The 121896-nt window shown below is 54.2% G+C and overlaps 3 protein-coding genes across 5 annotated transcripts; 1 reads left to right on the plus strand and 2 right to left on the minus strand.

The window, feature by feature from the left end:
- Positions 1-9795: 9795 nt before the first annotated feature.
- Positions 9796-48436, minus strand: CCDC136 (coiled-coil domain containing 136). Of its 2 annotated transcripts, XM_084615975.1 has the most exons (9): positions 48366-48436; positions 37986-38189; positions 36862-36936; positions 16826-17152; positions 14709-14826; positions 14020-14281; positions 13786-13929; positions 12988-13090; positions 11578-11703 (listed from the first exon to the last, which is right to left on the minus strand). In XM_084615975.1, exons 1-8 carry the CDS (start codon positions 48400-48402, stop codon positions 12998-13000), a joined length of 1260 nt encoding a protein of 419 aa, XP_084472101.1. In that variant the 5' UTR covers positions 48403-48436; the 3' UTR covers positions 11578-11703; positions 12988-12997. The 2 variants fall into 2 exon arrangements, with proteins under 2 accessions (XP_084472100.1, XP_084472101.1); XM_084615974.1 differs by lacking the exon at positions 12988-13090 and having other exon boundaries at positions 9796-11703.
- A 23348-nt stretch (positions 48437-71784) lies between these two features.
- OPN1SW (opsin 1, short wave sensitive) lies at positions 71785-77570 on the plus strand (the record flags this gene model as incomplete). The annotated part of the gene is made up of 5 exons (XM_084618012.1): positions 71785-72130; positions 73868-74036; positions 74755-74920; positions 75897-76136; positions 77448-77570. 5 exons carry the CDS (start codon positions 71785-71787, stop codon positions 77568-77570), a joined length of 1044 nt encoding a protein of 347 aa, XP_084474138.1.
- Positions 77571-87808: 10238 nt separating this feature from the next.
- On the minus strand, positions 87809-116426 carry CALU (calumenin). 2 transcript variants are annotated; one of them, XM_084617206.1, is made up of 7 exons: positions 116333-116426; positions 103317-103554; positions 99276-99469; positions 94448-94614; positions 92809-92869; positions 91668-91867; positions 87809-90629 (listed from the first exon to the last, which is right to left on the minus strand). In XM_084617206.1, the coding sequence occupies exons 2-7, from the start codon at positions 103535-103537 to the stop codon at positions 90525-90527; spliced, it is 948 nt and encodes a 315-aa protein (XP_084473332.1). In that variant the 5' UTR covers positions 103538-103554; positions 116333-116426; the 3' UTR covers positions 87809-90524. The 2 variants fall into 2 exon arrangements, with proteins under 2 accessions (XP_084473332.1, XP_084473331.1); XM_084617205.1 differs by lacking the exon at positions 99276-99469 and adding an exon at positions 99540-99733 and having other exon boundaries at positions 116333-116424.
- Positions 116427-121896: the final 5470 nt, after the last annotated feature.

The following is a 121896-nucleotide window of genomic DNA, read 5'->3' on the forward strand; positions in this document are numbered from 1 at the left end:
CGCTCAGAAAAAGCCCTCTCATGGAAAGCCCTGGCGAGCACGGGGGAGGGGACGGGCCGGGCCTGGAGTGCCGGAGGGGGCTGGGAGCCCGGAGGTTCATATTTCTCTCATGATGCGCCGCTCAGAATAGCCCATGAGCCGTGTGGTCACAGTGAGCCCGCAGCTCAGTGCGTGACGTGACGGGCAGCTTGGCTGGCTGGCTGAGCAATGGGTCGGCTCAGGCCCGACAGCGCGGCCGGGGCCTCACCTGGCAAACGGCTCCCGCTCCGGGCTAAACGGCTCCCGCGCCCGGCTAAACGGCTCCCGCGCCCAGCTAAACGGCTCCTGCGCCCGGCTAAACGGCTCCCAGGTTAGGGTAAACGGCTCCCGCGCCCAGTAAACAGCTCCCACACCTGGTAAACAGTTCCCACTCCCGCCCCGGTAAATGGCTCCCAAGCGGGGGTAAACAGCTCCCATGGCCGGTAAACAGCTATGGGGCCTGGTAAACAGCTCCCGCCCCGGTAAATGGGTCCCGTGTGGGGTAAGCAGCTCCTGCCCCTGGTGAGCAGCTCCCACACCTGGTAAACAGCTCTCACGCCACTGCCACAGGGTGGGCAGCCCAGCACAGAGGACTGGAGCCCGTGCGGCTACTCTCTTTCCCTTGGCACAGGAGCTACTGGCCAACCCCTAGGGTTGCAGGAGGCATCTGGGCATCTCCCAGTCCCCTGGCAACGTCTCCAGTAACACCAGCTGTGCTCCTGGGACATGGGAAGCCTCAGGCTTTTGGGTTCTTGGTGGGCACGTGGGCCCAGCACCTCTCTCGGGGCCCTGCATGGGGCGTCAAGGCCACTCACGCCTGCTAGCGGGCCTTGCCGGTGTCACGGGGCTGAGAGTCCGGCTGTCAGGGAGGAGCAGGAGTCATTAACCAGCGACTTTGCCAGGCGGGAATGGCTCCGGGCCAGGCTTCACCACAATGTTTCTGCCTTTTCCCTTTGCTCTGGGGCTGGCCATGGGATCCCGGGGCGCTGGGGGGTTCCCAAGTCACATGGTGGGGCTCCCCCCGCCCCCAATGAGCATAGCACTGGGGTCACATTCCCAGGTGAATGCTGGTGGGATGTCAGTGTCACATCCACTCCCCGCCCCCACCCAGCATTCCAGCGTGTCCTCGAAATCCGCTCCCCGCGCCCCCGGGTGCCGCCCCGCGTCTGCTCCCCGCCAGCCACGGAGGGGTGGATTCCAGCAGCACGGGTACTGACGGGCCGCCAACTCCCCCGAAGAGAAGCCGGGTAGTGTTTGCACCAGTGCTGCCCGGTTCCCCCTGCTCCCCCTCTGAGCTTGGCCCAGGTTTCTCCTGTTTCAGCCCTGCCCTTTTCCCTTCTCTTCCCGTGCGCCCAGTTTGAGCCCAGTGGGAACCACCCAGACCCGCCCCCCGGCCCACGTGCCGTTCACTCGGCCCGCCACTGCTTGGCTGGCAGCACAACTCCCGAGGCAGCAGATTGCATTGGACCCAGTTCTCCTGGATAGAAATAACCCACCTGGTCACCCAGGCCTGAATAGCACCCAGAGCGGATAGAATATCAGGCCGTGTTTCCTCAAGGGACAAAGGACACGGCGTGTCTGAATCCCGCCCGCCCCGTGACATCCCAGCTCCTCCCGGGCACTTGGCTGAGCTCCTAGGAGCAGGGATGCCCTGGGGACCATTTGTTCCCGCTCTCTCTGCTCCGGCTCGTTCCTTACCACGTCTGCACCCTAGAGACAGCGGGGAGGGAGCCGTAAAGCTGGACACTGGGGTGATGGGCCCGGTGGGGGCGCGTGAGTCAGACCCCACAGCTCTGCTGCACAGACCCAGAGCCTCCCCACTGTGCATCCCCGGGGCCCTGCACGGATGGCAGCCAGTGGGGGGCCGGGGCCGCTGGGGTCAAGCAGCTCCTCCCGTGGGGTGGCCAGCGCCGGCACATGGCCAGCGTTGGTGGCTGCCGAGGGGCCTAACCCCTGGAGGATCAGAAAGGGGATGGAAATCAAGCGCAGGGCAAGCAAGGGACATGCATGAATAACACACAAGCTCTGGGCTGGGGGCTCCTGAGGTGAAAGTGGCCGAGGAGGAGAGAGACAGTCTGACGGGCAGCCCCTCGGGGGCATCGGAGGGGCACTTCCAGCTAAGCTGGGGCCGGCTTCGTAGCGTGGGACAAAGCGCCGGCCAGACGTCGCCGGGAATCCCGCATGCAGGAGAGCCGGCTGCGCCCCGGCTGGGGGCGGACCAGGGCTGGAATGGGGGGCTGTCTCACGACAGGAGAGTGGACATGCCTGGGAGGGGATCCGTCGGGGCGGGGGGTGAACGCCAGGGACGGGGAAAGCCAGGGAAGCTAAAGGATGGAGCCGGCACAGGACCAAATAACTGGCCAGGAGGGAACTGAAGCTGGCAATGAGAGGGTGGCCTCCTGTGGGGCCAGCATGGCAAATGAACCGGCCTGCAGCTGGAGGTGGGGAGATGTGGGAACGGGATCACGCAACGGGGCTGGAGTGACCCAGGAGTCTCGTCCGGTCCTGTGTTCCCTTCCCCACCCCCCATCCCAGATCCCGGCCGCCAGCCTGTGCCCATGAGCGCGTCACCCCACCCGCGCCCACCACCACGTCCCCTGACATCTCAGCACTGCCCTCCCTCGGCTCCTGGCCCTGGCCTTGCCACCCACCCGGCCTCAGCCTCGCACCCTGCTTCTTGCCCCAGGGCCTCATCCCGCTCCTCAGCTCTCGCTGCCCAGCTCTGCCTCCCTCCGACCTCGGCTGCGCGTGTCTCTGCACAGCCCACCATCTCCTCTTGTGTTTGCTTGGTCGCGAAGCTCCCTGCCCTGGGCTGCGAAGGCCGGGCAGGGGGGGTGCGCCGAGAGGCAGGGGTCTAGAGAGGGAAACACCCAGGCTGTAGTTTGGAAAGGAAACGAAGAGGAGGGGGCATTGGCAAGGGGCAAACGAAGCCGTTGTTTACACAAGGCAGAGTTGGCCTGTGGAACTCATTGCCACAAGATGGAATGCAGGCCAAGAGCTGAGCAGGGGTCAGGACAGGCCTGGCCATTAGTAGAAATAACGAACATCCGCAGTCCCCTGCACATGGGCAAGGGTGGGGGGCCCAGGCGTGGGGCATCGGCTCTTGCGCTGCCTTCTGGGCAGGACAGCCAGCGGGGGTCGGGTGTCCCCGTCGGTTCCGGTTTCTCACTCAGACAGCAGCTCGGGTTTAAAGCGGCTCCTGTGACCAGGCCATGAATCATCCCCTGGTCCTGCCTCATTACTCGTCCTCTCCGATCTCCCGGCTCACCGCCAGCCCCTGGAACCTTCCAGCCCATGGAGAGCCAGCGTGCGCCCTGCTATAGCAAAGGGCAGCAGGCCCCCTAGTCCCATGGTTGCAGGGGCCTCAGGCTGCCCCATGACACCCCTCCCCCCCAGAGCTGGCAGGGGGCAGGTTATGGTCACCCCCAGGGAATGACTAGGAGGAATGGGATAGGATAGAATTAGGAAAGGATCCAGGGGCGGTACAGTGCGGGGGGGGGGGGAGGCAGCACAGTGTAGTGGTTAGAGAAGCGGTTTGCTCAGAGTCAGGACTCCTGGGTTCTATCCCTGGCTTCTGGAGGGGAGGGGGGTCTGGTGGTTAGAGCAGGGGGTAGTGGGGGTCAGGACTCCTGGGTTCTATCCCTGGCTTCTGGAGGGGAGGGGGGTCTGGTGGTTAGAGCAGGAGGGGTGAGGGCCAGGACTCCTGGGTTCTATCCCTGGCTTCTGGAGGGGAGGGGGGTCTGGTGGTTAGAGCAGGAGGGGTGAGGGTCAGGACTCCTGGGTTCTATCCCTGGCTTCTGGAGGGGAGGGGGGTCTGGTGGTTAGAGCAGGAGGGGTGAGGGCCAGGACTCCTGGGTTCTATCCCTGGCTTCTGGAGGGGAGGGGGGTCTGGTGGTTAGAGCAGGAGGGGTGAGGGTCAGGACTCCTGGGTTCTATCCCTGGCTTCTGGAGGGGAGGGGGGTCTGGTGGTTAGAGCAGGAGGGGTGAGGGTCAGGACTCCTGGGTTCTATCCCTGGCTTCTGGAGGGGAGGGGGGTCTGGTGCTTAGAGCAGAGGGTAGTGAGGGTCAGGACTCCTGGGTTCTATCCCTGGCTTCTGGAGGGGAGGGGGGTCTGGTGGTTAGAGCAGGGGGGTAGTAGGGGTCAGGACTCCTGGGTTCTATTCCCCGCTCTGCCCCTCCCCTCTGGGTGAGTCCCCTGAACACTCTGCCTTGGTTTCCCCAGCTGCGATACAGGGACCCATCCCGCCGGCCGCCCTTGCTGGGGGAACGGATTGCTTGCCAAGGGCGCTGAGCCCCTCGTGGCAGATGCTGGAGCTGGGAACGGCCCTTCAATATTTCAGAGCCAAGGTGACTCCCCCCTGGTGCTACAAGCTCCATCGACCCAGCTGAGCAAAGAACCGGAACAAATGAGCAACCAGCCGAGCGGCTGACAGCCCAGCCGGGGCCCTTGCTGCGAGGCCGGAGCTCCCTCGGCTCAGGGGCGGATGGACGGACAGCGGGGCACAGGGAAGGGGCAGCTGGTCGCATCCCCAGCTCCCAGGCCCTGCCAGGCATGTGCCCGATGCCCTGCACTTAGTCCGCGAGGGATCAGCCAGCCCCAGCTCCGAGCTGGCCCTGGGAGACGAGCCCCGCTGGGCAGGCACGGAGCAGACACGGTGCCCAAGCAGGTGCTGGAGGTCCTGGGCACTGTCTGCCCAGAGGCCACGGGGCAAACACCACCCTGCCCTGGGTGAGAGACGTGCTGCATCCCAGGTAGGCCCAGAGCTGCGTATCCAGGCCACACCAGACCTGCATCCCGCACCCTGCGGCACCTAAGCAGGCCATCAACCCGCGGAGCCTGTGTCCTGCCCTGGCACAGGTGCTGACAGCTGCTGGGGGCGGGGGGGTGTGTGTCAGTCCTAGCCCTGGCCAGCATGGTACATAGTGAGGAGACCCCTGCAGGGATCAGCCTGAGCTTTGACCTTATTCATAGGCTGCCCAGCTCTGAACACTATCCAGCAGCAGCATCCCCTGCGGCAAGGAGTTCCCCAGATCAGCTCCACGCAAGAGGTGGCGCCTTGTGCTTGCTCTGCGCCCGCTGCCCTGGGTGTGTCCTCTCCATGGGGCGGGGGTGAGGAGCCGGGGCACAATGGGAGCCAGACCAGAGAGAGGGGGGCTGCCCGACGGTATCCCCGAGCGTGGCGTCACGCGAGGACCTGGAGCCCCAAAGGCCAGGGAGCTCTCCCGAGATGGCGAATCCCCCACTGCCCCAGTCACCCATGCTCCCTGTTCACAGGACGTGCCTGGTTTCTGATTGAAATTGGTCCAGCTCCAGCGTCCGGCCGGGGCTGCTTGTGCCACCTTTCCCTGCCAGCTCGGAGCACCCAGGGGTGCCCGGGAGTTTCTCCCCATGGATGGCCTCCGGCCCTGTAATCCAGTCTCCCCTCACTCTCCTTTGGGTGAGCTGACCCGCTGAGCTCCTTCAGCTGCTCACGGGCACCAATTTCCTCCAGCCTTTGCTCGCTTCCGCGGCTCTGCTCTGCACCCTCTGCAATCATCCCACATCCTTTTACCACCTGCCCCTAGAACCGGGGGGCAGTATTCTCCCCAGCAGCATGTGGCCAGCCCGCTGGGGTGGGGGCTAGTGAGAGAGGCCGCATGGGCTAGTGGGCTAAGCAGGGGATCCTGGGTCCCAATCCTGGCTTGTTGGGTGACCTCGGGCAGATCACCTCCCCTGCACTCTGCCTCAGTTTCCCCCTCTGTACAGTGGAGAGCTTGGCCTGACTGCTCCCCTCCAGGACTGGCTATTGAGGCTGGGGGGGGGGGGCTGTGTTGGGGAGAGGGCTGGGCAGGGAGGTACTAGGAGGCTGGAATGGGCCCAGTGGATCCAAGCCCCAGCTAACTCCCCACTCCCCAGCCATCATCTCCAGGCTGCAGTCCCTGCATTGGGCTCATCAGGGAGAGTCATGTGCAGGGCCCTGGGGGAGGGGAGCTCCATGCTCGGGGTGGGGGATGGGGGTCTCTGCAGCCGGCCGCCTGGGATTCCTGAATAACCAGGAGCAGAGGGAACCCGAGCCGGGGCCGCTATTAATAAAGGGCCGAGTCAGAGTGGACCCGGCATCAGCAGCCAGAAATACTCCTCGCCCTTTGCACACTCACGCCAGGCGTTGGGGACAGTCACAAAGCACACAGTGCAAACGGCAGGGTGCGTGTACGGAGACAGACAGACAGATAGATGGTTAGACTAGATAGGTATGGTCTAGCTTGACTTTAGTCAGGCTTTGATACTATCTCGCATGACCTTCTCATAAACAAACGAGGGAAACACAACCTAGATGGAGCTGCTACAAAGTGGGTGCAGAACTGGTTGAAAACCGTTCCCAGAGAGGAGTCATCAGTGCTTCACAGTCAGGCTGGACGGGCATATCGAGTGGGGTCCCGCAGGGATCAGGTCTGGGTCCGGTTCTAATATCTTCATCAATGCTTAGATACTGGCATTGAGAGTACACTTAGAGAGTTTGTGGGCGATACCACACTGGGAGGGGTTGCAAGTGCTTTGGAGGACAGGATTAAAATTCAGCATGATCTGGACAAACTGGAGAAATGGTCTGAAGTAAATAGGATGAAATTCAGTAAGGACAATGGCAAGCACTCCACATGGGAAGGAACAATCAGTTGCACGCATACAGAATGGGAAATGACGGCCTAGGAAGGAGGACTGCGGAAAGGGATCTGGGGGTCCTAGTGGACCACAAGCTAAACATGAGTCAAGAGTGCAACACTTGCAAACAAAGCAAACGTCACTCTGGGCTGTATTAAAGGGTGTTGTAAGCAAGACACGAGAAGTAATTCTTCCACTCCACTCCACACTGATTAGGCCTCAACTGGAGTATTGTGTCCAGTTCTGGATGCCACATTTCAGGGAAGATGTGGCCAAATTGGAGAGAGTCCAGAGAAGAGCAACAAAAATGATTAAAGGCCTAGAAAACATGACCTATGAGGGGAGATTGAAAAAATTGGGTTTGTTTAGTCTGGAGGAGACCAGGCTGAGAGGGGACATGACAGTTTTCAAGTATATAAAAGATTGTTATAAGGAGGAGGCAGGAAAAATTCTTCTCGTTAACCTGTGAGGCTAGGACAAGAAGCAAGGGGCTTAAATTGCAGCCAGGGAGGTTTAGGTTGGACATTAGGAAAAACTTCCCAACTGTCAGGGTGGTTAAGCACCAGAATAAATTGCCCAGGGAGGTTGTGGACTCTCCAGCATTGGGGATTTTTAAGAGCAAGTTAGACAAACACCTGTCAGGGATGGATAATACCTAGTCCTCCAGCTCCATGCTCCCCCACGTCAGCTCCCCGGCCAGCCCAGGAGCGCCCTGCCGGCCACACTGCTGGCGACACTCAGGTGCCCCCCCTTGGCACGTCGGCCCCTCGAGGTGGGACAAGGACTCTGTACACGTGCAGCACCTGGCACCCAGGGCCCCGGTCCTGACTGGCAGCTCTCGGCACCATGGCACTGAGGATGAGGTGTGGGGAGCGGGGAAGAAGGCTGCAGGTGCCGGGGCGGTTGTACAGGATGGTGAGGAGTGGGGACTGTTTGAAAGTGGAGAGAGATGGGGGGGGTGTCCGTCCTGGGGCTGTGCGTGTGTGTGTGTCCTGGGGGTGTGTGTGTGTGTGTCCTGGGGGGTGTGTATGTGCTCTCAGCCTTCCCCTTGGCTCCGCCCCACAGGACTGACCCCTCGCCCCACTCAAGACATGGCTCTTGCTGCCAGCCCAACCACTGGGCGCGCTCCTCCGGGGGGCACCTGGGGTCCAGCTCCACCAAGGCCAACGCTGCCCCCTTGCCCGGGTCGCCCAGGTGCTTCCAGGGCTCGGCCTGCTCCAGCCCCCTGGCTCACTGGGGGGCTCTAGCCTTGCACGGGCTGAGGAAGGCGTTGCCCCTCCCTCCATGCAGCCCCTGCCCTTCCCAGGAGGCCGCCACCTGGGGCCCATTCCCCTGGTCCCACCGGCCCGGGTGGGCTCCCGGCTGCTCCCCCAGCCCAGGGGGGAGGGTCCCTGCTGGGGCCTAGCCAGAGAGGCCCAGCCCGGAGGGTCAAGTGAGCCCGTTCTGCTCCAGCATGAGCTCTGGGACCCCCTGCACAGACCCTGTGTGATGGCCAATCTGCCCTGTCCCCGGGGGAGCCGATCCCGGGATCGGTCGCCACCCTGGCCACAGATAGCACCGTGGGGCCAGCATCCGCCTCGCCTCAGCGCCCAGCCACCGGCTCTCGCTCAGCCTCCATCAGCTGGTCACAGAGCCCCCCACTCTCCGAAATCCCCCCCCCCCGCCCCAGGACCTGCAGATGGGATCCAGCCACCTCACACCCACTCTTGGTGAAGCCGGCACACGGGCGGCCTCTGGCATGATGCGATCCCCACAGCATGGAGCGGCAGAAGGCTGGGAGGGGAGCCCTGGGCCAGAGGGGGCCGGCAGCGGGGAAGGGGCTCAGCCCGTGTGATTTAGGGGCAGGCTGAGAACCCAGAGCCTCGCTGGGCACCTCCAGCTGGGGCTGCCTGCCGAGCACTGGGGCTGGCCAGGGAGGGCAGCATGGCCTAAGCCCTCCAGTTACGGGGGGCCCCTCAAGCAGACAGCTCCCCGGGGGCTGATCTGCCACGCTAGGCCCTGGCCTCGCACACACTCAGCCCCCGTGCTGCTGAGTCGGGGGGGGCAGCCCCCAGGAGCCTGGCACCATCAGACAGTCACACTGTGCCTGACCCTCGCAGCTCAATATAGCAGCTGAGCACTGGCCTGAAGCACCTGGCTGGCGCGGCCCGGGGTGAGGAACACGCTCCCTGCCAGCCGGCAGAGAACATGGTGTGCTTGGCCAAATGGGCCCTTGCCCCTCCGCAGAGGGGCGGTGCGGGTCAGAGCTCAGGGGAGGGGGCCTCGGGCTCGCAAGGGGCATTTCACCAGCCAGCCACCCTCTGCATCTGCAGCCCCAGCGGGGTCCCACCGAGCAGCCTCCGGCCGTGTGGGGGAGTAGAGAACCTAGACTCACGCCAGCACTTCACAGCCCAGCTGACCTGGCCCAGATAGCCCCGATCCCCGGACCTCTGCCTGGCTCGCCGCCCTGAGCCCCTGGGGCTGCGGGCCGCGCGCTCCCTGCAGTGCCCAGGGCAAGGGGGAGTGTCCTGGCTTGGGCTATGCTCAAGGCTCTTACGGTGCATGGGGGGCAAACTGGTCCAGGCCTGGCCCTGAGCCTGCTCACGAGGGTGCTGGACAGGGACAGGCTGGGCTAGAAACCTGGAGCTAAGGAGAGCAGCTGGGGAGCGCTCTGGCTCCTGCCTGAGCTGGCTCTGGGGAGAAGCTGGAGCCCCATTTCTCCAGCCTGGCGTTCTCTCCACCGTCACGGAGCAGCGATGCAGATGTGCCATCAGCTAGCCCCGAGGAGAGCGCCCCTGTGCAGTCACAGCGGGGCCCAGCAACCCCCGCAGCCAGGAGCTCCTTCTGGGCTTGGCTTTATGCTGCCTCAGAAGGTGCCCATCCCCACAGCATCTGGGCCATTCTGGACAGGGCCCAGGGTTGCAGCTGGGGGAAATTTCCCATCGACTTCCCCAGAGCAGGATCCTGACCATGGCTTCAGAGCAGGCAGCGGCTCCCCTCAGGTCTGTCTCCCAGCACAGGCTGGGCCAGCCCCCTTTGGTGTCCCCAGAAGTAGGGCCTGCTCAGGCCGGGTTCTTGCTCTACCCCGGGCGCAACCTGTGAGTCTGGCTCAGCCCCCGCCCAGCACGAGGCAACTCCCAGGACAGATCCAGGCTCCGTGGATTTAGAAAGTTCTTTTACCAAGTTACAACATTCAACAACCACAAAGAGAGGGAGCCCCCAAGCACGCGAGTGGGGGGGGGGGGCAGCCGCAGCTCCAGTTGGAGAGCAGGGACGCAGGGCTGGGCGGGGACAGACCAGAACAGGAGCCGGCCATGGGGCCAGGTCAGCCTCCCGCAGCCCAAATGCAGGCACTTCCAGAATACATGCCCAGGGAAAGGTGTCAAGCTTCGGGGCCATTTTGAAGCCCCCATGAGAGCCCCTTTCTCTTCAACGGCCCCCTCCCTGCCCGTCCGTGCTGACCGGTCACGAGCAGTCGTGATACCAGTGAGCTTGCAAACACCACCCACACAGCCCTGGGGCCAGCGCCCACGGCTTGCATGCCGAGGGCAGAAGAAAGGGGTGCACTAACATTGAAATGAGGTGACGGGGGAAGGTTTGTAGCAGGGGCCCTCGGGCAAAGGGGTGACAGCAAGATGCAATGCCCGGGTGGAGACGAGGGAACCATGAGGGCTCCCGCTTTAAAAATAAATAAATCTCTCTCCCTAGGGACTGTCTGGCACCTGGGTCTTCCCTGCTGAATGGCACCGAGACAGTCAAACCTTCCCAGACATGGAGCACAAGTGTAAAGACAGATTTTAAATATTGCCAACTAAAAACCCTGGCCCAGACTTGCCCGCTGCTTCAAGCACCACGTGACCTCCTTGGTTTTCAATTTATTGCAGTGGATCACGCCGAGCGCCGGGCCAGCAGGGGGCAGGGTTCTGGTGGGTGGGGCGGGGAGCATTGGGTATTGGTCTCTAGCACCCCCCTCGGGCTGACCTGGAGAGGAGCCAATGTGTTCTGGAGAGGGGAGTGGGGAGGAAGAGGTGGGCGCAAGTTCAGAAGGACTGGGCTTCGGTGGAGGTGTAGGGTGGAGACCTGGCACAGTCCCTGGCAGAAGGGGGGGTGGCAGGCTGGTGCCCATCCTCCCTACCCCGGCCAAAGCCTATCCTGCCACTCCCAGGCTGTCGGCAGCTTGTCCGAGGTAACAATGCTCCATGGCAGTGGCCACATAGGGGCACCGAGAACCAGGCAACGTGAACCTCCCCTGGCGGGGCACACAGAGGGGCTCCCGGCGCAGCTGGGCTGGCCTGGCTGGGAACCAGACTCGCGTTGGAAATGGCGCCAATCAGCAGAGACTGGACCAGAGCCCTGGCTGGGGTTCCCTTGGGATCCCAGCTCCCCCATGGCAGGGCGGGAGCTGGGATGGCAGGGGAGCAGTGTGGGTCAGGGCGGGGGCTGGGATGGAAGGGGCAGGACGGGGGCTGGGGCTCCACTGGAACAGGTTCTGTTTGGGGAGTCGATGGCAGGGATCCCTTGTACCCCCCACCTCCCCACTAGTTGGTGCTATGATCCAATGGGACCGGACCCAGCTCAGAGGGGGGAGCACCAGGGATGGCTGAGGCTGCTTTCCAGGGAGCCCCTCACTCTCCCCCAGGGCCTGCAGCCCACCCCCTCCCTATCCCAGCCACCCCGCACATCCATGCACCCACCAGAGCAGCATCCTGGGCTGACCTGCAGGAGGCTGGAGTCTCCCTTCCCTGCCCCACAGACGCAGTGTCCCTGACCCTGAGCCCCGATGCAGTAACGAGGGGGCAGATGCTGCCATGGAGTGACTGACTGGGGGGGTGGGGGTGACCTCCATGCACTGAGGGGGGCTGGAGCAAGGGTCTCCAGCCCTCCCAGTGGCAGCAGGCCATGGGGGGTAAGGGGCGGATCTCGCTTGCGTGTGTGGCATGGCCCGGGCGCAGCGCTCCTCAGGCTGGCATGGAGCTGGCGCAGGACCGCTTCAGGCAGGGGTACAGAAGCAAGGCAACCGCAGCTACCGCAAAGAGGATGATGGGCTTCAGCCCCCCGGCCGGGACCTGTGGGAGGAGATGTGGGGGAGGTCAGTGCTGTGCCCCGCAGCCTTCCAGCGCCTCCAGGGAGCCCAGGCTGCTCAGCGGCTGCAGGGTGGGGGCCAGGCTGGGAGGCAGCTGGAGCCTGGGGGGGCGGGTTCTCCTGGAGCCCCCATTCCAAACGCGCGCGTGGCCGAGCTGCAGGGTGATGCCAGCAGGAGCGGACCCCGGCAAGCAGGGAGCGGTGAGCACCTCGGACCCGGAGTTCACCAGCCGCCCTGCGGAGCTACTGGCTAGCTGCTAACAGCTGGGTGGGGGGCAGCCTTCCCCAGGGGAGCACGGAGAGATGGGGTCCCTTGCTCTCACACACTCCCTCTCTGGGGGGACCCTGGGCTCAGACCCAGTGGGCCTCAATCTCCCAGGGCCACTCCCCCGTCTTGTTTCCCATGGCCCCAGTGATGGGGCGCCCGCCCCTCCCCTCGCCTAGCCCGCTGGTTCCCACCCTCTGGGGGGCCAAACGTTGTCCCACGATTCTTGGCGGCCACAAAGGATTGCGGGATTTGAGTCCTGGGAAAAAACCATGGGCAGCTGGGGGATGCTGTGAGGGGGTGGGGGGATGGTGAGGGGTCTGAGGCATGCAGGGGGCTGGCTGCTTAGCAGGGGGGGTTGTGCTGCGCTCCTCGCCCCGCAATGGGCACTCAGAGGGCTTTGCCCGGAGATCCCAAAGCCTCTCACCAGGGCAGGGACCTGGTGCTGCAGCCCGATTGTGGGGAACACACCGGGGCTCTGGCCGAGGAGGCAGTGGAGATGGGGCTATGCCCCAGTGCTGAGGGCATCATACCTCATTACTGATGCCCCTCAAATCCTCTGCCGGTGCACAGTGCCCCCTGCTGGCCACCTGGGGCGCAGGCCCTGCCACTGGGCTCAGAGGGGCAGGAAGGGCCTGGTGTGACAGCAGGGGAAGGGAGATGGTTGCCCCAGCGCCATCCTCCCACACACACACAGGGGCACTTGTTGCCCTCAGCAGTGGGGACGAGGTGGCATGTCTTTAGCGTATCTGACCTTTGAGGCACCAGCCCCTTTCCCAAGAGGGCATGCCCCTCCCCAGCACTGTCTCGGGCTGGCGGGCCGGAGCAAGCGCCTGGGGAGAGGGAGAGCAGAAGGGTGGATGAGGGGAGAGGCGAGGGGCAGGGATCGGAGGGCAGGTGCTGGAGGCTCAAAGCAGCGGCGGGACTGGGAGCAGCCTGCCATGCACGGGGAGAGCCAAGCAGGGGCCTGGGCCAGGCCGCGGGAACGGGGAGATACCAGTACCTGATCCGCATTAGGAAGAGGTCTCGGCCCACCAGCACCAGAGCAGAGCCACTATAACAACCAGTCCTATGAGGGGGAGGGAGATCTCGGGGGCGGGGTGGCTCTATGGGGGGAGAGCAGGGAATGGAATGGGGCGGCAGCCACAGGCCAGGGGGTGGGGTGGATGGAGATGAGAAGGGAGAGAAAAGAGAGATTAAATCACAGGCTGCTTGGCCTTGTCTCGGTGTCACCCTAGCCCTGCCCCAGCGGGCTCTCAAAGCTGGGGAGGGGGCGGCTCCTGCTGGGGGGCTGAGCCACGGGAGGGGCGCTGGGCTCGTGGGTCAGGCTGGGCCGCGGGTGGGGGCTCCCTGGCTGAGTGTCCTTGGCCCAGTGTGCACCAGGTCAAGCCCCAGCTCCAGCGGCTATTGACCAGCCCCGGGCTCAAACCGTCGCCGTCCGGGTCCAGGCAGCTTCTGTGCCCGGCTGGTAGCTGCCCCCAGCACTGGGCGCTGCTTCCTGCATGCCACTGGCTGAGACCCCCCTATCGCCCCCACTCAGGCTCCCCACTGGCTCCCTGGAGCAGCGTCCCCCTCTGCCTCAGCGGCTCCAGCCAAGAACGGGGTCTGTGGGAAAGTGGCGGGCACCCGCGAGGCGGCAGCTTGGCACAGCCACCGCCCACAAGCCCCATCCCTTGTGGGAGCGTGGCACAGTCAGCACCCACCGGGCACCCCCCACGGCAGCGTGGCAGCGTCGTTACCCATGCCTGTCACCTGCGGCGCCCCTGCCCGCGGCCGTGTGGCACCCCCGGGGCACACCTACCCGCCCGTCAGCGGGGACGGTGCCGTTGAGTCTCTGGATTTCCGCCCGGCACAGCCGCAGCTCCTCCTGCAGCTGCTGGCGCTCCTGCTGGATGGCCTGATACTGCCGCTGCAGCTCCCGCAGCTCGGTCTGCATGTCCTCACACTGCAGGGGCAGGGAGAGGGGCATGAGCAGCCCCTGGGGAGCCCCTCCCCTGCCCTGCAGCTCCCGCCCGGGCAGGGCCAGGGTGAGTACCTTGCTCTGGGCCAGCTGCACCTTCTCCTCCTCGCTCTGCAGCTTGAAGCGCAGGCTCAGCTCGGAGTCGTCCTCCTCGTCCTGGCTCAGGGGCTCCTTGGGGCTGGGGGCGCTGATGGTTCTCGTGTTGTCCACCATCTTGAAGGAGACGCTGCCGCTCAGGCGGGGGCTGGCGCGCCGGGGAGAGAGGGTCCGGCGCACCGGGGCATGGATCACTTCCGAGTCCGTCGACTTGTGAGACTCTTCCGACCTGCTCCTGGATCTGCAACGGGAGCCCGCAGCCCCGGGCAGAGACTGCAGAGCCGCTCCTGGCCCACCTGGCCCCCATGGGGAGGAGGCGCCTGGCCCAGCCAAGGGCAGAAGCCTCCCGGCCCAGCCCAGCCAGCGAGAGGTGGCCTGGCCCAGCTCAGCCCAGCTCAGCTCCGCTCCAACAGCCCAGCCAGCGGGAGGTGGCCTGGCCTAGCCCAGTTCAGAACTAACCAGTCCAGCCCAGCACAGCCCTGCCCCAGCTCAGCTCCGACGACCCAGCCAGGGGCCTGCCCACCTGCTCACAGATCCCCTGAAGATTCTGGTTCAAGCCCCAGCTGCCAGAGGGGACAGGAGGCAGGTCCTGAGCCCAGCTGCCACCTGGGGTCTGAGGCTGGGCTCCCCGGCCTGCCCCACCCTGTTGACCCTTCCAGCCCCCTTACCTGTACTTCTGGGCTTCCAGGTTCTCCAGATGGTGCACCATGATCTTGTTGCTCTCTTGCAGGGTCTGGTACTCCTCTGTCAGGTCCCGGTACTGCTCCCGCAGGGACAGCAGCTCCTCTGGAAACACACAGGCTGCAATGGGGCACAGCCCGCAACAGGGCTGCCACCTCACAGGAGACCTTCACCCCCACACTGCCCCCTACAGCCCCCGCCTCACAGGAGACCCACACCCCCACATTGTCATGGAGTGTTGGGGAGTCCAGGCCCTGTACCCCGCTTCCTGGGATTCACTGAGACTCTCAGCCAGCCAGTAAAACAGAAGGTTTATTGGACAACAGGAACACAGTCCAAAACAGAGCTTGTGGGTACCCCCAGGACCCCTCAGTCAAGTCCTTCTGGGGGAGCAGGGAGCTTAGACCCCAGCCCTGGGGTTCCCTGCGTTCCTCCACCCAGCCCCAAACTGAACTAAACTCACCCAGCAGGCTCCCTTCTGCAGCCTCTGTTCACATTCCTGGGCAGAGGTCCCCCTCCCTCTCCTGGCTCAGGTGACAGGCTCTCAGGTCTTCCATCCCCAGGGCACATTCCCAGGTCAACACTCCCTTCTCCCTGCTGCGTCACATGGTCACACCCTCCCCCCAGCCTCTGCCTCACAGGAGACCCACACACCACAGTGCCCCCCATGACCACCACCTCCACAGCTCCCTGGGGCTGCTTTCCAAGCACCCATTCCATTCCAATGCCACCAGTCTGGGGCTGCGCCTGGCTCAGCCCTGGGGCTGGGGGTTCCTACCCACCACCACCTCCCTGCTACCAGTTCCCACCCACGCGGCACAGCTGGGAACCAACCGCTGGGAGCAGAATCCACCTGGGTGCAGACAAGGGGAGGACACCGGGGCTGTGCACGACACCCCCAGCACCATGCTGACAGACGGGAGCCTGCCCCATTCTGGACTACCCACCCCACCCGCTGCAGCACAGAGCCCCCTAGTGCTGCCCTACCCAGCTCGTTACAGCACAGTGCCCCGGGACAAAGTGGGAATTTTCTTAATGTTTTGTATGACTACAGAGTGCCTCGGTTTCCCCTATGTGTTGCACAAATATCTAGGGCTAGGTGGTGGGACAAGGGTGTGTGATTGTTGCACAGACCCCTAGGAGGCAGGTGTGACTGCCAGATGGCTGCCTGCGCACAGACGAAGCCAGGGCCCATCCTCTGCAGATGTTGGAGAACAAAGAGAGGTGGAGGCCAGGTGCCTGGCTTGCTGGGAAAGAGACAAAGGAAGGAGGAGGGACAATGGGGCATGACTGAGGGTGGGCTGTTGGAGGCTAGTCAGTCTCCAGGTTTGGGACTCAAGGGGAGAGCTCAGGGCTCTGGTCCCCGCAAGCTGGACTTTGCTGTAACTTCCTGCTTTCTGTGCTAACAAGCTCTGTTCTACGCTGTGTTCCCGACCACTAATAAACCTCCTGCGTCTCACATTGGCTGGGAGTCACTGCTGGCTGCAGAGTTGGGGTGCATGGCCCCATTGGGGGTGTGTGAGGCTTCCCCAGGCATCCCAGCCAGGTGGACTCACTGTGGGGAGCATGGATGTGGGGGACTGAACGCTCCAAGGTCAGACCCAGGAGACGCTGTACCCAAAGGGAAAAAGAAAAGGAGGACTTGTGGCACCTTAGAGACTAACCAATTTATTTGAGCATGAGCTTTCGTGAGCTCAAATAAATTGGTTAGTCTCTAAGGTGCCACAAGTCCTCCTTTTCTTTTTGCGAATAAAGACTAACACGGCTGTTACTCTGAAACCTGTACCCCAGGGGGATTGCCCTGGTGAGAGCACGCCCTGAGGGGTGTCACACTGCCCCCAGGGTCCTGTCGGGCCCCCCCTGAGAGTGGTGACAGAGCCCCAAGCCTGGGCACCCGTGACAGCCCCCTAGCGCCACGCTCGGGTATTGGGGTCAGCACTGACTGCCAGGGGAGAACGCCCCCTGCTGAGCCCCCCACTTCCTGCAGCACAGTGCCCCCCAGTGCCTCACTGAGACCAGCACTTACTGCTGGGGGAGAGCATCCCCTGTTGAGCCCACCCCCACCCCACTCCCCACAGCTGAGTGGGGATCCCAGGGGCAATACCTTGGAGCACAGCCAGCTTGTCAGCGGGGCCCTCAGCCCGGGCCTGGCCGCTGGCCTTCATCGTGATCTCGGCGCGCAGGGTGGTGATCTCCGTCTCGTACTCCTCGCGGACCCGCTGGAAGCGCTGCAGCTCGGCCTGCAGCCGGCACAGCTGCTCCTGCAGGGCGGCGATCTCGTTCTCGTGGATGGCAGCCACCTCCTCCGCCTCCAGCCGCAGGCCGTGGATCTCTTCGTTGGCCTCCTGCAGCTCCCGCTCCGCCTGCTCCAGCTCCGACTCCTTCATATCCTGCAGGGTGCTGAACTCGTCCTTCAGCGTGCGCATCTGAGCTGTGGGGGGAGAGGCGGGGTGAGGGCCTGGCGCCAGAGCACCATGGCTGCCCCGTCGCCTGTCCAGTGCCTTCTGGCCAGGGGACTGCAGCGAGGGATGCGTTCGAGAGCCAGAATGATCCCAAAGCACCCACCAGCCTGCATGCACTAGGATCACTTCACCCACCACTGAAATGCAGCCACCTCTGGGGCGGGACGTGGCACTTTGGGACAGGAAGTAAGGTATAACCACATAGCCAATTGAATCTCTGGGCAGTGGATCCGGGCAGGCAGGATGAAAAAAGGCGAATGGCGCATCCCACCCAGTCCCCACAGAACAGCCAGGCCCCCCAAGAGACACCTCCCACCTGAGGATGCCTGGCCCCAACCTGCAACAATGCCAAACGGCTTTGCCTCCCAGCCCATCTGCTGGCTGCCACAGGACCTTCTGCTGGCCTGCTCCAGCACCACCTCTGGGCTGGCTCCTGGCCCTGCCCCAGGAGCCTAATCCCTGGCCAACCCACCTGCCCTCCGCTGGGGCCTGCTCCGACCACCAGGCCAGGAACGGACAAGCAGGGAGGAGCGGTGCCTGGAGAGCACCCACTGGGTGGGCGCAGGGGGAGGGAAGTGGGTGGAATGAGGAGCACAAGCCGGGGGGGCGGTCCTGGGGACAGTGGGGTTGGGGAGGCAGTGGGGGAGCGCCTGGGGGAGCTGCGGGGGGGGGGGTGGATATAGGCCAGGCAGGCTGTGGAGGCAAAGAGCTGGGAGTGTGGAGCAGGGGAACATGGCATGAGAGTGGTGAGGGAACCGTGGGGTATGCCTTTGGGAGTGGGGGGAGGGGGTGTGTAGGGGTGAAGAGAGCCATGCTGGGGATGACAGTTTGGGGGTGGTTGGGAGGGGCGAATCCTGGCAGGTGCAGGGCGGATCCCTTGGGAGCAGGGGTGATTGGGGGAAGTTGGGGTGTGGCTGGGTGGGAGCAGGGAGTACCCCCTGGAAGGCTGACCTTTGGGTTACGGTCCCCTGAGTGAGTGGTCCCTGGGGGGTGAGCTGGGGGGTGGAGACCCTGGGTGAGGGTGCCAGGTGGGGGTCCCCGAGCAAGGGTTGTCAGGGAGGCTTGTCTCACGGGGGGATTCCCGGGGCAGGGCCTGCTAGGCAGGAGAGTGCCAGGGAGGTAGTTGCTGGGGTGGGAAGGTCCCCGGGAAGGGTAGTTGCCTGATGATTACTGGACCGGGGGCGGGGGCTCCCTGAGAGGCAGTTTCTGGGTGGGTGGTCCCTGGGAGGCAGGTACCTGTGGGTTGGTTGCCAGGCGGTTGCCAGGCAGGGGGTCCCTGGGGGGTAGGTCCTAAGGGGGGCTTGTTTCTGGGTGCGGTGGTCCCCAAGGGGTGGTTGCTGTGCAATTACCAGGGGGTACCCGGGGTGGGGGAGGCCAGTTGCTGGGCAGTGAGTCCCCAAGGCGGTTGCCAGGTGGGGACTCCATGGGGGGCAGTTGCTGGGGAGTGGTGCCCAGAAGGTGGTTGCCATGCAAGGGGTTTCAGGTGGGTAGTTGTCGGGCAGGAGCTCCCTGGGGAATGGTTGCCAGGCGGAGGGGACCCGGGGGGATGGGTGTCAGGTGGGGAGGACCTGGGGCGGGGATTGCTGGTGGCGCTCCCTGGGAAGTGGCTGCTGGCAGGGGATTCCTAGGGGGCAGTTGCCAGGGAGATCCCTTGGGGGTAGTTGCTGGGGGACCCCTAGAGGGCGGTTGCTGAGTGGGGGATCCTTGGGGGTGATTGCTGGGCAGGGAGTCCGCAGGGGGCAGTTGCCAGGTGGGGGGTCCCCAAGGGGTGATTTCTGGCTGGGGATCCCTGAAGGGCAGTTGCTGGAGGGTTCCAGGGGGGTGGTTGCTGGGTGTGGGGGACCCCTGGGGGTGATTGGCAGGCAGAGGTTCCCAGGGGGCAGTTCGACTGGGGGGGTTTCTGGGGTGTGGTTGCTGGAGGTGGGGTATCCCTGGTGCAGTTGCTGGGGCGTGTCTCTGGGGGGCAGTTGCCAGGGTGCCCTGGGGGAAGTTGCCAGGGGAGATCCTCAGGGGGCAGTTGCTGCAGGAGCTCCTGGGGGGTGGCTGGGAGGGCCCCTGGGGGCAGTTGCCAGGGTGATCTCCAGGGGGCAGTTCCTAGGGGGTCCCCTGGGGGCCAATTTCCAGGGAGGGTCCCAGGGAGTGGTTGCTGGGGGGATCCCCAAGGGGTGGTTGCCAGGGAGCTTGCCAGGGGGCAGTTGTTGGGGGGGTCCCAGGGGGCGGTCACCGGGAGGTTCTGGGGGGCAGTTGCCGAGAGGTGGTTGCTGGGGGGGTCCCTAGGCTGTGGTTGCCAGGGGGTCCCCAAGCCAGTTCCCAGGGGGCGGTTGCTGGGGAGTCCCCAGGGGGCGGTTGTTGAGAGGTCCCCAGGCCGGTTTCCAGGGGGTGGTTGTTGAGGGGTCCCCAGGCTGATAGCCGGGGGTGGTTGCCGGGGGGGTCCCCGGGCTGGTTGAAGGGGGGTCCCCGGGCCGGTTGCTGGGGGGCGGTCCCCGGGCCGGTTGCCGGGGGGCGGTCTCCGGGCCGGTTGCTGGGGGGCGATTGCCGGGGGGTCCCGGGCCGGTTGCTGGGGGGCGGTCTCCGGGCCGGTTGCCGGGGGCCGGTTGCCGGGGGGCGGTTGCCGGGGGGTCCCCGGGCCGGCGGCACTCACTGCCCACGGAGGTGGAGGGCGTGAGCTCCATGGCTGCCTCCCCTGGCTCCAGGCCGGGCTGGCCCCTGCGCGCAGCCCGGGCGACCCCGCGCGGTTCCAGCTGCTCCGGCCCGGCCTGCGGCTCGCGCCCTCTGCTGGCGGGGCCAGGCCCAGGGACCGGCAGGGCCGGGGCCTTCCCCTCTGCCCCACCAGTGCACCCCCTGCCTGCTGCCCCCAGGGCCCAGTGCGACACACCCCCATGGGCCCCAGCGTGGCACGGCCCCCGTGGGCTACGGGCCCCAGCGTGGCACGGCCCCCGTGGGCTACAGGCCACAGTGCAGCACGGCCCCCATGGGCTACAGGCCACAGTGCAGCACGGCCCCCGTGGGCTACAGGCCACAGCATAGCACAGCCCCCGTGGGCTATGGGCCCCAGTACAGCACGGCCCCCATGGGCTACAGGCCCCAGAGTGGCACGGCCCCCGTGGGCTACAAGCCCCAGCGTAGCACGGCCCCCGTGGGCTATGGGCCCCAGCGTAGCACGGCCCCCGTGGGCTATGGGCCCCAGTACAGCACGGCCCCCGTGGGCTACAGGCCCCAGAGTGGCACGGCCCCCGTGGGCTACAAGCCCCAGCGTAGCACGGCCCCCGTGGGCTACAAGCCCCAGCGTAGCACGGCCCCCGTGGGCTATGGGCCCCAGTACAGCACGGCCCCCATGGGCTACAGGCCCCAGAGTGGCACGGCCCCCGTGGGCTACAAGCCCCAGCGTAGCACGGCCCCCGTGGGCTACAAGCCCCAGCGTAGCACGGCCCCCGTGGGCTATGGGCCCCAGTACAGCACGGCCCCCATGGGCTACAGGCCCCAGAGTGGCACGGCCCCCGTGGGCTACAGGCCCCAGAGTGGCACGGCCCCCGTGGGCTACAAGCCCCAGCGTAGCACGGCCCCCGTGGGCTACAAGCCCCAGCGTAGCACAGCCCCCGTGGGCTATGGGCCCCAGTACAGCACGGCCCCCATGGGCTACAGGCCCCAGAGTGGCACGGCCCCCGTGGGCTACAAGCCCCAGTGTAGCACGGCCCCCGTGGGCTACGGGCCCCAGTACAGCATGGCCCCCGTGGGCTATGGGCCCCAGTACAGCACGGCCCCCATGGGCTACAAGCCCCAGCGTAGCACGGCCCCCATGGGCTACAGGCCGCAGTGCAGCACGGCCCCCATGGGCTACAAGCCACAGCGTAGCACGGCCCCTGTGGGCTACAAGCCTCAGCGTAGCATGGCCCCTGTGGGCTTTGGGCCCCAGTATGGCATGGCCCCTGTGGGCTACAAGCCTCAGCGTGGCATAGCCCCTGTGGGCTTTGGGCCCCAGTACGGCATGTACCCTGTGGACTACAAGCCCCAGAGTGGCACGGCCCCCGTGGGCTACAAGCCCCAGCATGGCACCACCTCCTTGGGCTACAAGCCCCAGGTGGCACTGCCCCCATGGGCTACAAGCCCCAGCGTGGCATTGCCCCCTTGGGCTACAAGCCCCAGCATGGCACTGCCCCCATGGGCTACAAGCCCCAGCATGGCACTGCCCCCATGGGCTACAAGCCCCAGCATAGCACTGCCTCCTTGGGCTACAGGGCCTGGCTGGTGCCCCACGCAGCTTCTCATGGACTCTCAGGACAGCAGGGACCATCTAGTCAGCCCCTCAACCCCTGCTCCTTACTGGGCTCCCCTGGGCTGAGACACTGAGCTCCCCAAATCTTCATTCATAAGCTTCAAGTTACAGAGAATCCATCATTTACTCTAGTTCAAACCAGCAAGTGCCCTGTGCCCCATGCTGCATGGGGCCAGCTGTAGGACACACACAACCTGCTGGCTCTTGGTGTGACCTGGGGCAGGTTTGATCCCTGGAAGCCTATAGGGTTTGGGTCCTGGCTCCCCACCCAGGGCACCAGAGCATTGTCACTGGCAGGCCCCGAGGACGGGAGGCAGGAGCTTGCTTAGATCATCAGAGCCTGAGTGTGTTCAGATGACAAGTTTGGTTGATAAAGACGGGATGCTGGCAGGCCAGATGCCAGCTCATGCCATGGTCCCCTTGTCTCAGCTGGACACTGACAAGCTCAGTATTAGAACGGTAAGAATGTGTTGAGTGTTTAACCTTGATGGCCGGTTGTGACTTGCTGCTGATATTAATCCCACCTGTAACATCTATGTCCCGTATTGTATGGTAATATTTGAGCAGTTGTGTTGTGAGCCTCTGTGACTGTAAATCACCAGCCAGGAGAGAGACTCGTGGGAAGGGCTGATCTCCAGCAGAAGGTGTCACGCCCTGCCCAGCAGGAAAGGTCCATGGATACCAGACAGACTATTGTGGGACAGGAATTTCCCTACACACCATCAGCAACAGGTTCTGCTCTCCTCCCAGTGGAGAAGAGTCAGGCAAGTGGACTCCTCCCATCAGCTGAGTTTGCAGCTCAGAGCATGTGGCAGGAAGGGGATAAAAACCCCAAGCCAAAAGGACCTGGTGTGTATCTCTATGATGCTTGGACTCTGGGGGGATGCGGGGGGAAGGTGTTTGTAGGAATAAACAAGAGATCACCAGTGCTTAGCCTGGGTTAACCCTGAAGGACATGCAGAGCTTGCTTATTACAGAAACGTCTAGTACTTTGTGAAACTTAAGACTGGAACTCATTTGTGTATCTATGGTTACCTGCTTTAACCTGGTACATAACTCTCTGGTTTCCTTTTCCCATCTTTTGCTAGTTTATTATAAGATTGGCAACAAGCATTGTCTTTGGTGTGAGATTTAAGGTGCAATTGACCTCGGGCAAGTGACTTGTCTTTTGGGACCGGCAGTAACCTGAATATTGCTGTGATTCTTGGTGCAAGGGACCATCTCTCACAAAGGCAGGCTCCCCTGGGTGGCGAGACAGTTTAGAGCACCCAAGGGGACTGTCTGTGACTCCATGGTAAGGCTGTGGAGTTTACACTTGATAATTGGTTGGTGAAACTGAAGTACAGAACTCTCAGCCAGTTTGGGGTTTGTGCCCCAGTTCCTAAGAGTCTGCCCTGAGGTTGCTAAGTATCAGAGGGGTAGCCGTGTTAGTCTGTATCCACAAAAACGAGTCCGGTGGCACCTTAAAGACTAACAGATTTATTTGGGCATAAGATTTTGTGGGTAAAAAACCCACTTCTTCAGTGGGGTTTTTTACCCACGAAAGCTTATGCCCAAATAAATCTGTTAGTCTTTTGTGATGTTATTGACATGACCTGTGACCGTATAGGTCACTGCTGCAACCACTGTTATATATTTGCAGCAAATATTGTACAGAGGTTGTGGTGTGAGGTGTCTATGGAGAGGTTAGGGTTGGCTGGGTAGGATTATGCTGTCTGTATGGGTCTATCGTTGTTGTAGTTGAAGTGATGAACATTGGCTATGTACTTGTATCTCAATGTGCTTGATTCTAAGTAGCCTCAGTGAAGCATTTGGTCAGCTTCTTGAGAAGGGACTATTCTCCGTAAGTGCTCAAACAAGAAACACTTAACTGACAATGGACTTTAGGAGACGGCAGTCCACATCTGAGCTTTCCTGGGAATGTTCAAACTAACATGTAAACAATGGCATCCGCCTTCAAAGAACTGTCATGCATGGACATGTGACTTGCCCATGTGACTCCAGGCTCCATCTTGCTGCTGTGATTTCCACAGTAAGAATGGAGGGGTGTCCTTCCACATGGCAAGAGACTATAAAAGGCAGCTGCATCTCCTCCATCTTGTCTTCAATCCTGCTTCTGACCTCTGCTACGAAATGAACTTTAACCAATTTTAGCTCTCATCTATATTTCTTTCTTTTTATGAATAAACCTTTACATTTGAGATTCTAAAGGATTGGCAACAGTGTGATTTGTGGGCAAGATCTGATTTGTATATTGACCTGGGTCTGGGGCTTGGTCCTTTGGAATGGGGAGAACCTTTTTCTTTTCCTGGGGTGTGACGTTGCACTCTATATGATTTTATAAAAATATGCTAATGAGTGTGAATATAATGTAACTGGAATAGGCTTCATGCAAAAGGTCTCTTGTAAGGTATCATTACAAAGCTTATAATCTACTGAGTGTGGTCCTCCTATTTGTATAAATGTATCACTCTTGTATCTGAAACTAGAAATATGAAATATAACTCTGAGGTCCTATTGTAGTTATGCAAAGTGTGGGCCATTAATGGTGGTTTGGAATCTTAATGGCTCCCATTAACCAGGACTTTGTGACTTTGTCCTCACCCATAACTATTTCACATTTGGGGACAAATGTATACCTTTAAATCACCTTTAAGTACCCGCATGGCCCCACAGTATGCCAACATTTTTATGGCTGACTTAGAACAACGCTTCCACAGCTGTCGTCCCCTAATGCCCCTACTCTACTTGCGCTACATTGATGACATCATCATCTGGACCCATGGCAAAGAAGCCCTTGAGGAATTCCACCATGATTTCAACAATTTCCATCCCACCATCAACCTCAGCCTGGACCAGTCCACACAAGAGATCCACTTCCTGGACACTACGGTGCTCATAAGCGATGGTCACATAAACACCACCCTATACCGGAAACCTACTGACCGCTATACTTATCTACATGCCTCCAGCTTTCATCCAGACCACACCACACAATCCATCGTCTACAGCCAAGCTCTACGAGATAACTGCATTTGCTCCAACCCCTCAGACAGAGACAAACACCTACAAAATCTCTATCAAGCATTCTTACAACTACAATACCCACCTGCTGAAGTGAAGAAACAGACTGACAGAGCCAGAAGAGTACCCAGAAGTCACCTACTCCAGGAAAGGCTCAACAAAGAAAATAACAGAACGCCACTAGCCGTCACCTTCAGCCCCCAACTAAAACCTCTCCAACGCATCATCAAGGATCTACCACCTATCCTGAAGGATGATCCCTCACTCTCACAAATCTTGGGAGATATGCCAGTCCTTGCTTACACACAGCCCCCCAACCTGAAGCAAATACTCACCAGCAACCACACACCACACAACAGAACCACTAACCCAGGAACCTATCCTTGCAACAAAGCCCGTTGCCAACTGTGTCCACATATCTATTTAGGGGACACCATCACAGGGCCTAATCACATCAGCCACACTATCAGAGGCTCGTTCACCTGCACATCCACCAATGTGATAGATGCCATCATGCCATCATGGGGGAGGTTTAGATTGGATATTAGGAAAAACTTTTTCACTAAGAGGGTGGTGAAACACTGGAATGCGTTACCTAGGGAGGTGGTAGAATCTCCTTCCTTAGAGGTTTTTAAGGTCAGGCTTGACAAAGCCCTGGCTGGGATGATTTAACTGGGAATTGGTCCTGCTTTGAGCAGGGGGTTGGACTAGATGACCTTCTGGGGTCCCTTCCAACCCTGATATTCTATGATTCTATGATTCTATGTGCCAGCAATGCCCCTCTGCCATGTACATTGGCCAAACTGGACAGTCTCTACGTAAAAGAATAAATGGACATAAATCAGATGTCAAGAATAATAACATTCATAAACCAGTCGGAGAACACTTCAATCTCTCTGGTCACTCGATTACAGACCTAAAAGTGGCAATTCTTCAACAAAAATACTTCAGAAACAGACTCCAACGAGAGACTGCTGAATTGGAACGTATTTGCAAACTGGACACCATTAAATTAGGCTTGAATAAAGACTGGGAGTGGACAGGCCATTACACAAAGTAAAACTATTTCCCCATGTTTATTTCCCCCACACACACTGTTCCTCACATGTTCTTGTCAACTGCTGGAAATGGCCCATCTTGATTATCACTACAAAAGGTTTTTTTTCTCTCCTGCTGGTAATAGCTCACCTTAACTGATCACTCTCGTTATAGTGTATATGGTAACACCCATTGTTTCATGTTCTCTGCGTATATATATATATATCTTCCTACTGTATTTTCCACTGCATGCATCCGATGAAGTGGGTTTTAATCCACGAAAGCTTATGCTCAAATAAATTTGTTAGTCTAGAAGGTGCCACAAGTACTCCTGTTCTTTTTGCGGATACAGGTTAACACGGCTGCTACTCTGAAATCTGTTTTACTTGTAAGTCTTCCTGTATACCTGTGTGCCGGCAAGTGAGTAATTAAGTCTTACAGTGACATGTAATCATGTCACCTGAACTGGACTCCATCTTTAACCTGGTGCTTTTCCACTGAGAAGGAGGGGTGGGAGACAAGAGGGACAAAGGATTCCCGCCTTATGCAAAAGATATATAAGTGGGTGACAAAGTGAGCAGCCATCATGAGAAATCCCCTAGCTACCACCTGAGCTGGAACAAGGTCTGTACCAGGGGAAAGGATTGCGCCCAGACTAGAAAGGTGTCCGGTCTGTGAAAGAAACTTATTGAAACATCTCTAAGGGTGAGATTTTATCTGTATTCAATTTTTATTACTGTACTAGACTTAGACTTGCATGTTTTATTTTATTTTGCTTGGTAATTCACTTTGTTCTGTTACTACTTGGAACCACTTAAATCCTACTTTCTGTATTTAATAAAATCACTTTTTACTTATTAATTAACCCAGAGTATGTATTAATACTTGGGGGGGGGATCAGCTGTGCATATCTCTCTATCAGTGTTCTAGAGGGCAAACAATTTATGAGTTTACCCTGTATAAGCTTTATAAAGGGTAAAACAGATTTATTTAGGGTTTGGACCCCATTGGGAGTTGGGCACCTGAGTGTCAAGGACAGGAACACTTCCTAAGCTGGTTTCAATTAAGCCTACAGCTGTTAGGGGATGTGGTTCAGACCTGGGTCTGGGTTTGCAGCAGGCTAGCGGGTCTGGCTCAAACCAGGCAGGGCACTGAAGTCCTAAGCTGACAGGGCAGGAAAGCACGAGCAGAAGTAGTCTGGTCACATCAGGTGGCAGTTCCCAAGGGGGTTTCTGTGATCCAACCCGTCACAGGATTGGCAACAGCGGGATTTGTGGGTAAGATCTGATTTGTATGTTGACCTGGGTCTGGGGCTTGGTCCTTTGGGATCAAGAGAACCGTTTTTCTTTTACTGGGATATTGGTTTTCATAACCATTCGTCCCCATAACAAGTGGCCCTGGTGATGATACTGGGAAACTGGAGTGTCTAAGGGAATTGCTTATGTGACTTGTGGTCAGCCGGTGGGGTAAAATCAAAGTCTTCTCTGTCTGTCTGGTTTGGTTTGCCTGGGTGTGCAAAGGAACCCCAGCCTTGGGCTGTGACTGCCCTGCTCTAAGCAATTTGTCCTGCATTGGTACTCTCCGTTGGGTCCCGCCAAAGGCAGCCTCGTTACATCTCTACGGTGCTACTGGACTCCTCATTGTTTTTTCATCCTGAGATTGGGACTCACTGCTCAGTGACTGCAGGCAGCGTTACACAAGGTAATAGTGTTGTCAGGTCCTTAGACCTCTGTAAGGCATGTGACTTGCTACCTCAGGCCATTTTGATTAAGATACAACAGTGATATAAAATTCACCCGGCACATGTTCAGTGGATTAGAAGCCGGCTCACTGCTAGGTCTGAAAACATAACTGTCAATGCAGGTGTGTGTCTAGTGGGGTCCCGCAGGGATCGGTTCTGGGCCATTTTGCATTTTTATCAATGCCCTGGAAGAAACATGGTGCAGTTTGCAGGTGACACAAAGCCTGGGGCAGTGGGAAATGAATAAGAGGAGAGGTCACTGATTCAGCACGATCTGGATCGCTTGGTAAGCTGGGCACAAGCAAACAATATGCGTTTTAATACAGCCAAATGTAAAGTCACGCATCGAGGAACAAACAAGACAGGCCAGACTTACAGGATGGGGGTGGGACCAAATGGGAATTGTCTGTTGTATTTTTATGACCCTTTGTGACGGGTTGCACCAACCGCACACAGGAGAGGCAAGGGTTAACAAACTGTTCTGGGCCCAAGAGGCCATGCCCCTGTGGAGGGAGCATTAAAAAGGGAGCAGGTCAGCTCAGTTGAAGCTCACCGAGGAGCAGAGCAGCCAGGAAGCCACTGGGCTCCAAGCCACCAGGGTCACGCCTCCTAGCCGCGGAAAGCCATTTGACCGTGGGAACCGAAGGGGACAACCTGCTGTGGCCAGCAGAGGAGAATCTGGAGACTAATCAGAGGGAACACGAGAGGGACCCCACATCCCACCCCAAGACACCACCAGAAGGACGGGAATGAGGGTAGGAAGCGACACAGGGAATGCACGTGAGGGTGTCGGGACCTGAACCCTGTGGCAGGATCCACTGTTTCGAAGGGCTCCGGATCGGAACCCTGTGGAGTAGGGTGGGCCCGGATTCCCCTACCTTCCCCCACCACTAGACGACTCTACCCCCTGAACTATAGCCACTCGGTAAAGGGGCCTTTGGACTCTCACCGTGATATGGCACACCCCAGAGCATTGCCATTAGGCAGCGCTGTCAGCCCAGAGCACTCAACTAACCCCCGGAAACCCCTACGCATGCCTCAGTTTCCCATATATGCTACATGGTTACCCAGTGTGGGGAAAGGGACTGTTTGCTTTCAGGCCAGGCTGGAAGACATAGGCGTGCATGTCCCCCAGCTGTCTGAGCTGGATGGGTCATTAAAAAGGACTGGCCGAGGCTGACCTCATGTCAATGGAGGGTCCGAGAAGACAATGGCAAGCCCAATGGCCCAGACACTGGAAGCCCATGCCCCAGAAGTCCAGTAATCCCTGCGGAGTGACCAAGTCCCTCCCAACGGGCTGTCTCCGTGGGACTGGCTGAGCGGAGTTCCCGGTGCGAAACAGAAGGGCTGGAACCCCATAGCTTCAGTCTAGAAGGCGGGGAGGCTGCGTGGCCATCGCTGGAGAAAGAGCGAGACCCCGTAGAAGGGCTCGTCCTAGAGACTGTTCCAAAGCTGGGGGCGAAGCCCTGACCCAGGGGCTCTGAGACAGGGCGATTCTATCCTGGGAAGCGGAGACTCTGAAAGAGACTGAGGGGGTCACGGAGACAATCAGCTGAACACGTTGTGGCCAAAAGGGCTAATGCGATGCCTGGCTACGTAAGCAGGAGTAGAAGGGAGGTTCTGTTACTTCTGTCTTGGGCACTGGGGCGACCGCGGCTGGGATTCAGTGTCTGGTTCTGGAGCCTACCCTTCAAGAAGGATGTTGGTAAATTGGAGCGGGGCCAGAGAAGGGGCAGGGAGGGATAGGTCAGTGGTTTGATCATTGGCCTGCTAAACCCAGGGTTGTGAGTTCAATCCTCAAGGGGGCCATTTAGGGATCTGGGGCAAAAATTGGGGATTGGTCCTGCTTTGAGCAGGGGGTCGGACGAGATGACCTCCTGAGGTCCCTTCCAGCCTGGATAGTCTATGATTCTAAGAGCCACAAGAAGGATGAAGGGATCAGAAAAGCAGCCTTACAGTGACAGCCTGAGAGAGCTCTATCTATCCAAAGCAACGGGCTGACTTGATCACGGTCCATAAGTACCCACAGGGGGGCAGAATCTGATAACAGAGGCTTTTCTGTCAAGCAGACAAAGGTCGAACAAGCTGCAGCGGCTGGAAGTTGACCTAGGCAAACTCGGGCTGGGAAGAAAGCGTCATTTTTAACAATGAGGGTAATTGACCTTTAGACCAATTCACCAGGGTCGTGGCCGATTCTTCATCACTAACCATTTCTGTATCCAGATTGCATGTTTTTCCGAAAGATCTTCCTTCTTTCAAACAGGAATTATTCAGGGGAGTCCTCTGGCCAGGGTTACACAGGAGATCAGAGCAGATCATCACAGGGCTCCCTATGTCCTTATGCTTAAGGCTATGATTTAGTTACGGGGTTTGCGGAAGTCACGGAATCCATGACTTCCAGCGACCTCCGTGACTTCAGCCTGCAGTGGTCGGGAGCTACAGGGTCCCCCGGGGGCTGCTCGTGGGAGCAGGGAGCTGCAGGGTACCCCCACCACCTCTGGTACTCCCGGAGCTCCAAGCTGCTGCGGGTGGCAGGGAACCCCTAGCTCCTGGCCACCACAGGGGAACCCCGAGCTCCTGGCCACCGCAGGCCCCTGGAGCTGTGGGCGACGGGGGTACCCCACAGCTCCTGGCTGACACTGGAGATGGGAGCACCCCCAGCTCCCAGCCCCCACAGGCAGTGGGGGGACCCCCCGGAGCTGCGGGTGGCAGGGGTACCCCACAGCCCCCAGCTGCTGCAGGTGGTGTGGGCACCCACAGATCCCCATTTTATCACTGATGTTTTTAGCAAAAGTCACAGACAGGTCACGGTTTCTGTTAATTTTTCTTTTTTGTCTGTGACCTGTCCGTGACTTTTACAAAAAATGTCCCTGACAAAATCTTAGCCTTACTTATGTTCTACAAATCTCTGCCTCACAGGGCCTGGGGGAGGTGTCAGAGAAGGGAGGGGGCTATTCTGAGCAGAGAAGCTTTTCGGTTACGGTTGTAACGATTCTACACCCAGGCAGGGCTTCGGCACACAGGGGTCCTCCTGGAAGCAGTGGGAATAACTGCTCCAAAAGCCCCACCTGCGGGGAGCTAAAGAAGAATCCCTGTCAGTTGCTAGCAGTATAGGGCCTATGAGACACACCTGAGCAGTTCTGATTCCACCCGGGAGAGCACAGAGGAGATGTGTGATTTCTGTACGGTGCTTAGCTCTGGTGGGAGACCAGCACTTCACCAGCAGAGGCTTTGCAGGCTGAGAAGGTTTGAGTTGCTCTGGGGAGGCAGCGCTGTGGAAAGTGACCACCCACCCCTGATTTCATGGTATCATCCCCAATTAGTTACGTTCAAAGCTGACTGCAAAAAGTTCCAACGGGATCTCACAGACCTGGGTGACTGGGCAAGGAAATGGAAAATAAAATTAACTTGTTGATAAATGCAAAGGGATGCACACTGGAAAACATAACCCTGACTATACAGAACGAGAGGGTCTAAGTTAGCTGTTAGCACTCGAGAGAGAGATCTTGGAGTCACTGTGGATAGTTCTCAGAAAACATCCACTCAATGGGCAGCGGCAGTCAGAAAACCGAACAGAGTGTTAGGAACCATTAGGAAAGGGACAGATAACACAGAAAATACTGTAATGCCACTGTATAAATCCATGGTACGCCCACAGCTTGAATACTGCGTGCAGCCCTGGTTGCCCCATCGCAGAGAAGATCCATTGGAAGTGGACAGAGTACAGCGAGGGCCACACAAATCAGTAGGGGTCTGGAGCAGTTTGCATGTGACGAGAGATTAAAAAGACTGGAGCTGTTTGGCTTGGGAAAGAGACCATGGAGGGGGATGTGACAGAGGCCGTGACAAAGTCAGGCCGGACAGCTGGAAGGCAGGAGAATTAGCCCTAGAATGATTAAGGTCCTTTTCCCTACAAGCTGAGAAGGGGTCACCTCATGTCAATTAGGGACCCCGAGACCAATTAAGGGCTGTCTGCATCCTTTGCCACCCCCACTCCAGAGGAGAGTGGGAGCGTTATTCACCCTTGGTTTGTAGTGGAACTTGTTTCTTTTTTCCCTTCAGTTAGTGGAGGGGCACTGCGTGGGCCTGCCTGGGAAATATGCCTCCCCCCTGTCCAGCAGGAGAGTAAACACCGTCCAGAGAGGGGCTGACTTCCTCCCAGCCCCCACCACCAGAGGGGGGAGCGCTGAGCCCGCCGTGGTGCGGGGAGGCGCCTTGCCACAGGGCTATGAAATCACGATTGGGGTGGAGAAAGTGAGTAGGGAAGTGCTATTCACCCCTTCACAAAACACACGAATCAGGGGTCACCCAATGAAACTAACAGGCAGCTGGTTTAAAACACACCTAAGGAAGTATTTCTTCACACAATGCGCAGTCAACCTGTGGAACTCCTTGCCAGGAGATGTTGCGAAGGCCAAAAGGGTAACTGGGTTCAAAAAGAACCAGACAAGTTCCCAGAGGACAGGTCCGTCAATGGCCATTAGCCAGGATGGGCAGGGATGCAACCCCACGCTCTGTGTGTTCCTAAGCCTCTGTTCACTGGAAGCTGGGACTGGGCAACAGGTGGAAACGTGGATCACTCAATAATTGCCCTGTTGGGTTCATTCTCTCTGGGGCACCTGGCACTGGTCACTGTCGGCAGACAGGAGACTGGGCTAGATGGACCATTGGTCTGACCCACCATGGCCATTCTTATGTTCTTGATTTGTCCCTTAGCGCAACTGCCCCATATTTTCGGATGTACCAAAAGGCGTTAAAACAGAACAGAAGGAGCATTTCATACATGACATGGAAGCTCACGAGAACTGTGTGGTCTCCTTGAGGGCGGCAGACACGTACCCGCCCTGCTACAGGAGTTGGTGTTCCCCTGAAATGTCCCGCACAAGAACGTGCCGCCCCTCGCTTTTCACATGGTTTTTCCATCCCACAAAGGGGATCGCCCCAGCGCTGCATCCAGCAAGGACAGACAGGGACAGAGCACAGGGGGCTGGGAGACCAGGCGGTCCCACGAGAACAGCTCTGACCACATCTGGCTGGGCTGAGCGATGCCTCGGCGGAGGCCGAGGGTGCACACACTGGAGAGAATAATTCCACACTGGCCGAGGGATGGGCCGAGGGGACCCACTAGGCCAGTGGCGTCCAGGCCAGGAGGGACCTAGCTCACTAGGATTTTAAATCAGACGGGCTCCAAACCCCCAGCGCCCTGTGCTCTGGCCGGTCCCGCAACAGTAAGGCTCTTCCTGGCTGTCCATTTCCTCAGGCCTGGGACTGCAGAACTATGAAGAGACTCCCCACCTGCCCGGTAGCAGACACGTGTGAGTGTGTGCTCACGTACGAGTGTGAACACGTACGTACCAGCCAGGGCAGGTGCTATTTACAGCTCCATTGTGCACACGTGCACACAAAGCGCTAAGTAATGGAGTCGGGGCTAGAAATCACAGCAGAGGGGACCCGGTAACCTCACCGCACGCTGGCAGGGAAGCTGAGCCCAAATCGATTTTCCCAGCCGCCAGAGGAGCAAGGGACACGTCTGGGGTGTGAGGGTCAAACGAATCAGAATATAAAGGTGCCAGTGAGTGACCAAGCAGGTCCCCCAAATACCACGTCACCAATTGTTTGAGGAGTTTGGGGGGTCCTCCACCCCGCATATTTGTCCTCGTGTGGAACATAGGAACAGCCGGACTGGATGAGAGCCAACGAACACCCCGCGAGCCCAATGTCCTGTCACTGGCAGTGCCCAGCACCAGATGCTTCAGAGGAAGGTGTGAGAACCCCACAGTAGCAGATGTGGAATAATCGGCCTCCCACTTTAGGTGTCTACTAATCAGAGACCAGCTCAGACCCTGAGCCAAGCACTCTGCTAGCCCTGCGGGAATGTCTGTTGTCATTAATAATGCTGCAGAGCCATGGCCAATCCCTTGCTGAAGCTTGGATGAGTTCTTGGCCTCAACAACTTCCTGTGGCAGGGAGTTCCACAGCCCAAAACACAACCAGCAGAGTGCGTGGCCCTGGGGTGAGCAGAGGTGTTTTGTAATTGAATTCAAGGGAAACATTCCCCAGACAGAGATAAAAAAAAACAAATCAAAACAAGGTTCATGCTTTTTTTAAAAATGAGCCGGGGGAGGGGGGGAGGGAGGAATAAAGCCGAAAATACAGTCAATCAAAGGAAGCAGAAGATCTGAAAGGGGAAACGTTATTCTTATACAGACAGAGGTTACTTTTTACAGATGGGAAACTGAGGCACGGGGTAGCTCAAGTGATTTGCCCAAGGTCATACAGGGAATCTGTAGCAGAGCTGAATACAGAACCGAGATCTCTGTGCCAGCCCCACTCCAAGGGCCATCATGGCTCCATCTCGGCTGAATGCATCCCAGGGCTGGGGCTGTGCTCAAAGCAGGGAGCTGTAGAGAAAAGGGTCTTTAGGGGTAGGGCCTTTGCACCACCCCAAGCTTAGATTCCTAGATTCCAAGGCCAGAAGGGACAATTGTGATCACCTTGTCTGACCTCCCCTATAACAAAGGCCAGAGAACGGCCCTAAAGTAACGCCTAGAGCAGACCTTTTAGAAAAACATCCTGTCTTGATTTACAAATGGTCAGTGATGGAGAATCCACCACGACCCTTAGTAAACTGTCCCAATGGTTAATTGCGGTCACTGTTAGAAATGCATGCCTTATTTCTAGTCTGAATTTGTCTAGCTTCAACTTCCAGCTGTTGCGGTCACAGTACACATTTCTCTGCGAGGGTGAAGAGCCTGCTAGCAAATATTTGTTCCCCTAGTAGATACTTACAGACTGAGATCAAGTCACCCCTTAACCTCCTCTTTGTGGAGCTCCTTGAGTCTGTCACTATCGCAGACCAGAAGAAGGGCTCTGGATAGGGTGACCAGATGGCAAGCGTGAAAAATTGGAGCACTTCTTTTGGGTCTAGTTGCGTATATAAGACAAAGCCCCTTCTATGAGGACGGTCCCAATAACACCAGGACGTCTGGTCCCCCTAGCTCTGTGTGGTGCGAAAGTTCGTCTCTTTTGCTAACAGAAGTTGGTCCATTACAAGATAATACCTTGCCCACCTTGTCCCCTCTATCACCACAGGGCAGGTTTTCTAATCCAGGGGCTCTCAGCCCTTCCAGAAGATGGGACTCCTTTCAGGAGTCAGATGTGTCTTGCATACCCCAAGTTTCACCTCGCTTAAAAACCACTTGCTTACAAAATCAGACATAAAAATACCGAAGTGACCCAGCACCCTAGTACTGACAGATTGCCGACTTTCTCATTTCATCTGGGCGAAATCTGAGTTTGAACTGACTTCGTTAGTGCTTTTTATGTAGCCTGTTGGAAAACTAGGCCAATATCTAGATGAGTTGATGTACCCCCAGAAGACCCCTGCGTGCCCCCAGACCAGGACACAGGATTCCAGCCATGGCCACACCAGTGCCAAATACAGATGGAATTTACCCTCCCTGCGCCTACTTCTGCATCCAAGGATCGCATTAGCCCTTCTGAACACAGCCTCACCCCGTATCAGGGCGACTTGCCCCTTTAGGGCGGGCGGATCTGGGTCTAGCTGAACTACCGAGGCATCCCTGGGCTGGATCGGGTGGTTCCTATAAAGGGCAGCAGGTTGCTGGAGCGCAGGGCAGGAAAGAAGACAGGCAGAAGACCCTGACACCAAAGGGTTTGGGCCCCAAGACCAGGAATCTGTGGCTCCAGCCAAAGCAGCAAAGGCCCCAGCAGGAGGGCCTGGGGCAGGGGGAATTGGAGACTGCTGGGTGTGGGCACGCTGCAGCCGAAAGACCTGAGATATGGGGTTTCCCTTGTGAGGCCGCAGGCAGGGAAAGTGTGGGAGAACCCGAGGGAAGGCTCACCCTAGGGGGGCCGTCCTGGGACTCGGTGGTTCATGAGGTGAATTGCAAAGGGCTGGCGGGTGGGTGAGGCAATCCCTGGTGGAGTTTGGGTCGGAAGAAATTAACAGGGCACTGCAGAGCCACCCCCCAGCCATGATGCGGGGAAGGGGGGGCTGGACACAGGGGACCCCACTTCGGCTGTATTGAATTACACATTGTCCGCTTGTGCCCAGCTAGTCAGCTCGCTCTGTGTCTCTGACCCGTCCTCTTCGCCGTCCCCTCTTCCCCCGTCTCTGGGCCCTCTGCAAACTGCCAGGGAGGAGCAAATGTTCAAAGGCCCCAGGTCATTAAGGAAATAGCACAGGGCCAGGAACCGATCCCTGCAGGACCGCACTGGAAACACCCCGTCAACGCTGGCTCCCGGTTTACACTTACAGCGGGTGACCCAAACCACGGGGGCGGGGGTGGGGCGGGGTGTCATTTGTTTTCTTTCGTTAGTGGCCCAGACAAGTGTCTGAGCTCCCCCGAGCTGGGAAGGGAACCAGAGCGTCCCAGCGAAATACAAGCTCAGCCAGAGCGTCCCAGGAGTGAGCCCCTTCTGCCTGATCTGGCCCACCTTATAATTCGCTTGCCCGCTCTGGTTCCCTTCCCCCGACCTGCAGAAGAGCTCGGGGAAGCCCGAAGGCTCGTCCACTTCAGCAAAGCTCCGCTAAAAGACGTTCCCTTGGCTCTCGAATACCCTGGCACCAACACGGCTACCACACAGCGAGCAGGGCGAGCCCCAGCAGTTAGGCAGTTTTTAATCCATTTAAGCCACCAGCACAGATTAGAGCAACCCCAAGGCCTGCCCCGAGTGATAACTGGCAGTCTGTGCCCCCACAGGCCTGCTGTAGGGGGTGGAGTAGAGCTGGACGCCCAGGATATTGCCCTTTGCCCCGATCTAGCTAGCACACAGCCCCCTGAGCCATAGGGAACCCCTTTCTGGGGCTCATCTCTAGCCCCCTATCTTACTCGCCCTCTGGAGGGTGCTTTGTTTAGAGCAGCAGCAGGTGGCTCGGCCCTGCCTCTCCTGAGCCCTCTGAGCTGACACCCCTGGGGGCGCTGCGTGTGCCTGGGAGCAGGGGCAACGGGGGAGCCCTGGGGTGGGCAAAGGCCCCGTTTCTCGCACTGGCTCGTGACCGACTGTTTCCAAACATTTTGGAGCCCAGCGGCAGCCGCTCAGTGGGGAGCCGGCAAAGCAGCCCTGCCCCACAGGGCTGCAGCAGAGTGGGGCAGGTGCTGGGAAATAAAGGGTTAAATGATCTGGAAAGAGAGCCCCCCGGCCAAGCAGTGATGGGCGGCCACTGCTGGGCCGGGGCCTGGCAGCTGCTCAAAGGCCCACAGCAATGCTGCCCGGCCATTCAGGACAGGAAGCGAAGAGGAATCTTGTTTCAAGGGGATGGAAGGAGCGAGAATGGAATTGCCTGAGTTGGAATTTGGCGAGGACATTGGGATTAACGTCTGTCTGTCTGTCTGTCTGCCAAATGAGCCCATCGCCAGCCACTGCTCCATCTAATTTCTGGGAGAGTCAGAACACGAAGCAAGGCAGGACATGTGAAAGGCCATTCGCTCAGGGAAGGCCCCGGCCAGTCCACCAGTGCTAAGTATTCCCAGTCTGGGAACAAGCACACCATGGCGTGACCGGGCAGCAAAGGAAACCATTTTATCCCCAGCACGGGCAATAATTAACCTGTGGAACTCACTGCTGGGGGGGGTTACCTTGGAGCCTCTGGATCTGTTTGGTGAAGATCTCAGCCTGCCGGGCACTGGCCAGTCGCTCGTCCTCCAACAAGCCTGCAGCAGAGAGCGCGAGGTCAGCAGGCAGCGTGCAGAGACCCTGCTCCTGCACCCACCCTGCCATGTGGATCAGAGGAATGGGGCTGCAGGCCCCCAGCGCCTCAGCTGGGCTACATGCCACGGTACACAGGGAGGGACGTCCTGGGGGAACATGAGCCCAGCTGAGCCCTCCAGGGGGGAGAGGGAGAATTGCCCCCAGCCACCCCACGAGCATCTGGAGAGAGACAGAAGGGACATGGGAAGGGCATGGGCGGGGCTGGGAGCCCTGCGTGGACCCCAGCCCGCCCAAGGGAACGGGAAAGCCCATGGCACCGAGGGAGCTGTGCATGGGAACCTGTGCAAGCACGAGCCCCCCCGTGCCCCATGGTGCTCAGGAGAGATCACAAGCCCCCCTGGTGCCCCATGCATGGGGACCTGAGAGAACATGACAGAGCTCTGGTGAGACCACACCTGGAGTATTGCGTCCAGTTTTGGGCCCCTCGCTACAGAAGGGATGTGGACAAACTGGAGAGAGTCCAGTGGAGGGCAACGAAAATGACCAGGGGCTGGGGCACATGACTTACGAGGAGAGGCTGAGGGAACTGGGCTTACTTTGTTTGCAGAAGAGAAAAGTGAGGGGGGATTTGATAGCAGCCTTCAACTACCTGAAGGGGGTTCCACTGTTCTTAGTGGTAGCAGACGACAGAACGAGGAGTAATGGTCTCAAGTTGCAGTGGGGGAGGTCTAGGTTGGATATTAGGAAACACGATTTCACGAGGAGGGTGGTGAAGCCCTGGACTGGGTTCCCTAGGGAGGTGGGGGAATCTCCATTCTTGGAGGTTTTTAAGGTCAGGCCTGACACAGCCCTGGCGGGGATGGTTTAGTTGGGTTGGTCCTGCTTCGAGCAGGGGGTTGGACTCGATGACCCCCTGAGGTCTATATGATTCTGTGGAACACGCACCGTGCCAGGAGTTCACGAGAGACGCCCTGTGCACACAAGTCACCTTCCCGTGCTCTCCTGCTCACACGACTCCGCATGGCCCCAGGCCAGCGTGTGCCGCCCTTACCCTGTAGCTCCAGTGAGTCATCCTCATGCTTCGCGGTCAGCTCCCGCGTCTCCTCCAGCTCCTTCAGCAGCTGCAGCACCTGGGCCCTCAGGTCTTCCATCTCCTGGTCCGTCAGGCCCAGCTGTTTGTCGCCCTCTTCCGTGAAGCCCACTTTCCCCACATCCTCCTCCTCTTCCTCCTCTGGGTCCGGGGCATCCACATCGCCTGGCAAGGAACACTATGTGAGCCACCTGCCGCTGACCTCCAGCCCCTCGCAATGCACTCACTGCTTGTGCCCCAGGCCACGGCTTGCAGCAGGGAGCCAGACCACCCCCTGCCATGCCAGCCTGGTACCAGGCCTCTGAGCCCGCGGCAGAGACAAACCTCTGAGTCATTGCAGCGTGGAGGGGCAAAGGCCACCCTGGCCCGGCTGGAGAAGCGGATTCCGCCCCGCCGCACGCGACCCACTGGCTCCACCTGACGGCAACGGCCGGAACCTCTCCAGCCAATTGGCTCTCGAGGTGGGGCACCCGCCGGGCCCACACAGGCAGCCACAGGGATGAAAAAGGGGGTCCCCTCCTGAGGTCCATCCAGAGCTGACCCCAGGGGCCTGAGAGAAATGGCTTGGCTGGAGGCAGATGGGGGAGAATTGACGGGGCTTCCCAGAGCCGCTCGTTAAAATTCTGCCCCCATGGTGACCGGAGAAAGGGGTAGGGGCTGGAGTCACCTCCACCGATGCTGCTAAGCCCCCATGCCAGGCACTGTGTACCCCTGGCGCTCACAGGACCACTGCTCCGGGGCCACGGGCAGGCATTTCCCAGGGCCTTGGGGTCCCCCGCAGAGTCCCCGTTTCTCCACCCGTCACAAGCACACACCATCCCTCCGTACACTTGTTTCCTCCCTACGTGGCTTGCTGGGCATGGCAGGAGAGGACAGATGACCTGGCAGGCAGGTCCCTGCTACCCTGGGCAGGGGTGAAGGGCTGGGATCCCCTCTCAGCGCCACCCCATCAGAGGCTCCCAGGCCTCAAGGGAAAGGGCGGGGGGGACTGGCGGCTGTCTTTCCTCACTTTGCCTGTAACACAGACAGTGGCAGCTCCCCACTCCCTGGGGCGGGGGGGGTTCAGCTTACAAGGAGGAAAAATGGACCACACAGGGCCCCACCCACTGCCTCCGTCCTGCCTGTTTGCCCATCTAACACCCCTCCCCCCCCCCCCCCCCGCAATGGGGAACATCATCGACTGCTCGGTTAGAACCATCGCTCACTGCTGCCCCTCACCATGGCATCTGGGCGCCTGCCATATACAAGCTGTAGCATCAGCCAAGTCCCCAGTGGGCTTCAGGGAATCCGTGGCACCTCCCCCTTTGGGGGCGTCTGGGGAGAATGCAGCTAGTTTAAGCACGTAGAAACGTCAAACCTGAGTTCATGCAATGGCCAGATGACAAAGGTAGGCCCTAATCCTGCAAATGCTCGTGCATGTGAACAACGTCACACCCAGGACTAACCCCAGCATGACCAGTTACTCACACGGGGCACATAGGATCAGACCTCATTCCCACAGGACGCCGGGCAATCCCAAAGTTAGGGATCTCCTAGCAGCCCTCAGTGTCCCCCCATGGCCCAGCCTCAGTCAGATTCTCTTCTAGTTTACACCAGCATCAGTCTGGATTAACTCCGCTGACGTCAACAGCCTTGCCCCGGGGTTAAAGCGACGGGAAAGGAGGGTCACAGGACAGAGATCCATGGAGCCGCCTGAGCGGAACTGACAAGCTTACGGACAAAGTGTAATGGGCCAGGGTATGAAATACGAGGTCAGTGGCCTCACACCAGGGATGGACTTGGCCCAGTCCATACAATGGGAATGAGTTACTCTTGTGGTATTCCTGCCTCCTTGTGTTTTAGAGAGTTGACCAAAGGGGGATAGGCTAGAGGTCTATAAAGTCATGACTGATGTGGGGACGTGAATCGCGAAGTGTTATTTACCCCTTCCCATAACACTCGAACCAGGGGTCACCCAATGAAAGTAAGAGGCAGCAGGTTTAAAACAAACAAAAGACAGTACTTCTTCACACGACACACAGTTAACCTGTGGAACTCATTGCCAGGGGAATATTGTGAAGGCCAAAAAGGAATTAGATAAGTTCCCGGAAGATAGGTCCACCAATGGCTATTAGCCAGGAGGATGGGCAAGGATGGTGTCCCGAGCCTCTATTTGCCAGGAGGATCAGGGACGCAGCCCCCCATGCTCTGGGTGTCCCTAGCCTCTGGCTGCCAGAAGCTAGGAGTGGACGAGAGTGGATGGATCACTCGATAACTACCCTGTTCTGTTCATTCCCGCTGAAGCGTCTGGCACCAGCCAGGAGACAGGGCTAGATACACAATGGCTCAGTCTGGCCATTGTTATGTTCTTAAAGCAACAGCATCAGGTTAAAACCTTTTGTTTTTTAATCAGGGGGCAGACTTTCAAAGACACATAGGAGCGGGCCATGCCCACACAGGAGGCCAATGGGAGCCGGGCATTTGCCTCCCCCTGCTGCTTTTGAAAACCTCTCCCAAGATAATGAAACCAGTCAGTTCTTCCAGCCCCAGTCCCTCGGTTACTTTCCACAGGTTCCTCATCTTGGAGAGTGAAACCAGGCTAGTCCGGTCCTGCTGCCAACTCGCCAGGCCTGGCTGGAGGCGGCCAGGGCCGGGTTACGGACCCCGAAGGACAAAGCGGGCGTTCTTTAACAATCCAGTCTAACGGGAACTGACAGGACAAGAAACTAAAATAAACCCAGAGACCGGATTCTCTTGGTCCCACAGCTACTCTAAGCTTCTGTTTACAAACTGAGGTTTGGGCAGATTTGACCTCCATGGTGCCTTTACACTTGCAAAATTCTCTTCTCCCCACCACCTGAGCAGAGTTAAGTGTTTTCTATTTGGACAGTCACGTAGGAAGAGGCTGAGACAACGTCTCTGTTGCGCTGGCCCGAAGGGACATGGCCCTTTGCTAAACACACAAAGAGTATTTTTAAGGAGCGCAGTGGTCCCCGATTTTGATGATTTACGACGGAGAGGCTGTTCCCCACCCAGAAAAATAACTTGTTTCTTCTGCTTGCTTTTTACCCCAAGCCTCAGGGACATGGAGTCTGGTCTGGGTTGACTGGAGAAGCGGTGGGAGGTCTCTGGGAGATGCAGGAAGCTGGTGCAGGGGTATGAAGCCTGAGCCAGCCTTGCTCCCCTGGGAGGGGCCTGCAGCACAGCCCATGACCCGGCCCGAAAAGCACGGGGCTCACGCGCACTCCACTTTAATCTCCTTGGCAGGTGGGTGTCTTCAGCCAAACTGCAACATCGCACGGAGCTGCCACCGAACGACATGTTACGAGGCCTGCACCATGAGTGCCACAGATTCGGTAACGAACTGGAGGGATGTCTGGGTCAGAACTGTGCACCCATGTGTCATATGCACTATACTGCGACCAGCTAGTGATGAGTCCCCTTTAGCTCTGCGGCCGGTGCATTTGGAGCAGGGGGGGTCTGGGTGCGAGCTCGGCTGTCGCTGGGGAGCTCTGGCTGTCCAGGGTGGCCCTGGAGTTATTGCAATAATGTTTCTACCTGCACAATTGGAAAAGCAGCCAACAAATGAGTCCCTGCCCCACACACGCTTCCTGCAGACAGATCTGAGGTCCCACCACTGCTCCCCTGAACTGAGCTGGAGCAAGGACTCGCTAGCTGAGACCCTCTCTTCGATTAGCATGCTGAAAGCCCTGGCACCAGCCCGTCCCCCTTTAGAGTGACTCTCCCTTGTCTGGTAGGGACAGAGAAGGGAGCCAGCCGGCTCCTAGTGCGACCCCAATCTCCTTGGCAAGCTCCATCCCACTGGGTTTGCCAACTCTGCCTCGGAGAGCAGGGGCTTGTGACAGCTCTAGGAGCTAGGCAGGCCAGGGCTCTGCTACTGACTTCTTTCTGTGGCCCTGGGCAAGTCCATTCAGCATCCAGTGCCTCAGTTTCTCCCTCTGTAAAATAGGGGTAAGGATCCCAAGCCACCCACCCTGAGGAGCTGGGAGGATGAACTCCTTAAAGTGCCTTGAGATCCACAGTGAGGGAGGGAAGTGGTCAGTGAAAAGCATTGACAGGGCCCATACACCATTCCCTGTCCCATCACACTGGGGCGGCCGGGGGGCTCCATCCTCAGCTAGGCAGCAGGCTGGTTTCTTGGGCACGTCCATCAGAGGGCTCTTTGGTCTCCTCTCAATGAGCTCCTTGCAGCCCAGCCGTGGGGCGCTGGTAGCTGGGGGAGTCTGGGCTCCAGAGGAGTGGGGCTAGCTGGCTGTCCAGAGCCCTGGATTCTCTCTTCCCACTCCGCCAGCCCAGAATCCCATCCCCACGAAGAAGACAAGTCATGGGGCACTCGCATGGGACGGCTCGTTCTGGCCGTTCTCCCGCCCGGGGTCCATCTGGCCGATTTCCAGCGTCGGCTCTTCGGGGTGCCCGCTTGGTGCTGCTGTAATTAATGGGGACGGGGGAAATCGTCGATCCGCAGGGAGGGCGCCCCTTCCCGTGCGCAGCGTGACACCACAGGGCTGGCTCGGCCAGGGCTGGGGCGATGGAGGCCCAGCTGTGAGCAGCGAATCCCTTCCACGAGGAATAAAAGGAACAAAAGCGAGGTTTATCCTGCTTCTTTCCCCGCCCCCTGGGATCTCCGGCCTCCCTGCCCCAGAAGGCCCGGGATAACCCCATCACCGCGCAGTGCGGGTCTAGCCCGTCGCGAAGGAGGCCGGGACAGGCACCTCCGCTGGGAAGAGAACCCCAGTGGCACAGGACCCAGATCTCCTGATTCCCAGTGCAGGGCTCTGGGCCCTGGGCCCCACGGCAGCCCCGATGGCGCATGGACAGAGAGGGCCCTGCTGCCTCACTAGCCAAGTCCTTCAGCCCCCAGCCTCTCTGCGGAGGCTGCCAGCCGGGTCGTGGGGGCTGACCCCCACCGCCCTCGCCCCATTGCACAGTGGGCAGATCGGGCTCCCCGGGAGGGGCGGAGCCACCCGGAGCTGCGAGCCCCAGAGCCCAGGGCTGCTCAATAATGCATGGCCAGCCGGGCCAGCCGCGCTGTCTGGGCCACATGGGGAGGGACTGGAGCCGCCCCAGCCACAGGCCCGCTGGAGTGGAGGAGACGATGGCCCCGGTGCAGGACTCTCCCTGCAGACCCCCAACCTGCCCGGGACAGCCGAGCTCTCCCGGGCTGCAGAGACGGGGGGTAGGGAGGCGAGCGACTGGCGGGGGGCTGGGAATCCAACGGGCGAGCTAGGCTGCGCCCCACCCACCCGGCGTGGGGGAGAGACCCAGGCTCCCCCTGCAGGAGGGTCTCCACACACGGGGGGCAGCGGTGACGGGGGCGTAACAGACACTGCCTCTGCTGGGGACCCACCCCAGGCCCCTCACCACCGAGCACCTCAGCTCCCCCGAGCGTGCCAAGGGAGAGGCTCCACCGGAGGGAGTAGTAGGCTGCTCCGGCCACTGGGGCTGGCCACTAGGGGGAGCCGGGATCGCGGCCTGGCGGGAGCCAGGCAGGACGACACCAAGGGGCAGGAGGCTGCGGTCTGGGCTCCGCTGTCCAGAGCCGGCCCAACGGGGCGAGCTGGGACCGGGCAGGCAGGAGAGCAGCTGGGCAGCCCCCGGGCTAAGGCCTTGCAGAGGCTCTGACGCTGGGCTACAAGATGCCACCGTCTGCCCCTGAACTCAGCGGGCTGGACCGGGCCAGGCTGGTCGAGGCCAAGCTGGGCCGGGAGTCTCCTCTCCAGGCCAGTCCCCAGGCCGTGGCTGTGCCCGGCGGCCGGCAGCGCTGGGACGGGTCCATGGAGCATGAGGCGGGGTGTGAGCTGCAACCAAGGAAGCAAGTGAAGCTTGTACCGCCCGGCAAGCGTCTGAGGGGCACCGGCAGAGCTGGGGGGTGGGAGCCTGGGGCTGGGCTAGCAGGGGGCTGTGGGTCAGGAGTGAGGGGCACCGGCAGAGCTGTGGGGGTGGGAGCCTGGGGCTGGGCTAGCAGGGGGCTGCGGGTCAGGAGTGAGGGGCACCGGCAGAGCTGGGGGGTGGGAGCCTGGGGCTGGGCTAGCAGGGGGCTGCGGGTCAGGAGTGAGGGGCACCGGCAGAGCTGTGGGGGTGGGAGCCTGGGGCTGGGCTAGCAGGGGGCTGCGGGTCAGGAGTGAGGGGCACCGGCAGAGCTGGGGGGGTGGGAGCCTGGGGCTGGGCTAGCAGGGGGCTGCGGGTCAGGAGTGAGGGGCACCGGCAGAGCTGGGCGGGTGGGAGCCTGGGGCTGGGCTAGCAGGGGGCTGCGGGTCAGGAGTGAGGGGCACCGGCAGAGCTGTGTGATGGGCAAGACCCCAGGGCGAGAACCTCAGGGAGGCGGCAGACTGGGGGGGTTGAAGGGCAAGCTGACCCGCAGCCCCCATCTGCTGTTCCAGTCCTGGGTACCCCCCATCTCTGCCCCCCCCAGCTCAATCTTGCACCCCTCCCACCCGCCGTTACAGCAGCCCGGGGCAGAGCCGACACCCAGAGCCGGGCTGGCAGAGCCGGGCAGTGGCTCGTACCCACACAGGGCGGGCAGGCCAGGATCTCACAGGGACACATGCCCCCCGCACCCCAAACAGAGTTCACTCTTTGACACGCCCACCCGGCCTGGCAGCGGGTCCCACTGGGGGGGGGGCACCGAGTTCCCCACACCTGTGGGCCAGGCTCTGAGCCTGCCCCATGCGTTCAGGCGGACTCCCCCGCACTGCCAATCAGACCCAGCCCGACAGGGGCACGGGGGGGGGGGCAGGTGTCTGGGCTGCTTCATTCAGCCTCTGGCCCCCACTAGCCTCTGGGCTATTTTTAACCCTGATCTATGTTTTGCTCTGGGCCCCCGCTGTCAATTACGCTCCTGTTCCCATGACAACCGAGAGGAGCCCAGAGACATCAGGGGCCAGAACCCCTGGGAATCTCACCTTTGCCACCTACCGGCTGGGCTCCTGGGGGGGCCTCGGACCCACCCCCTGGAGCGTGCTCTGGGGAGGGGCAAGGACGTTCCCCCCCACCACCCCCCTCCAATTCTGCCGGTGCCCCTCACTCCCCACCCACAGCCCCCTGCTACCCCAGCGCTGGCTCCCCCCCAGCTCTGCCAGTGCCCCTCACTCCTGACCCGCAGCCCCCTGCTCCCCCAGCCCTGGACTCCCCCCACCGAGCTCTGCCAGTGCCCCTCACTCCCGACCCGCAGCCCCCCCCCAATCCCTCTCTCGGCCAAGCCCTTCCCAAACTACTGCCCCCTTGGAGCATGGACGGGAGAGAGCGGCTGGAGCAGGGGAAGAGAGGAGAGTGACTGGGGCGGGGCGGGGGGTGGAGGAGGGAAGCTGACAGTGAAAGTCGCAGGAGGAGGGGAGATGAGGCAGGTGCACACAGGGCCCCAGCCTGGGCGACCAAGTGCCCCGTGCCTGTGCCCGCAGACAGCTCGGAGCGATGGGCACCGCCACCACCCCACCCCGGGGGGGCACTGACTCTGAAACCTACTGATGGCAGGTACCCCAGCAACCCGCGGGCTCACTCTGGCACAAGCGGGAGGGGCTTGCCTCTTGGGCGGAGCTTGGGAGAGTCCATCCCCTCGTTCTTTTCCAAGCTGCCCCTTGGCGCAGAGCCGCTGCCCAGCAAGGGGGAAGCCATGGCAGCGAATCAGCCCAGTTCCGGTTCCTCACAGGCCCCGTGGACCAGTCCTCCCCGCACAGCCCCTGTGCCAGTGGGAATGGGCAGCCCAGAGAGCCGTCGGCCCATGCTGATCCTAGCCAGGACGCTGCGCTCCAAGAGCCACTCCCCCCACACCCCCATCCGCTGCTGTTCTGTGACAGCACATGGGGGGTGAGCTCCCTGGCACCCCCAATCTGCCCCCCCAACACACACATGCTCTGGGGTTCTGCCCCCAACTCTGCAAGGGGAGTGGGGTCTAGTGGTTAGAGGTGGGGTGGGGGGGCTGGGAGCCAGGACTCCTGGGTTCTCTCCCCAGCTCTGGGAGGCGAGTGGGGTCTGGCAGTTAGAGCAGGGGGCTGGGAGCCAGGACTCCTGGGTTCCAATCCTGTCACGGATGCTTTTCCCTGAGTTCGCCGGGGCAGGGGATTCTGAGGCTGAATGTCTAATGCGCCTTGATGTGCTCAGATGCCAGGGCAGGACAGCACCATGTTGCCCTTGCTTCTGCTCACAGACTGGGGGGCGTCAGGACTCGGGGAGCCAGCCTGTCCCCCGCACTCCAGGGGCCAGTGCAGGATCATTTTCCAGGGTTCTGACCCACAACTGGACAGGGGCCCCTCCATGCCCCACACACGGACCCATTCCAGCATCTCCTCTCCCTCCCGGTAGCCCTGGTCACTCTGGGGAGGGTGGAGGCTGCAGGGCTGGGACGTTCGCCCCCCTCTCCCCCCATCCAGAAACAGCTCCTCATCTGCGTCCACAAGTTAATTACATAACTGGGTCACGTGCCATTCCCGGGGGGAGGAATGCAGCCAATGTGCGTTGAGCTCCCAGGGATGGAGGGGAGTCGCCTGGCACAGAGGCCAGCTGCCTGCCCAGGCAGAGGTGCCCCATCATACCCCCCCCCATAGTCAACGGACACCTGGTCTCTACCCTGGGGAGTCAGGACTAGAACCCGAGTCCCTCTGCTCCAAAGAGCTGGGCTGAGCCCAATGGAGCAAAAGGAGAGCTCCCTCGGCCAGCGCAAGCAGTGGGCCCTTATCCCCTTGCAGGGCAACGTGCACAGATGTGCCCCCAGGGGAACTGCACAGCTCTCCCCCAACTCTGCTGAGCCATGGTGCCCCTAAGTGCCCATCCCCACGCCAGCAGAGCAGCCCCACCCAGACAGAGCATCGTGCTAGTTAGCCTGGCCCCAGGACATAGCCAGACATCCCTGAAGTCCCCGCAGCCCAGCCCCCGATCCCAGCCGGGCACCCCTGGGGTCCTCGCAGCCCAGCCCCCGATCCCAGCCGGGCACCCCTGGGGTCCTCGCAGCCCAGCCCCCGATCCCAGCCGGGCACCCCTGGGATCCCCGCAGCCCAGCCCCTGATCCCAGCCGGGCACCCCTGGGATCCCCGCAGCCCAGCCCCCGATCCCAGCCGGGCACCCCTGGGATCCCCGCAGCCCAGCCCCCGATCCCAGCCGGGCACCCCTGGGGTCCTCGCAGCCCAGCCCCCGATCCCAGCCGGGCAGCTCACTCCCCCGCTCTGGGGGGTGCTGGGGGGGGTGGAGGGCGCAGCATGTGGGGTGGGGGGCAGCCCAACAGCGAAGGGATGGAGAGCTGTGGGGAGGTGGAGGGCCCAGTGGGGAGGGTGGAGGGCTGTGGGGGGGCATCTGGAGGGGGGCACTGGGGGAGTTTGGCAGCCCGGCGGGGGGACTGGAGGGTCTGGCGGGGGGGTGTCCGGCGCAGGGGGGGGCACTGGCAGAGGATGGCAGCCTGGCAGGGGGAGGATGGAGAGATGCAGGCGGGGGTGTCTGGTGCGGGAGGGGGGCACTGGGGGAGGATGGCAGCCGGCGGGGGGGGATGGAGAGATGTGGGGGGGTGTCCAGCACGGGGGGGCACTGGGGGAGGATGGCAGCCTGGTGGGGGGAGGATGGAGAGATGCGGGGGGGGCCGGGGGGGGTCACTGGGGAGGATGCCAGCCCGGCGGGGGAACTGGAGGGTCCGGCGGGGGGGAGGTGTCCGGCGCGGGGGGGGGCACTGGGGGAGGATGGCAGCCCTCAGGGGGGGATGGAGAGATGCGGGGGGGGAGTGTCCGGCGCGGGGGGGGGCACTGGGGGAGGATAGCAGCCCGGGGGGGGATGGAGAGATGCTGGGAGGGGGTGTCCGGCGCGGGGGGGGCACTGGGAGAGGATGGCAGCCCGGCGGGGGGATGGAGAGATGCTGGGGGGGGTGTCCGGCGCGGGGGGGGCACTGGGGGGGAATGGAGGGTTCGGCAGGGGGGATGGAGAGATGCGGGGGGGGTCCGGCGCGGGGGGGGCACTAGGGGGGAATGGACGGTCCGGCGGGGGGGATGGAGAGATGCGGGGGGGGTGTCCGGCGCGGGGGGGGCACTGGGGGGGAATGGAGGGTTCGGCAGGGGGGATGGAGAGATGCGGGGGGGGGTCCGGCGCGGGGGGGGCACTAGGGGGGAATGGACGGTCCGGCGGGGGGGATGGAGAGATGCGGGGGGGGTGTCCGGCGCGGGGGGGGCACTGGGGGAGGATGGCAGCCAAGCGGGGGGGATGGAGAGATGCGGGGGGGTGTCCGGGGCGGGGGGGGCACTGGAGGGTTCGGCAGGGGGGATGGAGAGATGCGGGGGGGGGGGTCCGGCGCGGGGGGGGCACTGGGGGAGGATGGCAGCCCGGCGGGGGGACAGGAGGGTCCGGGGGGGGGGCCGCAGCCCCACTGACCTGCCCGCTCCTGCCTCCGGCCCGGCTGCTGCGCCATGGCCGCTCCCCGAGCCGCTGTGTGGACGCGGAGCCAGGGCGGGGGCGGGGGCGGGGGCAGGGGCGGAGCAGGGCCGCCCCCCAGCTTGGGGGCGGGATCCAGCGGGGCCCCCCGCAGGGCCTGCTGCGGGAGAAACCCCCCTCCGGCCTGCTCCGCTGCAGCCGATGGGGGGGTTCACCCCCCCTCCCCCACGGAGGCCTTTAACTCTTCGCCTTCTGGAGCCTGGCCGGGGGGGTTACCGGGGGCCACGCGAGCCCCGGGCGCGGACAGGGCAGGATCGGGGCCCCCTGCTCCGGGAAAGCCATGCTCCGTGCTCCGGCCCCAGCCCTGCGCAGCCCCTTGGGATCGCTCACCCAGGGGAAATGCAGCCGACTCTGGGGTGGGGCGTGGCAGCCGGGGCATGGCCCTGCGGCCGCCCCCCCTCAGGGAACGGGGGAGGGGAGACCCTGTGTCCAGCTGCGGGGGGGCCGGGGAAGGCTGGGGCTGGGGGCTTTGGCCAGGAGGGCGGAATTTAGAGCCCGGCCGGAGTGTGGAATGACCAGCAAGGCCCCGGGGGGGGGGGGTCCCTGCCCCCTTCAACCCACAGAAGGCAACCCCGCCCCCCACTGCACAGCGCCCCCTTACCGTGCTCTGGGGCATTGGGGTCAGACTGGCTGTGAGGGGAGAGAGCCCCCCCCCCCGCTGAGACCCTGCCCCACTGCACAGTGCCCCCTAGTGCCACATAGGCGTCATCACTGAATGAGTGGGGAGGTCCCCTAGGGAGCCACTCACATTAGTCCCTCTTTCTCGGGGCCTAGCGAGACCCCACCTGGGATCCTGACTCAGCTCTGGGCCTGAAGCACCACAAAGCTATCGGCATGAATACGAGTCAGGGCCAGCAAAAGCACACACCCATTCCCCCTGGCAGGGGGCCGGGACCCTGGCCACTCGCCGCACCAGCTCTCTTCTACCGCCCGCCGCGGACAAAGCCGGAGGGCCTTGGGAAACGTGGCCCGGCGGAGGGAATGCAGCACGGAGAGCGGGCATCCCTAGAGAAACAGGTTACCAGGCACTGCCTGCCTTTTCAGGTTGTTGGGGTTCTTTTTACCAGGATCATATTGCGTATGCACCACGTTGTTATTGTAGGGTTTCCCCTAAGAGCGCTGGGCTCCGTGCTGTGGTTTGTTATTATACGGTTGCCTCTAGGCACAATGGGCTCCATGCTGTGGTTTGTTATTGTAGGGTTGCCCCTAGGAGCGCTGGGCTCCATGCTGTGGTTTGTTATTGTAGGGTTGCCCCTAGGAGCGCTGGGCTCCATGCTGTGGTTTGTTATTGTAGGGTTGCTTTGATGGTAATGCCTGTGGGAGCCAGCGAAGGTCACTCAATCAGGGTGAACTGGAAACAGAACGGGGCAGACAAACCCCAAAGCTGGGGGATATTCCAATACTTAGATGTACCAAACCAACTTCTTTCGCACCTCACTGGTTACTCAGAAGTCCAAACAAGGCAGTTCCCTTCAAGTGCCCAGCCTCCGGCTTCCCTCCAGACACACACGTCAGATATGATGGCGGTTACTGGAAATCTGATTTCATCATATAAAAGAAAAGGTCCTTCCAACCCCAAAGGAGCAAGCCCCAGACCCAGGTCAAATAATAACTTAGATCTTACCCCAAATTCACGCTTACAGCCAATTCTTACTAACTCAACTAACATTTATTAAACAAGAAAAGAGAGCGTGTTGGTTAAAAGCTCAAGATACATAAATACTTGAGTTCAATTCTTGAGGTCCAGATACAGAGCAGAGATGGGGAGTTTGTAGTTGCCAAAAGTCCTTTTAGAAATAGTCCAGAGGTTAGAGCCCAATGTCCATATTCAGGGTGACTCCGGTCAGTGACTGGGGATCTCCATCCTTATGGCTCAGGGTTTCCCCCTCTTGAACCCAAAGCAGATCTGAGATGAAGAAGGATCCTGTCCCAGGGTTTTTATACATTTCCTGCAACCATTTGGCCTGAGAAAACAATACACTTAACTTTCCTTCTCCCAAACATCCTGGCAATTAGCACAGGGTCATTTATCCATTAAATCGTTCAGACACAGGCTATCCCAACCTTCAAAGAGACATACAGACAACAATCCTATTTCACTCAAGTGTCTTCCTAAATGTTAATATTCCTTTTTTGATCTTTGAATCAAAGCCATAGCAATAGACAAGACTCGTTTGCTGACATCACAAGACCTGAGCCAACATCTCCCCTTCTACCGCTAACAATGCCGGCTGCATTTCACAGCTCGGTTCATGTCCAGATCTCCCTAACCAGTCTTTAAAGTTCGGCCCTGGGCCCGGTCAGTCTGTGAGTTAATTAATTCTTTTCAGAGTAGCAGCCGTGTTAGTCTGTATTCGCAAAAAGAAAAGGAGGACTTGGGGCACCTTAGAGACTAACCAATTTAGTTGAGCATGAGCTTTCGTGAGCTGTAGCTACAGCGAGGGAGTGAGAGAACCTGGATTTGTGCTGGAAATGGCCCACCTTGATTATCATGCACATTTTAAAGAGAGTGGTCACTTTGGATGGGCTATTACCAGCAGGAGAGTGAGTTGGGGGGGTGGAGGGTGAGAAAACCTGGATTTGTGCTGGAAATGGCCCAACTTGATGATCACTTTAGATAAGCTATTACCAGCAGGAGAGTGAGGTGGGGGGAGGTATTTTTTCATGCTTTGTGTGTATATAAAAAGATCTTCTACACTTTCCACAGTATGCATCCGATGAAGTGAGCTGTAGCTCACGAAAGCTCATGCTCAAATAAATTGGTTAGTCTCTAAAGGTGCCACAAGTCCTCCTTTTCTTTTAATTAATTCTTTCTGGCCTTGTCACCGTTCAATGAGATTTTATATTACACTCAGAATGTCACAGTTGCCCCCTAGGTACAATGGGCTCCGTGCTCTGGTTTGTTATTATAGGGTTGCCCCTAGACACAATGGGCTCTGTGCTCTGGTTTGTTATTATAGGGCACTACACTGGCCCAGCTCTGAGCTGCTTCCCCCGTGCTGTGGGCAGTGCCCACGAGGCCCCGGGCATCTCAGTGACCCAGCACATGCCCACGAGGCACTGAGCAAAGGAGCAGTGGCAAGAGAGACCCGTGCGCTTTGGACATTGTCCGCCCTGCAGAGGGCAATGGAACAGGCAGGCCCACACACAGACACACACAGATACACACAGTACATCACACCTGCTTCCTGATCCCCAGTGCCCCCGCTCACCCCTCTCCCCCTAATTCCTCAGCACCCCACGTCACTCCCCACTGAGCATCTGCTCTGCGAGCTGCGCTGATTTGCAGAGCCCAGAGGTGGGCCTGATGCCTCCCAGCTGGGCCTGCTCTCTGAACCCCTTCACTTTGCCACAGACTGTGCACCCAGGACAGGGCACTGCACCGGAGAGGTGGCTGCCAAACTGTGCCCAGGCCTGCGTTAAAGAACCTTTTGAACGCCCTGCTCACCAGCCGGGTGAGGGCCAGCCCATGTCCAAGCTAAGAACGGGCCTGGAACTTGCTCGCCGCTCTCTGTCCCTGCCAGGACTGGAGTTCAAGGCTCCAGGTCCCCTCGGCAATGCAGGATGACACCCCAGGGGCAGGGCATTCTGCACACTTTGCTGTGGCTGCTCCGAGTGAGGCTGGTGTCAAGGTTCTCTCCTCACTCTGAACTCTAGGGTACAGATGTGGGGATCTGCATGAAAACCTCCTAAGCTTACTTTTACCAGCTTAGGTTAAAACTTCCCCAAGGTACAAACTATTTTACCTTTTGCCCTTGGACTTTATTGCTGCCACCACCAAGTGTCTAACAGATACATAACTGGGGAAGAGCCCGCTTGGAAACATCTTTCCCCCCCAAAATCCTCCCCAAACCCTACACCCCCTTTCCTGGGGAAGGCTTGATAACAATCCTCACCAGTTTGCATAGGTGACCACAGTCCCAATTGATCTTAAGAACAATGAAAAAGCAATCGGATTCTTAAAAGAATAATTTTAATAGAAGAAAAAGTAAAAGAATCACCTCTGTAAAATCAGGATGGTAAATACCTTACAGGATAATGAGATTCAAAACATAGAGAATCCCTCTAGGCAAAATCTTAAGTTACAAAAAGACACAAAGACAGGAATATCCATTCCCTCCAGCACAGCTTATTTTCTCAGCCATTTAAACAAACAGAATCTAACGCGTCTCTAGCTAGATTACTGACTCTATTCTAAGACTCCATTCCTGTTCTGTCCCCGGCAAAAGCATCACACAGACAGACAGAGAGGCTTTGTTTTTCCCTCCCCCCAGCTTTTAAAAGTATCTTGTCTCCTCATTGGTCATTTTAGTCAGGTGTCAGTGAGGTTATCTTAGCTTCTTAACCCTTTACAGGTGAAAGGGTTTTTCCTCTGGCCAGGAGGGATTTTAAAGGTGTTTACCCTTCTCTTTATATTTATGACAGCTGGCATCAGCTCGGGTCCCAGCAGACTAAAAGACATGCACTAGGTCTTAAAACATTGTACCAAATTAGCGTCCTTCTGAAAGCCTGATAGTTTTCCAGGCTGCAAAGCAGAGTCACTCCCAGCGAGAGGAGCTTGGGACCTCCGAACCCCTGACCCCCTGGGACAAAGTGAGAATGTTCTTAATGTTTTCTCTGAAGACTGTGTGGCCTCAGTTTCCCCAATGTGTTACTGAAGTGTTTAGGTGGTGGGACAAGGGTGTGTGATCACTGCGCAGACCCCTAGTGGGAAGGTGTGATGCCAATTGGCTGCCTGGGCACAGAGAATGGCTGATAATCTGTGTCCTGTCAACTGATGGCTGAGGCCCATCCTCTGTAGGAGCTAGCCGGAGGTGTTGGAGAACAGAGACCAGGTGACCTGTTTGCCCTGGGAAAGAGACAAAGCCCCGGTGGGGGAGCAGCTGGGCGTGACTGAGGCTGGGCTGGTGGAAACTGGTCAGTCTCCAGGTTTGGGACTCAGGGAGAGAGCCCAGGGCTCTGGTCCCCCAGATGGACTTTGCTGAAGGTTCCTGCTTTCTGTGCTAACGAGCTCTGTTCTACGCTGTGTTCCCGAGCACTAATAAACCTCCTGTGTCCCACGCTGGCTGGGTGTCCCTGCTGGCTACGGAGTGGGGGTGCCTGGCCCCTGTGCGGGCGTGTGAGGCTGCCCCAGGTGTCCCAGCCAGGTGGACTCACTGCGGGGAGCATGGACAGGGGGGCTGAACGCTCCAAGGTCAGACCCAGGAAGGGTTGAAACTGAGGAGGCTCCTTGCCCTGCGGAGAGTGGCCCTGCGGGGAGACACTGCACCAGAGTCCTGCCTGGCTCATTCCCAGCGGGGCCGGAGCCCCAAGCCTGGGACTCCGGGGCAACCCGACCCCACCGCTTCTGCCACAGAACTAAAGGAGAATTGCCATCGCTAGGACACATAGCAGAGCAGTTCCCCTTCTATCCAGCAGTGGGCAGTCTCTGCCGTCACGCTGTTGCTCATGACAGGTTCTAGTCCCCAGTGCAGTAAAAGGAAGAAGTCCGTGTTAGTTCAAGAGCGTGCTCCTTACATTGCTGTGGCATGTTCCGAGCCAAATGACCCCCAAACACCTCACTCACTGATTGCTGCCTCTCTAACCCGCTGGCCTGCAGCCACCTCTGGGGCGGGACGGCGGAGCTGTTAAACCGTGGCCAGCAATGCTATAGACAGCGGAAGACAGGAAGTGGAGAAGAAGCCAGTTGAAACCAGAGGAGCTGGGTTGTTAGTCCAAGAGAGGAATCACTAAATGGGAACCTGGACGGGGCATCAGGGTTCACACCCTGAGCCTTGCCGAAATTGCCAAGGGATCTTTACCTGTGCTCCGGACCTCGTTTTTATCATGGATGGTTTGGAAGGGGGCCTGTCTAGCAGCACTGCGCCCTGCAGCATCACGCCCACTGGGGGCACCAACTCAGCTGGGGGCACCTCTACTGAGCCCCCCAGTTGCTTCCTTCAGGAACCCCCTGGCACCACAATAGGGCACTAGGGTCAGCACTGGGGCAGAGGGGTGACTGCTCCCTTACTGAGCTCTGCACCCCACTCCCTGCTGCACAGCACCCCCTAGTGCCACACTGGGGTATTGGGGTCTGCACTGGGGGAGTGCCCCCTACTGAGCTCTGCACCCCACTCCCTGAAGCACAGCGCCCACCCCTAGTGCCACACTGGGGTATTGGGGTCTGCACTGGGGGAGCGCCCCCTACTGAGCTCTGCACCCCACGCCCTGCTGCACAGCACCCCCTAGTGCCACACTGGGGTATTGGGGCTGCACTGGGGGAGCGCCCCCTACTGAGCTCTGCACCCCACGCCCTGCTGCACAGCACCCCCTAGTGCCACACTGGGGTATTGGGGTCTGCACTGGGGGAGCGCCCCCTACTGAGCTCTGCACCCCACTCCCTGCTGCACAGCACCCCCTAGTGCCACACTGGGGTATTGGGGTCTGCACTGGGAGAGCGCCCCCTACTGAGCTCTGCACCCCATGCCCTGCTGCACAGCGCCCCCCTAGTGCCACACTGGGGTATTGGGGTCTGCACTGGGGGAGTGCCCCCTACTGAGCGCTGCACCCCACGCCCTGAAGCACAGCGCCCCCTAGTGCCACCCCGAGGTACTGGCTGTGGGAAGAGTGCAATGGAGCTGCTTGCAGCACGCGGATTTTCCCTCTAGGTCCCCCCAGTGCTGCTCATGAGGTCCGAGTCTGCCCTCGGTGCCGGACGTACCGCACCTGCTGAGGTCCCTGGCTCTGCTCACCCGTCACCCCACTAGCCCCCGTGTCTAGCGAGCACTTACCCAGCGGGAGAGATCCCAGCTCCTTGCGCCCGGGGAGGGTCCCTTCCGCCGCCCGGCTCGCCTGGGGGTGGAGGCCTGGCTTGGGTTGCAAGACAGCCACGCGCTGCACGCCGACGGCCTGGCTACGCGACAACCCTGGGCTGGGACTCGAAGCGGCTCGCCGCCCTGCTGGAGAAGAAGAATAAAGCAGGGGCCTGTTCACTCGGTAAAACTCCACCGGGGACACAGGGGCAGCCAGTTAGTGCCGCTCCCAGCCCCAGGGGGAGACAGGCCAGGTCCGGCCGCAGGGCCCGCCCCCCGCTCAGACCACCCCTGCGCTGGGGGAGCTCCCCCTAGAGGGGAGAGCAGGGGCGGCCGGTCAACGGGGGGATTGCGGTGGACACCGGTCCCTGGGAATTGCCCTGAAAACCTCCGGCTTCTCTCTGGATGGGCAGCCACTGCCAGCTGGAGGGGGAAAGGTTCGTTCAGGCCCTCTGCCTCTGTAACCGAGTGGATCCAATCCGCCAGCCCAGCCCCGTGCGTCACCCCATCCTCTCTCCGGTCGCTGCCGTCCCGGGAAGTGCAGGGGCTGGGTCTCGGGGTGTCTTTCCCCGGCAGCCAGGTGGTGCTGTGCAAGCTACAGGAGGCCTCCACCCCTGTCCCACTGTCCTGTTTGCAGGCGCTTCTCCCGTCCGCTCGTGGGGCTCGCATATCCCGGGGCAGGCTCTGCCTCCGGGTGAGGGAGTTCGGACCAAATTAATGCTGGGGAAGGGGGAGGGGAGGAATCCATTTCCCCATGATAAAAAAGGAAATCTCGTGGTGTTCTGTTGAATGGCTGTACCATCAAAATGGCAGGGGGATGGGGTGTGAGTGCTGAAATGGGGCCAGGAAACAGCCCTGTGAAGGGCACGGGGGCCTTGCGGTGACCCTCGATATTGCTGGGACTAAGTTATGGCTCGTTCAAAAACGGCCGCCTTTTGATACCTTTCTGAAAAGGAACCCCACCCCACACACCCCTCCGAGGCAATTCCACCTTCAAACCCAGGGTTAAGGGAGTATTAGGGGTGCACAAATAAGAGCTCAAAAACCAGGCTGTGACAAAGTTAAATCAGGGGACCTGACTCCGTCGCTTTTAAGCCATGGTCCTGAACTAACCCAGTACGGCTGCTGCCCGAGAGCTCTGGACCGTCGCTCTGGCTGCGGGGTCCCACTGAAATCTGACCCGGCCGTTCCTGTGACTGGATGGTGGGGTGGCTGGGCCACATGGCGCTGTGACCCAGCGCACAGACACTCTGATCTGGTACGGCCCTGCGCAGGGGACTCTGCCAAGACCTCGACTCCTGGATCTCCGTCTCATTCACTGTGGGGGCAAGAGCGAGGGGGGGATCCCCTGCTGAGGGAGCCCCGGGTGCAGGGGGACAGACCAGAATTTCCCCCTTCACCCCAAGAAATATCTGAATTGGCACCACTGAGGTTAGGTCATGGGCAACCTTAACTCTTCCCCCTTGCAGGCATCCTTTATGCTATAGCCTGTAGGTACATGATCACATATGATTTCTCAGCTATGACAATGTCAGACATTCATTCACTGCAGCCTTAGGTACCTGGGTAGTGTCTTGCAGGGCTGCATCCTACTCCGTATGACGGAGTGCCCAGGAAAGTCATTTATAGTTAAGTACACTGGTAATGTTCTTATATGACATACAACAGATTACGTGGAACACCACAGACTTGGATGGCAGATGTAGGCCACCCAAGTTAGCCTCCTCATCCGCTGACTCACACCCCAGAAAGGCCGTGCTGTGGGTGGAGAAGAAAATGCACCGTTCTTATCTGCTAGGGAAATGACTGTGCTACATACCTTGGAGCGAAGATAACCCAGCGCAGACCAGGACAATGACTAGTATGATAATGAAACTAGTGCCAGGATAAAAGAATAGAAACCATGTTATGAGATGCTGCATACACTTATCTATGATATTCTATTTTCTTATCTAAGTACCCAAAGGTGATCATGAAATTAAAACCTGCACCACAACAATGCATGTGTGCAAAGGGGGCAGAGTTAAGGTTAAGTGAGCAACCTTAACTTTGGCTTTCCCTACCATTTGCACCATTATCCTTGCAACGGTACTAGTCTTTTAATGCAGTTATGGATGGAATATGCACATGATGCTATATTAATAGACCATTGCATCTCATCCCATCACACAGCGCTATGCAAAGCCAGGGGGCAGCAGCTCCCACATTGATCAATGCCCCTCTGCCATTCTGGTCACTAAGAACCTCTGCTATGTGCTCTAAAAAACCAAGCAGACAATCCAGAAAGCCAAATATTGCCAAACAATCATGAATCTAGGAAAACAGGAGGACAGATTCTTTAGAACAACGCTGCTTGATCACACGGAGAGGTGCTCTAGAAAGACACACAGTCTTATAGACTCATAGATATCAAGGTCAGAAGGGACCATTATGATCATCTATTCTGAGCTCCTGCACAATGCAGGCCACAGAATCTCACCCACCCACTCCTGCAATAAACCTCTCACCTATGTCTGAGCTATTGAAGTCCTCAAATCATGGTTTAAAGACTTCAAGGTGCAGAGAATCCTCCAGCAAGTGTCCCGTGCCCCATGCTACAGAGGAAGGTGAAAACCCCCCAGGGCCTCTTCCAATCTGCCCTGGAGGAAAATTCCTTCCCAACCCCAAATATTGCAGTGGGGGAGGTTTAGGTTGGATATTAGGATAAACTTTTTCACTAGGAGGGTGGTGAAACACTGGAATGCGTTACCTAGAGAGGTGGTGGAATCCCCTTCCTTAGAAGTTTTTAAGGTCAGGCTTGACAAAGCCCTGGCTGGGATGATTTAGTTGGGATTGGTCCTGCTCTGGGCAGGGGGTTGGACTAGATGGCCTCCAGAGGTTCCTTCAAACTCTGTTATTCTATGATTCTATGGTGATCAGCTGAACCCTGAGCATGTGGGCAAGATTCACCAGCCAGACACCCAGGAAAGAATCCTCTGTAGTAACTCAGATCCCACCCCATCTAACATCCCATCACAGGCCATTGGACCTATTTACCATGAATAGTTAAAGATCAATTAATCAGTCTAGCCAGAGGCTCTCAAAAGACACCCTAGATGGAGAACAACACTAGAGAAATACACTCGGACGGTTAGTCGCTAGAGATGGGGCTGGATGGAGGTGAGGAGTGAGGATGTCCTTTCCATTTTCGTCCAGCACAATGCGAGATCAGGCTATCCTGTAGCATCCTCCAATATCCGTCTCTGACCTTTCTAGAGTGCCCATTGCCATGGTAAGGAGTTACGGCAGGAATACACTATCCCGGAAAGGCAGTGAGAGAGGAAGATGCGCTGAAGGCCTGAGGTGGGCCAGCCATAGGGGCTGAGAAGAGCCAAGCCCCGCAAGGGCTGCCGAGCGAGATCTCGGCGCTGTGCAGGGGGAAGGGGGGAGCTTATGAAATTGGGATCATTTCTAGGGCTAGGCAGGTTTGGCCGTGTGCGGCTCTTGTGGGTCAGTTTCTGCTCTGGGCTCCGATTAGCCTCTAGGCTGGAGATGGGAGTTTGGGGTAAGCAGCTCAAGGGAGCCCTTTGTCCTTAATCCTCCTTCGATCCCCCCCCCCAAGGGGTCAGGGGGCTGAGCCAAGCTCCTCTCATTAAGCTGATTTCACCTTGCTCATCCTGGCTGGGAGGGGGCTGCTCCACCTCGCAGCTCCCCACCACGTGCTGCGTCCCAGCTAGCGCTGAGCCCGATCTTCTCCCTGGGACGGGGCGGGGAAACAGGGGGCACCGGGCCAGCTGCAGGCCTCCCCTGTAACCCAGCCTCAAAGGAGGTCAGCTTTTGCCTGGCCTGGCCCGGCTGGGATCTCCAGGGGTGGGTGCGTGTGCTGCCCCCCAAGCGGAAAGGAGGGTGAAGCTCAGCTCACACCATTTCCCAGGCTGTGCAGTGTAGCCTGCGATCTCCACTGTGGGTCAGGGCGGCCAGGGGATGGGGGAGCATTGCATGAGGGGGACCGGGGTGAGGAAAGCAGCTGCCTCTGGGAGGGCTCGTCACACAAAGCCCCAGGCTCCGCATGGGCCCCCCGGCCTCTCCTAGAGCCATCTTCACCGGTCTCCGTGGGCCGGGACCTGGCTGCCTCAGCCCTTACTGCCCCCAATGACACGAGCACTGCGAGTGACCAGGGCAGAGCCCAGGGTCAATGTGGGGCTGGTAGGGGTGGAGGTTTCTAAGATGCCCAGAGATCTGAACAACCCTCCCAGGTAGCAAGGGTCTCTGGTAGCCCAAGGAGCTCAGGATCTCTCCACGTCCTGTTTGAAGTGTGCTCGGATGGCCCCGTCAGGGGAGCGAGCGTGGTGGTGAAAGGTCGCACCCCCTCGCACGGCCTGGAAAGAGCATGAGGCTCTAACACGGAGCCGTGTTTCTAGGGGACACCAGGTGGACAGCCAGGCCAGTCTGGTAGTTGCACTACCAGACTCTGACGTGGCCGAGCCACGCGCACGGCCCAGCCCTGCCCCAAACACGGCGGCTGAGTCGTTTCATTGCTCTCTGAGCCCCGCCTGTAATATGGGGCTATTAAGACTCCCTTCCTTGTACCCTTTGGCTGCTTGTGAGTAGAGGGGCAGGGGCCAAGAGTGAGTGGGTGTCCAGTGCTAAGCACAGCGGGGTCCTGAGCTCGGCTGGGTTCTGTAGGTGTGACTGGAATATAATAATATGGGCCTGTCGCGGATCCCACTGCTTTTAAACAGGCCCTTGGAAGAACCCTTCAGTGGGCCTGACCCCCAGCGGGGCCCACGCGTCCGTCAGGGCAGGCCACGCGGCCTCCGAGACACCCGCCCTCCTGTTTCGTGCCGCGAGCTCTGCCCAGCTGAGACAGATGCCTGGTCTGAGACTTGTCCACTCTGCAGGGACCAGGGCACCGCAGCCAGCATGTGCAGGGGCGCCAGGCAGCCGTTCCCAAACAGAGCAGGGTTCATTAGTCGACTGGACGTGGCCTTGGGAAGTCTGTAGGTCAGCGCAGAGAGAGGAAGGAGAAGGCAGTCCATGCTGGCCAAGCCCATGCGCCACCCGGCCAAGCGGCCAGGGAATCCATTTCCAGCGCTCTCTCCCTGGCCCGTGTCTCTGTCTGCCAGCCCCAGGTGAGAGCTCCCGAGTCTCCCCAAAGGCTAGGTCTGATCCAATTCCCAGCCGCGTCACCTCCTGGTCCATCGTCCCGCTCCTGCAGACCCAGGCTGAGCTCACACCTTCCGCCTGCTGGAATTTCCCAGCCTTGGGGTTCCTAGTGTCTTTCCAGACTCTCCCTTGATCTGGGTCAGTCTCGGCCAGCCCATTCATCCCACCCAGACAGTCACATGACAGCCCCCCTCACATCTCCCGCTCGGCCCCCAAAGCGGCATTTGAGCCCTTTCCCCGCCTTGGGAAGTGTGGAGCGATCGCTGAGCAAGTAAGTCAGTGCCACCATGGGTCTCCTTCACTGAGATATGGCAGGAAATTCCCACTTTGCCACCGGGACACATGTGGACCTGCTGCGGCAGCACCCAGCAAAGTGATGTCTTTGCACCCGCAAGATCTGGGGAAGGATTTGTCCCTGATAGTCTCTGGCTGGCTGGACCCAAGAATTCAGGCAGGATCACTGGCCTCTGGGGGTTTTCTCACAACCCTGCTTCAGGCGAAGGGAAAATTCTCTGGGAAACCCTCCCCACACTAAAATGCAAAACAGGGCTCGTCCGGGATTTGAACCCGGGACCTCTCGCACCCTAAGCGAGAATCATACCCCTAGACCAACGAGCCACCCTATAGCAGTTTTTCCAGCTGTTGCTCAAGATGCCACCTCAGCAAAGCAGCAGCCTGGTGATCGGGTTACACTGACAGGGGCTGGCTGCTGCCTCACCCCGCCTTCCTGGGGAGTCTGCAGAGCAGAAGGGAACTGCCAGCTGTGGCTGCAGCCCTGACAAACAAGCCTTGAGCCTCAGGGCACCCGCTGAGCAAGGATTCTCTACAGCTGGCCATGGAGGCTTCTCATACCCAGCACCCTGCTTCTCACGTCCCTTCCTACCGAGCCTCGGGCACTTGCCTGCCCCCAGCCAGCCTGCACAGCGAAGGATGGCGTATCCCCCCCGTGGGGTGACATGCACACGCCACGCTGTCCCGGGCCTGCAGCAGACCTCTGCGGAGCTCGAAAGCTCGCCTCGCTCACCAATGGAGGTTGGTCCCATAAAAGTCATCACCTCCCCCGCCTTGTCTCTCTAATATCCCGGGACCGACACGGCTACAGCAACGCTGCATACGTCCATTGACCGAGTTCGGATTCTCTCTCTGATCTGTGCAACTAAAGTGTGATGAACGATTGAAACAAACTTACTAAGATAATGTAAATATTCAACTGTACCGAGGCAATGTACAGTCCTGCTCTGGCCCGTTCACCCGGTGGTTGCATGTAGACGTTGAAAAGGGCCAGAGAGAGAGAACGGACCCTGGTGGAGCCCCACAAGCGAGGGGGCTGGGGGGAAGGGGCAGTTTCCCATCACTGCTCCTTGGGGGTGTCCCTCCAGGAAGGACTGAGTCAGCAGTGTGCCCTTGTTGCCAAGAAGGCCAATGGCATTTTGGGATGTATAAGTAGGGGCATAGCAAGCAGATCGAGGGACGTGATCGTTCCCCTCTATTCGACATTGGTGAGGCCTCATCTGGAGTACTGTGTCCAGTTTTGGGCCCCACACTTCAAGAAGGATGTGGATAAATTGGAGAGAGTCCAGCGAAGGGCAACAAAAATGATTAGGGGTCTGGAACACATGAGTTATGAGGAGAGGCTGAGGGAGCTGGGATTGTTTAGCCTGCAGAAGAGAAGAATGAGGGGGGATTTGATAGCTGCTTTCAACTACCTGGAAGGGGGTTCCAAAGAGGATGGCTCTAGACTGTTCTCAATGGTAGCAGATGACAGAACGAGGAGTAATGGTCTCAAGTCGCAGTGGGGGAAGGTTTAGGTTGGATATTAGGAAAAACTTTTTCACTAAGAGGGTGGTGAAACACTGGAATGCGTTACCTAGGGAGGTGGTAGAATCTCCTTCCTTAGAGGTTTTTAAGGTCAGGCTTGACAAAGCCCTGGCTGGGATGATTTAACTGGGAATTGGTCCTGCTTTGAGCAGGGGGTTGGACTAGATGACCTCCTGAGGTCCCTTCCAACCCTGATATTCTAGGATTCTATGACTCAAACCGTTTCAGCACCTTCCCATCGACCCTGCCACCTCTCGGGCGAGCCAGCGGAAGCTCCTGGCCCCCAGTGTGGATTGCTGCAGAGAGGCCCAGGGGGCTGAGACCGGATGGCTGCCCCTCTCCCCACTGACCGGAGGAGCTCAGCCATCAGGGCTAGGAAACCAGCTCCAGTTCCGTGTCTGGGCCTGAAGCCAGGTGGTGCCGGGTCCCTCCTGCTGGCTGCAGTTAGAGGAGCCTGGAGCTGGTTTCAGCTCTGAGCTTGCCCAGAAACGGGAGGTCTGACGCCGGGCGAGAGCTGGCCACCTTCTGTCGGAGACCAGCACTTCACACGAGTTAACGCCTCTCTCCCGTCTGGTGAGATACTCTCTCACAGAGCAAAACTCTCAAACATTACCTTACAATACAGGTGTGACGAGTCCCCCGCTGCCCCCCGGATCCATCTAGAACTGGGGTACCATTGAGCCACCCAACCCACCAGCCTGGGCTCCGTCTCACACTGTACTGCTGTGAAAAGCTGCAAAGCCCTCTCCAGCCGGCACTTTCACCAGCATTCACCCAGCTGCAGTTACATGCAGGCTCGTTGACCAGCCCCTGCATGGGAAGGCTACAGTTAAGGCAACTTCCAGATCCCTAGGCACACACCCCTCTAGAGTATAAACCCAGAATTATACCATCTGGAGCTGCACAGGGAACTGTACAGCTTAAGCTCATAAAATTCACCCTCTCCCTCAATGTGGAGAGGACTATGCAACAGCCTTCTGTCCCTGGGTTATGATTCCCACACACTGGTTTAGACAAATGTAAGCGGGAGAATAGTCCCACTCTTGTGGGGAACTTTCCTGGCTTCTGCACTACCTCAGTGAAGTGGGCTAGCGAAAGGATCTGAGTCCTCGCTCCCACTTCCTTTACCCAGTGGCCTCCCTGCCCTTGAGGACTCCCCTTCCACTCCCCTGTCTGGCAGAGTCCTCATAACCCCAACAAGGCTGGGCCCAGGATTCTTGAGGGGCTCGACCCCCAACCCTGCTGTGGTCACCTAGGACAGGGGCTAGGGTGTCCCCACTCCGGGGTACTCTCTCTGCACTGGGCACTTCTCTGACCCACTGACCATTACATACAAGTTAAAGCAAATGCAAGTTAATTAATCAACAATTAATTGTAAAAAGAATAAGGAAAAATGGGAGAGGTTAAAGGAAACACATCACCCCGCTCTGTGGCAGGGAACATCACAAACAGCGTCTCTGGAACGTCAGGGCAGTTGACAGTCTGTTCCTTGTAAGTCCCAGGCCTCCTTCTCCGGCCCTGGCCGTGCTGCAGGGATGCTGCTGGTCGGACACTCGCTGTGGTGGTGGCCACACACTCTCAGGCTCTAAGTGGTAGGACCCTTCTTCCCAGTGTTGCCCCCGCCCCGTCGCGGTTACGATCCAAGCCTGGCCTGCAGAGCCTCTTGGCTGAGGCATGTCCCTGTGCTGGGCCCACTGCCCAGGGTCCCCTCGCTCTCCCCAGCTGCTCACCGCACCCAGCTCCAGACTGCTCCAGCCCCGGCTGCTCCACTCGGTCTCTGCCGGGCTGCTGCTCTGCCTCCAGCTCCCTGGGCTGCTTCTCTGGCCCCTCCGGCTCTGGTTGCTGCAGCTCTGCTCCCAGGACAGGTCTGCTCTGCAGGCTGCTTCTGTGACTCTGCTCCCAGCACTGACCTGCTTCCTGGGCTGCTTTTCTGGCTGCTCTGGTTGCTGCAGCTCCGCTCCCAGGGCAAGTCTGCTCTCTCTGGGCTGTGCCTCTGGCTTTGGGGCTGCAGCTCTGCTCCCAGGACAGGGTCTGCTCTCTCTGGGCTGTGCCTCTGGCTTTGGGGCTGCAGCTCTGCTCCCAGGACAGGGTCTGCTCTCTCTGGCCTGCTTTTCTAGTCCCTCTGGATCTGGCCCAGCTCTGCTCCCCAGCTTAGCTTGGGCCCCTGCTTTCTCCTTAGCTCAGCCCCACTCTGTCTGACCCAGGCAAATCCAGCTCACACGGAGGACGGGACCTCCCTGGCCTCCTGACTCCCTGATTAGCCTGCCCGCCCTGTCATTCAGGCTGACCTGGAGCATTGGCCTCTCCCCATTGTTCCTGGGGGCTGTCAGTCTCAGGGTCCTGATTCCCCATCGACCCTTCCCCCTTTTTAGTGCTGGGAGCTAGCAACTAAAAACTAAAACCCCCCACTGAATGTTAGTAAGGGGGCAACAGTCCCCTTACACAAAGCAAAACCAAGTTTATTAACTACAAAAGATAGATTTTAAGTGATTATAAGGGATAGCAAACAGATCCAAGCAGATTACCTAGCAAATAAACAAAAAACTCAAACTAAACTTAATATACTAAGTACAGTGGATATGAATTAGCAGATTCACACCCTAAGAGATTATACGAGCAGGCTGCAGATACTTAAGGGGCAAGCTGCACTTGCTTACAGTTTGGAATCCCAGGTCTTTCATTCACAGGCTAGAAATCCCTTTAGCCTAGGTCCAGCACTTCCCCCAGTTCAGTCTTTGTTCCTCAGGTGTTTCCAGGAGTCTTCTTGCATGGGGAGGGAAGAACCCCAGATGATGTCACTCCCTGCCTTATATAGCTTTGGCATATGGTGGGAACCCTTTGTTCCAAAGCTTGGTTCCCAGATCAGTCTGTAGAAAAACAATGACATCCCAAGATGGAGTCCAGCATCATGTGGCCTGGTCACATGTTCCTGTAGAGTCCTAGCCGCCATAACTCACAGGCATCCGTAGCCTTCTCAGGAAGGATCCCCGGATGGGAGATAAGGTTCTCCTAAGGTCTACTGTTTTTTCTTAATGGCCCATTGCCCTGAATAGGCCGTTCCCCATGCACTATCTAGACTGAAAGCATCTTGTCTAGTGGGCGTTCCCCAGGTGTAACTACATTGGAAATGCAGAGACAGAGTCAATATTCATAACTTCAGAGACCAAAATGATACAGGCAGACAAACAGAGAATCATATTCAGCAAATCACCTTTCCAATGACACCTCACATGACTTATTTTGCATGAAATACATCATAACTATGTTATAATCATATCCTAATAATATCACTGTGAAGAATACGGGGTGCAGTGTCACAATGGGCTACAGCTGTTACAGGTGAGATGAAGGCCAGCAGCACCTCACAAGCTTTCAATAAAGTCTGAACACTCCCCACCCCCTGATAATGCTAATACCTGTCTGAACAATACAACATCCAGGGGAGCCAGCCTGGGCCCAACCATGGAGCCGTCAGCGTTCCACTGAGGGATGGGGACCTTGGCATGAGCTGACACCTGGCCAGCCAGCGTCGGGCCCCGCGGAGCAGCTGAGAAGTGGGGTGTTGGTGGAGGCTGGAGGAACAGGGCTGGGATTCAGGGTGCCTTCCCTGGAAAAGGACAGAGCCCTTAGGCAGTCTGTCCCCTTGGGGGGGGAGGGGCAGGAAAGCAGCTGAGGGAGCAGGACCTGGCCCCTTTAATGGCTCTCTGGATCCCCTGCTCTGGCCCTGCTGGCGCTGGTCCTGTGCAGGGCCCCCGGGAGCCGCCCCCCCACTGGAGCAGCAGGTTTGGGGGTTGAGCCCCCCAGGAATCCTGGGCCCAGCCTCGTTGGGGTTACGAGGACTCTGCCAGACAGGAGAGTGGAAGGGGAGTCCTCAGGGGCAGGGAGGCCACTGGGTAAAGGAAGTGGGAGCGAGGACTCAGATCCTTTCGCTAGCCCACTTCCCCGGGGTAGTGCAGAAGCCAGGAAAGTTCCCCACAATAACGGGACTATTCCCCCACTTACATAAGGTGCAACTGACCTGGGGCAAGTGACGGAGTAATCCGAATATTGCTGTGCTCTTTGATGTAAGGGACCATCTATCACAAAGAGAAGCTCACTTGGGTGGCCAGGCAGATCGGCGTACCCCCCGGGGACTGTCTGTGACCCCATGTGAGGGAGTTTACACTTGATAATTGGTGAAATCGAAGTATAGAACTCACAACCAAATTGGGGTTTGTGGGCTGGTTCTTAACAGTCTGCGGTGAGGCTGGGACTCGCGCCCGTGAGCCACTATGGGACAGTTTGACAGCCTTAATTATAGACTCCACATATACAGAGAATAATTTGTGCTTTTGGTTTCCAGCACTGCCAGTGTCCCCTTTCACAGCTCGTTGGTCTAGGGATGTGATTCTTGCTTATGGTGCAAGCAGGCTGCATTTGTCTCCCTCCTGACCGGGGTTTTTTCGGGCTGCACAGTTCCATGACTATATTGTAATATCCCCAGCAAGCCAGACTGCCTGAAAGGCTGGCGTCTGCACTTTGCTCTCTCCCCAAAGGCGATGCCCAGTGTATCGCTGTGGTTATGTTACCATCTGGCTCCTTTGAAGCAGCCCCATTTATTCATAGGGTGAAAGCATTACAGAGAAGTCCTGCGGAGACAGACCCTGGAGAGACCTGGCCACTACGCTGGGACTGATGCACCTCTCCGAGCATTCACAACGACTCACACGCCGTTGTCACACCAGTCAGGGGTGTTAGGCACAGGGACCTTCAGTTGGCATGGTTAGAGCATGGCCCAAGTCCATCTGGCCAGCCCAGAGCCCAGCCAAGCTGCGGTGAAAGCCGTGGTCTGGCTCTGTCTCAGTTTGAGCTCCCTGGGCAGGTCCCAGGTGAGAGCCCTGTCTCCCTACAGCAGCTGGCTGTACCCTGCACCTCACCCCTTCCCAGTCCTTTGTGCTTCAGCTGGGGTCTTTGCTCAGCTCCCTGCTGAGGGGCTGGGAAATCCATCTACCTCTAGGGCACTGTCCTGGTGACTGGATTTGCCATTGACTTCTTGGGTCCTCCACTGATATAAGGTCGGCCTCGGCCACACTGGGTAGTCAAGCACAATATAGGGGAAACTGAGGCACATATCAGCTTAATAAAAATATTACAGTAAATTCCCATTTTGTCTCAGAGGCTCACTCCAGACACCTGACCCACTGCCCGAAAACCTCCCATTGCCCCCAGCTGGGACCTGGTTAGTTGTCTAGGGGTCAGCACTGCTGCTGCCCCAGTGATCTTGCCCTGCCCGTGCAGTGAGCACATGGAGACAGATGAGGGAAGGTCACACCTCTTCACACCCAATGCCGCTCCCTTACCGGCTACTGCAAACCAAGGGGAACGTCACAGCCGGGCACAAGCGCCAATATCCCTGAGATCTGGGAATGTTCTGCTCTCGGGGCAGGCTGACCATGAATGGGGCTGCAATCCACTCCTGAGGCACCTGGCTTTCCCTCCCCCAGCTTCAGAATGGGCTCCTGTGCCATACCCAGGGCAGAATCCAGACAACGAGTAGCTGTGTCTCCCCTGCCCTCTAACCTGGGGTGCTCTTTACACCGCTTTGCTGCTGTGGCCTCCAGTCCTGCACTGCTCACGAACAGCCTCCCGCATGCAAGTCACTCCCAGCGACGTCTGTGCGTGATCAGCAGCAGCCACAGCCCGGCTCTTACCAGCCTGGGTTCTCCTGCAGGGTGACCCAACAGTCCCAGTCCTCAGATTTCCCCCAGAAACTGATGTCCTGCATGGCCCAGCCCTCTCCTGGACATCACAAATATATTGTGCCTATTATTACTCTAAGGGAACAATATCCCAGCTTATTATTTTAAGTAGTTATCCAGACAGTTCAACTTAACACACTGGATTAGCTAAAACAACAAATCAAGTGTATTAGCTACAAAGAGCGATTTTCAGTGAGGCCCAGGAAGGAGGCGTAAGAGTCAGACACAAGAAAAATAAAGATAAGACATTTATGGGTGCCCAACCTCACATACTCTATTAGAGTCAAAGCAAAGTTGTTTGGCCAGGTGCCTCCAGCGATCTCCCTGAGCAGCCCCTTGAGGTCAGGACGCCTCCTCCAGAGTCCAACAGCGGCTTCCTTTGTCTTTTCCGGTGCAGAGAATGCGATGGGCAGGGGGACGGAGAGGGGTGTCTGCCCCTCCTTTGTATAGTCCTGTCCCCCCATCTCCAGCTGGGAGCCTAACGACAGGCCGTCTGTGAGGACAGGAACCCTATGCTGTTTCTTTGCTAAGACATAGCTTTTTGCCCCACCCAAGAACGGGCACTGAGCAGGTAATGGCCCACAGGCCTTGTTTACACCTGGCCGAGGCGTCGGCTTGCCCTGAGGAACTGGTTTGACCACTCCCCAGATGTCTCTGGAAAACCTGCTTTTAGTCCTGATTTCTGCTCGTGTTTACAACGTCACATGTCAGGCTGTGCCGTGCACGGCGCCCGGCTGCTACTGATCAGCAAATGCTGAGTTTTTAAACAGCTCACGAGGCATCCCTCGTGCAAACCAGTGTGCAGGCTGTGAACACGGGGTGTGTTCTGTCACAGCTCCCCCCTCTCAGCATGGCTTATCGCCAACGCAGCAACGTTCCTAGGGGGAGACGCAAGCAATGGGCCCTTTAAGGAGCCAGGGATTGGTTTTGTGGGGGCTCTGGTTTGCTGGAAGTGGCTTGACTCAGGGTCTAGTGGCTACTGTGTCTGAGCCACCCAAGGTGTAAACTGTAAGTGCTGTAAGGTGTGCCGAGGAGCCGGGGGAGATTGCTCTTCAGCTGCTTGAACCTCAGAGGCCACATGGTCTTGTGGTTGCCAGCACTGCCAAGGTCTCCTCTAAGACAACATCTGGCAAACATCTTTCCCCAGCTGGCTTGTTGGTCTAGGGGTATGATTCTCGCTTTGGGTGCGAGAGGTCCCGGGTTCAAATCCCGGACAAGCCCATTTTTAATGGTTGGGGGATCTGCCAGAATCACGAAAGCTCATGCTCAAATAAATTGGTTAGTCTCTAAGGTGCCACAAGTCCTCCTTTTCTTTTTGCGAATACAGACTAACACGGCTGTTACTCTGAAACCCCCAAGAAGAGAAGCTCAGTGAAGAGGAGGAGGAATTTTATTGCCTAAAATCCATGGCTGTGCCCAGCCTGGCTGCCAAGGCCACGTCACAGCTGGATGGGAACGATTAAGGTTCCCCCACCGCAAACTTTTCTGATGCTCAATAGAGCCAGATGTTTTGGGGTCTCCTCCTGCCTGGCCGACCTTAGCGCAAAAGCCAGGGGTGGCCCTTGGAGTCCCTAAGTGCCTCCCCAAAGCTCCCCACCCACGTTGCTCTGACACCCAACATTGCAGGCGGCTGGTTTCCATGGCCGGCTCCGCTACAGTTTCTATTCGGCTGCCAAAGCCGAGCCGATCTCAGGGGTTGGAATGTTTCAGCTGGTGCCAGTTAATACGCAAAGGAGAGGCGACCCTGGGGAAGCTGAGATGTGGCCTTGGAAACCAGGTTTGGGCACTGCTGTGCTATACTAGGGTATCGTAAGGGCCCCGCTGTGCCGGGCAGCCCCATGCCCCGGTCACGTCCCCGCCGCGCCGGGCAGCCCCGGGCCCCAGTCACGTCCCTGCCGCATCGGGCAGCCCCATGCCACGGTCACGTCCCCGCCGCGCCGGGCAGCTCCGGGCCCCGGTCACATCCCCGCTGCGTCGGGCAGCCCCGGGCCCCGGTCACTTCACCGCCACACTGTCCTCCCCCCATGCTCCATTTTGGTGCCATGCTGTGATGTTATTGACATAATCTGTAACTGTAGACCCCTGTTGCAACCACTGTTATATATTTGCAGCAAATATTGTACAGAGGTTGTCGTGTGAGGTGTCTATGGAGAGATTAGGGCTGGCTGGGTAGGATTATGTTGTCTGTATGGGTCTATCGTTGTTGTGGTTGAAGTGATGAATATTGGCTATGTACTTGTATCTCAATGTGTTTTGATTCTAAGTAGCCTTACATTATGCAAGGCACTGAATTTAGCGGTGAGTAGCCTTAGTAAAGCACTTGGTCAGTTTCTAGAGAAAGAAATTTGCAAATTGAGTGCCCAATCAAGAAACACTTAACTGACAATGGATTTTGGGAGACACCAATCCACATCTGAGCTCTCCTGAAAACGTTCAAACTAACATGTAAGCAGTGGCGTCCGCTGGCAAACTGAGTCATGCAGGGACATGTGACTTGCCCATGTGACTCCAAACTCCATTTTGCTGTAATTTTCCACAGTACAAACAAAGAGGGGCTCTTACACCTGGAGGAGACTATAAAAGGCTGATGCCTCATCTCCATCTTGTCTTCAATCCTGCTTCCTGCCTCTGGAGGGACTTTGCTACAAACTGAAGTTTTGAACCAAGGACTGAACGACCCCTCCCAGCTGGGGACGTTCTCCAGAGACTGGATTTGAACCTGCCGTTTATTCCATCACTGCCACAAGCCTGAACCAAGAACTTGGCCATCACTGGATCTCATTGATTCCATCTCACCCATCCTAGCTCTCATCTGTATCTTTTTTCCTTTTATGAATAAACCTTTAGATTTTAGATTCTAAAGGATTGGCAACAGCGGGATTTGTGGGTAAGATCTGATTTGTAGATTGACCTGGGTCTGGGGCTTGGTCCTTTGGGATCGAGAGAACCGTTTTCCTTTCACTGGGGTCTTGGTTTTCATAACCAGTCGTCCCCATAACGAGTGGCCCTGGTGGTGATACTGGGAAACTGGAGTGTCTAAGGGAATTGTTTGTGTGACTTGTGGTTAGCTGGTGGGGTGAGACCGACGTCCTCTCTGTTTGGCTGGTTTGGTGCCTTAGAGGTGGAGACCCACCAGTCCGGGGCTGTAACTGCCCTGCTCGAAGCAATTTGTCCTGAATTGTCATTCTCAGAAGTGTCCCACCAGAACCAGCATCGTTATTATACGTGCACAGTGTGGCCAACCCTCCCCCAGCTGTTTGGGCACATGCTGAGCCCGGCAGGATGGGAGAGGAGGGGAAAGGCGGCAACAGGAAATGTAGGCTCCAAATCTCTCCTGCCGCGAGACCCTGGCGGAGCCACAGACCCCAAAGGGAAAGGCTGGGAGCCCCCTTTCAAATGGCTTGGGACAGGGTCCGAGGGGGAACGCGCTGGGGTGCATGGAGCAGGATGCACCTGCCGGGACTGCTCCGTCTCCTGGCGGAAAAGAGGGAGGCAGGTGACAGCCGCTCACTGGGGTGCCTCTGGATTCACGGCCCCCACAACCCACCTCCCTGAGGTCCGTCCACCCAGCCCCACTGAACAGAAGCAGGCTGCCAGCCGCCCCCTGCCCTTTCTCCCCCCGGAATCCCCTAGAGTCCACACAATCGGCTCCCGGCTGCGCAGCCAACAAGATTACCCTCTCAGGGGGTTTAGGGGACAGGAGGTAAGGGGCTTAGCGCCCCTAATCCCAAACTTTGTCCATAGGAAGCTCAGGCTTAATGCCTGATCCCCCCATGAGCCCTTAAGTGGCTTGTCCCCTCGGGGATTGTATATTAGAAGGGGGAAGGGAGCCGGGGCAGGCTCCGTGCAGCGCTCCCGGCCAGCAGGATGTCGGGGGAAGAAGACTTTTACCTCTTTGAGAACATCTCCTCGGTGGGGCCCTGGGACGGGCCCCAGTACCACATCGCCCCGCTCTGGGCCTTCTACTTCCAGACGGCCTTCATGGGCTTCGTGTTCTTCGCCGGCGTGCCCCTCAACGCCATCGTCCTCGTGGTCACCATCAAGTACAAGAAGCTGCGCCAGCCACTCAACTACATCCTGGTCAACATCTGCCTGGGGGGTTTCATCTTCTGCACCTTCTCCGTCTTCACGGTCTTCATCGCCAGCTCCCAGGGCTACTTCATCTTCGGGCGGCAAGTCTGCGCCCTGGAGGCCTTCCTTGGCTCGGTCGCAGGTAAGTCAGGGAGAGGGGCCGCGGGCAGGCCCCAGGGGGGTCCCAGTAGCCCTGGGCTGCGGCGTGGGCTCAGAGGGGGGGCACTGGGGGGCACTAGTGAAGCCGGTGGACCTCCAGCCGTTTGCACCAGCTGAGGGTCTGCCTTTACTTTCTAATTGCTTCCCTCCCCGCTGCCGGGGCCTCAAGGGGAGGCCGCTCCGCAGCGGGGGCTGCTCTGGGGACGAGGCAGACGTGAGAGGAGGCAGGAAGCGCTGGGCAGCCCCGGGGCGCAGATCCAAGGCGTTTTAAAAGCCTGACGCGCCCCTTTGCAGGCACAAAACTTGCGCGGAAAGGCCGGTCGCCCTGACGGCTCGTGCAAATTGGGGGACTGCACACGCACACAGCTGCTCTGGGCTATCGGGCCCTGTGATCACAAGCCTCTGACTGCCAGGAGCTGGGAATAGGCGACAGGGGCTGGATCACTCGAGATTGCCCTGTTCTGTTCGTTCCCTCTGGGGAACCTGGCACTGGCCACTGTCAGCAGAGAGGATGCTGGGCTGGATGGCCCAGTCTGGCCGTGCTTATGGTCCTGTGAGCACAATTAGGCAGCTGGTTTCTTTTAACGATCAGGCCCAAGTAGAACCGAATGGGGGTGGGATGTCCATAGGGGAAATCAAGAGCAACAGGGGGGGACGCTGGCAGGCAGTCAGTGGGGATGGGGCCCCCAGGCTTAAGGTGTTGGGCCAACCTTCTGTGGTTCCCCTGGGATGCCCACATGACCTACCGCTCCGGGTGGAGATGGGAACTGGGACGGGGTGGGAGAAGAGCTGAGGAATCCATCTGGAGAGGAGAGCAGGCACCTCCATATTCCCAGGGAAGCCCCAGGGCAGGCAGGGTCGGGGTGGGGACCCTCTTCAGCCATCCTGTTGCTGTCCTTTACTGCATCTTCTCCGGTCCCCGCAGTGCCAGACATCAGAGCGGGCGTAAGCTCTGAATGCATGGCAGTGTCATAGTTCCCGAAGGGCCCAACACCCACGAGGGGCGATTTCCTGCTGCCTTCACCGGAGGCTGGACGGAGCCAGTCCAGGGGAGCCCTGTGCAGACAGGCTGCAGCCCTGGGAGAGCTGCTGTGCTAGGCTGCAGAAGAGCAGGTGACCGTGGCAGCCTGGCAGATCCAGTTGCAGGATCGGGGCCAGAGATTTTCACCTTCATTCACAAACTGGCCCCTGGGGTGACCAGGCTGCTGTCACCGCTGGCTTCGCTCCAAAGCCAAACCCGAGTCTGGTGGATGTTCCACAATCCAGGGGGACGAGGTGAAGGGGGACGAAATGACTTTCCAGGCAGCTTCTGCTGCGACCCGCCCCTTCCCGTCCCCAGATAAACTCACCCGGCTCCCCAGCCCCGCTTAGATGCGAGGGGAGTTTCCACCAGCTGTTTCCCCGGGTCACTCTGCGTGCAACAAATGCATGCGGAGAACTGGCCGTCCCCCGCCCCCCCACCTGTGTCCAGAAGTGTCTGTGGTGGGGAAGCAGGGGTCTGGCTAGTGGGGAAAAGGGAGAAACATGGGGCAGAGGTTCAACAGGCCAGCTCCACGTCAGCTGAGCTCCTCTCAGTATCCTGTCCATGCACCCCAGGACGCCAGCGAGGTGGGTTCGGGGGTCCCTGGCGGTGTCATCTGGGCACAGGGAGAGGCTGGAGGCTGCAGGGGGATGCTGGGCTCTGGGGCTGTATGGGTTAATCTCCCTGTGTCTTCCCCAGGCCTGGTCACCGGGTGGTCCCTGGCCTTCCTGGCCTTTGAGCGCTATATCGTCATCTGCAAGCCCTTCGGGAACTTCCGCTTCAGCTCCAAGCACGCCCTGATGGCGGTGGCGGCCACCTGGGTCATCGGCATCGGTGTCTCCATCCCACCCTACTTCGGGTGGAGCCGGTAGGAGCCGGGCAGGGAGCTGGGGGCAGGGGCATTCGAGAGGGAGGAGGAAGCTCCCCTGACCAGCCGCCCCAGTGTGCCCTGGGCCTGCCTCTTTCCAATCACCTTGCCCAGCCTCGTGGCATTGCCTGGCAAACGCCCCTGCCAAGAGGGAGCAGATGTGGGGGGCCTCCCCAGCCCCATGGCAGAGTGCCTGGCAGGCTGAGCCGTGAGCCAGCTCTGCAGGGAGCTGGTGGTGTGCAAAGCCTCTCGCGCCGAACTGGTTCAGAGGCAGTTTTGCCAAGCGCCGGCTTCGCACCTGGGCTGCCGCCCCGATGGCAGCACAGGGGGCTGGGCTATTCGGTCTGATCTCTGGGCTCGAGCTCTGGCTGGGCAGGGCACGCGCCGGTCCTGGGACGTGTTCCCGGCCTGAGAGGTCAGGAGCCGTCAGGCCTCAAAATCTCGTCATTCTGATTCCTCTCTTGCTCGCACATGGATGTAGTAGCCAGGCTTACGATTGGCCTGGGAGCAAGGAACCTTCTCCCCCTTGCCTGTGCAATCACTGTGCTCCTGGGAGCAGAGGGACTGCTTTCTGCTGGGGAACAAGCTACGCCAAACGGGGCGGGGGGCGGCTGGCCCTGCCCATCCCGCCGGCCCTGGCCAGCGGAGGTGGTGGGCTGTGCCGGCTGCAGAAGGCCGAGCAAGCTCTGGGGAAGTGCCGTGCCCTCTTGTCTTGCAGGTTCATCCCCGAAGGCCTGCAGTGCTCGTGCGGCCCAGACTGGTACACGGTGGGGACCAAGTACAGGAGCGAATACTACACCTGGTTCCTCTTCATCTTCTGCTTCGTCGTGCCCTTCTCGCTCATCTGCTTCTCCTACTCCCAGCTGCTGGGCGCCCTGCGAGCCGTAAGTACCCGCTGCAGAGAGACAGGACGGTGAGAGCCAGGTCATGCTGCCGGTTCCCAGGGCACCTGTCCGCTAGCAAGTGTGCGGAGTGTGTGTGAGACGGGAGGGCTGCACGCTGGCGAGTGGGCGGTGTGTGTGTGAGACGGGAGGCTTGCATGCTGGCGAGTGTGCAGTATGTGTGTGAGACGGGAGGGTTGCACGCTGGCGAGCGTGCGGTGTGTGTGTGAGACGGGAGGGTTGCACGCTGGCGAGCGTGCGGTGTGTGTGTGAGACGGGAGGGTTGCACGCTGGCGAGTGGGCGGTGTGTGTGTGAGACGGGAGGCTTGCACGCTGGCGAGTGGGCGGTGTGTGTGTGAGATGGAAGGGTTGCACGCTGGTGAGTGTGATTGCTTTGCAGCTCTGACAGTCTGAACGGGTGATATTTTGCCTGTAGCTGGTCTCCGATGTTAGAAAATGCCGGTCCGTCTAGTGAGGAGCGTGCCAAAGAGGCGCCCAGACAGACGGACGGACAGGTGTCCTCCACAGAGCCCCCACCACTGGGACAGTTCAGAGTTGCTTTTCTAATACCCATGGCTGCAGGGACCGGTTCGTGGGCTTGGTCTGTAACACACAGTCAGGGCCTGCTGCCCCCACAGGGAGAGCGGCTCATGCCAGTGGCTGCGAGCGCCCTGCTCTCAGACTCGGTCTCAAAGGAGCGTGTGTTTCTGGTAACTAAAGCCCGGGTGGATGGGGCATTGTGACTCCTGGAGGAAGCCCCCGGGGATGACCTTCTCCCTGTTGGAGTCGGAGCTGGGGCCAGGCGAGCAGCGGGGTGGGAAATCAGACCTGCCACGAGGAGACGAGGGACCGTCTGGCCGATCCAACCCTGGCTCAGCAGCCCGGCTCTCCGGAGCTACCCCGGTGGAGGAGGGGGCTAGGGAAGGGGTGCCTGGGAGCCTGCTGCTCATGCCCGGGGGCCCTGGTGGGTTGCCTGCAGGTAGCGGCCCAGCAGCAAGAGTCAGCCACCACCCAGAAGGCGGAGAGGGAGGTGTCCCGCATGGTGGTGGTGATGGTGGGCTCCTTCTGCGTCTGTTGGGTGCCCTACGCGGCCATGGCCATGTATATAGTGAACAACCGCAACCACGGCCTCGACTTGCGCCTCGTCACCGTCCCTGCCTTCTTCTCCAAGAGCTCCTGTGTCTATAACCCCATCATCTACTGCTTCATGAACAAACAGGTGAGCGTTTCCTTCCTTCCGTCCCTGGTGGGCAGCACAGCTCGGCGTGCGCCACGGACCAGGCCTGCCCCGGCCCACGTCCCGGGGGGTCCCTGAGAGCGGGATCTGGAGCAGCCCAAGTCCCTTCCCAGGTACAGCCAGGATCGGATCTGGAGAAGTGGGGTGGTTGCCCGGAGGGGTGCACGGAGCCTGCCCTGGCGGTCACTGGGTCATGATATTAACCATGGGCCCGACATCAGGCCTGGCTGAGAGCAAGGGCAGGGCAATGGGGCTGTGCTGACGCCAGGTTCTGCTCGGGTCCCTGCTCCGGGTTCCCAGGACATGGCCTGGGGGGCAGAGGGCATGGTCAGCACTGTACCCGGGAGGAGAGTAGAGGGCAGGCAGAGAGTCTGGGCCTAGGAGTCATAGAGTTTAAGGCCAGAAGGGCCCATTAGATTATCAAGTGTGACCGCCTGCCTCGCAAAGGCCATGACTAGCCCCCAGACACCCTACAGGGAGCCCAACGACTTTGTTCCTCGGGGAGCCATAGGCAGAGAACAGGGGAGACCGAGGCCTGGTCTACACGACAAAGTGAGGTCAGCTTAGCCAACTTGCTCAGGGCTGTGAAAAATGCCTCGTCTTGTGGGAGGTAATTAAGCCGATGTCAGCCCTGGTGTAGACAGTGCTAAGCTGCCGGTAGAAATTCCTCCATCAGCCTAGTTGCCACCTGAGCTGATTAGGCGTCAGTTGCCCAGGCAAGGCCAGCCGGAGACCTCGCCCCATGCTGCTGAGGAAGGCGAAACCCCCTCAGTCCCTGCCAATCTGGGGGGAAATTCCTCCCCCACCCCAACTCGGGGGTCAGCTGGAGGCTGAGGATTGGCCAGACCCGCCAGGCGGGCACTGAGAGAGAGGGCTCTCGGCACCACCTCACAGCACGAGCCTAACCTGCCCGGTCTGCTGATGGCAACGCAGACCCCCGCAGGCGTGTGGGCACTTCCTTGTGGCAGCCCGCGAGCCAAGGCCAGAGGGCTAGCAGCAGCCACCTGGCCCGGGTGGGGGGCAGCGCAGCAATGACCCCGGTCCCCCTTCGGGATGCTCCAACCCACAGCCAGAAGCACATGCTCTGCCAAACGGCGTCCCTGTGCAGGGGGCAGGGGGCGTGCGAAATCCTGCCGCGACCCTTTGTGGAGCAGGTTTGCTGAGAGGGGGGCGGATGTGGTTACGGGGGGCTGGATGGAAGCATCCTGCGGGCAGTTGCCCCCCCGGGGGTGGCCAGCTGGACCACCCCGGCAATCTAACGGTGCAGGGGGGTGGCACTCTCTCCCCGAACAGTTCCGCGCCTGCATCATGGAGACGGTGTGTGGGAAACCCATCACGGACGAGTCCGACGTGTCCAGCTCCGCCCAGAAAACCGAGGTCTCGTCCGTCTCCTCCAGCCAGGTCAGCCCCAGCTGAGGAGGCTGCGGCATCTCCCGGAGCCCTTCCCGGGACACCCACGCCCAGGGGGAGCAAGCACCGGGCTCCAGCACGGGCTCTGAGAGGAAGCCCTGAGGCCCCACAGCCCAGCCCCACGGCTGCGCCTCCGACACACTGCACTGTAAATTTCAATTGCTGAGCTGGCCCGCACTCACCGACCCCCGATGGGAGGACGGATCGAACCGGCTGGGGAGAGCAACCCCACGCTGCCCCTGGGGGGGCCCCCCGTTGACCCTCCCCAGCTGCTGTCCCCCAGGCTGAGTCTGCCCCTGGCACCGGCAGCGTGGGGCAGGCTGAGTGATGAGAGGGGGGCAGGGCAGCTTTGCCTTCTCCCAGCGTCCCCCCGTCGGGTCTGCTGACCGGCCGTCATCGCTCCTTCGTCCAAGCATGGCCCCGCCGACCCAAAGGAGACCGCCCCAGCTGGGGAACAGCACACAGTGCTTGGGAGGGGGAGGCAGGCAGAGGAAGGGGTAGAGAGGCAGTGTGTGGTCAGTGGTTAGAGTGGGGGTGGGCTGTGCATCAGGACTCCTGGGTTCTATCCCCAGCTCTACAAGGTGAGTGGGGTACACAAGAGGAATGGGGGTCTAGTGGGTTAAAGCAGCGGGGAGCTGGGCATCACGCTGCCTGGGTTCTATCCCAGCTCTGGGAGGGGAGTGGGGTCTAGCGGTTAGAGCAGGGGGGCTGGGTGTCAGGTCTCCTGGGTTCTATCCCCGGGGGCTCTGGGAGCGGACTGGGGTGTAGTGGTTTACAGTGGGGTGCGGGATGGTTGGGTGTCAGCTCTCCTGGGTTCTGTCCCTGGCAATGTCCCTGACTCACAGTGTGAAAGTCACTTGCGCTTTCGGTGGCTCAGCTGAGAAATGGCTGATGGCACCGACCCCCCCCTCACACTGGTGAGGTCGGCCCCCCTGGCTGTCAGGTGCTTTGAAATCTCTTGCCGAGTGTTGCACCATTGTTGCGGTGAGGGCAGCTAACGGCGCCTTGCAGTCGCAGTTTCCTGCTCCCCTGCGGGAGCCAAGCCCGGGATTCTGGGGACAGGCAGCATCCTCTGGCCAGCACTCTAGGGCCCATTCCTCCACTGCACCACCTTTACCCACTCTCCCCACGGAGATCAGAGCAATGCGGGGCTGGAAGGGACCTCGAGAGGTCACCTAGTCCAGCCCCCTGCGCTGAGGCAGAACTAGGTAATCCTAGATCGTCCCTGACAGGTGTTTGTCCAACCAGTTCTTAAAAACCCCCAGTGATGGGGAATCCACAACCTCCCTTGGGAGCCTGTTCCAGAGCTGAACTACCTAGGGAGGTGGTGGAATCTCCATCCTTAGAGGTGTTTAAGGCCCGGCTTGACAAAGCCCTGGCTGGGATGATTTAGCTGGAGTTGGTCCTGCTTTGAGCAGGGGGTTGGACTAGATGACCTCCTGAGGTCTCTTCCAACCCTAATCTTCTAGGAGTCTATGAACTACCCCAAGAGTAAAGAAGTTTCTCCTAATATCTAACCTGGATCTCCCTTGCTGCAGATTAAGCTTCTTATCCTACCACCAATCCACATGGAGAATCATTGATCCCCATCCTCTTTATAACAGCCTCATATCTGAAATCTGTAGCAGGTCCCCCGTCAGCCCTGGGCGATGCTTCCCCTGCCATACGGTCACAGCTCTGCAGAGCCATTCCCCACTGCTCTCCCCAAAACTCAACAGAAAGGGTCTCCAGGAGCAGGGTCCGGGCGCCATATGCCCCCCCGGCCCTGACACTTTGTCAGCATCCTCCTCTTCCAACAGGAAAGGCAGAAGAGAGAGCGAAAGAAGAAGTAGACCCAACCTCTTGTTTTAGCCCAGACAGCCCAGAGGCCAAAAGGGTGGGATTGACATCATCTTCTGCCCCCTCACTTGGGACACCAGCGTGAGCCCCCTGGCTCCCTTCGACTGAGAATTGCCCCCATTTCCTGAGTCACTTTACCCATCACCCCTGAATTTGTCTGGCTCATTCTGGGTGCCAGGGAATTGAGAGGGCCCATTTCTGCCCTGTTGTACCCCCCTGAATTCAGCGGGGCTTGCAGCAGGTTTGGGGGGCTGGGATCTGCCCCTCAGCCAGGGTTAATTAATTTGCATGCTAAGGAGCCAGAAGACAGGAGTGTAGCAAAACAAAACAGCTGACCGGAGGGGTAAGTCCAAACTGCCACCTCCTTGCTATGACTGGTCCCTTCGCGGTGGTTGTGAGGGTCTGAGCACCCAGGTCTCATGCACCCCAGTGTGCAGGTGGGAACAGCGCCAGAGAGACGCGGCCAAGGTCACCCAGGGCATGTATGGCAGAGTCAGGTCTTGAACTCAGCTCCGGCATCCCAGCGCAGTGCCTTAACCACAAGCTCCGCCCCCAACACAAACCGCCTCCCAGGTGGCGTGGGGCGTCAGCAGGCATAAGGGGGTGTCAGGTGCCCAGATACCACAGTGAGGGGCACAGCATGGTACAAGCACAGACCTTCCAGCCGCGCTGAGACTGGGCCCCACGCTGGGTTCGGGGTGGGGTATTTATATACCCTGGTGGGAGGTGGGGAGAGAGGATGGAGGCTACACCTGGGCATGGTCTAGGGTAGGGTGAGAGGGCACAAGCTAGGCTCAGGAGGGAGGGAGCTATCCCTCAGGGGATGGAGACGGTACCTGGTCCCCGCCCAAGGTGATGGGGCTGGCTGGTAGCCCTGGCTCTCCCTCTGTGTCTCTGTTGTACTCCCCAAGGCAGATCTGGGGCAGGCGGGGAGGGGGGTCTTTTCTAAAAGCCCCAGGCCCAAGCCCACCCCCTTCCAGAGGCCCATTGGAGAAGAGCCCTGCCAACCCAGGTCCTGTCTGTTCTCGGTGGCTGTTCAGCACTCCCCGGCACTTCTGGGGAGGTGTGCCCCCTTCTGAGCTTGGCCCACAGTGCCTCTCCCTACAACCCAGCAGGGCTAGTGTGTGTGGTTTATAAAACACCTGGGGACCCTGGATGATCCAAAGCACTGTGTGCACGGGAAGGAGGCTTCTCGTTTCCCTCCCGCCTTTGGTGGGGTCAACACCAGTAGCTTCCCCACCTGGTCCTCTGCCAGACCCCGCCAAAGCGAGAACCGCTCAGCAGTCCCACTCATTACACAGGGGAATGTCCATTCTCTTGCAATGCAGGGGTCCGGGCTCTGGAATCCAAAGTATCTCCTTCCGCAACCAGCGATTCACCTCAACCCCCGGACGCTGCGGGCTAGGGCAGAGTCCCAGAGCCGTGCTCCCAACATACGTTTGTATTTAAATGTACAGAGCAAGTGCAATACCTGCAAACCCCTGTATCCCCACTTGCCCATTTGCCTTGTATTCATCCTTGTAGCACAGGGTAATACTCTAGGAGTGGTTATGACAATAAAACAATGCGAATGGGCTGAACGCAACACGGTGGTGGTGAGCCGTTTTGTACCCGTCAGCCCGCTAAGGTCGCAGGAGCAGTGAGGGCTCTCCCAGGGCTGCCTGTTCCCGGGGGATGGGACGGTGGCGACTCCCAGACCAGGATTAGCTGGGCATGGCCCCGTTTCCGACGGCTTCATTCCGGGCAGCCTGCTCGCTTGCAGAACCGCACCTGTGCGTACAGTTGAACCCATGAACTTCTCCATTAACGCACAATCAGGTTAAAAAAGGCAAATGACCTTTCCCCAAGAACGCGCACGTGGCTTCAGCCTGACCTAGCATTTGCCCACGGCCAGAGCCAGTGGTCAGTCCCAAACAAAACCCAAGCCTTCGACGGCTTCGGTATTTGCCGTGTGCAATCGCTATTATCAAGGGCACTCACCTCAACCAGGAGGCTGCCTGGCCCTCTTTGCAGCCACATGCTTTGCTTTTCGCTGTGGGTAACAAACCTTCACAGGTTAGCAGAGCCACGGGCAGGGCCTGTTACTTCTTCACCCTTGCTAACATTGCTACAAATCATCCCAACGATGACATTTGGACGACAAGGGTTCCAGGACCAGCCCTAATGCAAGGCTGGGCTGGCTCCCTGTGGAACAGTTACAGACGCTCAACCCCCTAGGGACAAATGCTTCCTTTGCCCCAGAACTGAGCAGAACTTGAAGCCGAGCCCCACATTTAACGAGACGGGGAGGTGGAATTATAAAACGTCTGCATTTTACCTAGCGTTCTAGCTAGGCACTTATCAGCCCTTCATCACTGTCGTGTCTGACCACCTCACAAGCGCTAATGGAGTTTGTCCTCACCCCCACCCCGACATAGGGAGACATTATCCCCAATTTAAAGGTGGGGAACTGAGGCACAGGCTGGGTGAAGTGGCTTCTCCAAACTCTGGTTTCAGAGTAGCAGCCGTGTTAGTCTGTATTCGCAAAAAGAAAAGGAGGACTTGTGGCACCTTAGAGACTAACCAATTTATTTGAGCATAGGAATTGAACTCAAGCCCAGTGCAGCACCCTGACGACTAGAGCATTCTTCCTAACATCAGGTGGGACAAACGCTACCTTTCAAAAGAGCAGAGAAAGGATATGACAGTGCACAGGGCTGCAGCAAGCTGCGTGAAAGGGCTGCTAACTAGGAGGTGTGCAGACCAACAGGAAAGTGGGATCTGGTCGTTAACAGTGACTGTGGCTTCCAGTTTAATTGACTCACACTTCCTCCATTGGTGGGACGTCAGACCAGTGAGGCCGTCAGATGCCACTTTTCAATGAGTTTGGATCCAGTTAGCGACACGGTTGGGTCTAAATCAAGTTTGGGTTCAAAAACCATGGTCAATACTTGTACCACATCAGCGACGTACCACATCAGCCTTGGTCTTCCCAGAGACGAGACGCCTCTTCTGAGTGTGGGCTGGGCTCCTTAACCTTCCCCATGTAACCAGGCTGACCTGGCCTTCCCGCCATGTTCACCAGGGGCAGGGCATCACAGTGGGCCTGCCCTCTGTGCCCTGCTGAGGCACGCTGGGTGAGCTGCCCCACTTTCCCAGCAGCACCGTAGGTCTGGCTGCACAAACATAGGGGAGGCAAGTTTTCGGTGGTGACATAAAACACACCCTGCCCCCAAGCTGAGTTGGTGTAAATGAGTCGGGTGAGGGCATCTCAAAGAAGTTACATCAAGTCCTCAGCCCGGAGGGATCCTGTGATAAATAAAGGGGGGAGGAGGGTAGCTCCCTTTTATGGACACCCAGCCAGCCAGTAGCTATAACATCCCTCTTAGTAGCTGTTCTCCACTTGCTTTACCTGTAAAGGGTTAAAAAGTCTCACTGCGATGCATAGGTAAAAGGAAGGGAGTGGGCAGCTGGTCAAAAGAGCCAATGGGAAAGCTAGAACTTTTTAAAATTGAGAAAAAACTTCCCTTTTGTTTGTCTGTTGTTTTTCCAGGGAGAGGCAAACAGGGCAGCAGCTATGCTGTAAAAAGCTTAGGGCCAGGTACAAAAACTTATCAAGATCATACCTAGAAACTGCTCATTTGAAACCCCAGATATGTACGTAGACCAGGAATTGTCTAGGAAGACGCGATGAGGTTTATCCCTTTGATTCCTTTATGGCTTGTGGACTCCTCTGTGCTAACCCCGGTGCTTTTGTTTTGCTTGTAACCTTTAAGCGGGACCTCAAGAAAGCTATTCTTGGTGCTTAATCCTTGTAGTTACTCTTTTAAAATCTAGCAATAGCCTGAGTTCCCAGATGTATTTTCTTTCTTTTTTTAATAAAATTTACCTTTTTTAACAACAGGATTGGATCTCTGTGTCTCAAGAAGGTTATGCACGTTTTTTAATTAGCTGGTGGCAACAGCTGATTTGTTTCCCCCTCCCCCCATAGCTCTTCCCCAGAGCGGGGTGAAAGGGCTTGAGGGTACCCCACAGGGAGGAATTCCCACGTGCACCTTCCTGGGTCCTCAAAGGGGTTCTTCACTTGGGTGGTGGCAGCATCTACCCATCCAAGGTCAGAGAGAAGCTGTAACCTTGGGAGTTGAATACATGCCTGGAGTGGCCAGTATTTAATTTTTAAAGTCCTGATTTCCCACTCGAAGTGCCAGAGTGAGGAATCAGCCTTAACAGATCCTATGGAACTGGGACATACAGACCCTTCCCACAGACCCCAGAGAAGTGGAGGAGAGCAGACAATAGAAATCCAGCTGCCCACAGCCTGTGACTGCATTGCTCCAAAGGGGCTGGGCTTATGGGACTTAACACAGAGGGCACGCGAAGAGCAGGACAGATGGGGATGGTGGTGCCCTAAGCAACGTTTGACAGCCCGGGAAGGCTTTAGATTCAGAAAAGGGCAACAGGCACAGGGTAAGGACCAGTGAAACAGGTACATTACACCAAGACACCATATCGAGATAACCTCAAGCATTCATACATAAGAACAGCTATGCTGGGTTAGACCAATGGTCCATCTAGCCCAGTAACCTGTCACCAGTACCACGTGCTTCAGAGGGAATGAACAGAACAGGGCAATTTATCGAATAGTCCATCATCCTGTCATCCACTCCCAACTTCTGGCAGTCAGACGTTTAGGGACACTCAGAGCAGAGGGTTGGGTCCCTGCCCACCCTGGCTAATAGCCATTGATGGACCCATCCTCCAGGAACTTTAGTTCTTTTCTGAACCCTGTATTAGTTTTGGCCTTTACAATATCCCCTTGCAACCGGTTCCAAAGGCTGACTGTGTTGTGGAAAGAAGCGTTTCCTTTTGTTTGTTTTAAACTTGCAGCCTGTTTTAAACTTGCTGCCTGTTAATTTCATTGGGTGAGCCCTGGTGCTTTTGTGATGTGAACAGGTAAACAGCACGTCCTTATTCACTTTCTCCACCCCATGCAGGATTTTACAGACCTCTCTCATATCCCCCCTGTGTTGTCTACTTTCCAAGCTGAACAGTCGGAGTCTTTCAAATCTCCCCTCATGTGGAAGCTGGTCCAGACCCCGAAGCATTTTTGTTGCCGTCTCTGTACCGTTTCCATTTCTAATGTAGCTTTCTGGAGATGGGGCAACCAGAGCTGCAGGCAGTGCTCAAGGTGTGGGCGTGCCATGGGTTTATAGAGAGGCATTATGATATTTTCTAATTATCTGTCCCTTTGCTAATGGGGCCTAACATGCTGTTCGCTGTTTTGACTGCTGCTGCACATTGAGCGGACGTTTTCAGAGAACTCTCCGCAAATTTGCAATTTCTGATTGGACAGTTCAGGAAGTTGTCAGCTGAGGCTAATACTTTGGGGGAAGAAAGGGAAGTCCAGGGGACGCAGGAGGTAACTGAACGCTTTCCCTCTCCTCTTTGGACATGCATTGATGATGGCTCAAGCCCAACATGCAGGCAGCCTTCCTGATGTGAGGGAATTTTGACAAGATTCCTTCCATTCCACTAATAGCAGTAACACGGGGAACCCTACTGTCGTAAGCCTCTGTGCGTAGCGCGTGTGAATGTAATGGTGGGGAACGCCTGATCTGTAGAGCAGTGGGATGCAGTCATCCCTTGTGGAACATGTTGGCTCCCTTTCCCTGCCTCCTGTTAAAGCTGGCCTGAAAAAGGGCTGCAGCAGCATCCATCTGTCAAAGTCACCAGCACTGAACAGTGGCCACAAACTCAGCCAGGTACCAGAGGGTGGAGGCGGAAATGCAGGCATGGTAGGAGATCAGGGCCGGGGAGCAAAAGGGGCTGGGGGAGGCAGTGAAGTGCCAATTCACCCTTCATACTGAAATAGGAGAGATTGGTACCTAGCCCAGGAATTGTTTCCATCACCTTGATGAGAAGGCACAAACATTAAAGAGCCTTTGGGTTTCTTTCCCCAGGAGAGGCTGGTGTAGCCCTCCTCGGCATGCTTCGGGATTTTACCTATTTTCCTCCCTCTGGCACATTTTAAAATCCCTGCATCACAGGCACTTGGCAGCCAGGAGGGCACGAAGATCCCTCTGGACCCTCAACCAAAAAGGACGTGCAGCAGGGCTTGCTAAAATAGGGTTAGTTGACTAAGTATCAGTTGCAGGCCCAGCTCTCGTGGTACCATGATCCCTCTGGGCTTCCAGCAAGAACGGGAGAGACAAACGCTGCCATTTCCAGCACAAAACACAGGCAGAAAGAACTTTTAACAGGAGTTTCAGGCCTTTACACAGCAGGGGTGGGAGGGGGAGACCTTTTCCCTTTGCAGGTCACCTCAAACAATACAAGGACAGCCAGCAGAGCGGCAAAGGGAAAGTCAGAGGCAGCATAAAAATATATGCAGCAGAAATCTGAAACGTGATGGGGAGTTTCTGAGGTTGAGACACGGGGAGATGACTCCAGCTGGCAGCGAATGCAGTGGAGGTGGTGTTTGCATCAACCGGAGTCATTTGTTGTCGAACAGGCACAAAGGTGGCCAGTGGCAACTGAACACAGAGGGGGAAAAGGCGACAAAGACCCTGGCATAAACTGAAGCCTGTCTATGGAGCAGTTTTTATAGCCAGGTGCCCCCATTTACTAGGGCAAGTGCAGGGTCTGATCAAGGAGCAGAAGGCGGAGCTGGATCCCTGCACAAAAGCGAAGCTAGCGGAAAGGTTTGAGAATGGGAGTGACGTGCCATGGCAGCTACGGACATGCAGCCCTAGCCTTGGAATCCTCTTTCCCAGCACAACGAAACCTCCCTTGCTTCAGATCTCTCATCCCCACCTTGGGTGTGGGCATATTAAGTCCCTAAAGTAGTGTGTGAAATATGGGAATCTATACAGGGGAAATCCTGCAGCCTTTTGCTGCTTAGGCCTTCAGCCAGCTGCATTATTTATAACACATAGGGCAGGAATCAGGTCTTCCTCTTGGTCTAAAGCCCTGAACACACCAGCACCCTCTGCAAACCACATGCAGGAAACCAAGCCACAGCATTGTGCACAGGCTCTGGTCTGGAGACGTGGCGATAGAGAAGGCTGATAGAGATAGCTGCAAGAGCTGGGAAAGGCCATCCAAAGAGAGAATAAAGATCAGAATAGCTAAGGCAGTGATACACACGGATAATGCTGCAGAAGTGGCAATGTGCAGTGTCTAACCCCAGGAGATGGTCACAGATGACCCCACACTTACAGAGATCGGAGCAGAGGGCCTTGCCTACGCTAGGAAATAGCACCAATTGGATCCACTGTGCCATGCTGATCGTGGTTTAGCTGCAAGCACAGACGAGGACATACCACGGTCAGCCCCAGTTCACCTAAAAGCTGCTGTTTCCTAGTGTAGATGAGGCCAAGGAGATGGAGAGGAAACGGAGCTCAACTCCTACCCAGCATCTCCAATCTCATTTAAGTTGTCCAAATGAAAGTATTCTCTGCCCGTACAGGAAGCTACTGGAGACAAAAATAGGCTTATAACTTCAGATGCTGCATCTGTGTCTATACAGCCGCCAGCGGTTCAGCTTTTAAACAGACATCCAGTAACAGATGCCTGTTTTCCAAAGGAAGGTCATCCAGCATAGGTAAATATTAGATTGTATCGACCTAAAACTGCAGTGGTAGTTCCAATCTGAGACATTCCCCCCGCAACGTTAAAAGCAAAGACTATTCCATGCCAGCAGTGGCAGCATCTCAATGCTAGGAGAGCGACCCCTGAACAGCTCAGGGCTCCTGAGAATTGCATCGATGGAAAGTTCTCCGAGTGACTTGTTCACATGGTTGTGTGCTAGAGGCAGTTTTATCTTCACCTAGTATAAAAACCTTCTAACTTGCTGGCTGACAAAGCAATCTACGTCAGTGTACTCTGCTTAACTTTACAGTGTCAACCTGTGGAACTCATTGCCAGGGGATGTTGTGAAGGCCAAAAGTACAACTGGGCTCAAAAAAGAATTAGATAAGTTCATGGAGGATAAAGTCCATCAATGGCTATTAGCCAAGAGGGTCAGAGATGCAACCCCATGCTCTGGATGTCCCTAAACCTCCAACTGCCAGAAGCTGGGAGTGGACGATAGGAGATGGATCACTCGCTAGTTGCCCTGTTCTGTTCATTCCCCCTGAAGTGTCTGGCATTGGTCACTGTCAGAAGACAGGATACTGGGCTAGATACACCATTGGTCTGAGCCAGTATAGCCGTTCTAATTTTCTTAGCCCATTCAGGATGCAAGTCCATAAACTGAGCCAGGGCTCTGCTCCCACAAGGTGCAGTTTTATAGAAGTACTTATTCTCGCTGCAGCATCCCACTTGTACTGTTTCTTAGTGATGACAGACTACAGATCATTCCAATACAACTAACAGATCATTCCTAGTCTCAGTTGCTGAATGATAACACACCACACATTTGAAGCCACAGTGAATGTAAACAGTTTTATTGAGACAGTTTTACGTCTGACATACATTATAAAAATCTGTTTACACTCTACAAAACAAACCTAGAGGATTAGCATTCATGGGAACAGACACCTTGGGTGTGCAATCTGTTTTTCACCAGCTTTACATTTGCTTTGATACATACAGTAGAAGTGGGGAAACGCTGAGATTAAACTGATGTGCATCGCAGAGCACTGAATATGGCCAAACCTCTCCTGATGCTGAACATATGAAATAGGTTTTACTTTACTGGTGAAAGAATTAGTGTTTATAAAGTGTCTGCACCAGTCATTAGTGCTGACAGCAGCTGTGCAAACTTCTGCCACATAGCTCTGTAAATGCATCTCAATTGTGACTTTGAACAGCACTAGCCCATTTCAAAGTCCTGAGCCTCACACACAAAGACACCCAACTGTGTCAAAACCACATGGAGGTTTTATGATGGGACGAACGGAGGCCAGGAGGAAACGGAATTCATTTTAAATGTGAGACCCAAAAGCAGCTTGGGTCACCAGAAATGTGAGGCTATGGCCTTCCTGTAGTGAGCCCTATCACTGCTGCATTACCTGGCCTTCATCCCCTCCAGATTCCTTTGCTATGTGTAAGTTTTGTTTATTAGAGTAGGATTCTTCCTGGCTTTATCCCAAAACCATAAAGCACATCCAAGGGTCAGAACACCCATACTTCAGGGGTGAACACTAAAGGCACGTATACCATACAAATCTCATATACAATGCTTGATTATGATTTGATCCATTGTCTCAAGTTATATCAAAAGTGTGTTATTTGTAGAAAGTTACATGAAATAATAGTACACATACTTAACGTTTCAAGCCTTTAATCCTTGAAACAAACCAATTTAAAGAAAAAGAGGCCCAAGTTTATTACAGTTAAGGGGCCAGAAGAGGCTGGCGTTAGTGTTTACAGGACTATATAGTGAAGGAAATGACCTATGTTTGCAAACACAGTGATTGCTTTAGACGAATTTCAACACTCCCCCACTAGGCTCCACACATGAGAAGTGCAAGTGACCCACTAAGCTGTGCAAAATGGCACTCCAAGGAAGAGTCACCAGCTAAGGTAGAGAAGTCATCTCTTGGCAATCACTTATCTCTGGCTCTCTAACAGCAGTTCTCCCTGGTTAAAAGAAAAAGCATAAGGAAATACCTCAGGATACAACGAAGTAAGTGGTTTGCCTTCTGAGGTAAGAAAATCCCTGGTAAAATAGGCAGCATATGGTTAAAAATTCACAAGAAGGTAAGAACACTGCTGCAAAGCTTTCTACTAATACTGCTGTTTAACCACTGCACAGGAGCAGAACACACAAAGGTTAATTTCAATCTTCAGAGTTTTTATTCTCTGGTTTCTTGTAGCCTTGTTGTTTCTTAGTTATCCTCTTTTGGCGCATTTCATCTTGAGGTTCCTAAACTGACAACCTAGCCCCAGTTTGTTTTTGTTTTGGCAGGTAAAGGCACTTCAATGATGTATGATTTGCAGAAGTCTAATGGTTTAAATAAAAAGGGAGCCCCTCCCATTTCCATCCCTAACCCCATGGAGCAAGCAGCACTCATCCACTTTGTTCCTTGCCTTAAGGGACCAATTTAGGATCAGCCACTTTTCCTGGTTGATTTCCCTGTATAACATACAGAGGGTCACATCAGGTCAGCCTCTTGCCTCATCTAGTAGGGTCACATGGCTTTGATTAACTATGTACATGGAAGCCATATGGATTCAGAAGAATGTAATGCACAAGTAACTTGCATTTACAGAGACCCTGCGGCAAACACAAAACTCAGGCTGAGGATTTTAGCAGCATCTGCAAGACGGCCCCACCTCCCAAGTATTTCTGGATGGAAAGCTTCAGATCACACTTGCTGTATTAGTTCAAATTCCTGGAGCTCCGAGAACAGCAAAGGCCTCATGAAGGAATGCTCTGGAGAAGAGCAAGCACAGGTTTGTCTTGCTGCCGCCATACACCATGGTGCCTATTTTGAAGGGGTCTGCAAAGCAGGAATGGCCAAAAGGCAGTCTGCAGTCACACAGAATCCCCCAATTCTACAGTGCTGTCCACAGACAGACAGCTCCCAGCATGCAATGTTCTTGACTTCGTGGGACAAGATACAGCATTGCATTTTGGGAGAATGTCTTTTGCACTGAAGATGACTGCAAAGTGCTCAGCTGTAGCACATTGTGTGTTGCCCTTGGGCTCCGAACAAGCTGCCATTGTGGCCCTCAGGCTGAATTTGCATTCCCCAGTCTAAACAAACATCATATAGCTTTGTTGCTTGACCTTATTGTTCTGTGGCTTGTAAAAAATTCTGTAGCTATGTCTATACAACATTAAGGGGGATAGAGGGAGGTGGGGCACTGGGGAAGGAACTATCATTGCTCTGCAGCTAACTTTTCAGGATATGCATTCTTCATTTCACACGGAACCCAAACAAATACAAAAATAAACAGAACTTGTTAGACATAAAACAAAGTGTAAATCTAAAAACCACAAGTGTTATCATTACAGAGTCACTTTTCAGAACACCATGTCCCCATCCCTTTGGGAAAGGGAAAGGGGACAGGACAGGATTTTTCACCTCATAGCCTGAAATAACAGTCTCAGTAGTGAAAACGTTTCTCATGTTAATCCAGAAACTGTAAAAAATAAATTACTTTTAAGAAACAGGTTTCTCTGTACATGTCTTAAAACTCATCGTGTCGTACTAAGGCTTCCCCGAAGTCTGTGGCCTGGCTACCCACGAACAAGTCATACTTGTCAACGATCTCCTCTTTGGTGAGTTTGCCATCCTAAAATTAAAAAGAATATGTTAGTCAAGTTTATTATGGTAGTGGCTAAGGAGCAGCCAAGCATTCAGCTCCCACGGTGCTAGGTGCTGGACAAACACAGCAGAGGAGACTGTCCCCACCCCGGAACAGACCAGACAGACACATGGTTGGCGGAGGGGTGGAATACACAAGCAGAGTGAACAATGTGATGGTGGTAAATGTCATGGCAGTGCCACAAGTTGTGTGTTGTGGGTTTTTTGGGTGGGATTTCCTTACGAGGGGCTCAGCTACATGGGAAGAGAAGGGAATGGAAGGAGGTAAATGGGACTGGTGCTCAGTGAAGCTGGGGTAAGGAGATTTGGGGGGGGGGAAGGGGAGAAGAGGGAAGGGCTGGATCAAGCAGCCAATCAGTGCAGGGCAGAGAGAGCCCAGTCACAACTGTAGAGAGCTCTCTGAATGGCTAAAGGGCCCAGCTTTCCTCATCTGCTCCTACTGCTGGCTCCTTTCTCAGCATTCCCCCAAGGTCACATGGTGGGGAGCAGGTACCACCTGGGCCCTAGTTTCCCCAGAGCACGTGTGCATGCGCGTCTCCCCTGCACAGTTCTGTGAGCTCAGATTCACGCAGCAGCCATGACAGATTCCCATCCTCTTAGTTATATGGAGACAATTTTAGAGACCATTGCAGGTTTTCACCCAAGGCATTCTGGGGAGGGTGCGGTGAAGAGAAGGGCTCATGCCTTGTTCTCCAATATGGCAGAGATGTGCCTGCCTCCCTAGGCAAGAAAAGGGGAATCTAATCAGATTGCTCAATAAGAGTGTTTGCCAAACTTTTTAAATAGTCGGTGCTAGCTCCAGGAAAAAAGGGCCCTAGAGTTGTTAAGTTTACTGAGGTAAGCTCCAAAATTACTACTGAAAGGGAGAGCAACAGTGGAGCTGCTCACAGTAACTCGGGCTTCTTGCCAAAATTACAAAGTGATCCTCAGAGACAATTCTGAAATGGCTTTTGAAGCTTCCATCCTGCACAGGACAAGACACTGAAGGGGACCAAGCTCCTCCCACCTTGTTCTGATCAGACTCGTAGACAAGGTGCCGTGCTTCTGCCTCAGCGTGGTCGTAATCCGAGGGGAGGATCCAATCTTTTGTCTCCTCCTTGTCCATCTTCCCATCTCGATTCTTGTCTCTGAACTCCACAAACTGCTCCCGCTCGGTCTTCACCCACTCTGGCTCATCAGCATCGCCATCATGACTGTACATATCCCCTGAACAAGAACACAAGACAGCTGCTGATGCAAGAACACCACCTCACCTCTTTGTTCCACTTGGGACTGTGCAAGCAAATCGTAAAGCAAGGTGGTTACATCTAAGTTAAGCAGCAGTCATCCCCATCTTCAATACGGACATGCAGCCAGTGGAACTGCAGATCCCCGCATGCAGTGCTACAGCCTTCTTAAAGCATTTGCTGCAGGATGCAGCCCTCTATTACATACGACAGTGACCACAGGCCACACCACAGATCTAGGGAGCTGCATATTTTCCACCCATTTTCCCAGTGGCCACCTAGCCCTGGATCTCGTTACTTTAATGAGATTAGCCCAGACATTTAGGTTTAAAAAGGTTACTTTAAACGTGTTTAGAGAAATGTGCAGAGTCTCTATATTGGCATATATTTTAGAGTCAGAGGCATTTATTACCACACTTATTCAATGCCAAAGCTTTCCATTAAAAAAAAATAAGAGCTAAAATGACAGCTGCTCTGTTACTTACTACTGCCAAGAGAAGTGGCTGCACTGTTCTGCAATTGGCAGGCCCCATAATATATCAGAGAGCAGCCTATGGACTTAGAGCAGATGTTCCCCTCTACCTAGGTTCTGTGAAAGATCATACTTGCATTTTGTCTAGTTACCCTCAAGCAAATTATACATGTCATTTTGGTTATGCAGTTAACTTGGAATTACATAGTAAGGATTGACATGGGGAAAAAAAATATCAAACTCAGTTTCAAAGTTAGGGAGTAAAGAGGGACCCATTAGAAAAATTCCAGAGAGTAGGCAAGGGAGATTAAAGAGCATGACTGCTTTGGCACAAATACTGGTCACAAGAGGCTACAATGTAATTTCATTTGGGAGTATCTTTTTACAGAGCACTGATGGGAAGCGAACACATTATCAGCAGACTCAAGGACAGCGTGCAAGTTGCTTACCTATGTATTCTTCCAAGTCAATGACGCCATCCCTATTCTTGTCGATATCTTCCATGGTTTCCTATTTAAAAAAAGGACTAGGTTAGCCTCAAGGTTCATGGACAAAGAAAGGACTTTTTATGGCTCTCTACCACCTAGAGGAGAAAACATGAGACAGCAAATTGCCAGCAGTTCAGCTGTCCCTCCCCACACTGCCGTGTGCTGCTCCTGCCCTCTTCCTTGGAGCTGCTCCTGGGAGCCTCCTGCTTGCTGTGCCTGGGGTGGGGTGGGGGAAAAGAGGGATGCTAATGTCAGGGTGTCCCCCTCCCCCTGTACCTTATCTCCACGGGTGAGGGAGAGGAGAAGAGAGAAGAGGAGAGGAGAGGAGAGGAGGAGGGAAGAACACCTACAGGAGCTTGCTGGCAGCAGCTGCTGTCTCAACTTACAGATCTACTTAAAAAGGCAATGTACTTAGAGTGGGGTCAGCCATACTTGAAGGAGCAATGCCCGTCTCTCTCTCTCTCTCTCTCACACACACAGTGTGTGTGTTTGTCTCTCTCTGCCATGCTGTCTCCCCTCCCTCCATTCGTGCTGCCTGGTAGAGTGTGAGGCTACATTAACAGCAATGAGTTAACCCTTGAGGGCTCAGCCGAGTGCTAGTTCATCATTTAGCAGTAAGGCATTCCCTGGGAAATATCTCACACTCTTCCACCCTCTGACTCAACCACCTCAGCCAAGATTCACAATCATCATTGCCATGTACAGTATTAAATTGTTTAAAACTTATAGTGTGTGTGTGTGTGTCTATACATAGTCTTTTGTTTGTTGAAAAAAAATTCCCTGGAACCTAACACCCCTCCCCCCCCATTTACATTAATTTTTACAGGGAAATTGGATTCGCTTAACATTGTTTCACTTAAAGTAGCATTTTTCAGGAACAGAACTACAACGTTAAGCGAGGAGTTACTGTATATACTTTTTTTTTTATAGGAGGATTAGCTGATACACCTGTGCTTCAAAAAATAGCAATTGCTAAATGGAAAAATCTCCAAAACAGCCATCAAATGCAGCTGCGTATGGAAGGTCTGCTCTGGTGCACAGCATAAGAGGACAGACTGACAAAGGAGTTTAAATGTGCCCTGGAAGTGGAACATAATTCCACCCCCTTCAGCAACATGTGCTGCATGCTACCACTAACCAAGTGAAGAGGAGCCACTTAGCATGTCAGTGACAAGAAGCATCTTTTCTTCTCTTAGCTCCTGCAAAGCCAATCAGGGCATTCATTAGGTTTGCAATGCTATCCATCACAGAACTGGCTGCTGCCTGAAACTGCCGCTTATGGGGAAACTGCCGCTTATGGGGAGGAGGGGTCAGGCAAGATTTTTTTTTTTCAACATTTGGAATAGTGTATAAAAACCTCAAAACTTTAGGATAAAAAATGAAACCTTACAAAAAGCTGTGCCCACCAGTAAGTAAACCTTATACACGACTCCCCCTCACCCAACAGGCCAACGACGTACTCCTGTGAGATCACGGGTAACTGGGAGATACCAGACTGTTACTAGCCTGAGATAGCAAGTATAAAAACCTCTTTATTTTACTTCCTCCCTACACCTTAAGGCCCCAGGTCATCTCAACCTGCTTTCTAAATGGCACCCACCTGTACTACTATATCTTTCATGTAGTCATATTCTTCTGGATGCAGAAAGGCAGTAAATTCTTCCTTGGTAGCAATCAAGTCTCCATCCTTGTCAGCCATTTTGAACCTTCGTTCATCCCTCATCATCATCTGTTTGTAGTTGAACCCATCATCAGGGTCTGGGTCATCTGGGCAGAAACAGACAAGTTATACCCATTTTAGACTCCAAAGCTCATCCACAAAACAATTGCACCAGTATCGCATTTCAAATTTTCCTTTTGCTGTCGACTAGGGAAAGTTCACAATGTGTGTCAGGAGAGCCCAAACCTTGCACCTCCAAGGGTTACAGTGAAACTCATTAGGACTCCAGAGACTGCACCTATTTTGCATGAAGCGGAAAAGGTCTCCACTGGTTCTACATTTTAAACAGAGGGGCATCTTGAAGAGACAAGTGTCAACATGAAACGCTCCCAAGCTTATCTCAGCTGAGGACACTTTCATCAAGATAAACATTGTATTCTGACAACTGTAATCTCATTGGGCTATGTCTTCTCTGTGTTAAAGGTAGGAGAGACTGTGGGCTAGAGTTTGGCTACTCTTGGAATAGAATATGTAATGGGATTATGCTCTTCCACAGCGGTGCAACAGGCATTTTCAAAGCAAGAGCAACACTGCTCACTGTCCAAATCTACATACTTATATGTGCCCCAAGAGTATCTGAGGGCCTACTAGGGTGATTAAATTTAATCAGACTTCATATAACTTGTATATGAAATTACTATCCTATTTATGGGGCCCGTGTTTGTCGCAAGGTTTCTTAATTAGCAGCGAATACTTGAGGACAAAGTACATTTAATAACTAAAATAGTAATAACATACAGGTGCCCCTTTGTCAGAGTAATTAATCATATCCTGGGCTAACAAAAGCCCAGTTTAGAGTTTATTTAGTCCAGAATGTGGTTACCATCTTGTGAACATGAAACATTAAATTAAATACTGACACTTTAAAATTCTGATTAGGCAAATATTAAACAGTAAAAGGAATTTTGATCTGGTGAATGTATGTTCAGTTGTGACAGTTTGGGGGCTATACTATTATTGTCCATTTATCTACTAAAGCAAAAACATTATCTCTCTGTGGGTAAGTTAGCACCCAAGCTATACAGTGGTCTGGTTGACACTCCATTTGCTACAACTTCTGCAAATGGCACCGTCAATTCAAGTTATGAGGTCACCAGTCTCACGTTCATTTTTACATGGAGCAGAAGTATAAGGAATACATTTCTTTTAAGTGTAACTTAAAAGACAAGGATAACTGCTTCGAGAAACACATATGAAACAACAATGTGAATTAATTAAGGGTAAATTAAAGGAAGCAAATAACTATCCAGCTTGCTCTTTTTTTTTTTCTCCCCCCCGTGTCAAATCCAGGTTTTCTCACCTTCCGCCCCCCCCCCACACACAAACTCACTTTCTCCTGCTGGTAATAGCCCATCCAAAGTGACCACTCTCCCTACAATGTGCATGATAATCAAGGTGGGTTGTCACTTTGGATGGGCTATTACCAGCAGGAGACTGAGTTTGTGTGTGTGGGGGCGGAGGGTGAGAAAACCTGGATTTGTGCTGGAAATGGCCCAACTTGATGATCACTTTAGATAAGCTATTACCAGCAGGACAGTGGGGTGGGAGGAGGTATTGTTTCATGATCTCTGTGTGTATATAATGTCTGCTGCAGTTTCCACGGTATGCATCCGATGAAGTGAGCTGTAGCCCACGAAAGCTCATGCTCAAATAAACTGGTTAGTCTCTAAGGTGCCACAAGTACTCCTTTTCTTTTTGCGAATACAGACTAACATGGCTGTTACTCTGAACAGTGTATATGGGAAAATTCAGAAAGCTGTCTTTGGGACACAGGCCGCATGTGGCTCTAATCATAGGCTGAACTCCACAGATGGAAGAGAATGCAGATCCAGAGTACTTAAAAATAAATAAATAAAAAAAATCACTGTTTATGAGCAACATACCAGCAAGGCCAGGTTCTGAAGCCTGCATATGAAGTTGGTGCCATTTAGAGCCCATATTAAACATAAGCAAAGAATATAATGGCTTTGTTCTTTAACAAGGACATCAGATCATAATCTAAGCAAATCTTCCACAGAGAGCCTGCTTATTGTATCATTGTGCACAGCCTCGGTGCACAGAAATTCCTTTTGCATTCTGGTGATGTATGCTAAAGCATGGGGTACTCAGAAGCTTACACACACTATTCAAGTGCAGCAGTGAAGTGACTAGCATGGTCTTGGAGCTTACTAACATGCTGTTTCATTTAGATCACAAAAACCTAATTTTAAAAATACTACATATAACAGCCAAAAGAGCCACAGTGAAAGAGGATGGTGTCTCAGCTCCTACAGCATGAAAGATGTATGTTCTCAATTAGATAAAAGGATCTGTTAGTTTCCTGGCTGGGCGTCAAACGTTTGAGAGGCATTTCCAAATTTGTTCATGCCAGAAAAAGGGAAAACAGCTTTTCACAACAGACATGAAGATCTTTCACCAGATACTATTATGGAAAAGTATTGACCTTTGAACAGAAGTGGGAAGCCAAGCCATTACACATACATGGCTGTCAGGGACAGATCAGCATTGTAGTTATGAAAGGAAGACCGGAGTAGTTTTAATATATTAACTATTTAGTAGATAAATATATCTGTATATATAAATTGTATATAATGAAGTGAGTAAGAGGTGGTGCAAGTGCATTATGAAGATTTTATCAGCATTAACCTGAGGCACTGGTGAGTAATGTGCCCATCCCAAAATCCTGGGAATGAGATCTTTATGGCATACCACCTTCTCATGGGCTCTACATATGCCATATGTGTTACAAATTAAAACTTGAGAAATATTTTGAGTATATTACTTTGTTCATTAGGACATTTTAAATATACCCCTGCAGAGACAGGGGTCTGATCCAACTGCATGGGCTTCAGAGAAAGCCATAAAAACCCTCAGGATGACCCAAGATAGTTTTTCTATATACTTAACATTGTCAAATTGTAAAGATCAGATACCTTGGAATATCCCTGGACTAGAAACAAGTGCTGTGGATCCCATCAGAAATCTGGTATTTTCCCTTTCTAGTTCGTGGTATAAGACTTGTTTCTAGTTCTACAGGGTCACAGGATCTTTCTTCTTAACCAGTCATTGGTGCTGGACTGAACATTGCCGGTCTTAGTTTTAACGGGTTACTTAAAAGTGGCGGGGAAAAGCCCCAAACCTCACAGCTGTCTAAAACTGCTCAGCGGAGTGAAGTGATAGAAACAGCCCTGGAGGGACATGGATTAGCCAGAAGAGAGCAGACAACATGCAACATACATTTTGAAAGCATGTAATAAATTTATTATGCGAGTCCAGAAACAGTCACACTGCTCTGCAAAATTTATTCCATCATACCAACTAAAATGATTAGTGGTTTGGAACAGGTCCCATATGAGGAGAGATCGAAGAGGCTAGGACTTTTCAGCTTGGAACAGAGGACACTAAGGGGGGATATGATAGAGGTCTATAAAATCATGAGTGGTGTGGAGAAAATGAATAAGGAAAAGTTATTTACTTGTTCCCATAATATAAGAATTAGGGGCCACCAAATGAAATTAATGGGCAGCAGGTTTAAAACAAATAAAAGGAAGTTCTTCACACAGCACACAGTCAACCCGTGGAACTCCTTGCCTGAGGAGGTTGTGAAGGCTAGGACTATAACAGGGTTTAAAAGAGAACTAGATAAATTCATGGAGGTGAAGTCCATTAATGGCTATTAGTCAGTATGGGTAAAGAATGGTGTCCCTAGCCTCTGTTTGTCGGAGGGTGGAGATGGATGGCAGGAGAGAGATCACTTGATCATTACCTGTTAGGTTCCCTCCCTCTGGGGCACCTGGCATTGGCCACAGTCAGCCGACAGGATACTGGGCTGGATGGACCTTTGGTCTGACCCAATATGGCCATTCTTATGTTCATACTACACCTGTATGCAATCCAGGTTACAAGTCCCTTTGCTAGTCTTTGTTCTCCCACAGCCCTACTCAAAATAGCCCCTCCCTCACCAACTCCCCCCTTCAAAGATCTCCACAGATATTGCCAGTCTTTACTTCTTCGTAAACCAGATCTAGGCCCTATGTCACAGGGCCACCGCTAAAAAAAGGGCAGGCCCCCACTGGAAGTGGGGGTGGAGTGGAGAGGAGAAACAGAGCTAAGACATATATTTTATTTTTTTCGTCCTAAGTTTAAGAAAAGACAGTTGAGGTCGTTCTTCAGGAGCTTCAAATTCCAGAAATGTAGCTGTTGTTAAAAGCCAAGTGAACCACAATTTATACAGAGACAACATACAGTACCTTACTACAGCATGGCTGCATTTCCACAGCCACATATATATTTCTGCAGATACTGAAGGCCACCAGTGGATAAATATGGCTAGGGAAAAGCTTTAGAGCTTCAAGTGGGATTTACAAGCAATGGAGAGTTAAACTAAATGCTAAACAAAGGGTCTGCCCAGAAGCCTTGAATAAAACTGTCAATCTGAGCAGTAATCTTGAATTTTAGACTAGATTTTTAAATTAAAATTAATCAATAAAGCAGAGTTACAAAGCTGCATCTTCATACAAACTTTAGCTTTTAAGATTCTTCTGTGTGCTTGCCAATTTCACGGACCTCTTACTAATATGAAGGAAAAGATTGTTCCCAGTTGAATCTTATACTACTGCAAGAGCTCTCCATGCTCTGTGTTACACAACACTTCTGCTTTATTGATTAGCGACTACTGTGTCTGCAGGTTTGACATCTCGCCCCTTACCCAGGTAAGTGCCATATGTCACGTTTCTGTACTCATCCCAGGAGATTAATCCATCTTGATTCATGTCAAACTCCTGCCACTGGCGTTCGACATTGTCATACACGTACTTCTTCTGGGCCTTCTTAATCCAGGCTTTCAGCTCCCCCTCCGTCACAAACCCATCCTTATCCGTGTCTATTTTATCTACAATCATTCTACAAGACAAAACAGCAAGTTTCAAGGTGCCAGCTCCACAAAGCTTTTACCCCAAGAATAAAGACCTACCTAAGATGTAGCCGTAGGTGGCATTTTTATACTCTTCCCAGGAAATGAGGCCGTCCTCATTGAGGTCGTGCCCCTTCCACTGACGCTCTACATCCTCGTAAATCCAGCGTTTTTGTGCAAATTTAATCCAGTCTCTGAGCTCCTCCACAGTTACAAACCCGTCCTTGTCTTCATCTATTTTACTTACAATCTTTCTGTAGAAAATGCAGAGAAATGCAGGAAAAGTTAAGGGAAATAAGGCTCTTTCTACTCAGAGCAGCGCATTTTAACGGGCAGCACACTGCACCTGTATGCAGGAGTGAACAAGTCAATTCCAAACTGTAACCCAGCAGGCTACCCAAAACTGCCTTCTAGCTGTCATCCTATATGCGTTTGCCAGTCGCACAATTTTAGAAAGTGATTTACAAGACTGATGTAGAGAATACTTGATTCAGAATGGACAGAGCACAGTTCAGCCTCAGTAGGTCACAGGCTACTGGAATAGTGACTTGTTCGTTCCTCTTCATAGCCGTAAGAAAAATACAGCTTCATCATATATTGATGCAAAACACAATGCATCACAGCACGACAGAGAGGATGCCACAGTTATTTTGTGATTCCTTACGACTCTGATACATTCCCTTCTTTCCCACCTCCAACGCCCTGCCTGCTGGGAAGGACAGGCCTCACCAGGCTCCCATTTCCTCAGCACTCCCCTCATTGCCTCGTGTCTGGCAGCTTATGGAATGCTCCTTGAGTCACACTCTATCCACTTTTAGATCATGCAGAGCACAAGGAGCTGTTCCAAACACATCGGTGGAGTACATAAGAACAGCATGTTAGGCCGCATGTGGCTCTAATCATAGGCTGAACTCCAGTTCAGTTGACAACGTGAAGATCACCAGAAAGGCAGTGACTTCAGGGAACAGCCAAAAGCGGTGCTGTAAAAGCTTTGGAGCAAGAACCTTCTCAACTCCGAAGGCTGGGCTCTTTCAACAGCAGACACACACAAACATGCCAGCCACAAGAATCAGGTTTAGTAGTGTGTTATGACTGACCAAGCACAATACCAGATCAGATTCAGAAAGAGTGATGAAAGTGCCTTTCACATGTAAAACAAGGAAAAATGGCATATCAGAGGGAGGGGTGGGTTCAAATACCCATTCTGACATTTTTAAGGAGCAAAATTTTACCCTAGTCCCCACTCTTCCCATTGCCAGCTTTTTCTAGCCAATAACTTTGCAGGACTGTGAAATTAAAATGCAAAGCAATGATGAAACCTAAAGGCTAGAAAAGCAAAACAACCTGAAAAGAGGATCTCTTGCATATTTCTACATTCTGTAACCAGTTTTCCGAGCTAGACATTTCTCTTGCACTAGAAGAGAACCTGTTGATCTTTCCCACTAGAACACTTTCTTCACAAAAGCAATAAAAACAAGCTTGTTTAATTTTACAACTGACACCCCAAGCAAAGCTTGTTACACACGTAGGAAGAACAGCTCACATTCTGGGAAAGCGTTCATTGCCTCAGCAGCACTGGGAGCCAAGCACTTTGGAAGTTATGAAAAATGTTGGTTGGCACAGTGACCACCCAGGTGTGATTTCCAAGGCAGTCTCTTGCTCCTCGAGCTAAGTGTGCCACAGAGTGGACACAGTAATTCCAGGCAGGAGGCAATCATTTCTCGTGTCAAACAAAGGCAACTCCCTATGCCTCCTTCAATAACCTTCTGATCTAGTCTTCCTCATCCTGAAAGAGTATGATTGTGACAAGCACTTGAGGTTGTGGGTGTATATTGTAAAGTTAGGAAAAATCTATTCCCTGGACATGCTACTATATAACTGTCCATTTTTAAAAAAAAACACACCTTCACCTGAAGCCCATGGTATTCGTGTCAGCGACAGAATACTAGACTAAAATGGATCATTGCATGCAGTGTAATTGTAGCTGCGTCGGTCCCAGGAAATTAGAGAGAAGTTGGTCCAATATTACCTCACCCACCTTGTCTCTCTAAATGGACCATTGGCTGATACAATATGACAATGCCTATGTTCCTACCATCAGGATTCCTTTAGGAACTTGGAGGAACTGAGACGGAGAACAAATACAATGAAGGTGACCTAATGTGCAATAACTTCATACTAGGATTTTAAAACAAGGAAACTTACAAAAAGGGTGCTATGTATTAGTTTTTCCAGATGAAAGTGGCACCCGTTTGGAGAACTAAAACAAGTATTTCACGTAGACACACTCAGGTAGTTTATTCTTGAAATTCAGGCTTTTATAAAAAGCAAGTCTTTGCAGAGCCTCGCAGAAAACTTTTTTTTTTTAAGTGCCAATCACTAGATTAATTTGGACTTAAATCTTTCCCACTCAGTCCCTGCAACATGAACATTCCATCTTTGTGCAAAGCATAGGGCATATATCGTCACCTCAGTAATGTCTCCAAAACCAGTTGTCTTGCACTTGTTTTTGTTTGTGTCACTTATAAGCATTTTGGGGCAGGGGCCCTGTCTTACAGAGCGCCTTCTTACATTTATGATGCAAGAATCGTACATGAGAATTTAAAAAGCAAAATTGATTGGTCTAATTTAATTGTCAAGCTGAGTGAAAAAACACAGAAAACTAATTACAGTTTATGCTGTAATAATTTTAGTGTTAATACCATAAAGACATTTATTTAAGTTTTATAGTTTTTAAACCTTAAATAAAGCTGAAAAATTGTATATTAGAGCATCTGGCAAGCTAGGAAGGCTGTATGCTGAGGTGTCATAGGTGGGGCACTCACAAAAGCCACTGCAACAGCAGCTTTCAGTATTGGGTAGGCTTATGCTTCAAAGTGTAAAGCCAAATATAAACCAGAGTGGTGACAGGTGCAGCTACGTGACACTTGGACAGAGGGAATGCCCTGTTATGCCGAAGAGCAAACAACTGCTGTGCCCCAGCTCTTACTGTTATCCTTCTCAAGGTCATATCCTGGCATTATCAATGGGAGCCAATTAGAGTGAAAGTAGTAAGACAAAAGTTAATTAAAAAGTATGCTATTTTCACTAGCTTGTGCCAACGGGTGTGGTTTTTGTGCAGCAGTCACCTCCTAGATGGGAATCAATATGGCTAGAGAGCTCCTGCCAGGGGTTTTAGTTTTCCCTTAAGACAGAAGCCAAGCTTTGTTTAAATAATGGCAACTTGCCAGCACCTAGTTACCTTGAACTGTATGGAGTGGAGCAAACAGCAACATGGAGGTGATGTGTCAGGGGCACATAACAAAATTCATTTGGCGAGGATGGGCCAGAGGGGTTCAGAATGTGGAAGAGGGCTCAGGCCTCAGCCATCGCAGGTCCAGGGCTGGGCTGGGGAGAGGCATCTCTCCTCACTGCAGCCTGAGCGCCTGCGCGGCGCTTAATAGGTTGCTGCATGGCTGCGCAACTTAGAGGGAACTTAGCCCAGCATGCAATGTTTTAACTTGATATGAGAGGCAAGACCATATTGCATGTTGACACCTATAAAGAAACAACTCCATATTAAAGATGAGATGTGCTGCAGACAACCTATAACTTTACAAGGCTACATTTGGCTTGCAGGTAGCATTTGAGCTACTACTGACTTTTGAACCCCATTTAAAGTTTTAAATTTAGAACATTTGTACCAAACAGTCATCTGGTATAGAAGAAATATCAATATACTTGAGTTTTAGGATTACATTTCAAAGAATGGGAAAAACTATTTTGCAAAATTCCAGATGAGTAAAAATGTGAGGTAGTTCTTCTCAAATGAAGTAAAAAGCTAGTTAATTTCCTTACCCAAGTCTCTCCTTGCTCTCCTCTGGTGTCAGCTGGTCAAAGGTTTTGGCCTCATCTGCACCAAGGAAAGCATCATGGTCATACTCAAAGTTCTGTGCATCATCATGGACCTTGTCACTGAGTTGCGGGTCATGGTGAACACGGTCCTTCTTGTCCGTGGGTTTGGTGAGGACACAGACCGCACAAAGGGATAGGTACACAAGAAACTGCTGAATAGTCATGACGATTCAAGATGAACCTTTGGGATATTAACAGACAAGCCATTTAGGGGTTTGCTTCTCCCAAGATACTCATTCAGATTCAATTTTCTGTGTTTAATAACGAACGATGGATGAATCCAGACACCCGGAATTTCTGCCCAACTTTTCATTTTGTTCTGCCTTACTCACCCAAGGATTACAAGTAGCCACTGCATTTCTATAGGGCCCCCCTCCGAGGCTATCAACACCACCACGCAGATCGGCCTTCAGCAAGGCTCTTCCAAGACCACAACTAGTGTCTTCAGATGATTTAAAAAATACAATTGAATCGGTTTAAAGTTATGGGAGTTTGAAAATTGCATACTGAACATGCACCATTTTTTGCGGTTTCCAGGCGCACACACGTGTGTTATGCACTAATTAAGTGCATACACCACTAATTAAGTCTGCAGTCTTCAAAACTGGTTTGCTCACATCAATTGTCCGTGCCTTTTAAATTAGAGCAAATTTCTTATAAGCTTGTCTTATTTTGTAGCTCACAATTAGACCTAAACAATTTGAGGCAAATTTGAAGTAAGTTAGGTCAATAATTTTGAAGTTATTAACATTTAAAATTGACAAGTCTTGGTTAACTGTTATCTCCTACAGGATTGTTTTGTTTTGTTTAACTTTTTACACCGTGCCCATCAGCAGGATATACAGGTGTCTTGCAGACATAAGAAATCCCACTGAAGTCAATGGGACTCCACATTAGTGGAGCCCATTTAAGGAACGGGGCCTTAGCCTACCGGATGAACAGACACTATTAAGCCTTTGGCAAATGGTTGCTTTTTAAGTATATGTCTACACAAAAAGTGTTACAGTGGCACAACTGCAGCACAGACACTTGCTACAGCAACAGAAGAATTCTTTTCGGTCACTGTAGTAAATCCACCCTTTCCAGAGGCAATAGCTAAGCTGATGAAAGAATTATTCTGTCGACCTCTTGGTACTTACACCAGAGCTTAGGTCGACAGAACAACAACTCTTGTGGTGTGAATTTTTCACATCCCTGAGGAAGGTAGTTTGGTTGATCTAAGTTTTAGGTGTTGATGAGCCATAAGTCTACAAATGCATAGTGCACTAATAACAGAGAGGCAACAGCTGGCCTTTGTCAACTGGGTCCTGTCGGTCATAGAACTAGGATATTCTCCACATCATTTTTCCCCCTCAATAAATCTTGTGCGACCAGCAGCAAAAATCTACATTACTACGTTAAAGTTGCAGCGTTAAGGACTAAACCAAAAAACAATCACGTTATTCTTATCCTATGATTCACCATATTTAATGTCTTTTAAAAAGATGCTCTGTTTCTTTCAAACATGAGGAATTATATTAGTATCACCTCTATTGGAGGTGCAGCAATATTGACTGAAAATAAACAAAACCCCAAAGATGTGCAGCCCTCCAAACAAACACTTGGTTTGCCACTGTCAAACTCATTCAGTGCAGAGGGCTGAATTTCACTTTAAAACATTTTCTGTGGTTTTGGGAAAATTAAGACTATATACTCTTCTTGATCTACAACAGAATTCCTACGGATGTCAATGTACAGTCTGCACAAAGATTAATGGCAGAATGTAGTCTTAATACAGAAAATGTTTTTGTTTTTGTTCAGTAACTTCTTGTATTCAGCATCACTCAACGGGAAAACTCTCATTTTTAGGAGCATTGTTCCCCAACCCCAACCTCCTTTCTTTACTTCTCTCCCACTTCCTGGGTCTTTATATTGCTTCTCCTTTCTTCCTTCTGCATTTCCTTCACTGAAGTAACTCCCAAATCCACCCACCATGGGTTTCACTCCTACTCTTTCCCCATGCCATCTGCAATGATCAGAAATGAATTAGTTAATGACGACATTTAAAATTGTATCATTAAGCTTTAGAGTTAACACTTCAGTTAGATTAATAGGGACAGGAAGGCACACCTCAGCACAATTGTTTCAGGCTGTCTGCAGACTCAGGAAGACAACGTGGCTATTCACAAAGTATACTTGGCAACCATGAGACCGAGAAACTGTTTTTCAAACAACATTCTGCAGAATCTAAGATTTTAACATTCCATGTAAGCTGCATCCTGCCCACACAGCCTTATGGTTTGACACCATTGACCTAGATTGGGGTCTCAAACATGCGGCCCGCGGGGTTATCTCCTGCGGCCCACCAGCTCCTCGCGACCCCCACAGCGTTTACCTAGAGAAGCTCTGGCCCGGCGCACACCGGGGACAGAGCAGGCTCCCTGCCTGCCTGCCCTGCCCCTGCGCGGCTCCGGGAAGTGGCTGGGACCTCGGGGAGGGGGGACACAGGGGTCTCGTCTGTGTGTTGCCCTGGCCGCTCCTCTAGATACCCCCCCCAAAACTCCCATTCCCAGCCAATGAGAACTTTGGGGGAGGTACCTGGAGGAGCGGCCAGGGCAACACACAGACCCCTGTGCCCGCCTCCAGGTCCCGGCCGCTTCCCGGAGCGGTGCAGAGGCAGGGCAGGCAGGCAGCCTGCCCTGCTCCCCGAACCCCTCCTGCAGCTGAACCCCCTGCCCTGAGCCCCCTGCCACACCCCACACCCCTCCTGCACCCGACCTCCTGCCCTAAGCTCCCTGCCGCACCCCCTGCTGCACCCCACCCCCCTTCCCTGAGCTCCCTGCCACACCCCACACCCCTCCTGCACCCCAACCCCCTGCCCTGAGCTGCCTGCCGTACACTGCACCCCGATCCCCTGCCCTGAGCCCCCAGCCACACCCCTCCTGCGCCCCCTGGGGGCAGGGAGGGGGCAGAGTTGGGGTGGGGATTTCAGGGAAGGGGTTGGAATGGGGGCGGGAAAGGAGTGGGAAGAGGCGGGGCCTCACAGAAGGGGTGGAGTGGGGGCGGGGCCGGGAAAGCGGTGGGGGGGTCAGTGGTGCGGCCCTCAGGCCAATGTACTAGTCTTCATGTGGCCCTCGTGGTCATTTGAGTTTGAGACCCCTGACCTAGATGCTACTTTATTGTCTCCAAACTAAACATAGGTACTATCTCCAAAAGTTGAACGTTGCAGCCAAATTAGAAATGATACATTGCAGAGAGATACTACAACGATGCACAGCCTGGATTAAAAGACAATGAATGCAAATACACACTGAAGACTAATGTTTAACTTGGAACAGTTCAAATATTCTGGTTTGATTTATTAGATTCATGCAGTAAGAAGATTCAATTAGGGCAAACATAGCCCTAATTGTCCTTAGCCCAACACATCCAATGCAAATAGGTAACAGAAACTGTAGACTATTTATTCTGAATCCTGATCAGTTAGTTCAGTAGTCTTCAAACCCTAGAATCAGATTACAAATGCACATCTCTTCCCCTGGCCCCAAATTTTTTTTAGGAGACAGGTATTACATAAACGTGGACTCATGAAGGGTAAACTATTCTAGTCTCCAAAGGTAAGCAAGTGTCTCTCCCATCTCTCACACAAATATTTCCTTTGATTATCTGATTTAATTAGCCATATCTTGAATTTAGAAGTATGAGTGGGTAACATACCTATACCCAATATCTAAATCATAGGCACTCACATTCACCCACTATGGTATAAGTGGAGATGTTTACATAAAAAGAGTAAAGTCCTGCAAGAAGTAGCTTTATAAAACTAAGTTCTATTTCACAGAAATAGAAGTCATGAAAAAAGCCTCCCACATTAGTTTAAACTACTTCAAGAGGTTAAAAAGCCAACAACAAAAAGGAAAGTTTGCCATCCTTTAAGCAAGTGAAACGAGTAGGAAAAGTTAAATAAATACTTGAACAGTTACTTGAGTCTTCTTGTAAATCACAGTATTTCTGTTGTTTAAGTGGCGCATAACCACATTACAAATATTAGTTTAAGATGATGTAAATAGCACAGTAACGAATAATATCCAATGGATTTGTGCAGTCTGTTTGCCACATGAATCACTGTGAAGCTGTTAGGATGAGATTCAATGCCACATTCAACACAGATGTAGGTTTCCCAAGCAGTGGAAGAGATTAAAGATTATTATGACTGAAGAAATAATCAGATGAAGATAATCCTGCTATGTAACTAATATTCACACCAAGAAATATGAAGTTAAAACAGATGGAACAAGCAACCCTGACAAAGAGCTCCACCATTCATATTACGCAAGAACTCTGTATTTGGAGTTGCCAATCTCAAAGCAGATCACATTATAACTTGTGATATTGAAGCTAGACATACAGTGGTTATAAATTACAAAGCCTTTATATCAATCATGGTATGTCTTCATGTTCTGGTTCTTATCTATGAGAAGATTTAGAAGAATCAGCAGGTTCTCAGAGTACCAGAATAAAATAAAGGTAGAGAGACACTTCAAAGATTTGTACTGTTTTGCTTAGAGAGATGTATAAGAAAGAATATTACAGAGGACATATGGCATATTGCATGGTAAAGAGAAGGCAAAAGAGGAGCCCATATTTAATTACTCATAATACAAAAACAAGGACATTACATGAATCAAAATGCTGCAAATAACTAATCATGCCCCCACATACACACACAATTCATAATTCATCTATGACTTCATTATCACAAGGTATCATTGAGCATGGGGATTTAGGAAAGTTTAAAAGAGTATTAGACATTTGTGGATAATACGACCATCTACAGTTATGTTACCAGAATGGACTGATTTAAATCAAAGTGATTTGAGTCACTGATTTTAATCATGATTTAAATCAGCAAGCAGAAAACCTTGATTTAAATCATCAGTTTTAATCGTTCATTTATACTTTAATTATTTTCTTAAGGAAAGTTTGATTTTTACTGGTTAGTAACCATTAAAATATGTTGATCTGCAATTAAATATAGATTTTATGCTAAATTTGGTGCTTCTTTTTGCTAACCAGAAGGATACATGTAGCTATACATTTGTTTAAGCAATTATATAGCTTAATTTACATTCAGATTCTTAATTTTTACATTTATTATGCTAGAAAATGGGGAATGATGTACAGTGGACTCGCATCTTACATGGGGGTTAGGTTCTAAAGTCAGTGCATAAGGCTAAAATCGCGTATAGTCAAAATTACCCTTGCAAATCCCTTAAATCGCCCATAAAGTACAGTAAACTGTACATGGTTTTCAAGTTGATTGCGTAGGCTCATCTGCTGCTGGCTGTTCTTCCTTGAAAAACATGGTGATCGGCAACTGTCGCTGTTGTCTCTTGAGCTGCTCAAACATTTCTTGGTGTGGTCTCAAATCTTCCGTAATACTATGTGTGATTTTGAGGCTTCGTTCCATAGAGGGATTGTATTCAGAAATTAAATCATTCAAGTGTTTCGCTGCTTGGAATACTTCAGCAAATTGGGCTTGTCCTTCTGATTTCAACGTGTAAGTGCGGTTGGGCATTTTTTTCCAGAAGAGCCCAGTCTCGTCAGCATTAAAAACTTGTTCTGGAAGATAGCTCTTTTCTTCTATGATTTTCTTTAATTGTTCGGGGTAGGCTTTTGCTGCCTCTTCATTGACAGAGGCAGCTTCACCAGTAGACTGCACGTTTTTGAGGCTAAAGCGGTTCCTAAAACTGTTAAGCCAACCTTGGCTGGCTTTGAATTCTCTCTCATCAGAAGGCTGTCCCTCTTCAGCGGGAGGTTTGAACAGCGTGTAGAGGCTAAGAGACTTTTCTCACAACGTGTTGCCATCGATAGGCACACGTTTACAGTTCACGTCTTCCAGCCATAAGTTTAATGCCATTTCAGTCTTCACTAAAGTCTTATCATGCACCTGGCTCATCACCTTAACAGTTATTGGAGCACTTAATGCCACGGCTTGACGAATTTCTCTCTCTCTCTCATCTTGATGACATGGATGCTAGATTCGTTGTGGCCATATTTATGCGCCACATTGGAGACCGACATACTGTCTCTCAATAAGTCCAGCACAGCCAGTTTTTCCTCCAGCACTGGAACAGATCACTGTTTCTTTGGTTGAGCACCAGACGAAGTAGTTGGCTTGCATTTAGGGGCCATGTTGTATGAAAAATACGTACAGTATCTTTAAACACTAGAATCACACTCAGTGCGGCAAGATGCTCACACGATGAGAGGCATGCGGGAACTGAGACTGAGGGAATAGCAAATTCACGTCTCCCATCTCACGCTCACTCCAGGGCATACGCTCATCAAGTGGAATGGTGGGTGGAATCGCCCGCACTATTTACAGGTATCTTGTTATTTTTCTTTATTTTTGCCGAGCGCGTATAGTTGAATTTGCATAAGTTAAATGTGCATATGATGTGACTCACCTGTATTTCTTATTTATAAATTTATATACTTGTGATTTGTGTCAAGCTCAGCATTTTTTAAAATTTAAGTACCTTAAATGTGCTGGATACATTCAAAAAGAATAATCAAAAATAATTTTAAATGCAAAACAACTGATTTATGAAACAAATACATATTATTTATAGGTAGTGAATTGAACTAATGGTTTCTGGTCACCATGTCCTTCACAATTTCAGAACTAGTAGATCTCATCCTATCACACCTAGTTTTTTTTCCACAGATTGGAAGAAGAAAACAAGCTTTCCTGCTTTTTCAACTCTCAATTGGTTTCTTAACTTTGAAGGAACTACTAGTAATTGAACTGAACTAGCTGAATAAACTGAAATGAAGTAAATATTCTCTCTGTACCTGTAGAAGAAGCTACTGCTAGCAGAAGCTGGTTTAGCACTTCAGCAAATTCTGGTTCCAGGTGCTCAGCCAGTGATTTCCATCAGTTCAGTGGTCTGACTTTCATTAAAAATTGGTGATAAACATGTACTGTTTAATACTATTTTTTGTGTATTAAAATAATTTAAATTAAATATGGTAAGTTTAAGCCTTAATATAGGCTGTCAATTGCAAATAGGTTTGTTTTTAAAAAATAAACCTGTATTTAGTTTAAATTTTACAAAAATGCAATTTAAATAGAAAATAGGATTTTTTTAAACAAATCGTCTATTTTTATCAACCCTGTATGCTACACAGCAAAAGGGTTGGGTTTTTGCTTAATGAATGTAAACCCTTATGCTTAGGGCATTAAATCAAACACTAAATGAACAAGGTTAAGAAAGAAGCTTTTATGAGTAGGTTATTCCATAACTATTCATTGTAGGGTTTCTTATACTTTCTGCTGAAGCATCTGGCTGTTGCCAGAGCCAAGTTACAGGATTTGATGGACCACCGGTTGAATCCCATCTAGCAAATCTTGTGTTTCCTATAAATGCCTTAAACCAAGCCTGCCCAACAGAACAAGGAGCAGACAGAGAAAGAATGTAAGATTTAGAAAGGCAACCAACCTACTTTCTGATCAAATTTAACTGCACTTCATATGTCTGTATGGAAAACAAATGCATAAAAGCATTTCCTCCCTCCTGGCTATATAATCAAGACGATCAAACATGGAAATTATAAGTGTGTAGGCAGGTGGCCAGTCAGTGATTTATCTTTTGTTCACCGATTGTTAAAAAAAAAACAAACAAAAAAAACTTAAGTACTGTCACCCTGAATGCTGGAACATTTGGAAGGAGGGAGGGGAACATGATCTGGAAACCCCCAAGAATGTCAGGAGTTCTCAGCTGCCTTCTGCAACAGAAACATGTATCACCATAAAACTAGGATTCCTCAGCTCCATAAAGCATTCAGGCAGTCTGCCATCTTAACTGTGCATGAACATATCTACTCTGAAGAGAGAGAACACCCAGCAAACCTGATTTGCCACAGAGACTCCCATGCAACTGTTCTATTTGATTTAATTTAATTTTGTTCATTATTTCAAGTTTTGATATTCTAATCAAGGAACATAACTGTACTACTTTAAACAAAAAGTTCTGCCTCTAAAGATCTCAAAATGCTTTACAGACACTAATTCAGGTCTCACAACACTGCTCCAGCCATAGACATTATGGTTATGAAAATTATTAGTACTTATATACTGCTTTACATTTTCAAAACTCTTACAAACACAAGAAATGTGATAGCACATGCTTCAGGGAAAAATTTAAATATTCTATAATGAAATTGAAAATGTCCAGAACCACCACCTGGTAAAGGAAATTTTTTGCCAACCTCAGGAAGTTAGCAGTTGGCTTAATTCCTGAAGCATAAGGGTTTATATCTTTTATTAATATTAATTATAATATCCATAATTTTATTAAAGTTTCTAATCCTACTAAGCTGTTGACCTCAGTATCTTGTTGTTCAGTTCATTCCATCACATTAAAAAGATTTAAATGTGTTGCTTTTTGTTTGCTGTATGTCCCTGTGTTCTTGTATTATGAGAAAGATTAAGCAGGAACAGGCAAATTACTTTCTCTATGCTATGTCATTTTTATATTTCTCTATTTTGTGCCATGATTTTTTCTACTTTTTAAATTAAACTGTCCTACCTTTTTAATTGTTCCTCATGTACAACTCTTTCCATGCATCTAGTCAATTTTATAGACCTTCTCTGAACCCTACGAGCTGGGATGACCAGAATTTAACACAGTATTCAGGTGGAGAGTAAACATCATATTAAGGAGTACTTGTGGCACCTTAGAGACTAACAAATTTAGTTGAGCATAAGCTTTCGTGAGCTACAGCTCACTTCATCGGTGAATGCATCCGATGAAGTGAGCTGTAGCTCACGAAAGCTTATGCTCAACTAAATTTGTTAGTCTCTAAGGTGCCACAAGTACTCCTCTTCTTTTTGCGAATACAGACTAACACGGCTGCTACTCTATAATCCCATCATATTAAGGTGTCTCCATATTACAATTATGGTTTGAAACCAGTTTGTAATGCTTTCATATAACCCTGTTACAATGACAGAGACAGAATTGTGTCCACTGAAGTTTTTCTGCCTTAGAGATGCCTGAATCATCTATGAACCCACTCGTCAGATGCAGCCTACCCTATACTAATCAACATTTTCTGGGAAAACTCAGAGCACTCTAATGACATGCACACAGAACATTTCAAGTAGATAATACTTCCAGCTCTGTGTGTTAGGACATACCAGAGTGTAAAGGGAAACCTGCAAAACCAAACACTTTTAAGGGGGTCCTATCCACACCAGAAAAAAAAAAAAAAAGAAAAAAACAGGTGTGCAAGACTGGTTACAGGAAGACAACCATGTGTCAGACTAGTCTTCTGGTAGGGATGATGCTGTTAGATGCCACAATTGCAGAGTTTCATGCATGCTGTATGTAGACACAAACGACACTCTGAAGCAGTTTGTTGGTTCTAACCTGTAAAGTTGTAGCATGGTCAGGACCGTAATCATTTCAGGGTGGATAAAAATAACTGATTTAAAAAAAAATTAGGATTTTTCCTCAAAAAGCATTTTATGAAAAAAATCCGATTTAAATAAAAAAAATCTATCTAAAGATAGTTTTAATTAAGATACATTATAGCTCAAAGATATCTCATCATGGAATAGGGATTATAAATTCTAGTTCTATAGTATGAGACAATATATTCATGTAATGTTTAAGAAAAGTTTTGTAAATGAGTTCCAATAGTTCATGGATTAGGGACCCAATCTTATGGGGTTCCACAGGCTTCTGTATAGATTATTTAGGTTAATCTTTCTATCTACCCAGTGCTCAGTCTAGAAGACACCATCAGAGATGCTGAGTTTTGCAGTTCTCAAACTGTGGATTTGTGTCTCCAGAAGTAACATGCTTGTTAACAGCAAAAATGTTTTAAAATAAATAATATATAGAGGTGAGAAATAACAGACCTCAACTATATTGTACCTCTGCAAATTTGTGTACACAGAGTCCATCCCTTACCTCTCTCTAAAAGTGCAAAGTTTCAAAAGGTTCAATGAATAGAAGATTGTTGGGAGCCAAATAGATCTGGACAAGGGGAAGAAGTCTGGAGATAAATGTGAGAAGCGAGGGACATATGCTTGTTTTGTTTAAAATATTATATGTTTGTTGTTGAAGAAAAAATTCAAGAATACTTCACATTGTTGTTTTAGTTAAAAAAAATATTTAAATGTCTGTCTGGTGATGTTCTCCTCCTAATACAGCCTGGCAAGAAAATCCTCCAAATATTAATGATTAACCTGTTGAATTGAAGATAGTGCACCTCCCAATGGCTTCATGAATATCTGCTTCAATTACCTTTGGTAAATGAAATAACCAATCATTCATTTTCTGATATAGCTGTAAAACTAAATCTGAAAGGTTTTCCAAATAAATCACTGTTTAAAAATGTATAGTGTGTCCCTTCTAAAAATGAAACCTACATCTATTTCTGAGTTGTGAAGAATATGTATTAAGGTTATAACAACCAACAAGAATGCACTTTTATGTAGAAAACCATGATTAAATCATGATTTATATCAATTTGATTTAAATAAAATCCACCCTGAATCATTTTAATCATTTCCACCCTATCCAAACATTAGACTCCTCTGACACAATCTCATACCCACTATCAGAGATTTTGTTCCAATGCAAACAAGAGAAAAATCTTTAGCTAAAGTTATTATTAAAGAGAATGTTTTCCGCAAGTCATCAACAGTTCTGTCTACAGAATATGACAAAACTTTTGCAACATCTAAAGACCCTCTAAATTATGTTACAATCAATAGGAAAAGCAAGCCATCATTTACCTCACTGATGTAAGTTTTTTCCACTAAGTCACAATAAGCAAGCCATGAACTAACAATATGTTTATAATCAACACTAGCCCACTCTCTGTTAAGCTACCTGCATAAATGGGTACTGGGGTTCATCGTGGGTACTAGGAAGTGGTAATTAATGGCTTGAAGTTGAGAGACCTCTACTTGCAACAATAGGAGCTCATAGCAATCTTAACTTGTTTAAGATCTGAATGCTGATCTTCATGTTATTCCTTTCTTGCAAATAAGTATCTGCAGCAAGAGGTCACTCACAACAGTGCAACACCTGAACGGCTCTTTAGCACCTAGCACAAGGGGGTCCTGGTCTATGACTAGAACTCCGAGGTGCTACAATAATACATTAAAAAAAAATCTCTTCCAGCACACAGAAAAAACATGGACAACACAGCTCAACAAATCTTGAAATTATGCTCAAGTTTGTCTTTTAATAATATTAACATGGATTCCATGAACCAGCCCATGGCCTAAAGATATGTCTTGTCACACAAACACCAGATCTTTACTCATGATCCTGGTTGAAAATCAGGAGGTGCAGTACATACTCACCTGGTGGCGGAGAGAGGGAATAGTTGACATTGCTCACACAACCGCTCTAGTCAAATACAAAGAAATATTTACTGGCTTTGAAGTTTTTCCATTTCAAAATCTGGTGGTTACAGCAAAGGTCACTGCTGCATAGGGTGGACAAGGGGAAAAGAATGCAGCAACCCTCAGCACGAGGCATGGAGAAATAGCTGTAGTATCCAACTGCACTGTTTTCATAGAGATGACTATTTTAGAGAGATTGTTTCACATACCCCCATGTAGCTAATATGTCAATTCACATATCCTCTGGGACAAAGTATAATGGAAATGCAAAATTACTTATTTCAGGGCATTTATACAGGTCTTTTATCATCTGGGTATCTAAACTCTACTTAGTTTTATTATCCATCAATATGAGTAATGGTGAGAAACAGTACAGCAATTTACCGTGGGTGAATAAAAAATTCATTCACCCGCACAGCTGACATTTCAACAACTTGAAACCTTATTTGGCTCTTCTGTTAACATTCAGTGAACAAGACAACAGACATGCTGTTTTTTATTAAATAAAAAATTCAATTTTGAAGTGGCGCATCTCCTCTCAATTTCTCAAAGGGTGATGCAATAAATCAGCACAAATGACCATCCAGTGAGCCACATGCCATTCCAGATACACGTACAGGGTCACATCCTAGGTCTAAAGAGCTTTTTTAAGTAGTGACAGACTTCAGGCCCTTATAAGTCATACAAGCAGCCACAGGTAAGCTCCTTGTGGGCAGGGCTAGTCTTGAGGCTGGCCCTAAATCTCTGACGGTCCGAAGCTGGGCCTGGACAACAGGGGATGATCACTCAATAATTGCCCTGTTCGGTTCACTCTCTCTGAAGCACCTGGCACCATCTGTTGGAAGACAGGATACTGGACTAGCTAGACCGCCGATCTGTCCCACTATGGTATGGCCGCTCTTGTAGTCTCCATGCGGCGCTCAGTGCCGAACACACGAATGAGGCTTTGTCAATAAGGAAGGCTCTTGGTGAGTTAAGTCTCACGCTTTCAGGGCCCTTAAAGTCCCCTCCCCCCAACTGTGGCCTCTGGAGCAGCTACACAAACACCAGGGTTGGTTCTGCAGCCACCAGCCGCTGCACCCCGCGTCCCTTCCCTGGCCTGCCCCACTGCCCCTGCCCCCAAGCCAGGCTGGGGCGCTTGCACGAGGGCGGGCGCGCGCCACGCCCTCGGGCGCTGCACGAGCGCCCCCCCCCCGCGTCGAGGGGGGGGCGCCGCGGGCGGGCTTGGGGCGACCCACCCCAGTCCCAGGCGGGGGCGAGGAACAAAGGCGCACCCCCCCCCCCGCACACACACACTCACACACACACTTCCAGCCGCAGAACGTCACGGCCAAGCCGCCGCTCCCCGCGTGAGCCCCGGGCCAGAGCGCGCCCCCAGGCGGGCCCCAGGCTCCCCTCCCCCGCGGGGGCGCCGCCCGGCCCTGAGCACCGGGCCCCCAGGCCGGGGAGGGCCCGCAGCGCGCGGGGGCCCGGCCCAGGGCTGTCACCTCCCTTCCCGGGTGACAGGCCCCGGCGCCAGCGGGTGGAGGAGGCCGACACCCCCGGTTACCTTCTTCCCGCCAGGAGACCCTCCGGCTTCGCTCTCCCTCAGCTCGCCACCCGCCGCGCGGACCGGAAACCGCGGCGCCCGCCCCGCCCTCGGCGCCCGCCCGGCCACCCAATCAGGAATCGCCCCCGCCTCCCTCGCCGCCACGCGCGGGGCTCGGATTGGGCGCCCCGTCGGCTTTCCTCCCGCCGCGCGGCGGCGCCGGAGGGCTGCGGCGACTCGGCCTGGATTGGCTGGAAAGCGCCACGTCCTCAGGCGCGCGCCGGCTCGCGGGTCCGCCCACTTCGGGGCTTCCCTCGTCCCTCCGCCCGCGCGCCGGCGTCCGGGGGGTGGGTAGGTGGGTGCGTGCGGTCTCTTCTCTGCGCAAGCGTCGACGCTGAAGCTGAGGCTTGGGATTGCCACGAGCGCAGAGGAATGAGGGGGGCGCGAGGGCAGGGAGTGACCGTTAGAAAGGGCGGGAAAAGAAGGCTATGGCCGTTGGCGGAGGGGGAGGGGCGATCCCGGCACTGGGAGGCGAGGCAGCCCTGGGCTCTCACGACCTTTTCCATGGGGTTGGCGGGCTACTCCCGTCACGGGTCCTGCCTGGTCTTGTGAAGGAGAGCTTCGGAGTGGAGGCGGAGTAGCAGCCGGGTTAGGCTGTATCCGCAGGAAGACCGAGGCGTCCTTGTGGCACCTCAGAGGCTGACACATTTATCTGAACATAAGCTTCCCTCAGCTACAGCTCACTTCTTGGGACGCATGCAGTGGAAAATACGGGGGGGGGGGGGGGTTATATACACAGAGAACATGAAACAATGGGCATTACCAGACAGACTGTCACGAGCGTGATCAGGACCCGTGAGCTATTACCAGCAGGAGAGCGTTGTTCTAAGTCAGCCATAAAAATGTTGGCATACTGTGGGGCCATGCGGGTTCCCATGGCAGTGCCGCTGATCTGAAGGTATACATTGTCCCCAAGTGTGGAATAGTTATGGCTGAGGACAAAGTCACAAAGTTCAGCCATCAGGTTTGCCGTGACGTTATCGGGGATAGTGTTCCTGACGGCTGGTAGTCCATCTTTGTGGGGAATGTTGGTGTAGGGGGCTTCTGCATCCATAGTGGCCGGGAGGGTGTTTTCAGGAAGATCACTGATGGATTGTATTTCAGAGTAACAGCCGTGTTAGTCTGTATTCGCAAAAAGAAAAGGAGGACTTGTGGCACCTTAGAGACGAACCAATTTATTTGAGCATGAGCTTTCGTGAGCTACAGCTCACTTCATCGGATGCATGCCGTGGAAACTGCAGCAGACTTTATTTATACACAGAGAATATGAAAAAATACCTCCTCCCACCCCACTGTCCTGCTGGTAATAGCTTATCTAAAGTGATCATCAGGTGGGCCATTTCCAGCACAAATCCAGGTTTTATGGATTGTAGTTTCCTCAGGAAGTCAGTGGTGTCTCGAAGGTAGCTGGGAGTGCTGGTAGCGTAGGGCCTGAGGAGGGAGTCTACATAGCCAGACTATCTTGCTATCAGGGTGCCAATGCCTGAGATGATGGGGTGGCCAGGATTTCTACATTTATGGATCTTGGGTAGCAGATACAATAGCCCTAATTGGGGTTCCAGGGGTGTGTCTGTCCGGATTTGTTCTTGTGCTTTTTCAGGGAGGTTCTTGAGCACATGGTGTAGTTTCTTTTGGTAACCCTCAGTGGAATCAGAGGGTAATGGCTTGTAGAAAGTGGTGTAGGAGAGCTGCCTAGTAGCTGCCACACAAGAAAAACACTAACCCAGGAACCTATCCTTGCAACAAAGCCCGCTGCCAACTGGGTCCACATATCTATTCAGGGGACACCATCATAGGGCCTAATCACATCAGCCACACTATCAGAGGCTCGTTCACCTGCACATCTACCAATGTGATAGATGCCATCATGTGCCAGCAATGCCCCTCTGCCACGTACATTGGTCAAACCGGACAGTCTCTACGTAAAAGAATAAATAGACACAAATCAAATGTCAAGAATTATAACATTAAAAAAACCCCCCAAAAAAGGAGTACTTGTGGCACCTTAGAGACTAACCAATTTATTTGAGCATAAGCTTTTGTGAGCTACAGCTCACTTCATCGGATGCATACTGTGGAAAATACAGAAGATGTTTGTTTTTATACACAGGGTTTAACAAGAACATCTGAGGAAAGGAGGGGAGGGGGGCTAGGAAAACAAGGGGAAATAGGTTACCTTGCATAATGACTTAGCCACTCCCAGTCTCTATTCAAGCCTAAGTTAATTGTATCCAATTTGCAAATGAATTCCAATTCAGCTCTCTCACTTTACATAAGCTATTCTATTATCAACAGGAGAGTGGGTTTGTTTGGGGGGTGTGTGTGTGTGGGGGGGGTAAGAAAACCTGGATTTCTGCTGGAAATGGCCCACCTTGATTATCATACACATTGTAAGGAGAGTGATCACTTTACATAAGCTATTACCAGCAGGAGAATGGTGTGGGGGGAGAGAAAACCTTTTGTAGTGATAAACACCCATTTTTTCATGATTTGTGTGTATAAAAACAAACATCTTCTGTATTTTCCACAGTATGCATCCGATGAAGTGAGCTGTAGCTCACGAAAGCTTATGCTCAAATAAATTGGTTAGTCTCTAAAGTGCCACAAGTACTCCTTTTCTTAGGAGTGGAGTAGGAGGAAATGCATACACCAGTGGTGCCTCCCATTTTATGAGGAGAGCCTCACCTTGGGAGTGGTGCCCCAGTGCTGCTCTGGGGCAATATTATGGGCACTTGGCATCCTGAGCTGTTGCAAATAGATCTATGGTGGGGAACCCCCATAGTTTGAATATGGATTTGAGAATTCCAGGATCCATCTCCCACTTGTGTGTTTGTGAGAAATCCCTGCTTAGTGGAGCCACTGTTGTATTCTGACATCCCGGCAGCTAGGATGCTGAGAGCTCTGTGTTGCTGGTGATGCACTTATGATCGCACTCCCCCTTGACGGTTTATATAAAACATGCGTGCTATATTGTCCGCAAGGATCTTGATGGCATTGTTCTTGATTAAAGGGAGAAAGTGCTCGCATACATTTCAGACTGCCCTTAGCTCCAATAAGTTTATGTGCAGGTTGGACTCTGCTGGGGATCAGTGGCCTTGGATCATATTGTTGCGTAGATGTTCCCCCCGCTCCACCTATTAGGGAAGCATTTGTTGTGGTGGCAGTTCTTTGTTGGAAAGGGACTCCTGAGCAGATGTTCTTTGGTTGTGTCCACCATGTTAGCGAGTCTTTTACACCTGTGTGGCATTGAGGAGTGTCTGTTGAGAGAGTGACTGTGCGGTATATACACTGTTCGAAGCCAGGCCTGCAAGCATCTCCTGTGGAGTCAGGCATGTTTTACAACAAACGTTGTTGATGTATGCCCCAAGAGTTGTAAGCATGTTCTGGCGGATGTTTGGGGGCTGTCCATCACCTTTGAAATTAGGTTGACTAGAGTGAGAAAGTGTTGTTGAAGTAATATGGATGCTGTTGCTGTGAGACAATTGAGGTAGGCTCCTATGAATTCCAACTTTTGGACAGGAGCTAGTGTGGACTTTTGTACATTTATTGGCAACCCTAGATCCGTGAACAGGGTTATTGTGTTCTGCATGAAGTTTATTGCTTCTTGCAGTCATCTAAGTATGGAAATATCACTCCTCCTTATCTGCAGAGGTGAGCTGCAATGACAGCAAGATCTTTGGAAAAACCCTTGCAGTAGTGGAAAGGCCAAAGGGTAGTACTCTGTATTGGAAATGCTCTGTCCCTAGGGTGAATCTCAGGACTCTTCTGTGTGATGGGTGGATGGTGATATGAAAATAAGTGTCCTGAAGGTCGAGGGCTGAGAGCCAATCTCCTTTCTCTAATGCCAAAATCATTGTGGTTAGTTACCATTTTGAAATGTTGTGTTTTTACAAATTTGTTGAGTTTTCATAAATCCAGGATGGGTCTCCACCCGCCAGTCTTTTTCTTAGTTAGAAAGTAATGTGAATAAAAACCTCTCCCCCAGTGTTGTAATGGTACAGGTTCCATGGCACCTAATTGTACGAGGTGATTTATTTCCTCTTTTAACAGATGCTCATGAGAGGGGTCCCTGAAGAGGGACGGGGAAGGGTGGGTGGGATAGAAATAAAGGGGATGGAGTAGCCCTTCTGGATAATCTCTGAACCCATTTGTCTGTCTTGATGGTGTTCCAGACTGAGTAGCACCGTGACAGATGGTCTCCAAATGGGTAGACTGTTTCTGGTTCTGGAGTCAGAGAGTTTGCAGGTTTCGTTGCCTTCACCTCTAAACAATCATTTTGCAGGTGTGGTGTGATTGTTGAGATGTTGAAGGCTGATCATGGGTCTGCCGTCTGTTCTGTTTTTGTTTATGCTGTTGGTCATATTGTCTTTATGCCATACTCTCAGCCACAGACCCAGAATCTCTGATTGGAAAACCTGTTCTGTTTCTTTTTGTTTGCAGATATGTAAATGCTAAGGGTTTTCAAGATTGCCCAGGAGTCTTTTAGGGGTGTCATGAAACATTGGTTTCTGCCCCTCGAAGGGTAACTCCTCGACTGTTGCCTGGACCTCCTTTGGAAATTCAGAGAGGTGGAGCCACGATGCACCGCACATGACCACGGATGTTGTGATGGATCATGCTGCTGTGTCTGCAGAGTCAAGGGAGGCCTGGAGGGCCATCCTGGCACTGAGAGACCCTTCAGAAATGTTTGTCTTGTACTGTTTTTTTGTCATCTGGTACATTTTCAATAAAAGTTGACATTTTGACATACATTGTGTGTATATTTGACCAGCAGGGCAGCATATTTGGCTACGTGAAACTTCAATGTAGCTGAGGAATAAGCTTTCTGCCCAGAATGGTCTAGCCTTTTCCAGTTCTTATTATATTGGGTCTTTGATGGATTGGACCCCCCTTTTTGGGGGTCACCAAATGTGCTGGGGTCCCAGTGAGCCTGCCTGTCTCACCAGCCTGGGTTTCCCTCACTCTGAGCTGCTGTGACCAGCTCTCAAGCCCCTTTCCAGCACACACACAGGTAGGGACCCAGCTATTGAATCACACAGAGCCTGCAATCAGCTCTCTGTGGGAGGACTCAGCTAGGGGATTGCCCAGCACTCACATGCTCACCTCCTTTGTGGTGTAAACCCAAAATAATATTGTCTTGCACTGTATAGCGAGATCTGCACAGCGCAAGCTCATAAAAATCACCCATCCCTCAATGTGGAGGGAGTTATGCACAGCTTTTTGTGCCCCCTACCCCTAGTAATGAGTTGCACAAACTCTGTTTTGGTATAAGCTTATTTCTTGTTTATTAACTACAAAAGATAAATTTTAAGTGACAATAAGGGACAGCAACCAGAACAAAGCAGATTACCTTAGTAAATACACAAAAACCGCAAACTGAGCTTAACACATTAGATGGGTAGGATATAAATTAGCAAATTTTCACTCTGAGTGATAAACAGTCTGGCAGATTCTTAAGGCTCAAGTTGCCTTAGCTTTCCTAGGTTTTCATACACAGGCTAAAGATCCTTCTAGCCTGGGACCAC

The sequence above is a fragment of the Lepidochelys olivacea genome, assembly GCF_965140295.1.
Source record: "Lepidochelys olivacea isolate rLepOli2 genome assembly, chromosome: 1".
Taxonomy (NCBI): Eukaryota; Metazoa; Chordata; order Testudines; family Cheloniidae; genus Lepidochelys; species Lepidochelys olivacea.

Coding starts and splice junctions, on each gene's coding strand:
- CCDC136 (XM_084615974.1), bottom strand. CDS start 48,402: ATGGCGCAGCAGCCGGGCCGGAGGCAGGAGCGGGCAG. Junction 36,937..37,985: donor TGACTCACTGGAGCTACAGG/GTAAGGGCGGCA, acceptor TCTCTGCTGCAG/GCTTGTTGGAGGACGAGCGA. Junction 13,930..14,019: donor TGCAGCTGGCCCAGAGCAAG/GTACTCACCCTG, acceptor CTGCCCCTGCAG/TGTGAGGACATGCAGACCGA.
- CALU (XM_084617206.1), bottom strand. CDS start 103,537: ATGACTATTCAGCAGTTTCTTGTGTACCTATCCCTTTGTGCGGTCTGT. Junction 92,870..94,447: donor TGAAAGATATAGTAGTACAG/GTGGGTGCCATT, acceptor TTTTTTAAATAG/GAAACCATGGAAGATATCGA. Junction 90,630..91,667: donor ACGAGTCTGATCAGAACAAG/GTGGGAGGAGCT, acceptor TTTTAATTTTAG/GATGGCAAACTCACCAAAGA.